The sequence below is a fragment of the Cricetulus griseus genome, chromosome 4 (genome assembly GCF_003668045.3).
Source record: "Cricetulus griseus strain 17A/GY chromosome 4, alternate assembly CriGri-PICRH-1.0, whole genome shotgun sequence".
NCBI classification, from domain to species: domain Eukaryota; kingdom Metazoa; phylum Chordata; class Mammalia; order Rodentia; family Cricetidae; genus Cricetulus; species Cricetulus griseus.
In genome coordinates this window covers 113,582,168-113,722,727 of record NC_048597.1, presented here as the reverse complement: position 1 = coordinate 113,722,727, position 140,560 = coordinate 113,582,168, and the positions used below count along the sequence as shown (strand labels likewise).

At 49.0% G+C, this 140,560-nt stretch overlaps 5 protein-coding genes and 2 long non-coding RNA genes across 21 annotated transcripts in view; 4 read left to right on the top strand and 3 right to left on the bottom strand.

The window, feature by feature from the left end:
* Window positions 1–14,230, top strand: part of Eif4h (eukaryotic translation initiation factor 4H) — a 19,895-nt gene extending 5,665 nt beyond the window's left edge. Inside the window, exons 2-7 of one of the 2 annotated variants that reach the window (XM_027416149.2) lie at window positions 5,966–6,153; window positions 8,266–8,330; window positions 8,435–8,531; window positions 9,651–9,710; window positions 11,956–12,093; window positions 12,465–14,230. In XM_027416149.2, coding sequence (XP_027271950.1) covers window positions 5,966–6,153; window positions 8,266–8,330; window positions 8,435–8,531; window positions 9,651–9,710; window positions 11,956–12,093; window positions 12,465–12,604 — 688 coding nt within the window. In that variant the 3' untranslated portion in view covers window positions 12,605–14,230. The remainder of the gene's footprint in view (window positions 1–5,965; window positions 6,154–8,265; window positions 8,331–8,434; window positions 8,532–9,650; window positions 9,711–11,955; window positions 12,094–12,464) is intronic. The other variant, XM_027416150.2, reaches the window with a different exon arrangement.
* A 5,327-nt stretch (window positions 14,231–19,557) lies between these two features.
* Window positions 19,558–34,517, top strand: Lat2 (linker for activation of T cells family member 2). 10 transcript variants are annotated; one of them, XM_027416145.2, is made up of 13 exons: window positions 19,558–19,715; window positions 25,664–25,785; window positions 26,448–26,487; window positions 28,052–28,095; window positions 28,252–28,312; window positions 28,453–28,484; window positions 28,732–28,767; window positions 28,852–28,876; window positions 30,171–30,226; window positions 31,237–31,296; window positions 31,523–31,594; window positions 31,933–32,037; window positions 33,812–34,517. In XM_027416145.2, exons 2-12 carry the CDS (start codon window positions 25,689–25,691, stop codon window positions 32,013–32,015), a joined length of 606 nt encoding a protein of 201 aa, XP_027271946.1. In that variant the 5' UTR covers window positions 19,558–19,715; window positions 25,664–25,688; the 3' UTR covers window positions 32,016–32,037; window positions 33,812–34,517. The 10 variants fall into 10 exon arrangements, with proteins under 10 accessions (XP_027271946.1, XP_027271945.1, XP_027271948.1 ...); XM_027416143.2 differs by lacking the exon at window positions 26,448–26,487 and adding an exon at window positions 20,027–20,132 and having other exon boundaries at window positions 19,595–19,715; XM_027416142.2 differs by lacking the exon at window positions 26,448–26,487 and adding an exon at window positions 20,004–20,132 and having other exon boundaries at window positions 19,599–19,715.
* A 1,447-nt stretch (window positions 34,518–35,964) lies between these two features.
* Rfc2 (replication factor C subunit 2) lies at window positions 35,965–51,609 on the bottom strand. 5 transcript variants are annotated; one of them, XM_027416135.2, is made up of 12 exons: window positions 51,452–51,609; window positions 47,283–47,352; window positions 46,481–46,522; window positions 45,975–46,081; window positions 44,258–44,359; window positions 44,015–44,115; window positions 41,569–41,768; window positions 40,725–40,790; window positions 39,554–39,634; window positions 38,973–39,204; window positions 38,115–38,228; window positions 35,965–36,929 (listed from the first exon to the last, which is right to left on the bottom strand). In XM_027416135.2, exons 1-11 carry the CDS (start codon window positions 51,556–51,558, stop codon window positions 38,158–38,160), a joined length of 1,179 nt encoding a protein of 392 aa, XP_027271936.1. In that variant the 5' UTR covers window positions 51,559–51,609; the 3' UTR covers window positions 35,965–36,929; window positions 38,115–38,157. The 5 variants fall into 5 exon arrangements, with proteins under 5 accessions (XP_027271936.1, XP_027271937.1, XP_027271938.1 ...); XM_027416136.2 differs by having other exon boundaries at window positions 41,569–41,726; window positions 51,452–51,608; XM_027416137.2 differs by lacking the exon at window positions 38,973–39,204 and having other exon boundaries at window positions 51,452–51,608.
* Window positions 51,610–60,909: 9,300 nt separating this feature from the next.
* LOC118238765 lies at window positions 60,910–62,748 on the bottom strand. The gene is made up of 2 exons (XR_004769836.1): window positions 62,466–62,748; window positions 60,910–61,871 (listed from the first exon to the last, which is right to left on the bottom strand). It is a non-coding gene; the product is annotated as an uncharacterized LOC118238765 (long non-coding RNA).
* An 11,211-nt stretch (window positions 62,749–73,959) lies between these two features.
* LOC113835694 (syncytin-A-like) lies at window positions 73,960–75,813 on the top strand. The gene has a single exon (XM_027416267.1). It carries the CDS (start codon window positions 73,960–73,962, stop codon window positions 75,811–75,813), a length of 1,854 nt encoding a protein of 617 aa, XP_027272068.1.
* Window positions 75,814–78,575: 2,762 nt separating this feature from the next.
* Window positions 78,576–81,457, bottom strand: LOC113835684. Its single transcript, XR_003485368.2, has 2 exons — window positions 81,097–81,457; window positions 78,576–79,060 (listed from the first exon to the last, which is right to left on the bottom strand). It is a non-coding gene; the product is annotated as an uncharacterized LOC113835684 (long non-coding RNA).
* Window positions 81,458–81,532: 75 nt separating this feature from the next.
* Window positions 81,533–139,393, top strand: Clip2 (CAP-Gly domain containing linker protein 2). The gene is made up of 16 exons (XM_027416132.2): window positions 81,533–81,958; window positions 94,334–94,524; window positions 106,150–106,706; window positions 111,623–111,747; window positions 112,610–112,823; window positions 113,372–113,569; window positions 115,519–115,622; window positions 119,057–119,117; window positions 125,316–126,251; window positions 128,698–128,755; window positions 130,377–130,460; window positions 132,471–132,627; window positions 134,628–134,787; window positions 136,330–136,515; window positions 136,863–136,925; window positions 137,995–139,393. Exons 2-16 carry the CDS (start codon window positions 94,401–94,403, stop codon window positions 138,004–138,006), a joined length of 3,039 nt encoding a protein of 1,012 aa, XP_027271933.1. The 5' UTR covers window positions 81,533–81,958; window positions 94,334–94,400; the 3' UTR covers window positions 138,007–139,393.
* Window positions 139,394–140,560: the final 1,167 nt, after the last annotated feature.

Genomic DNA, 140,560 nt, shown 5'->3' with positions numbered 1-140,560 from the left:
ACTGTTTACCAGGCTGACCTCAAACTCACAGAGATCTATCTGCCTCTGCCTCCCCAGTACTGGGATTGAAAGCACAAGCAACCAGTGCCCAGCCTCTGATACATTTTTGAAACAAGGTCACACACTGTAACCCTATTCTGACCTATTGTATAGTCCAAGCTGGCCTCAAACTCAAGACAGTCCACCTGCCTTAGCCCCAAGTGCTGGGATTACAGGCATAAACCCTTGTTTTTTAAATGTCTTACTGGTCTTGGCTGGGCATGGTGGTATATGTTTGTCTGCGTGTACTTGTATGTGCCTGTTGCCAGAGGTCAGAAGATGTTCACTTCCCTGGAACTGGAGTTGGGATAGATGTAGGTGCTGGAAATAGAACCTGGGTTCTCTGCAAGAGCAACAAATGCTCTTAACTATCCACTCCATTTCCGGCTTTGATTTTTCTTTATAATTAGTGTAATTGTTAGTAACATAATTGAGTACTTAGAAATAACTGATAAGGGGGCTGGAGAGATGGTTCAGCGGTTAAGAGCACTGACTATTATTCTAGAGGTCCTGAGTTCAATTCCCAGCAACCACATGGTGGCTAACAACCACCTTGAATGAGAACTGGGGCCTCCTGCTGGCATGCAGGTAGAAGACTATACATAATAAATAAAATCTTTTTTTTAAAGATCTATTTATTCATGTATTTTATGTATATGGTCGCTCTGTCTTCATGCACACCAGAAGATGGAATCTGATCCCGTAGCAGATGGTTGTGAGCCACCATGTGGTTGCTGGGAATTGAACTCAAAACCTTTGGAAGAGCAGTCAAGTGCTCCTAACCCCTGAACCATCTCTCCAACCCCAAATAAAATCTTTTTTATAAAAGAAATAACTGATAAGGAATTTGTGTGTGGGAGCTGGGGATATAGCTCATTTAGGAGTGCACATAGCATTCATGAAGCTCTAGGTTCCATCCCCAGCGCCAGATAAATCACTGGGTGGGGGTAGGGGTGGGGTGTCTATAATCCCAGTACTTAGAGGCAGAAGTATCAGAAGTTCAAGATCATCTACTGTATAAGTAGTAACTTGAAGCCAGCCTAGGATACATGAAACTATCTCAGACAGCAAACAAACAAGAGAGAACCCACAAGCCCCAATGCTTTCATCTCTGCTGTCTTTACTTAAGGAATTGCTGCTTTGGTCGACACATTGGAAGGACATCCAGGAAGGGTTGTTCCCTGGGCCTTACAGGAAGCTGTGCAGTACTATTTGATACTACACCAAAACCTAACAGTGCTAACTTTTATCTGTAGCACTCAGAGCTCTCCTCTCCTGTGGATTGAATGCATTCTTCTTAGGGAGTGATTGTGGGGTATGTATTTAGCCGTTGTGTTTTTGCTCTTTCAGGCAGGATCTGTGTAGCCCAGGCTGGCCTCAAACTCACAGAGATCCTGCCTCTGCCTCCCGAATGCTGGGATTAAAGGCTTGGGCCACCATGCCAGGTGCATTTGGGGCTTGGAAACTCAGCAACACTCTGTAGTTGGAGATGATGGCACATTTCCTTATAAGTATCCCAAAATGAATATAGTATCAGAATTTACAGTCAATAGTAGTAGGGTTTCCAACCCTTCAAATAGAGGTAGGTGATTAAGCTTGTTGACACAGGTCTTTGTCTTCCCCACCCCATCTTAAAATGATTTGTCTCAGACTGGTATGTAGCTAGGCATGAGCCTGACCTTGAACTCTGATGAGCCTGACCTTTTTGTTGTTGTTGCATGGTGAAGTTGGCCTTATGTGGTCTGGGCACTGTCTAGGTTTTAATCTAGAATGTATGGATCATCAGAGCCTATACGGTAAAAGCAATGGAAGGCTTGTCTTTGAGGAGGGGCAGAGCATCTGTGAGTTGTGTGCTTGTTCTTTTGTGGCAGGGTCTTCCCCATGTAGTCTTTGATGGCCTTAAACTCGCCCAGTCTTTTTTTTTTTTTTTTTTTTTTTTTTCCCTTATCCAAATGTTTCTGCCTCCCAAGTGCAACGATTAAAGGCATGTGCTAGACTTAAAACATCTGGGGGGAGGGGAGTGTATATGAAGCTCCAAGACAAAAGATTTGGACAAAGACTGTTGAGATAGACCAGTGTGGAACAGTCTGTTCTGAACTATTAAAGATCCTGAATTCATACATGCCTGCCTCTGTCTGCCTCCTGAGTGCTGGGGTTAAGTGGGTGTTTGCTACTGTACCTCGCATATTTATTTTACTTCTGAGACTGGGTCTACATTTTTACACAGCCTGGCGTAGGATTTGGTACATAACCAAGAATGTCCTTGAACTCCCGATGCTCTGGTCTACCTACTGTAAACTTTTAACACTAGATTACAGCCATGCACCACCATGCTGGGCGTATGCACCGGTGTTGATAGAGCCTTGGGATTTGTCCATACTAGACACTCTACTGTTGAAGTATACTCTTAGCCTACCCCTACCCCATCCCCATTTTTTAAACTTTAAAGTTTTTTGTTTGTTGAGATAGTCTTGTTAAGTTGCCATGCTGGCCTCAGATTTGAAACTCACACCTCTTGTGTGTAGCTGGGATATGTGCCACCAGGCCAGTTGGACTGATTTGGTTTTCTGCTTCATTTACTTAACTGGATCCAGCCTTCAATAATCTCTGCTCCTTTTATTGGTTTCTCTGGATTGATTTGTGCTCAGGGCAGCACCAATGGCCTCAGGCTTGCCAGGTAGGCCCTTTGCTGACTGTAGTCACTTCCATGTCTTTGCCAACCATCTTAGTTTGCTTCCCCGATCTGCTAAGTGAACTCAAGTTCTTAGTGCTGTGGAGGATTTCTGACTACCTCAGGAGTCATCACCCAGTACACTGGTGTCCTTTTCCGGAGTCCTGCCTGCAGGGCAGGGCAGGGCAGGGTTAGGCCTTGACCTTCTGTGCTCCTTGCTCTGACCTTCAGACATTCCACTGTTTGACTGAAGTGGAGAAAAATGGTAGCCTAAAGGATTTGGGTTCAGCTGAAAGATTTCCTGAATTGTTACTACTGCCTTGAAACATACCCATTGGGTCATCACTAGTCTGTTCCTAGTCATTCAATGGTCATTGAACAGCTGTGGCTTGTTGGTGGCATATGATAGAGCCTGGGAGCTTATGGGTATCAGAGACGTGGCTGGAATTTCAGAGTGTAGGGCTAGGATCTGCGCTTTGGCTACCTGATTCCTAGTTTCCATTCCTCTCTATCATCCCCAAGTGCCAGGCTCGGATTATAACCTCAGGTGTGGCAGTCTAACCTTGAGTGCTTGCTCTATGGTTGTTAAATTTTATATGATGCTTGGTATTTATGAAGTGGTTTATTGTCAATTAAATTAATTTATGAAACTAAGCAACAAGCAAAACGGAAGCATGCTTCATCCCAGCACTGGGAAGGTTTGCCAGCCTGGACTTCATAGGGGAGAAATACAAAACAACTAAGGTACAGAGAAGTGATTGGTAGAGGTCCTTTTCTAAGCTACCGACATCAAAAATAAATCTGGCTTCCTAAACAGGCTCTGAACATGTTCAGTACTAAGGAAGTACTCTTTCATGTTGTGGTTTATACATGTTACCGCCTGAGCAAAGTGCCGGCTTCCTTTTGTCTGGACTTCTGAATCCTGTCTCTAGCCAGTTGTTTGCTTGCCTGATGTTTTGGAAACAAGATTTTCACTCTTCCTAGTGCTACTTGCTTGAAAGCTAAGCTTTCTGCCTTCCCCAATGTGAGAGTTGCCCCTTAACTATGGCTTTGAAGAGAATCCCACTGTCTTTTTGCTTTTTCGAGACAGGGTTTCTCTGTGTAGCCCTGGCTGTCCTTAAACTCAGATCACTTGGGATTAAAGGTGCAGGCTGCCATGCCCAGCAGAGATCACAATCCTGGCCATCTTACTCCTGGGCTTGGTCTTGCTCCCACACAGGTATTCACTATTACTAAACCCTTATTTGTAATACCTGTGCACTGATGAGCTAACTGCCAGAAATAAACAGTGCTTAAAGTAGTGTGCTTGGGAGTAGTGTGATGAGAGCGTGCACTGTCCTGCCCTGGTGGAGGTGAATCATATCCCTGTGTCTAGCATATCCTTGCTGTGTGTGCCACCCACACAGCATCACAGCTAGGTAAACCTCCTGACAGATCGTTAGAAGGTCAGTCAGACTACCAAGGGTGGGTAGAGTGCAGTGTGTGTCCTGACATTGGTGCCGCAGTGCCCCGAGTGCTCCACTCTACTTTGTTACTGCTGCTCCTTCCTGGGCCTTGCTTAAAGGGCTAGAAAATGAATGGTATCTTAGTGTCCTCTGTCCAGTCCTAAAGTACCTTACTGAAAATATTCGGAAAGTTCTTTGGGAGGTAAGAACCTGAGAGTAGTGACAAAGGGTTAATGGGACTATCACACACTACATAAGCTTTGGAGAGTGGGAAGGTATGGGGGCAAATGGCTGTAGCCCTCATGAACCTGTTCTGCTGTTAGGTCAGACTGCAGGATTTCCTTTGGGGAGTGACAGTTGGGCATGTGTTGTGTTTTTTGATATGGGATATTCAGATAGACCACACTGGCTATGAATGTGACATGGTCCTCCTTTATGTCTGAAGGACAAGGACAAGGACTGGGTTACAAACATGCACTCACAACTTTGTCAAGACATATTCTCTCTCTTTCTCAGCTTTTGGTCTTTCAAGGTGTAGCTCTGGCTGGCCTGGAACTCGGAGATCCTCTCAGTCTCCTGGAATTAAAGGCTTGGACCACTATGCCTGTTATTTGTTAGGGCATTCTGTGGCCACTAGTCAGCAGTAGAGAGAGATGATTGTAGCACCCATGTGTTAACCTCAGCATCTGGAAGAGAAGCTTTAGAATACTTGCAGAGAGAGGATCTAAGTTTGATTCCCAGCACCCACCTGATCGCTCACAGCCCTCTGTAACTCCAGGGAATCCAATCAATACCTTCCTGACTTGTGTGGGCACCATACATGTAGTATCTATACATACATCAAGCAAAACATTCCTACACATAAATGATGGCACTTGTCTTTAATCCCAGCACTTGGGAGGCAGGAGGATCTCTGAGTTTGAGGACAGCCAGGGCTACACAGAGAAGCCCCATCAAAAAGCCAAAATTTTAAAATAAAATAAAATAAAAACAAAAACCAGGTGGGTGTGGTGGCATACGGCTCTAGTCTCACCTTGGAGAGGTAGAGGGAACTTGAGGCCATCCTAGTCTACATAGAGAGTTCCAGGACAGCCAGGGTTACGTAGAGAGACCCTGTCTCAAAATAAATAACCCCCCCCCCAAAAAAAAAAAAAAAAAAAAAAACTTCAGTAGTCCCTCCTAGAAAAAGATTTCCCACATCTCTCTGGCCAGTCTGTTCTGGTTTTGTTTTGTGGCTGGCCTGCTGACCTCAACCTCCTGGTCACTGGCATGTACCACCGTGCCCTGCTCTTTGGTTTGTCTGCATATTTAGTCCTGGGGTCGATGTCAAGTGTCTTCCTTAGTTACTTTCCAGCTTAGTTTTGAGACTGGTTCTTCCTGCTCACCTATTCAGCTAGACTAGACAGCCAGTAAACCACAAAGATTAGACTGAGTCATTCAGTTCATCTCCCAACCCCAAAAGGCAGGGTCTTAACATAGCTCAAGCTAGTCTTGAACTCATGATCCTCTTGCCTTCATGCTCTTGAGTTTTCCACATTTCTTGTGTGATTAAGTTCAGGGGGTGTTGACTTAAGTTTTACCACGTAAACATTACAGATAGAGATTCCAGCACAGCAAGAGAGCCACTTGTCATAGATGTGTGGTGCATTTGGGGTGTCGTGTACAGAATTGCTTAGGTTCTGTTTCAATGACTATTTCTGTCACCAAAATCAGGCACTTTTTTGATAAGTGAGGAGGATGCAGTGGAAACAGATTGGATTATTCTTGTGGGTCAGGAGCCTTAAACTCTTGTGCATCTCTCTCCTCTTAGGTCCCGAGGCAGTGCTGGTGGCCATGGGTCCCGAAGCCAGAAGGAGCTGCCCACAGAGCCCCCCTACACAGCTTACGTAGGAAATCTTCCTTTTAACACAGTTCAGGGTGACATAGATGCTATCTTTAAGGATCTCAGCATACGGAGTGTGCGGCTAGTCAGAGACAAAGACACAGACAAATTTAAAGGTAAGTTTGAGGTATTGTGGGTGGGTATTAAAGGTGGGATATGTGAATAAAAACGAGTTAAGTGAGCCAGAAGGCTCTGTTCATGTGTGTCTTTCCGTCTGTTCTATGTTAGCTTGGTCCACAGCAGAAACCAACATAACCCTCCCTTTAACCAGTTCTCAGTCCCCTTGGGAAACAGTGTTTTATAATTGTAGTTTGTAATGGGATGTGGTATATGCTCAGGTTTGTCTGCCCAACTTTCATATAGTTCTGTCTCTGTGGGCACAGGAGCTATCTTGGAGGAAAAGGAGGTGATAAAACTCAAGACTTTAAAACAAAACTATTTACTTGTGTGTTTGTACATCCCTGAAAACAATTTATTTTAATTAGATTTATTTTTATGTTCCATATAAATGTTTTGCATACATGCATGTATGTATATGCACCATGTGTGAGCCTATTAGATTGCCTGGGTCTGGAGTTTATAGTTGTGAGCTGCCATGTGGGTGCTGATGAATTGATTGAACCCTGGCTCTCTGCAAGAACCAACCCTGATCTTACCCAGTGAGCCATCTCTCCAGCCTTGAAAATAACTTTTCGTTTTTCTCTTATTGTCTTGCTCTTGGTGGCTTCCAGATAATTGTTATAAAATCTGAAAGTAATCTCAGTGGTGCCAGACTCCCTTGGAAAACTTAGAGCCTATTTAGGAGGGCTAGTTCATTTCACATATAGCTAATGTTTGCACAGTGGTGTCTGAATGGACCCAGGATGGAAAAGATGGGTAAGCATGTCCTGCCTCCCAGGCCTAAGTACATGGTCCTCGGTTCATTCAGCTTACTCTGTGCATCCAAGAGAACTACAGGGTGGAAGCCCAGCGGGTGCAAAAAGCAGGTGAGTGTGGTTTTACATAGGCTTTGCTTCATACCCAGTAGCTGGGCATGGTGTATAACATGTAGTAAACACAGGTGTTAGGGAATCTCTGGCTGCATGCTAACAAGCACTAGCAAACCAAGTTTGCATAAGGGTTATAGGTCAGTGTAGCTTCAAGCTGTATCAGTATTGGGGCCTGTCTTTTGGAACATTGTGTTGAGTTAGAGCTCTAGAGGTTGAGGTGTGTGACTGCTGTCATTGCTTCCTTGAACTTGGAAATCCCTCTTCCAGTTGCCTTCCATGAATCCATTTAGGGAAGAAAACTCTCCTTAGCTTTCTGCAGGTTTGTGTTCTCTAACAAATAGTGAACAGCAGCAGCTAGAGCAAATCTTCCCAGCACCGTTTAGTGCTTCCAAGTGGGGTCTGGTTTTTACAGAGTGACCTATGAGAAGGGATGTGGGGACATGGGTGTGAGCAGTACTTAATCCAGATTTAGACATCACTGGAGAGTCATCTGGGACATCAGAAAGTTTGATCTGTTGCTAAGGATATTTTTTTTAGCTTTGAAGCAAAGGGTAGGAATTTAGTAGGCACTGTGAACTCCTTCCTTCAAAACATTTAGGTATTAATTTGAATCTGAAGTCTGCCTCCAAATTAGATTACATTACCCAGAAGCCAGACAGCTCTGCAGTGGTTTTAGCGATTGTAGTTAAAGCACATAAGCAGAGGGCTGAGGACATGCATCTATGGCAGAACACTCCCCTAACATACATGAGACTCTGCATTCCACCCCAACACTGCAAAAAGAAAAGTAAATGTAAGAAGGGGAAGCATTGTAAAAATAACACCATGGCTGTTTCACTGCCTGTTAGGTTAGCATTTTCTACTGATGGACTATAATTAAGGGCCTGGAATGAGGCCTAGCTAGTAGATAGAGTGCTTGCCTAGTGTGTGCCTAGCCGTGGGTTCTATGTCTAACATGACATGAACCAGGCATGGTGGTATATGCCTATAATCCCAGCACTTGAGATGTGGAGGCAGGAGGGAGTTCGTTTTCTGTAGTTACTTATGTAGCAAGTTTGAGGCCATTCTGGGCTACATGAAACCTTATCTTGGAGGGAAGTATACTAGCATATTCTGGGATCAACTGTCACCCAGATGGCACAACGCTACAGGCTATGGTGTCTAGTGATGCTAATGGGACTCCAGCGGGCCTGGCTGGAGTCCAGGATGTGTGTACAAGGTGATTCTCTTCTCTTGTAGGGTTCTGCTATGTCGAATTTGATGAGGTAGACTCCCTGAAGGAGGCTCTGACGTACGACGGTGCAGTAAGTACTCTCAACTTCCCTTGCCCAAGCAGCAGCCTGAGGTGTGTGTTCCTGTTGATATATATATATATATATATATCTCAAGTGTTTTCCCCTGTCCTTAGCTCTTGGGTGACCGGTCACTTCGTGTGGACATTGCAGAAGGCAGAAAACAAGATAAAGGTGGCTTTGGATTCAGGAAAGGCGGACCCGATGACAGAGGTGATTAGCTGTTTTAAAAGTAGGCGCAATTTGCTGTATGTACATACTGCTTGCCGCTGCTGTGCATCATTTACTGAGCAGTGACTCAGGCGTGATGAGTCCCTGAGAGCTTAGGTGTTGTAACAGTTTGGCAGTGGCTTAGGGTTTCTCTTGCTGAGATGAAACACCATGATCGAAAGCAACTTGGGAAAGGGTTTATTTCCTTAAACTTCCACATCACAGCCGGGTGTTGGTGGCCTTTAATCCCAGTAAAGGCAGGTGGATCTCTGTTTGAAGCTGGCCTGGTCTACAGAGCGAGTTCCAGGACAGGCTCCAAAGCTACAGAGAAATCCTGTCTCGAAAAAACATAAAAAGAAAAAACTTCCACATCATTGTTTCATTGAAGGAAGTCAGGCCAGGAACCTGGAGGCAGGAGCTGTTGCAGAAGCCATGGAGGGGTGCTGCTTACTGTATTGCTTGCTCAGCCTGCTTTTTCTTCTAACCCGGGGTGGCACCACCCACATTAATCACTAATTATGAATACTCTACAGGCTTGTGTATAGCCTTTTTGTTTGTTTGTTTTTGTTTTTCGACATAGGGTTTCTCTATGGCTTTGGAGGCTGCTCTGGCACTTGCTCTTGTAGACCAGACTGGCCTCGAACTCACAGAGATCCGCCTGCCTCTACCTCCCGAGTGCTGTGATTAAAGGCATGCGCCACCAACGCCCGCCTATAGCCCAATTTTACAGAGGCATTTTCCTTTTTATATATATAATTTTTTTCTTTAAAGATTTTATTTATTATGTACATAACATTCTGTTTCCATGTATATCTGCACACCAGAAGAGGGCACCAGATCTCAGGAATTGCTGGGAATTGAACTCAGGACCTCTGGAAGAATAGTCAGTGCTCTTAACCTCTGAGCCATCTTTCCAGCCCCCAGAATTTTCATTTTTTTTTTAAAGCCCATGTCAATCATTAATCAAGAAAATGTCTTCTCAGACATTCTCACATGTCAATCTAATGGAGACAGTTTCTCAATTGAGGTTCCCTCTTTTTAAATGATTGTGTCATGGTAACCAAAAAAAAAAAAAAAAAACCAGCAAGACCTCAACTTTATCTTTTTTGTGTGTGTCCTTAGGAATGGGTGGCTCTCGAGAATCTAGAGGTGGATGGGATTCCCGAGATGACTTCAACTCTGGTATCAGTATTTTTTGTTTGTATCTTTGCTTCTCGGGAGTGTCCAGCCTAGACAGACTTAACTCCTTCTCCAGTGAGACTACAAAAGGTGGAGAGACTCCCCTGAGCCTGTTACTGGGGCTATAGCTAGGGCAGCTCCTGTGGTTTCACGGGTGGCACAAAAAGAACTAGCAGTGTTTCTAGAAATAGCATAACATAAAATTCCAAAGGTGTCCAGGAAACCTCAGTGCTGAGAATCCTGATGGCCAGACCCTTCATGGTAAATAGGTTCTGTTTTTTCATCCCCTCCTCAGCCAACCCAGGTTGATGAGGGGATGTTTGAGTAGGTGTGGGAGGCACAGGCAGGCATTTACAGTCCTGTAGACAGTCAGAAATGAGCTTATTCATAAAACTGCAGTAGCCTGCAGTAAGTCTGTAATTTTGTGTATAAGCTGGTCTCTGACTGAGACCAGCATGTGTCTCAGCCAGCCCGAGTCAGAAAGGCAGGTGCTGGGGTGGTGGCCCCTGGCCTACAATGTTAGAGCTTTAGGTTCTGGAGATAGCAGGGTGACTCAGCAATAAAATGAGCAACTTACCAATGACCAGAGCCTTCCTGCTTCTCTGACTCAGCCATGAATGCACCAGGAAAGTAGATGAAAATATCCCACTAGAGCTGGGAATGGTAGCTCAGTAGCTAAACATATGGGGCCAGGTCCTGAGTTTAAGCCCTACATCATGTGTGCACATGTGCCTCCCCCACCAGAAATAAGAGTCAATGTGCTGGCCTTGACTTAAAGAGGACAAAGGATTTTCATGGTGTGCTTCCTTAGAAGTCCATGGTGGGCTGTCACCTCCTGCATAACCTTCCTGTTGTCCTTGGGGCTTTAAGATTTCTACTTTGCAAAGGGAATTCAAATAAAGGAAGCAGACGAGGTTGTGTGAATACACTATTGTGCTCTGAATGTGCTGTTGTGGAATTTTTGTTAAGACAAGAGCCCACCATATAGCCTTCGCTTGACTGGAACACTGTAGCTGAGGCTGGCCTATAATTCAGATCCATCTTCCTCCCATGCTCTAGAATTAAAGGCATGTGCCACCTCCTCTGGTTTTAAAAAAGGTATTTTTAATTTTGTTTTTCTGTGTGCACAAGCTCTCTCTCTCTCTCTCTCTCTCTCTCTCTCTCTCTCTCTCTCTCTCTGTGTGTGTGTGTGTGTGTGTGTGTGTGTGTGTGTGTGTGTGTGTGTGTGTGTCAAAAGGTAGTTTTCAGATCTACCACATGGTCTCCTTCCACCATGTGGGGAGATCAGGCACTGAAGTTAGGTCAACAGGCTTGGTAGCAAGCACCTTTACTTGCTGAGTCCTATCTTGGTTTATTTTTGAGACAGGGTGTCATTGGCCAGAGCTTACCTATTTAGCTAGGCTGGCTGGCCAGCAAACCCTAGGGATCCACTGTTCTGTCTCCTCAGGGCTGGGATTACAAGTCCATGATACCACATGAGAACCAATGGAGACCAGTTTTTAGCTCCAGGCAGTTATGAGCCACCTGATGTGGGTGCTAAGAACTGAACTCAAGTCCTGAGAACAGCAAGCTCTTTGAATGAATGGGTGGATGGATAGATGGCTGAGTCATCTCTCTAGAGAGTCTGCCCACCGCCACCGTTTTTTCCCCTGATGTGGAGCTTTCTATGTGATCTTGCCTGGCCTCAAACCTGGCAATATTCCTGTCTCCAAGGAATTCCTTCTGTTGCTAAGAATCGAACACCTCTAAAGTGACCTGCAGTTTATGGAGTCTCAGCACATGTAGAGCACCTCAACTCTGGTCCACACTGCAGCAGAAACTAGAGGAATAGAGCAGTTGCCTAGAGCTCCCAGTGAGGGGCGGGTAATTCAGCAGTAGAGCAGTAACTTAGAGTCTGCAGTGAGGGGAGAGGTGTGGCTTGGAAGTAGAGTGCTGTCTACTTCACGTGGTGCTTGCCTTTAATCTCAGCATTAGGGAAGCCAGGGGCAAAACAATCTGAATTGGAAACCAGCCTGAATTGGAAACCAGCCAGGACTACTTAGCATCAATGAGAACTGGGGGTGTGGCTCAACAGCAGAATGCTCCCCTAACAGACACAAGGTGTAATTACCCAGCAAATGTACTTTTTTTAATTTTGGGGAGATCTCAGATACTATACAAACTAAATTGAGAATAAGTTCCCAGAGCATTGTTTATTCTCTTTGATATAAGAGTTAAACAATTGTTAACTTACTGTCTTCTTCCTTAGGCTACAGGGATGACTTCTTAGGGGGTAGGGGGGGCAGTCGCCCTGGGGACCGGCGAGCAGGACCTCCAATGGGGAGTCGCTTTCGAGATGGCCCTCCCCTACGCGGCTCCAACATGGACTTCAGAGAACCCACAGAAGGTATGGTAGACATCCTTGGGATTTACTCTCCATCCCCGTAACCTTCTGTCTTCCCTTGCATTGATGTTAGTCTGAATGGTAGGCTGGCCTTGAATGTCAGCCGTCAACCTTGTGGGAGGCCATTTTGAAAATTGGATGGGTCTGTCATAATGGCCCATACTCCCAGCACTTGGGGAGGTGGGGTAGAGGAGGGAGGATCCCAATTTCAGTGTCCTCCTCAGCTGCATTACAGGTTTGAGGCCAACCTCGGCTACATGATGAGGCCCTGTCACAAAGGGCTGGGCCATTGAGGTCCCTGCAGTTTAGTAATCAGTGTGAGTGTATGGCATAGCACCCATTCTATATAACCTGCCCTGTTTTCTGTCCTCCAGAGGAACGAGCACAGAGACCACGGCTGCAGCTTAAACCTCGGACAGTGGCAACGCCCCTCAACCAAGTAGCCAACCCCAACTCAGCCATCTTCGGGGGAGCCAGGCCCAGAGAGGAAGTGGTTCAGAAGGAGCAAGAATGAGCTTAGGTTGGGAGGGAATGGGGCATGGGGGAGCTGGAGCAAGACCACAGCCCAGCCTAGTGGCAGCCAGTCGCCCTGCAGGCCCCATTCCCGCCTGGCACTGTCCTCCTTACAGCGGAAACACAGAGCTTGTGAGTGCATGTCAGCTGTTAACAAGTGGTTTCTAGTACATTCTTGGCTTTGCTATATCTATCTAGTGCCTGTTTTGTGCTTTCTTTCTGTTTTCTTTCTCTTCCCTTTCACTTCTGCCCTCTCCCTGCTCCTTCCCACATAGTGTGGCCAGGCGTGGAAGGTGGGCTGAGGTGCTGCTCCATCTTTCTTTGCTTTCTCTCTTTACATGCCCTGGCCATGCCCCAGGCGTGCTGTCCTCTGCTTATTCTCGGAGCTTCTCTCCAACCTGCATGTCGAGTTCTGTGTTGCTGTGGCTTCTGGGAAAGAGCTGGAGCCACTGCTATGTGGCTGGTGGTGACTTGGTATCCAGCTGAGATGGGCATGCAGAATTGGAGGCACCTTGCTTTCAAAACAAGGAAACCTGGCTGCTGGTCCTGACAGGTGCTGTGTTTGGGGACCTATCACCTGCCCAGCAGCCTGTTCAGGCACAGTAGGCTCCTGTCAAACAGTGAGGCCAGAAGGGTGCAGGGGAATCTGGACATTCTGCACTGGTGGTGACCTGCGTGCCAGTGGCCATGTGGCTTTGCTCCTGCTCGCTCTTAAGACCAAGTGCAAGCTCATTCCCTGCTCTTCCTGGGCCGTGGAGCCCCTTGGGGGTGCAGCCCACTGCAGCTCAATCCGCTTCCTACAGCTGAGGCCTGTGGGAAGCAGGGGTGGTGCTGGAGCTGCACTGGGCAGCTGTGCTTGCACTGCGTCTGTGCGCTCTTTCCCTTGTGTCTGTCTGCTCCGGGGTGCTTAGCACAGGCTGCTCCCCACCGCAGCTCAAGGCCTAGGGTCTGGCACTTTATCTGATCAGATGCACAGCTGTTGAGACCCTCAGTACCTGGGTGTCTGGAAACCTCTAGACTTGCTGCCTCCTGTGGGGCAGACCCCTGCTCCCACAGACAGTGTTGAGCACTCACTTGGGAGCAAGGGGATCAGGCTTTGCTTTTAGCTTGAACAGCTGTGAGTGAACAAGTGGAAAATGATTTGGCACCAAGTCCCCATCTGTTCCAGTTGGAGCGGTTAGGGGGTCAGCCAGCCACTAGAGCCTTAGGAAAAAGGGGCTGAGAGGTGTGCAGCTTGCTTATTAGCTAGCAGCTTCCTGCCAGCCTACCCCTTGGCTTGTGATTGTCTTTGTTGCAAGGTCTCGGCAATTTACAGAACTCTCACTCCTTCCCTCGCCTGCCATCTTCTCTGCTTCTGAGATAAGAACCATTTGTGTAACACCAATACCTAACTTAAGACAGACATGCATTGCGTGGTTGTAATCAAAGCTGATGCTTTCAGATGATCTAATCCATCTCCAATGCGGAAAAGACAGAACAGGCACGTCCATCACACTGCTGGGCGCCCAGCTGACTGTAAGAATGGAATTCCAAACACTTAACACATTCAGTTCTATGACAGAAAGTGAGTCTATGGATATGGTATTTTGTGAATGATCTTTTAAATAAAAGAGAACCTTACGTAACATCTACTGTGTCTTTCTGGCCACTCGTGAAGTTGGATTTTGAAAAGTGCTGTTTAGTATTAGTAATTTAGGTGGCAGGTTCAATGCTCTTTCTTCCCATTCAAAGGGTCATAGCATAGTTGGATGGCCTTCCTGGAGCAGCCTGATCCTTGGAACCTCAAAAGAAGAGAGTAGAGCTTTGCCGGGTAGCACAGACCAGTCATCAGTGCTTAAAAGGATGGGTGTTTGTTGTATAAGCATCTCCAGCATCCATGTAAAACAGTGTGCCCGTGATCCTAGTGCTGGGGAGGCAGGAAGAAGATACCTGGCACTTGTTGGCCAGCCAATCTAGCTAAGTACCTAAGTGACCCAGGGGTCTCCAACAGACCCTGTACTTATGTCTATAAGTAAGGCCTTTGAGGGCTAGAGATGGCTCAATAGTTAAGGGGACTGGCTGTTCTTCAGAGAACCCAGATTCAGTTCCACATGGCAGCTCACAACCATCTATAATTTCAGTCCCAGGAAGTCTGGTGTCTTCTACCATCATCAGGCATGAATACATGTGCAGGTAAACACCCTTACACATAAAATGTGTATGTGTTAGGCATAGTGTCACTCCATTAATCTCAGCACTCAGGAGGCAGAGGCAGGCAGATCTTTGGAATTCCAGACTAGCTTGGACTACATAGTGAGATCATGTCTCAAGAATGGGCAATTTTAAGTCTTACTAGCTTACTTCCTGTGTGTCCCCACTTTGCAGGAGTGATGGCAAAGTAGGTGTGACCCCAGCCAAAAAAAAAAAAAAAGCCCAAGTGAAAAGCAACTTTTTCATAGTGTTTAAACCATCTATATTGATGTTCCTGAGGTGGGTTCACGCAATGGGTTTACTGGTTTCTCTGCTTTTGCGGGGTTGGTGTTTTGTAGACCAGGCTGTCCTCGAACTCAGAATCCACCTGCCTCTGCTTCCTGAGTGGTAGAATTAAAGGCCTACATCACCACTGCCCAGTTTTTTTTTTGTTTGTTTGTTTTTTTGTGGGTTTGTTTTGTTTTGTTTTTCAGTTTTTGTTGTTTGGTCCTGGGAACTGAACAAAAGGCCTGTGTGCTACATGAAAACAGTACAACTGAGCCATGCTCCAGCCTGTGGGGTGTTCGTAGACTAGCTTCACAGAACAATAGCGTGCTGAAATGCTCTTCCTTGGATTCATTCTGTTAAACCGGATTGTCTCTCCAGAGCCTGAGTCTTGGCTTTGAGGACAGGATTTTGTAGGGTGGACTCCTGTGGTGATTTAAAATACCTGTGGTGATTTAAAATACCTGTCTTTTACCCACTTGTTTAACTTTGTATTGGTATAGGCAGGTGTGTGTTCCTGCAGTGTCTGGAAGAGGTGTTGGGTCTACTGGAGCTGTTATTTTTGTTGTTGTTGTTGTTGTTGTTCTATGTGTACTGCAGTTTTTCCTGTATGTTTGTATCACGTGCACTCCAGGCTGGCAAAGGCCAAAGGAAGGAGCCAACATATGAGAGCTCAGGGTCAGACCACCCTCCGGAAGAGCAGCCAATGCTCTTATGAACACAAGCTACCTCTCTGGCCCTCAGACTTAATTTAAGCATGCTCATTTTGCCTAAATATGCATCGAGTACCCATAGAAGAGTTGAATCTCTTGGAGATTACAGCTTGTTGTGAGCTCTTATATGGGTACTGGGGTTTAAGTCCAAGAACCTCTTCAAGGTCAGCAGTTGTTTTTTTTTTTCATAAAGGTGACCCACAGTATTGAAGACACAATGTAACAGCTCAGCAGGTAAGGACATTTGGCTGCCTGCCTGACATCCTGAGTTCAATCCCTGGAACCCACATGGTTGAAAGAAACTGACTCTCACCAGTGTCTTCTGACCGCCCCATGTGTCTACTCACACAAATATAAACTTAATTTGGGAAACAAGAAATTTGACTATAGCCAACTCAGTCCCTGCCATATATAAATTGACTGCATCCAAAGCACTCTCTGTAAAATGTCAGATACCCAAAAGCCAACAGCTCTGTGATAGATAGCTTTGTGATGTTGTATCCGAGTCTGGATTCCTTGGAGAGATACAATAAGTGATTAGCAGAACAGTTGCTGTCCCAGCTTGTCTCTGAAAGGAAGAAGAGACGCCCAGAATACCAAGAGCCCTTGCGGTTGGTAGAAGTCTCATATGTTGTACTATTGAAATAAAGAATAGGCTCACTACTAAAGCACATGCCTTTAGTGCTAGCACTCAGAAAGCAGAGACAGGTGGATCTTTGAATTTGAGGCCATCCTGGTCAACAGAGCTGAGTTTAAAAGGAGAGAGAATGATCACGCCCCACATGGAGGGGCAGAATTCTAGTCTACAGGACTGAGTTAGAGATAATGGTCACTGTGGCATGTGGTGGGGCACAGTTCTAGTCTTAACCTGGGGATGCTGAGGAGAGAATCACAAGTTCCAGGCCAGCCAGGACTACGTAGCAGGAGTCTATTTAAAAAAAAAAAAAATCAAATTTACTTCATGAGCTAGGGGTGTGATTCAGCATTAGAGTGCCTGCCAAGCATGCCCAAGGTCCTAGCTTAGTCACCAGTACAGTGAAATGTCACAGCCCAAGCTATCCTTGATACACAGTGTACTGAGGATGATGGCAATTCCTGATCTGCCTCCACCTTCCAAGTATTGGGATTAAGTCTTTAAAACCAAGGCTGCACAGAGAAAAACCCTGTCTTGGTAAAAACAAAGCATGGTTCAGGGATAAGCTGTGCCTCATCAGTTAAAGGCATTGGCTGTTATTCCAGCATGATGGCTCACAGCAGTCTAACTGCCATTGTGGCCTCCAGGAACCAGGCACATGAGTGTTGGCAGAACACATTACACATAAGTGCTTCAATAATTCTACCTATTCCAGAGACTGAAGCAGAAGGGTTGCAAGTTCAAGGCCCATCCTATGTATAGCCAAGAAGCAGTTTGGTTTTGTTTTTTTTTTAATACTTTATATAACTTTATGTGCATTGTGTAAGGATACCAGATCCCCCTGGAACTGGAGTTTAGACCGGTGTGAGCTTCCATGTGGGTGCTGAGAACAGAACCCGGGTCCTCTTGAAGAGTAGCCACTGCTCTTAAACACTGAGCCATCTCTCCAGGCCCCCAAGAGGCATTCTTAAAATGAAAAATTAGAAAGGGCTTGGGCACCTATGTGTGGGTGCCCTAGGAGGCAAGAAGAGGGCATAGAGCAGGGTGGTGATTGGTGCACGCCTTTAATCCCAGCACTTGGGAGGCAGAGGCAGGGGGATGTCTGAGCCTGGTCTACACAGTGAGTTCCAAAGGCTACACAGAGACGCTGTCACAGAAAAGGGGGGTGTCCAAAGGACGAGGGTTACAAGTAAATATGCCAGGGACTTGAGGTAGATGCTGAATTGTTAGCAAGGTGTGGGGAGGAGCCCAGCCATGAACACTAGCTCTGCCTTGGGGGGTCTCTTCCTCCCCATCTGACCCCATGGAAATGTCTTGGAAACTGAGTATGCCAGGCACTTTGTGGCTGGCATAGATTTCCAATGGCACTATCTTCAATGGTCCCAGGGTGGAGGAGTGGAACAATGTCCTGAGCTTCCTGTGGGTCTCTTGTTAATGGCTCTCATTGCCTGTGCTACTTTGGTTCACCACTTGGTGGCAGCAGAAGGCCCAGAGTGGGAAGAAACAGACCTCGACCACTAGGGCAAGTTCCCAGGTACTAAAATATTAAACTCACCAAGCAGACGGTAGGGTGGGACCATTCCTGCTTTGAGCCTTAATGTAACCAGCAGGTGAACATTGTGTTAACATTTTCCAAGTTCCAGGGTGCACTGAGCTAGGTAGGTTGTTGATCCTTGTCCCTTGGGGCAATGGTGCCTGCTGGCCTCCTTTCTACCCAACACCTGGAGCAGCCTCCCTAAGCGGCAGGTGATGACTGAGAAACAGCTCTGGGGGAGAGGGGAGTACATGGCACAGTCCATAAAGCTCTCCAAAGCCAGAGGATCTGGGCTTGGATCCCCAGCACTCAGTGACACTGGGAACAAACACTAATGTCAGCACTGAGGACAGGGAAACATGGCTATCTGGAGTTTGCAGGGCCAGCCAGCCTGGACTGCTTGGTGAACCCCAGGTCAGTGAGAGGAAAGTCCAGGTGGAAGCTGGTAAAGTCCCAGCACATGGCAAGAAGCAGGTGGGTCTCAGTTCCTAGGCCAGCCAGGACTACATAGTGAGACATAAAGACAAAAAAATAAAAGCACTAGGTGGTCTAGCAAGGTGGCTCAGTAGGCAAAGGTGCTTCCCACTAAGGCAGATCATGAGTTCTATCCCCTGGGAAGGCACTCAGAAGGCTGACTTCCGGTCTCTACTCACATACCCTCTCCCCCTACACACAAAGAGGCAGGTGGGGGCCCTATCCAGCTGTTTCTAACACACTGATCCTTTGTTCCATCTGCTGTCTTTGTGCCATCCACCACATGTCTCTTCCTTGTCCCCCATGTCCCTTATCTTTTTCTGTCTGCCCTTTTGGTGTTTGTTCTATGGGATTCTGCTGCTCTAATCTTGTCTTCCTGATTCCCACTCTGAGATCTCTGTGGGTTCTGGCAGGACACTGGCTTCGCTTCCTCCAGCCTCTGGTTGTCTGTCTGCATAGCTGTCTTTCTCTTTCTGGTCCTCTCCTGAACTGAGCATCTGTATCTCCCACCTCTGGTGTCTGTGGCTCTCTCTCTCTCTCTCTCTCTCTCTCTCTCTCTCTCGTGTGTGTGTGTGTGTGTGTGTGTGTGTGTGTGTGTGTGTGTGTGTGTGTGTGTGAACTCTTGGGTTGACACTGCCTCTCTTCTCTGTGCCCCCTGGGGCCTGTGTCTGTGCTTTCGTTTTGGTGTGTGCTGTGTGAGTCCTGGGCTTTCTGTCCTCTTTCCGTGCCTATCTCTCACTTCCCATTTCTCCTGAGTCTTTCTTTTTTTTACCCCACCCCAAGTGAGTGTGTGTGTGTGTGTGTACATGTATATCAGGACAACTAGCAGATATCAGTCAGTTCTCTCCCACCATGTGATTCCTGGTGATAGAAAGCAAATTGTAAGGCTTGGTGGCAAGTGCGATTACCCAGCGAGCCATCTTGCTGGCCTACCTTCCTTGTTTTTGATTTTTGTTTGTTTTGAGACAAGGTCTCACTATGTAGTAACCCTGGCTGGAACTCACTATATAGACCAGGCCTCAAACTCAAAAGAGATCTGCTTGCTTCTGCCAAGTACAGGCATTTAAAGGCATACACCACTATGGCCCGCTCTTCTCTATCTCTATCTTTTTCTGTCTGCCCCACCCCTTTTGTCACTAGCCAGCCGAGCAGTCCGGCCAAGGCGGATGTGCGAGGATGATTCAGTAGTGACAGGAAGCCAACCGCCTTGCCTGCTGCCCGCCAGAGTCTGGTGTTGGCATTGGCTTGGGCAGGTGTGCCGGCACAGGATGGGGTGGCCATGGTGAGGAACCCCCACTCTCAGGTAAGCATTTCCCAGGGGTGCCCAGCTGAGCAGGTGTCCCCTGCACTATCCCCCACAAGACCCTTAGTAGCTATGGACTAAGCGGTGGCTGGGACACCTGATTCCTCCTGCCCTGGCCGGGCACTTTGGCCCGTTGGGGGCAGCCTGTTTTAGGGGCTCCAGGCACCTACCTACTGATCATTGTCTTCCCAAACCCCCAGCCTGTGAGACCCTAGGGGGGTTCTGTCACTACCAGTGACTGGGGAGGGCCAGCCAAAAGCCAGAAATGAACTCAGTTTCTCCCATCAGTGAAGAGTTATCTAATGCCACAGGCCTGTGGGTGAATCTGGGATGCCCTGGGGAATTGCCCAGGCAGGCCCTGTCCCAGCCAGGAGGAGGAAGTTGCTGTCCCCAAAAGTCCACCCAAGCCTGACCCAGGTTCGTACCTTCTGATGGATAACCCCTGTAGAGCTGGTGGGTTCTTTGGTTCTGGTAGCCCAGGTTGGCCAGGTTCCTTCCACCCAGCCTCCACCACCACCACCATTGGCCTGGAAAAGGGCCTGCCAGACCTCTACACATGACCATACACACACACACACACACACACACACACACACACACACACACACACACACACACAACTCACCTGGCCCTCTGGCCTCCAATAGGTTTTTCAGAGTCCTCTCTCCACTCTCATTTGAAGCCCCAAATCCTTGGTCCATGCAGGTAGAGATTGTGGTGCACTCCTGTAATCACAGCACTAGGAATGCTAAGGTGGGGGTACAGGAGTTCAAAGCCAGCCTGTACTCCATAATGAGACCCTGTCTCGAACAAACCACAGAAATATTCAGCTAAAACCACAGGCCCCAGAGTAGCATGAATACAGCCATCCAGGATTGTGTGATTGGTCGTACTCATCTGAGCAGACCCTGGTGGCCTCTGTTCCCTGAAGGGTGAGTAGTTGCAGAGTAATCACTAAGGGCCGTTGAGGCTAGTGGTTCAGAGGCTACAGTCAAGAGACTGGCCCTGTGCAAACCTTGTTCATATGAAAACTGCCCACTTCCCTTTGAGCTATTTTGGCCTACACGGAGCCACAGAGCTGTGGCAGTCCCCCATACACCCACAGCCAGCCCTGCCTGGCCCCTTGGGGCCTTGTGTGACTCGTGGGTTGCCCCTCCTGCAGACCCAGCCTCAGTTCCCTCAGCCCACCTGCTGTCTGTAGAGAGCATGAGCACACAGAGTGGAGGGATTCATTGGGCCTACTCTGGATTTCCATCACTGTTACTCTTACTGTGGTTCTCTCTGGCACAGTATGCACCTCTTTGAACCCTGTATGCACCTTTGAGCTCCCTGGGAAGAAGACAATTGGGATCAGAGGAATCCCCAACTGAGAAGCAAGGCCCAGACCCATACACTCACACTGGCTCTTTTTGCTTTGTTTTCCAATATTTTAATCCATTTTTAATTATTGGATGGATGGGTGTGTGCTACAGTGTAGGTCAGAGAATAACTTGTAGGAGTGAGTTCTCACCATGTGGATCCTGTGGATCGAACTCAGATCCTCAGACTTGGAGGCAAACTCCTTTCTTTCTTTCTTTCTTTCTTTCTTTCTTTCTTTCTTTCTTTCTTTCTTTCTTTATTAGTTCAAGTTAGGGAACAAGCTTGTTTCACATATAAGTCCCTTCTCCCTCCCCTCACCCCCATCCCTCCTCCCCCCCCCCAACCTACCCCCACCCCATCCACCCACCACTCCCCAGGCAGGGTAGGGCCCTCAACGGGGGCTCTGCAAAGTCCACCAAATCTTCCTGTGCTGGTTCTGGGCCCTTCCCCATGTGTCCAGGGCCATCCCTTCATGTGGGATGGGCTCTCTTAAAGTCCCTTCTTGGCACCAGGGAAATATACTAATCCACCACCAGAGGCTCCCTGGAGTGCAGAGGCCTCCTTATTGACATCCATGCTCAGGGGTCTGGATCAGTCTTGTACTGGCCTCCCCGACAGCATCTGGGGTCGATGTGCTCTCCCTTGTTCAGGCCAAGTGTTCCTGTGGGTTTCTCCAGCCTGGTATAGACCCCTTCGCTCTTCATTCCTCCCTCTCTTCAACTAAATTCCAGATTTCAGCTCAGTGTATATCTGTGGATGTCTGTCTCTGCTTCCATCAGCCACTGGATGAGGGCTCCCGTTCGTGGGTCGGTCGGCGGAAAGGGATGGAAGAGTGGGCAGCAAGCTCCTTTTTACTAAAGCTGTCTCACCACCCCCCATCCATTCAATCATATTTTAATAATTTAAACTTTATCTTATGCACATTGGTGTTTTGCCTGCAGGTATGCCTGCATGAGGGTTCTAAATCCCCTGGAACCAGAGCTATAGACAGTTGTGAGCTGCCATGTAGGTGCTGGGAGTTGAACCCAGGTCCTCTGGGTCAGTGCTCCTAACCTGAGCCATCTCTCCAGCCCCCACCCCATTCAGTCTTTTTATTATCATGGATTAATTATGCATAGTATTAGGCTTAGGACATTTCCATACATGGAAAGAATGCATCTTGACCACATTAACCAATTCCTTCTCATGTCCACTGCCATTCTCAGATCCTTGCCCTCTTCTTAACTAATTCCTTTCTGATTCATGTTCTTTTTCCAGTTGGGTGTGGCCTGGTGGTGACCGATGAGTTTCATTAGGTTTGCTTTCAGGGTGTGAGGGTTATCTACAGGAGCATGAGCACCTTACCACTGAGGAAGGTCTCTCCTCGAGCAAGCTTTTTTGTTAGATTTAAAACATTTATGTAAGTTGGCACTGATGGTGCACCCTTTAAATCCCAGCACTCTGGAGGCAGAGGCAAGCCAGTCTCTGTGAGTTCCAGGCCAGCTGGTCTACACAGTGACTTTCAGACCAGCCAGGGCTACACAGTGACCCTCTGTCTCAAAAACAAAATGTACTCATGTGAGTTTTTTGCTTGCAAGAACATGTGTACACCACATTCATGCCTAGTGCCCACAAAGATGGAGAGGGTTGGATCCCCTGGAACTGGAGTTATAGATGGCTGCAAGCTGCCATGTGGATGCTGAGAATCAAACCCAGGAGAGCAATCTATGCTCTTGACCTCTGAGCCGTCTCTTCAACGCCCCCCACCCCCACCCCCCACCCCACCCCACCCCACCCCCACCAAGGGTTTTTTTTTTCCCTCATTGCTGGAAATAGAACCCAAAGTCTTGCCAGTGCTAGTTAAACATTGGCATATCCCTAACTGGATGGTTCTAGGCAGGTACTCTACTGTTGGGCCACGTCCCCAACCTCAAACTGGTAGATTCTAGGTAGTTGATATACCACTAAGCTGTGTCCTTAGGCCATCACTGGGACATTCTAAGCAAATGTCCCACCATGCCCCCAGCCCTTTTTATGTTTTGAGGCAGTCTCACTGGAGTTGAACTTGCAGTACAGCCCAAGTTGACCTTGGAATGTGCAGAGCTCTTGCCTCAGCCTCCTGAGCTGCTAGGATTGCTAGCTAGCCTATTCCACTAGGCCTGGCATACCTACTTCATTAGGCCCTCACAGCTCTTCAGAATGTTTAGCCCCTCAGATGCTGCTAGGGTCAGTGGAGGGAGTTCAGGCCTGTGCCTCTAGATAACACCAGGCAAGATAATACATCGCCTCAATTTTTGCTGCAGGCCACTGACAGTCCCTTTCCATGTCATATGGCTAAGAACTGTGACTATAACAAGAGTCATTGGGGGGGGGGGAAGAGTCATGGTGCAAACAACCCACATGGCTGACCCTACTCTACAGTCATCATCTCCATGACAGGCCTCATGTGACACACTCAGAAAACACCTGTTATTTACTGTGTGGCTGGGTAGAGTAGCTAGATGACCTGACTAACACTATCCCTGGACAACAGGTCCTGCTCATCCCTGAACAACAGGTCCAGAAGCCTGTGGGCTCTCTGCTAGCCAAGGCCTCTTGGATGGAGGATGGTCCTCCTTCCCTTGAAAAGGAAACAGAAGTCAGCAGGCCAGATCCTGGGACCTTGAATGCCAAGCCAAAAATGTGGGCTTGCTCTTGGGGTAATAAGTGGACTGAGGTAGGCAAGTGCTGAGTTATATGTAGCCTGCTTGTGTGCTACTTCCAAGTCTCCTCTTTTCTATGTAGCCAAGGATGACCTCAAACTGATCTGCCTGTACCTCCCAAGTGCTGCGTTACAGGCATATAGGAGTAAGGCACCATGCCCCAAGTCTCTCTTCTCCCTACCCTCCCTCCATTATTCTCTCATACCTCCTCTCTGTCTACCCTGCCTGTGTGTGTGTGTGTGTGTGTGTGTGTGTGTGTGTGTGTATCTATACATACCACTCTCCTTTTAAAAAACATAGCTAGAGTTGTGCTTTGTGCTTTGTACCCAGAAGTAGCCTTGATCTCCCCAGTCCTTCTGGCTCTTTTTTTTTTTTTTTTTTTTTCAAGATTTACTGGGGCTGGAGAGACAGCTCAGCAATTAAGAACACCGATTGCTCTTTCAGAGGACCCGGGTTCAATTCCTAGCATGAACTTGACACCCATGGCAAAACACCAATGCACATAAAACAAAGAAATAAATTTTAAGGATTTATTTATTCTTATTTATTTATTTGGTTGGTTGCTTGGTTTGGTTTTTTGAGACAGGATTTCTCTGTGTAGCCTTGGCTATCCTGGAACTCACTCTGTAGACCAGGCTGGCCTCGAACTCATAGAGATCTGCCTGACTTTGCCTCCTGAGTGCTGGGATTAAAGGTGTGCACCACCACAGCCTGAGCCACCACGTGGTTGCTAGGAATTGAACTCAGGACCACTGGAAGAGGAGCCAGTGCTCTTAACCTCTGAGCCATTTCTCTAGCTCACTCCCCCTCCCACCCCTGCCAGCTTTATTTTTGAAGTGCTAGAGTTACAGGTATGTACCATATGCTCAGTTTGTGAGTCTCTTTGATAGACAAAGTCAATATTCTAACCAAAGGCCACACTCCCAGTTCCTTACTGGGGAATTCTAGGCAGGGGCTCTACAGGTGAGCCACACCTTCTCTAGTTGGAGGTGGAACCAAACATAGACAGTGACCACTTAGTCACTATCACTCTACATGCATCTTACAGAAGACTGGCTCCCTCAACTGTGTTCCTTGCCCATGCCAAGGAGCTGAGTCTCCCTGGAGTTGTGATGGTTTTATAAGCCTGTTAGAACGGGTTATACACCACTCATTACCAGACTATGTGGGCTTTCTCCAAGGCTGGAACGACCACTGTCTTCACATGGCCCTGGGCTAACTGAGGGTTTGAAGTCTCTTCACCACAGACATCTCTCCACAGCTCCACCTCCTCCTTTGTCTCCCAAAGGAACAGCCTCACTCTGCAGGTCCTCAAGCCCTGTCCCTCAGTTGGTGACCCATCCCTGAATTATACTGACTGGCCTGACTTTTGTCTCTGAGTGCTGAGATTAAAGGCACGCAAGCACTCTTAACTACTGAGCCGTCTCCAGCTCCCCCACCACCACCTTATTTTAGTCTTAGCCCAGGACTCACTCTTGTCTCAGCTTGACCTGAAACTGGTGGCAGCTCTCCTGCTTCCACCTCCAGAGTTGCTAGGATTGCAGGTGTGAGCCCCTATGAGCGGGGTGTGTGAACCCTCCCTTTGCACATAGCAGCTGTGGGGCGGGGAGTGCTTCCCAGTCTTAGCTTCTCCACCTGGGAATTAAGGAGCCTGACTCTCAGGGCCAGGTGGATTGGGAATGTGTGCGTAGGGTTGTCCAATTTATTAGTATTGCCTAGTGGTCTCAGAACCTTCTAGCACACATGATCTGGTGGTCAATAAGCTAGTTAGGATCACATGGGAGACATGGTTGGTTCAATCCAGGAGTAGGGAAGGCCATTCCACGGTCATTGGAGCTAAAGTCACAGAGATCAGAAATGGTGTGGGGCAGCAGCTGGGAGCCCCTGGCTCACAGATCTTCAATGCAGCTTGCAGCTCCCTCCCCAAGCCAACATGAATGCCGAGTTGGAGCTACTGTGGCCATTGTCAGTCCCACTGCTGCTGCTGTTGGGGGCCACAGCCTGGCTGTGTGTCCACTGCTCCCGCCCAGGTAAGTGTCACATGGGCAGGGAGTGATGGGAGTACCATGGAGAGTGTGTCCTAGAGGCCTCTGGGGCTGGACCTGGCTGTAATGGGAGGGGCAGGAGGATGAGCACCCAGGAACCAGCAGGTGGCCGCTATCCAGCCCCTGAAGACACTGGGTGTGGGTGAAGGTTGGTTCTGCTGGACCATGGGGGTGATCCAGGCCAGGAAACCACTCTGGAGAAGAAAAGGGAGGCTGGCTACCTGTGGCACCCTCTATGCTATCCTCACTCCACAAAAAGGGATCAAGTACCTTTCATTCCTTCCGTCCCTCTTTCCTTCCTACTTTCCACCCCAGCTCCAGCTCTCTTCCTTCCTCTCCCTCCTTTTTTCTCTTCTCCCCTCCCCTCTTCATTTCTTCCTTTCATTTCCTTCCTCTTAATTCTTTGTTTCACTTAGCTCAGGCTAGCCTCAAATGTTCCTACCCTCTTGCCTCTGCTTCCTGAGTGTTGGGATCACAGGCATCTGTCACTACACCCAGCTGATAAGAACCATGTCAATGACAGGCAGCCATGAGGAACCTACCAAGGGCCTGGTGGAGTTTCAAAGAGGGGAGTCCCAGACCTTAGCTTTCCCCGGCCACGCACTTGGGGTTCAGGGACTCTTGCTATGCCATTTCTGTTCCTGCAGGGGTGAAGAGAAATGAGAAAATCTACGAGCAGAGGAACCAGTGAGTTGCCCCAGCTTGGTGTTTTTTGGGGATCCCTTTGTGAACACAGTCCTTGCCCTCACTCATGCCTGCTCTAATGGGTGCCTAGCACTCAGTGGAGGGAACGAGAGTCCAGGGGCTGTCTGAATGAATGTGCCGTCATGGTGGCAGCAGGGGAAGAACCTGAGCACTGGGTACTTGAGAGTCTGGGCACCTCCTGTCACCCCAGATATTCCAGAGCCTGCCTTGGCCACAGAGGGAGTTCAAGTTCAACCTGACAATTCAGTGAGACCTTGTCTTAAAATGTATAAGTAGGGGGCTGCAAGATAAGTAAAAGTGACTGACACAAAAGCCTGGTGACCTGAGTTCAGTCCCTGGAACCCACTGTGAAAAGACATTAAGGTCTCCCAAAAATTGTCCTCTGGCCTCCATCTGCTTACTGTACCATAACACACACACAGACACACACACACACACACACTAATAACAACAACAACAATAATAATAAATACAAATAAACTTTTTAATTTAAAAGCAGGCCTGGAGAGATGGCTCAGTGGTTAATAGCACTGGCTGTTCTTCCAGAGGACCTGGATTTGATCCGCAACACCCACATGGCTCAAAATCTTAGGTTCCAGGAGAACCATTGCCCTCTTCTGACTTCCTCAGGCACCAGGCATGCATGTGGTGAACAGACATACACATTTAACAAAAAAATAATTTTAAAGTGAGAGGAGCATGTGCCTAGACTCTCCAGTGAATGAACTGGGAACATGGCTCAGTGGTGTGTGTGTGTGTAGTGCTTGCTGAGTATGCTCAGAGTCCTGAGTTCATGCCCAACATAAACAGAAAGGCCAGGGGCAGGCATGGTGGTACACTCCTTTAATCTCAGAACTCTGGAGGCAGAGGCAGGTGGATCTCTGTGTTCTAAGCTAGCCTGGTCCACAGAGTAAGTTCCAGGCCAGTCAGGCCTACAGTGAGACCATATCGCAAAAAAGGAAAAGAAAGAAAGGAGATGGGGAGGGAACCAGTTGATCACACTCTACTCCTATCTGCTGCGTGTACATACACCCCCTACACTCACAGTACAGTCTTCACGTGCACACCCCATAGGCGCTCTCCCTCTCTCTGTCTCTCCCTCTCTGTCTCTGTCTGTCTCTCTCTCTCTCTCTCTCTCTCTCTCTCTCTCTCTCTCACACACACACACACACACACACGCACACGCACACACACACACACACACACACTTCCTCATTTCCTTTTGCAACTGAAAAACCACAGAGATTTGAAAACAAAGTCTTCCATCTCTGACCATGCTGGGCCGTGGTAAAGCTTGCATGTTTTGCTTTTTTATTTTTTCGTTTCTGAGACAGGGTCTTACTCTGTGGCACTATACCAGGCTGGCCTCAAACTCATATTGGTCCTCCTACCGTGAGTGCTGGGAATCCAGGCAGGTGCAGTCACATTCCCAGGCCCAGCTCCTCCCTCTTCTGTGTTCCTTGTCCCTGTCTGTCCCTCTGTCCTCTCTATGTTCCTTGCCTGAGAATGTCAAGGCCCCGCTCAGCACACCCTTGTATATTCACAGGCAAGAAAATGAAGAGAGCTTTACTGTGGCTCAGACCTACTCCCGTGAGTCCCTGATGCTTCCTGGGTTTGGTTCAGGGCTGGGACTTCCCATATCAGGATCCTTTCTGTGTCCCTTGCCCTGAGGCCAGCCTGGTATAGTGGGCAAAGGCTTAGCTGGGTGAGTGCCTAACAACACCCTGTCCTGCTTCCCTCCGAAAGTGGCCAGGCCAGTATGGCCAGGATCCCTGATGGACACAGCCTCAGACAAGTCATCGGAAAGGTAGGAAGAACCTGGAGAACCCCACCTGGCACAGCTAAGCCCAGACCTCACTTTGTCCCCAAGTTGCAGAGTCTCAGAGCTGCCCAGGGACTGTCCCCTCCCAGGGCACCACCTCAGCCCCCCTTGCCTCATCCTTGCAGGAAGAACAAGCTGCTGTTCTCTCATCTCGAAGGTGAGTGACACCAGGCAGGGATAAGCCTGAGTGGGGATGGGACAGTGGGACAAGTACTAGCTTGGGAGGCCTTTTAGGGAGGGTTGAGCTTGGGGTTGATGAAATTGGCGTGGAAAAGGCACATGCTTGTAGCAGACTGTGTATAAAGGCATGACTGTCCAAAGCCCCTAGTCCCTTGCTTGGGCTACAGAGCCTGGGTTAGGTTGGGGCAGGACCTAGAGGGCAGACAGCTTAGCCTTTCTTCCAGATCCTGAGTCCCTTAGGTACCAGAACTTCTACAAAGGTGGGTAGCTGGGGCGGGGGAGAGGGAATGGGCCACAGCCTGGGAGCTTAGTTTGTCTTAACTCTCCTATGTGGCCTCTTCCAGGAAGCAGACATGATGCTGCCTATGTGTAAGTGGCCGTCATCCCACCCCCGTGCCCTCTGCCCACCCCCGTGTTTCTGTGTCTCTCATCCCAAGCTTTATATAGTCATTCAGTAAAGACACATCTCTGGGTAGCCTTTTCAATTTGGTGACCATGGCCTTGTGGGGCCTGGCATGCAGCTCTGCTGGAAGGAGGAGTATCTGGTAGGGGGTAGGCACTCATCCTGCCATTTGGTGAAAGGCGAGTTACAAAGTAGATATGGTGGCCCAGCTCTGTCATTTCAGCACTCAAGAGGGAGGTGATCGGGGGATCAAAGCCAGTGTGGGCTACAGTATTGAGATGCTCTCTCATGCCCGAAAAAGGGCTGGGGTGCAGTTATTGGAGTGCCTGCCTGACACACATGGAGCCCTGGGTCCCATCGCCAGCACTGTATAAACTCGCTGTGTTGGCACATGCCTGTAATGCCAGTCCTGGGGAAGGAGGATCATTCAAGGTCATTCTGGTCTAAATAGTGAGTTTGAGATCAGCCTGAGACACAGAGACATTGTTTCAACAGGGTGGGGGGTGGCAGCCAGCTACCTCAGTCAGTGAGGGCGTTTAGACAACCCCAGTTCCACCCATCTCTCCTATCCCCACCCCCACCCCCACCCCAGGAACCCACATGGTGAAAGGAGAGAGCTGACTCTAAATAAGTAAATGTAAACTTAAAAAGAGAGAAGGGCCAGGTGGTGGTGGCGCATACCTTTAAAACCAGCACTCGGGAGGCAAAGGCAGGTGGATCTTGTGAGTTCGAGACCAGCCTGGTCTACAAGAGCTAGTCCAAAGCCACAGAGAAACCCTGTCTCAAAAAGCTGAGAGAGAGAGAGAGAGAGAGAGAGAGAGAGAGAGAGAGAGAGAGGGAGGGAGGGAGGAGAGTGATAGATGATAGATAGATAGATAGATAGATAGATAGATAGATAGATAGATAGAGACAGACAGACAGACAGACAGACAGACAGACAGACAGACACCAAGGGGCAAGGGCCATGGTGGTACAAGTCTGTCCTCCCAGCCATTCCAGTAGTTGGGCGTCAGGCAGAAGGATCTGACTCAAACCACCCCCCAAAAGATGACCCCTAGCAGGGTCTCCTTATGTCACAAATGGGGAGAATTGGGGCCAAGGTGTCGACTTGTTGAAGGTGTCCTCTCCAGGCTGACAACCCTCTAGCCCCAGGGTAGTCAGGGGCTCTGGGAAGCATCCAGAATGGATGGGAGAGGAGACCCCCCCATGGCTTCTCCTGACAGGCCTGTTCAGCAACCTGCTCTCTGCTTTCTTGTCCAGAGATCCCATCCCCACAGACTACTACAACTGGGGATGTTCCCAGAAGCCCCCAGAAGGTAGGTGGGGGCTGGGGTGGGGAGGATGTAGAAGAGGAGGTAGCCCTTAGGTCAGGATGGGTCTGCAGAGATGGTGAGCGGTGGAGGGAGGGAGGGAGGAGGACGAGCTACAGGCCGGGGCGGAAGGAAGCTGGTCAGCATGCAGGCAGAGGATGGGGACAGAGCAAGCAGAGAGCAAGGGACAGGACAGGAAGCAGAGGTGGAGCTGTGGGTGGGAACATCTGAGGAGAACAGCTCACTGTCATCTGGGGCTGGGCAGACACAGATGGGCACTGGTGACAGATAACCCGTGCGAGCTTGGAGGATGCTGGAGCCTTTGGTCATGACCACTTCTGCTTTACAGAGGAGAGCAGGGCGGGGAGCAGAGCCTATGGGGAGGAGCAGGGCCTTTAGCTGGGGTCCTCACCTGGTCATAGTAGTCTATCAAGGGTTCTTCTTCCTCCTTCCTTCCAATTTCTTCTCCTCCTCCTTTATTGTTTTAATACATTTTTAAAAAAATGTCCATTGTTAGGATGTGGTTGCACACTTGTGGAGTCAGTGCTCTTCCTTAACTATGTGGGTCCGAAGGACGGGACAGGACTCAGCAAGTGCCTTTACTTGACCTTTATTCTAATTTTGTAATAAAGGTCTCTTGCCAGGCATGATAGCACATGCCTTTAATCCTAGCACTCAGATTTTTGTGATTTTGAGGCCAGCATGGTCTTCATAGCAAGTTCTAGGACAAACAGGGCTACACAGGGAGACATTGTCTCAAAACAAAACAAAGCAAGACCACCAGGAGCAACAACAACAAACAAACATGACAGTTCCAGGCATGCACCGGCACCGGCACCAGCATACACACAAAACAAAAAACAGCCACAGATAAACTGGTCTAAGCTAATGAAGAAACCCCTGAAGCCCAGGGGAGAGCTTGGTGGGCCTGCAGAGGTAGCAGAAGCAGGAAGGGACATGGGGCTTGCAGACGGGGTCCACCAGCAGGTCTCCTGCCAGCTCCCTTCTGTTGACAGATGATGACTCCAACTCCTACGAGAATGTGCTCATCTGCAAGCCCACTGCCCCTGACTCAGGTAAGGCCGTCTCCCCCAAGAGAGGCAGAGCAGGGGCCAGCACCCTCATGAGTAAGACTTGAGTTCGAAAGACTCAGCCCTTGCCTGCATTCTCCATGTCTCTGGTGTCTCTGAGTCAAGTTTACCCATCCAGGGGATTGTCTTCCTCCCTGGGGTCATCCTCAGTGGAAGCAGGCTGCCCCTGGCTCCCTGGACCTACTCAGTGTGTCCCTGTACCCTCCCTTAGGTGGCGAGGAATCTGAGGATTACCAGAACTCAGTATGCATCCGAGAGTGGCGAGAATCCAGGAGGACTGTGGGTATGTCCCCCATGGGCAGAGGCCGCCAGGAAGGGGTGTGGGGGGTGGGGGATGGTATCAACTCAAGCAGGCAGCTGGCTGACCCAGGAGGGTCGGCCTGGGCAGGTTCCCCTCCAGCCAATCTGGCTGGCTTCACAGAACCCGAGGCTGTAGAAGCCTTGTGCTCTACCAGAATTTCCCTTGGCAGCAGCTTGACCTCCAGAGCTGATCACCCAGTCTTGAAACAGGAGGACACCTCCCCTGTGCCATTTGTGGGGTCTTGAGCACCCTGGCTGGGGAACTACCGGTATAATGTATGCCTGTGAACTGTCCCAGCAACCACCTGTCCTGATCCATAGGTGCACAAGTGTCACCATCGGGAAGCCCAGATGAGGAGCCAGATTATGTGAATGGGGATGTGGCTGCGGCTGAGAAAGTCTAGGAGAGAATCAAACGGAAGGATGGTACGGCACCCTCTCACTGCTCAGAGTTAGCAGCCCAAGTCAAGCAAGAGCCTGTGCAGGGGAGGAGCTTCATATAGTGATGCATAGCCCCATGGGTGCTCATCAGCTATTAGGACCAGCAGGGAGATGCTTACTGAAGGCCACCGGTTTCTTCCTGTGGGACTAGGGCATCCAGAAGAATTAGGTTCACCCAGGTGACAGATGGATGCATACCTGGTCAGAGGCACTGGAGGTGTCTAGCAGAGATGTCTCAGAAGTGGAGCACTTACCCTACAGTACACCAGTGGGGGATGGAGGCATGGCTTGGCCATAGAGTGATTGTCTGGTATACCTGAAGTCCTGGGTTTCATCTTCAGCACTGAAAAGCAAAACAAAAAACTAAAAAATTAAAAATGTAAAATGAAGAAGCCAGGAGGCACAGTGACCCATGACTCCACCTCCTAAGTGCCTGGGATCTCAGCACTTAGGAGGTGGAGGCAAGAAGATCAGGAGTTCAAAAGCAGCCTGGGCTCCATAATGACTTTGGAGCCAGAGATGTGGTCTTAAACAGTAGAACTTGAGAGATGCCTCCGTGTAAGCACAGGACATGAGTTGAGATCCCCAGCACACACCTGTCATCTGGTGCTGGGGAGGCCGATCTCAGGGCTCATTGACCAGCCACCCTAGCAGAAACAATGAGCTCTAGGGGGACAATGAACAGGAAGATATTCAAAGTTGATTTCTGGCTTCCATGTGACACACACAAACACACACACACACACACACACACACACACACACACACACACACACACACGGGTGGGAATGGAAAGAAGGAAGGAAAGAAAAATGGAAAATCAGCTAAACAATAAAATAGATAAGATGCTGGGCGTTGGTGGCGCTCGCCTTTAATCCCAGCACTTGGGAAGCAAAGGCAGGCGGATCTCTCTGAATTCGATTGAGACTAGCCTGGTGGTCCACACTTTTTTTTTTTTTTTTTTTTTTTTGGTTTTTAAGACAGGGTTTCTCTGTGTAGCCCTGGCTGTCCTGGAACTCACTCTGTAGACCAGGCTGGCCTCGAACTCACAGAGATCTGCAACCTCTACCTTCCAAGTGCTGGGATTAAAGGTGTGCGCCACCACTGCCTAGCTGGTGCAGATCTCTGAGTTCCAGGCCATCCTGGTCTACAGAGTGAGACCCTGTCTCAAAAAGTCCCCAGGCCAAAAATGTAGGTAGTATGTTCCCTGGTGGTAAGTTTTGGTGATGCACAGACAGGGGAAGGGGGTTGTAATTTGGGTTGAGGTGAGGGGACTGGGGTGGTCTGCCTCCTCACTGGGAAGAGCACTCCAGAATAGGTGGGAGAAGTAAGATAACCACCTCCAGCAGACAGCGTGGGAAAGGTTGGCGGTCAGCCAGCTAGAGCCAGCACTAGAGTTCTGACGTAGGAGAGACAGTGAATCTGGGTCTTGTTCCCTTCTTCCTCCTGCCTTCCCCTGTAGAATGCTGGGATTGCAGGTACATGGCTAGTTTTCCTTTGTTTTGTTGAGACAGGTTCTCACTATGTAGCCTTGACTAGCCTGAGACTTGATACGTAGATCAGGCTTGCCCTGAACTCACACAGATCCTCCTGCCTCTACCTCCCGAGTGCTGGGAGGTACTACCACTGTACCTGTCTGTTGTTTTATGTTGGTTCTGAAAGTTGAATTCAGGTCCTCACACTTGTATAACAATTACTTTACTGAGACATCTCTCCAGCCCCCAAGCTTTGCCTCATAGCTAACTCTTCTCTGTTGAAGGGCCTGAGGGGGACCATGAAGTTCACTGCCTGCTGAAGACTATTTTCCAGGGATGCTTGAGCTTTAGACCTGGCTGTGGCTGCTCCTGGGAGGGGTTCCAGAATGCCTTGAGACAGCCTGGGAGACAATGAAACTTGCCAGGGCTGCAACCTTCAAACGATGCCCTGGATTTCTTGGGAGCAAAGCAGGTGCCTGGGGACGTTGGCTGTGGTGATGAGAAGCCCAAAGACAGGCAAGCCGTGTCCTGGTACCACATCTAAAATATCGCCTAACACTGGAATTTGTCTTTTTTCTTAAATTTAGAAACAGGGTCTTATTAAATTGCTCAGTCTGGTCTCACTCCAGCTTCGGCCACAGTACTGGTATCACTATGCCTGACCTTGTATCTTTCTTTCCTTGTTTGGACCTCAAATTGCTTATGAATGTTGATTTCTGGGAATGTTACATGACTGTTTTTGTAGTTGACTTCAACTGCTGGAACCATATTTAATATTGTCAATGTCAGGGGGACTTTCTGTCTCTGAGAGCATTACACATACTAACTTTAACAAATGAGCGGGGTGTAGGGTAACCTGGGGTCTCCTTGTTCTCTAAGTGGGCTCCAGTTTGCTCAGATCTTCCATTCCTGAAGGGACCTTGTGGGTCGGTGATAGGGAGACAAAAGTGACCCCAGCAACCGTCAATAAACCCTGTGAGTTTCAGAGCAGGCACCGCCACATCTGTCTTTGTTTAACCTTTGTGTCTGCAGGGCTGAGCATCTCCCTGTTGGCTCTCCATTCTTTTTCCTTTTCTTAAAAAAAAAAAAAAAAAAAAGCATACTGTGTAGTCCTGGCTGGGCAGGAACTTGCCATATAAATCAGGCTGGCCTTAACGAGATCTGTTGGATTCTGCTTCCTGGGTACTGGAAGTAAATGCATCACCCCACCGGGCCTCAGTTTAAAAAGTGTGTTTGAGTATATTCCACGTGTGTGGGTGCCTGCAGAGTGCTGAAGGCATCAGAACATTTGAAACTCCAATTACAGACCTTTGTCAGCTGCCCCAAGGGAGTGCTGGGAACCAACTAGGGTCCTCTGAAGACTAGTGCACGCTCAACTGCTGAGCTACATCTCTCCTTTGTTTCTGAACAAGTGTCACTGGTTTGGCTTCCAGCACTACAGGTGGCTTTTATGTGAGTTCTCTGGATTCAGACTCAGATTGGTCCTCATGCTGGCGTAACAAGTACTCTACTCACCAAGCCACCTCCCTTTAGTGCCTAGGCATGGTCAGAGGCCAGCTCTGTGAAGCGGGGTCTTTCACCTTCAGGACTCCGGGGACAACACTCTGACTGACAGGCTTGTGTGACAAGAGCCTTTACCAGCTGAGTCACCTTGCCAAGACTCTTTTGTCATTTGAGTCTCACTTTGTAACCCAGGCTGGTTGGCACTGAACTCATGGCAATTCTTTGCCCCAGCATTCTGGGTGCTGAGATTATAGATAGGCCTGTGCCACCATGCCAGGCTCTGGTAAAGACCATTGCCAGAAATGAAGATCAAGGTTCTTTGTGTAGCCCTGGCTATCCTGAAACTCCCTCTGTAGGCCAGGCTGGCCTCAAGACTCAAAGAGATCTGTCTACCTCCGCCTCCTAAATGCTGGGATTAAAGGTGTGCACCACCACTGCCTGGCTTAAGACCAAGGTTCTTACTCAGTAGAAAGGGCCCCGAGGTCCAGAGAGGTATAGGCTGTGCACTTCATGTCCAGCCCCTTTCTCCAGGCCATCACAAATGTATTCTGAGAGGAGATAAATGCCGTAAGTTAGTATATTAGAAGAAACACCTAGAACCCAACTGTTAGGCAGTGACACAGAGGGTCTTATGTTTTCCAGGTTGGCCTGGACTCACTATAACAGGGCTAATTTGAACTTAGCCTAAGTGCTTGGCATTATAGGTTTGTGGGACTGGGGAGATAGCTAGGCAGTTCTGGCTGTTCTTGCAGAGGCCCTAGGTTCAATTCCCAGCACCCACATGGACAGTCACAACTATATGCAACTCCAGTTCCAAGGGGTCCAATGCCCTCTTCTGGTCTTCTCAGGGACTGCATGCACAGGTAAAACACCCACACATGTAAAAGAAAGACAAAACAACTTTTAAAATAAATCATTCATACACATTAAATAATTTAAAACAATTATGGTGTGTGCTACTGTACCTGGCTTCATTTCTTTAATTTTACTTATTGTGTGTGCATGTATGCAGGGCCCAGGACACTTTTCTTTTTTTTTGAGACAAGACTATGTAGTTTCTATGTAGTCCTCAACTATGTAGAACAAGCTAGCCTTGAACTTTAGAGATCCGCCTGCCTCTGCCTCCCAAGTGCTGGGATTAAAGGCGTGCACCACCACACCTGGCTGCCCAGAGAACATCTTTGTGGAGTCAGTTCTCTTCTTCCACCTTCTCGTGGGTTCTGGAGATGGAACTCAAGTGGACAAGGGCTTCGCCAGCACCTTCATCGGCTGCACTCTCACTGGTCACAGGGCACTGTCTCTACTAGCAGGATAAAACAGGCAGAACAAGATACTGGTTTTCCTCAAGGCCTCAAGAAATTAAGCACTGCAAGACAAACATCTTAAGGCTTTATCAGCTACAACCCCAAGACTTGAGAAGACTGGGGTCCTTCCCACCACGCCCCATATCCAGGGCCTGAAGCTGAATTCAGATATGAAGAGCTGAAGTGCACTGGCAGCAACGTGGCAACCCTCTGGGGCTCAACCACACAGCTGGCAGAGGGCTTGTCTGACGTGCACAAGCCCTGGATCCCATCCCCAGCACCGAATAACCAGGCGTGGTGGTACACTGTAACCCCAGCACTCAGGAGGCAGAAGCAAGAGGATCAGTTCAAGGTCAGGCACAGTTGCAGAGCAGTTCAAAGTCAGCTGGGGCTATAAGAGACCCCGTTCTCCCAAAACAGAAGTAATGTAGTCTTGGGCACATCTTGCCACGACTGGAAAGTTGGATCATCAGTGGAGAACATCTCAACTGGCCACTGGAGCCATGGTCTTCTGACACAGCCTGGCCAGGAGCCCAGCCATCTGCAGCAAGGAGTTCACACCTTCTGCCACTTTCATGTGAGTGTATCCAATCTCCTGAAACACAAGCAGAAAGGAAAGGGTGGGGAAGCTGGGATTGTTGGCTCCTTTTCATGTAAACTAGGGGTTGGTTTAAAATAGATAGAATGACTTCAAAATGTAGCATACTAAGAGGCTGGACCTGGCTTCACTCAAGTTCAGCTCATGCAGTAAAAAAGGGTGTTTCAGGGTTAGGGAGTAAACCCAGAGCTTCCAGCACTGAGCTACAGCCACAGTCTCTAGGATCTCACATAGCTCAAGCTGGTTTCAAATTCCCTATGGAGCTGAGGATAGCCCTGAGCTTCTTAGTGTCCTGCCTCTACCTCCAGGGTGTGGAACTACAGGCAGGCAAGAGGCACCCAGTTACTTTTGCTGCTGTTGTTTTAAAACAAAGTCTCACTGTAGCACTGAAGATGTACACCACATACCTAGCAGCACCCCATCTTACACAGTGCTAAGGGTCAACCCAGGGCTTTGCACACTTGAGGCATGATTCCAAATGAGTCAACCCTGTTTTTTTCAAGACAGGGTTTCTCCATGTAACAGCCCTGGCTGTCCTGGAACTCACCTTGTAAGACCAGGCTGGCCTTGAACTTACAGATCCGTCTGCCTCTACCTCCCCAGTGCTGGGATTAAAGGCGTGTACCATCACTATCCAGCCACAGTCAAATTCTTTTCTGAGACAGGGTTTCTCTATGGCTTTGGAGGTTGTCCTGGAACTAGCTCTTGTAGACCAGGCTGGCCTCAAACTCACAGAGTCTGTATACTGGGATCAAAGGCGTGCACCACCACCACCTGGCCTCAAATTCTTATACAGTTAAACATACACTTGTCTGAGTCGGTGGTCTCATACCTGGGAACCCACCCATGTAGAACAAGAACTTGGTTAGCAGCCATGCTGTTTCATGTGTGCTAGTGTGCAGTGACTTTTTAGCCACAGAAACCCAAATGCCCTTCCTAGAGAACAAGTGACCATGACACAGCCACACAGCAGAATACTGCTCAGTGATAAGGGCCAGGCCACAGACACATGTCACAACAGATCTGGAAGGTACTATGCATAGTGAAGAAGCCAATGCAAAGCAGTGTGGTGGCACAAGCCTGTAATCCCAGCTTGTGCTACACTATAAGGCCCTGTCTAAAAACAAAGCAAGAAGCCACCAGACTCAAAAGTGCACAAGGTAATCCTGAGCTCTGACTAACCTTGATGAACTCCAGTTTCAAGTATTCGGCCATAGGGAAGGTTTTACACACTCGGAAAATGTTGCTGATGATATCTTCTGGTGAGTAGCCCAGGTGCCATAGGTGAGCAAGAATCTAGACGAGAAGACCCAACATACTCTCAACAGCATGGACAGGAAAGGGAGATGAAGCTGGATCCATAGTGGCCCTAGCCTGTCACACCAGGGTACAGCTTGGTCAGGTGATCCACGAGGCTTTGAGATGGATCACCTGGACCTTACGGAGGTGCTGGTGGGCCCCACGGATGTCAACCAGCCCTCCGTCATGGCAGGTAATTCAGCTCATTTTCCCAGCAGACACCATATGTTCTCAAGTACAGGCAAGTGGTCTACTATCTTTGTCTACATCAGGTTTTTATCTAGAACCAGTAAGAAAGGCCCCTGCATGATGGGACCAGACAACCTAAGCAGAGCACAATGTCCTTAGTCTCTGTCCACTTTCCCCAGTCCAGGCCTGTGTCTAGAGACAGTCCATTGAGCCTTGGCACCTGGGGGTGGACTCTGGGTAGTGTTGGGGTTTAGAGTAAGGGGTTCAGATTAGTTTTCTTCTTCTTTCAGGAAACAGCCTCTAGCTGTACCTGTTTCCCTGCTTGGCACTCCAGTTTCTTGTTGAGCCCAACCCTGCCCTGCCCCTAGTCAGCTTCCAGCTGCAGACGAGAAACGGATTAAAGAGTCTGCAATCACACCTCTGAATCTACATATTTGAAGTCATCATACACACTGGCATCTGCTCAGGGAACCATGCCCTACGGCCATACTAGACACATGAAGCTGGCTCCCAGGTCTACCACTTGTAGTATGTCTTAGGACAAGGCTTCACCTCTGTGGATCAGTTTCATGGCTGGTGGGGCTGTTCTCGGAGGTTGTGGATTTAGAAGGTGGAGTCTTGATAGCTTGGCAGTAGGTCTGAATGTGAGGCAGCTCATGGGGGCTGGAGAGATGGCAGTGGTTAAGAGCACTGGCTGCTCTTCAAGGGGATGTGGGTTCCATTCCCAGAAACCACATAGCAGCTCACAATTGTAACTCCAATCTTGGGGACCTGATGCCATCTTCTGGACTCCAAGGGGAACCAGACACACATTCAGGCAAAACATCAGTGCATATTAAAAAAAAAAAAGATGTAAAGCATCTCAGCCACGTGCTCCCACCACCACAGGCTGTCATGCCTTCCCGCCACGAGGGCTGTACCCACTCCAACTGAGTCTGAATAAAGCCTGCCTCTGCTGAGTGCTTTTGTCAGGTTCTGAGTGATGAGCAAAGTAAGAAAAGCACACCCGAAGCTGAGAGTGACTTTAAGGGCCAAGGGAAGTGATGCAGTCCTGGTGCCACCTTGGGCTCCTGCTACTTGAGTCAAAAGTGGCAATGCACCATGGAAATCAGGAGAGGGAACAAGAGGCCCACCTTATAGGCCTCATCGATGTTGGCATCCACACAGTGCTGGATCATCTCCTTCACAAGCAGTGGGTGGGGCTCATCACAGACCTGAGCAAACAATCAGGAGACACACCATGAGGCCCACACACTAATTTCCACTGTCTCCAACAACTGGAATGAGATTAGGGAACACCCTTCTCACTTCCAAAGACATCCCCAAATATGACAGCTCCTGATGCCCTGGTTAATTTCTTATATCCAAAATGAATGAACCACAAAGCAGCCAAAGGTCCAAAAAAACTCTTTGTGGGTGGCATTAAAGGCATGATGATGGCATAGTGGCACATGCCTGTGTCCTCAAACTCAGGAAGAGCCCAACAGTGGTGGCACAAACTCAAAAAAAAAACCAAAAAACAAAAACAAAAAGCAAAACCCCAAGTAACTCCGGAGAATCTCAAATTCAAGGCCAGTCTGGGCTACAGATTAAGACCTGTCGCTAAAATAAAGTCAGGGAGTGTGGAACAAGCTTGTGTTTCCATCCTCACTGTTCTGTCTACAGACAAGCTGCACTCTTTTTGTTTCTTGCTCCCTCTCTCTCTCTCTCTCTCTCTCTCTCTCTCTCTCTCTCTCTCTCCTCTCTCTCTCTCTCTCTCTCGGTGGTGGAGGTAAGGTTCAATGCCAGCCTGGGTACATATTCTTGACTCAGTCAAGAAGAGGGGAGGGAGGCGGGCATTGGTGGCGCATGCCTTTAATCCCAGCACTCAGGAGGAAGAGGCAGGTGGATCTCTGTGAGTTCAAGGCCAGCCTGGTCTCCAGAGCAAGTGTCAGGATAGCCTCCAAAGCTACACAGAGAAACCCTGTCTCTGAAAAACGGAAAAAAAAAAAAAAGAAAAAAAGAAAAAAAAGGGAGGGAAGAGTAGAGGAAGAAGGAAAAAGACAGGAGGGGAGGGGTGGGAAGAGTTGGAGTGATGGCTAAGGGAGCCTGACCCACAGCACAGGTGGGGATAAGAACAGCTCTGCAAGGAGGCGATGAGGAATGAAGTAGATAGCTGCAGGCTAGCCCAAATCTGCCTCTCACACTACTCGCATGTGGAACCCCCACAAGACCCTCTCGCTTGGATATGAGACAAAGCTGTGGTAGGAACAATGGCTGTGTAGGTCACTCTGTTGCAGACCAGCCCTCTCCCGGCCCCAGTACCTTGAACACATTCTCACTGTTGATATAGCCAAATCCTGAGAAGGTAGACTGCAAGTTGTTCAGTGCCTGGAGGGAGGCAAGAGATATATCAAGGGTGACTATGGTGTCTTTCCCTTCATGCCTCTCAGAGACCCAAAGCCCACCATCCAGCAGCGCACATCCCTGCAGAGTGCTAGGGCCTCAGTCTTTATTTTAGCCAGACAAGGTACAACATTCATTCCCCAACCTCAACTTGTAGGGGCAGTGTGCTGGCTAGTCTTAATGTCAACTTGACAAACTCGACTTATCTGAAGGAGGGAGCTTCAAATGAGGTCCTCCATAAGATCCTGCTGTACGGCAGTTTCTTTCTTTTTTGGGGGGGAGAGGGGTTCGAGACAGGGTTTCTATGTGACTTTGGAGGCTGTCCTGGAACTAGCTTTTTTAGACCAGGCTGGTCTCCAGCTCACAGAGATCTGCCTGCCTCTGCCTCCCAAGTGCTGGTTTTAAAGGCATGTGCCACCACTGCCTGGCTGTATAGCATTTTCTTAATTAGTGATTGATGGAGGAGGCCCAGCCCACTGTGAGTGGGCCCAGCCCTGGGCTAGTGGTCCTGGGTGTTATAAGAAAGCAGGTTGAGCTTGGGGAACAAGCCAGTAAGCAGCATTCCTCCATGGCCTCTACATAAGCTCCTGCCTCCAGGTCCCTGCCCTGTTTGAGTTCTGTCCTGCCTTCTTTAGTGATAAACAGCAATATGGAAGTATAAGTCAAATAAACTCTTTCCTCCCAAGCTTGTTTTTTAGTCACGGTGTTTCATCACAACAATAGAAACCCTAACTAAGACAGGCAGTGACAGTCACCCACTAACCTGGCGCATGTCCCCTTGGGCTGTGAAGATAATGGCTTCCAGGCCATCATCTGTGTATGGTACTTTTTCCTTCTCGATGACATTCATGAGCCTGGTGAGGACTTGAGCATCGGTGAGCTTGGTGTAGCGGAGCACTGCACAGCGTGACTGGATGGGCTCTGGACAGAGACAGCAGAGTGAGGGCTCCCTGGCAAGGCTGACTGCTGACCAGAACACAGCTGATTAGAGCCAAGTGTCAAACCACCAGATGAGACATAAAGAGGCTGGATTTTCTGCTTTCCCAGTCCCGCCCCATGCTCTGCAGAGGGTCTTTTTCACACCCATGAAAAAGACGCATGTCTGTGTTTCCTTACACCCATGAGTGCCTGCCTTTAACTGCAAACAAACAAACAAATAAAAAAGCAAAGAGGCCTGAGTTAGCAACATCCAGAACACGTAGGTCAGGTCCAGCTTCTGGAGGGAAAAGGAGCCTCAGGACAGACACTGCCACACATAAAAGTCCCATGCACCCAGCCGGAAGAGGAGTTAGGGCCTCTGGAGTCTGCAATGGGTGGGCCCTTCGGGGAAGTTCAGTTCAGTCAGGCTGGGAGGGAATGGAACCTCAACAAGCTCTCTGATGCTCCACAGGGGAACAAGGCAAGGAGGTGCCTGCCTGAAACCCCAACACTTGGGATTACATAGCTCCTGTAGGGACAGGAAGATCATGAGTTAAGGTCAACCTCAGCTACAAGGTCAGTTCAAGGCTAGCCTGCGCTACCTACCTGAGACTCTGGCTCAAAAACACAGCAAACACTACCAACACCAAGAATAAAAAGGACAGGGGGCTAGCAAGATGGCTCAGTGGATGAAGAGGATTGCCACCAAGACTAACAACATGAGTTCAAATCTGGGACCCACATATATAATAACTGACTTCTACAAATCATTCTCTGACATCTACATGCAGACACATGGCCCCCAACATGCACACGTGTGCATGCACACACAAAATGTAATTTTAAAATAAATGGGGGGGGGGTATCCCTGTCAACATTAAGTAATTTGCCCGTCTAGGGAGTCATGAGCTGGTAGAGAAAAGGCATGTGTAACAAACCTATGTATGATTTTACACACGCACGCACGCACGCACGCACGCACGCACGCACGCACGCGGTACAGAGGCGGGGAAGCGGGACAGAAGTGAAACAGAGACAGGGTGGCACAGGGTGACTCACGCGGTAGGTGAGTAGGCAAGAGGGAGGTGTGACACCAGCCTGACAGGGTGGACCAGTGCTGTGGGCAGCAGCTGGCTGAAGGCCAAAGGGCCCCATAAGGAGACATTGTGGTGAGGCGGAGACCTGGCCATACCGGGCAGCAGCACACAAAACAACTAGAGTATGTTCAAGACACGCTGGGTGGCTCAGGCCTGTCATTCCAACAACTCAGGATGCTGAAGCAGGAAGAACTTAGGACCCTGTAGGTTCAAGGCATCCCTGGGCTATAAAGTGAGGTCAAGGTCAGCCTGGGAGTGCACAGACACAGACACAGACACAGACACAGACACAGACACAGACACACACACAGACACACAGACACAGACACAGACACAGACACAGACACAGACACACACACAGACACAGACACACACACACAGACACACACACACAGACACACACACACACACAGACAGACACAGACACAGACACACACACAGACACAGACACAGACACACACAGACACAGACACACACACACAGACACACACACAGACACACACACACACAGACACAGACACAGACACACACACACACACACAGACACACACACACACAGACACAGACACAGACACACACACACACAGACACAGACACAGACACACACACACACAGACACAGACACACACACAGACACAGACACACACAGACAGACACAGACACACACACACACACACACACACACACAGACACAGACACACACACACACACACACACACAGACACAGACACAGACACAGACACACACACACACACACAGACACAGACACAGACACACACACAGACACACACACACACACACACACACACACTGGAGAAATGACTCCGATTAAAAGTACTTGCTACTCTTCTAGAGAACCCAAGTTTGGTTCCTAGCACCCATATCAGGTTGCTCACAACTGCCTGTAACCCCAACTCCAGGGCACATATACTCAGACAGACAGACAAACATAATCAAAAACAAAAACAAATGAAAAAAGTAAATAAATAACACGGAAGCCTCGGGCTGGAGAGATGGCTCAGAGGTTAAGAGGACTGGCTGCTCTTCCAGAGGTCCTGAGTTCAATTCCCAGCACCCACATTGTAAGATCCAATGCCCTCTTCTGGCCTATACTCATACATGCAGATAGAGCACTCATATACATAAAATAAACGGAAGCCTCATTGGATACAGCTGCCCAGGTTGCATGCTCACCTATGATTTTGTCTGAAGCATTACAAGCCAGAGCAAAGCGGGTCGTCTTGGAGTAGATTTCCATGGTTCTCCTGAGGGCCTGCTGAGCACCATCTGTCATGCTGAGGCAAGCATAAGAGGGTGGTTGGTACTGGGTCTTGGGGCATGGCCCCACCATCCCTTCTGTTCTGGAGGCAGAAGCAGAAGGGCTGGAAGTCTGAAGCCAACCTGGGCTACTTGGGGACACCCATCTCCAGTCCCCACCTGTCTGCTTCATCCAGAATGATGATCTTATGTCGGCCCTTGGGAAGGGTGACTTTCTGCTGAGCAAACATTTTGATTTTATTCCTCACCACATCGATCCCCCTGAAACAGGAAGGCAGGAAATTTTTATTATCATGGGAGAGGTGCGCTCTCTCTCTCTCTCTCTCTCTCTCTCTCTCTCTCTCCTCTCTCTCCCCGTGGGTGTGTATGTGTGTGTATGTGTGTGTGTGTGTGTGTGTGTGCGCGCGCGCGCGCGCGCGCACACACACACACACACACACACACACACACACACATACACACACACACACACACACCAGAAGACAACTTTAAAGACCCAGTTTTTGCTTTCACTTTGAGTTATATGAGCAGAACCAGGGCTCTCAGGCTGGCACAGCAGGGGTGGTCCTATTTTACTTTTTTAATATGCTTGCGTGAATGCATGGAGCTAGAGGTCTGAGCAGCTGTGAGCTGCCTGATGAAGGGGTAAGGAAAGGATTTCTGGGCCTCTGCAAGAGCAGCATGTTCTTTTTCTGTTTTTCAAGACAGGATCTCTCTGTGTAGCCCTGACTGTCCTGGAACTTGCTCTGTAGACCAGGCTGGCCTCAAACTCAGAGATTCGCCTGCCTTTGCCTCCCAAGTACTAGGATTAAAGGCACACATCACATGTTCTTTTTGTTTTTCTTCTGGTGACTGGAAAGACAGCTGTGGTTGGTGGGAACCAACTCTAACATGTTTGATTGTGAGCCTAGCCTTTAACGGCTGAGCCATCTCTCCAGCACACACCACACGTTCTTAACTGATGAGCAATCTCTCCAGCCCCATATTTTATTTTTTGAGAGAGGGTCTTTATATGGCACCTGGGCAGACTTGGAACTCAACCTTAGACTTCCTAGTGCTGGCATTTCCTACACACCATTCCTAGCTCACAAGGGGCTCCTAAGTCATCCCTATAGCCTGGAGGGTTGCAGGACTGTGGTTTAACCTGAGAACATTAGCTGACAGTCAAATACACAGACCAGAAGGTGGGCTGTGGCTGCTGGGCTGCAGAGGGGAAATGGGGAGGTGCTTGAGGGCAGTTTCAGTTTTGCAAGGTCAGAAAGTTGTTGCACAATAATAGGAATATGACTGAAGTGGACACTTAAAAAGTTTTTTCAGGGATGGTGAGATGGCACAGTGGGGTAAAGGTACCTGCTGGCAGACCATGCAAGACTGACAACCTGAGTTCAATCCCCAGAACCCACATAAAGGTAGAAGAAAACAAACAACAAACAATGAATTCCACACGATTATATTCTGATCTTCACACATGCACCATGATGTGAGCACACGCGCACACACACATACAGAGACAACAGGGTTGGGGTGGGGGGGTGGCTCTTACTGCCAACTCTCAAAACCTGAGTTTGATCCTTAGGACCCACTTGGTAGGAGAGAACAACTCCCAAGAAGCTGTCCTCTGACCTCCATGTGTACATCATGGCATATGCCCCTCCCCACAATAACTAAGCAGCAATAAAAACAAATTTTAACAAGAGTAAAACACATTTTCATCAAAATAAGGAACCCTGAAGATGCTCCTCTGACACTCCGACAAGGCAGTGACTCCCCCGTTAAATGTGGAGCCAGTGAACAAGCACCAGGTACACACTGGAACCAAGTAGAGCTTCTACACTCAAGCACAGCAGGAGGCCTCTGCCTTCCCTCCCCACTGTACCTGTCATTTGATGCATTGAGCTCCAGAACTGCATCCTTCAGGGCCGGGCCCAGCAGCGCTCTTGCTAAGCAGAGGATGCTGGTAGTCTTGCCAGTTCCTGGGGGACCCTGTGGGTAAGAGCTCTCCTAACTGTTTCATACAGGAAGGACCCAGGGTCTGGGGAGATGATGGCTCAGCACTGGCTTCACATCCAGAGGACCTGAGTTCCATTCCCAATGCCCCAAACTGTAACTCCAGTTCCAAGGGGTGCATCACCACTACCCCCCACTCCCAGGGCAACAGACATGCACGTAGTATACAAGCACAGATGCAGGCAAAACACCCATACACATAATTAATTAGCTAATTATAAAGGATTCCCAAGTAGATCTTGATGCTCCCACAACTCCCCACTGTTGGCACTTGTTCCTGATTCCCCAACAACCCAGGAGGGACCTGTGGGCCTCCCCGGGAAAGGAGTGGACATGGGATGCAAGACACCCAGAGGATCAGACCCAAGTACTCACAGCGATGATGATATTAGGCACATTGCCTTCTTTTGCAAAGACCTGCGTACAAGAAATTCATTAAGTATAGTACATGCCTTTAATCTCAGCAACAGGGAGGTCAAGGGAGGAGGATCAGGAACTCAAGGCCAGCCCAGGCTATAGATCAAAACCCTGTCTGGAAGACAAATAAATAGCCTAGGTGTGGTGGCACACTTGTTGAATCCCAGCACTTAAGATACAGAGGCAGGCAGATCTCTGTGAATTAGAAGCCATCCTGGTCTGCATAGAAAGTTTCAGGACAACCAGTGAAACATAGTGAGTAATATGTTCAAACAAACAAACAAACAAACAAACAAAACCCCAAAATCAACAACAAAAAAGGGGGCTGGCAAGCTGGCTCAGCAGATAAAGGCACTTGCAAAGGCTAACAAGCTGAGTTTGTCATCCATTACCAGGCCCCACAGGGTGGTGGGAGGGAACCAACTCTGCCCTCCACTGAGGTAGGAAGACCCACCCTAAACGTGGGTGGCATTCTCCCATGGCTGGGGTCCTAGACTCAGTGAAAAGGAGAAAGCGGGCTAAGTGACCAGCTGTCTCAGATTCCTGCAGCCACGCCTTCCCCGCCAGGATGAACTGTGACCTCAGACTATGAGCTAACGCCAAATTACCTCTTGGTTTAAGTTGAGATCATCAGGTACTTTGTGATACCCATGAGGAACAGTCAAGTCACCCCCCTTCCACATCTCTGCATCTTTCTCCCATTACCACTGGCTTGGCAGACCCACAGCATGATGTCAGCGGGGTTTCCAGAACCCCTTACCTCTAGCCTGCTCACTGTGTCTTCATTGCCGACTATTTCATCCAGCTTTATTGGTCTGTATTTTTCAACCCTGTTTTAGGAAAAGGCAAATATTGATATGGTTGTCCTCACATTACCCAAAGGAAAGGGCAACCCTGCAAATTCTGGCAGGGTGAGGCCATGTTACCTGTAATGCCAACTCAGGGAGGCCATGCCAGGAGGATCACACACACACCCCCACACCCCCACCCCCGGTCCAGGCCAGCCTCTACCACATACACACACTGCCTCAAAAACAAAGAAATAAGAAGCCAGCAAGATGGCGCAGCATGTAAAGGCACTCACAGCAAAGCTAGTGAGCCTTAGTTTAATCCCTAGAACCAGGATGGTGGAGGAAGAGAAGTGATGCCCATATGCACTGTGGGACTTGTATGCATGGCACACACACCGACAAAATAAATAATCACAGGCTGGAGAGACGGCTCAGTGGTTGAGAGCACTGAGTGTTCTTCCAGAAGACCCAGGTTCAATTCCCAACACTTACATGGCAGCTCACAACTGTCTGTAACTCCAGTTCCAGACATTTGACACCCTCACACAGACATACAGGCAGGGAAAACACCAACACACATTAAAAATTAAAAAAAAAAAAAAAACCATCCAGGTATGGTAGCAGAAATCTGCATCCCAGGTATGTTGGGGGTAGAAGCAGGAGGTTCAAAAGTTCACCACCGCCGGGCGTTGGTGGCGCACACCTTTAATCCCAGCACTCGGGAGGCAGAGGCAGGTGGATCTCTGTTAGTTCAAGACCAGCCTGGTCTACAACAGCTAGTGCCAGGACAGCCTCCAAAGCCACAGAGAAACCCTGTCTCAAAAAACCAAAAAAAAAAAAAAAAGTTCACCACCAACACCCTGTTCAAAAGTTCAAAGCTATCCTCAACTGCATAACAAGTTCCATGCTAGCCTGGGCTAAATGAGACACTTCTAATAAGTTAAAAAAGAATGTGCTAGAGAAATGACTCAGTGGTTAAGAGCACTTGCTGTTGCAGAAGATGTGAGTTTGACTTCTAGTATTCACACAGTGGCTTACAACCTCCTGGAACTGTAATTCCAAGGGACACAATGCCCTCTCCTAGCTTCTTCATGTACTGCACGCACACAGTACCCAGGAATACACACAGACAACACACACAGAAAATAAAATAAATCTCAAAAAAAAAAAAGAAGAAGAAGAAGAAAGAAAGAAAGAAAGAAAAAAGAAAAAGCTGGTCGGTGTTGGCGCACGCCTTTAATACCAGCCTTGGGAGGCAGAGGTAGGCAGATCTCTGTGAGTTCCAGGCCAGCCTGGTCTACAAAGCAAGCACAGAGAAACCCTGTCTCGAAAACAAAATAAAACAAACACCCCAAAAACAGAAACAAAAAAGGAGCCAGCAAGATGGCTCAGTGGGTAAAGGTGCTTGCTGATGGGACTGACCACCTGAGTTCAATCCCTGGGACCCACGTGGTAGAAGAGACTCCTAGAAGTTGGTCCCTGACCCCCACAAAGGTGGTATGGCAGATGCAAGACCCCCCCCATAAAGAAATGTAAAAAGCTTTAAACTAAAAAGCTAACAGAACAGCTCCTCCACTGTCCACTCCACACAGCAGAGGGAACCACAGCGTGAGCTGTGGCTTCTGTCTAGCCAGCTCTGACGCACAGCATTTGCAGAGGCTGGCAAGTGCGCAGTGATCAACCCAGGTACACTCATTTCTGTCACACCAAATGAGGTCGGTGCTGCGGTCTTAAGGGTCTCTGTTGTGCGGGGCAGACTGGCTGGCCCACAGTGTGCTACTGTTCCAGATGGCCTACTTTGTGCTGCTGTCCCAGATGGCCTACTCTGTGCTGCTGTCCCAGATGGCCTACTCTGTGCTGCTGTCCCAGATGGCCTACTCTGTGCTACTGTCCCAGATGGCCTACTCTGTGCTGCTGTTCCAGATGGCCTACTCTGTGCTGCTGTCCCAGATGGCCTACTCTTGCCCCCATCAAGCAGCAACTGGTGGTCTGGGGCGATGACTGGGAAGCTTGTGTGGGCAGTTCTTAAGCAATTTTGAAAAGGCCCTTGGACACTTCATTAAAACATCATTCCCTTGTGGCTAGAGAGATGGCTCAGTGGTTTGGAGTGCCAGCTGCTCTTCCAGAGGACCCAGATTCAATTCCCAGCACCCATCTGGCAGCTCACAATCATCTATCACCTCCAGTTTCAGGGATTCTAATTGCCTTTCCTCACCTCTGAGGGCACTGCATACATCCATAGATGTAAATTAAAAAACAAAAACCACTGTGCCTATTTGGAATCTACTTATTTACAGACAGGGTCTCATGAAGCCCAGGCTAGCTCGGAACTCCTGAACCTTCAGCCTCTGCCTCCCTAGCTCCAGAATCACAGGTATCACCACGTCCAGTTAATGAGGTGCTGGGAGGGACACGTGGGTTTTCCAAATGGCAGGCAAGCGTCCTATCAACTGGGCCACATCTCCAGATAGCCCAGAACTCATGACCCTTCTATCTCAGCCTTCTGATCACTAAGTTCTGCCTTTTAAATAAACAAGCAACGTTAAGAGAGAAAACGACCTTTTCCAGCTCTGGGTACAAATATGGTAGATTTACAATGGTTTGACCATCAAAGCTTTATTATATTCTGTTGCTCTCTTTTCTTTCTCTGTTTTCAGAGACAAGGTTTCACCATGTAGTCCCTATGTAGACCAGGATAGCCTTGAATTCAGGTCCACCAACTTCAGCCTTCTGAATGCGCTATATATATATATATATATATATGTAATTTGTGTGAGCCAGAAAACAACCTTTAGGAGTCAGTTCTCTCCTTCCCACATGTAGAATCCAGGGATTACATTCAAGTTGTCGGGCTTGGCTACAAGCACTGACATTGAGCCATTTCACTGGGACTGTTTTTTGGAGACAAGGACACATATAGCCCAGGCTGGCCTCAAGCTCATTATGTAGCTGATAATGACCTAACAGGTGTAACATGGTGAGCTTCCCTCCTCCCACCCCCAGCGTGCTGAGGATGGAACCCTAGGCCCTGAGCATGTCAGGCAAGAATTCTGCCACTGAGCCACATTCCCAGCTTTCATAATATTTTCCTAGTATTATTCTAGATCAATGGTTTTTCAACCTATGGGTCACGACCCCTCCGGAGTGTCAAACGACCCTTTTCACAGGGCTCACCTAAGACCATTGGAAAACACAGATATTTACATTATGATTCATAACAGTAGCAAAAGTAGTTATGAAGTAGCAATGAAAATAACTTTATGGTTGGGGTCACCACAACATGAGGTACTGTATTAAAGGGTTGCAGCGTTAGAAAGGTGGAGAACCACTGCTTGAGATAGTCCAGATTACTTCATTGAGCTAAGGGATCTCTCCGCTGTCTGGTGCAACACACCTCACATTTGATAAAGAAAAAAGTGCCAGGGGTAGGTCCATGATAGCATGTGCTTTTGTACAAATGTCTGCAATCAATTTCCATCCAATAAACCAGGAGTGGTGGTCCACACCTGAGCCATAGGCGGAAGAGACGGTAGGATCAGAATTTCAGATCATTCTTGGCTATGTATAAAGTTCAAAGCCAGCTTAGGGTAGTGAGACCGGTCTTAAGGAAAAGAAAAATGGGTGCCCTTATTAATCAGGTCCAAGCCCCACTTAGACAGCTGAACTCTGAGACACATCCCTCGATTTCCGTAAGGAAAAATCTCTACCTTTGCCTGGTAGCTCACACCTGTCATTCCAGCACTAGGGAAGCTGAGGCAGGAGGACTGCTGAAAGTAGAAGAGAAGCCCAGGGCTGAGAACGGCACTGAGTACTTGCTTAGCATGCACGAGGGGCGGTGTTCCAGCCCCAGCATTGCTTTAAGGGAGGAAGCATTCCTGTCATCCCACGGAGGCAGAAGGAGCAGCAGTTCAAAGTCATCCTCTGCTTCACAGGGGGTTCGAGACCAGCCTGGGTTACCCTGGCTCAAGAAAAACAAACCCAGTCTCAAGAGAAAAAGAAAAAGGAAATCTGGACTACCGGGGTCGACCGGACCTTAGGTGTCCCCCAGACCCAGCCGGAAGCCGGGTGGGTCCCTGCAGCTCGGCCCGCCCTCACTCGCACCACCCTCACGGGGGCGTTAGTAGGGCCGCGCGCTCACCACGGCAGCTCGTAGTGGCCGGCGCCGCCCGCGGTCTTGCTGGGGACAGGCGAGGGCTCCTGCGCCCGAGTCTCCGCCGCGTCACAGCCGCTCTCCTGCACCTCCATTCCGGCGCCCGCGGTTCCCGCCAGCCGAGGCTCCGCCCCGTGACGTTTTCACGGACGTCTCGACCCTGGTTTCCGGGCAACGCAGGGAGGGGAGCGGAAGTGGGAGTGAGAGAGGCTGTTTCTTCCTGCGCCTGCGCAGAGAGTGTAGCGTCGCTACGCACCGGCCGCTAGAGGCCGCTGTGGCTGCAGGAGGCCGCGTTTGAGGATGTGCGATCCAGGAGACTGTCTCTAGGAAAGGGCATTTGTGTCATCTTACTTAACTAATTGTATTCTATTTCATTTCGTTTCGTTCTGTTTTCACTTTTTTTGGTTTCTTGAAACTGTGTGTTATTGCTCTGTAACCCAGCCTGACCTCAAACTAGCGGCCATCCTCCTGCCTCAGCTTCTCAGGCAGTATGATTACTTACTTATTTTTGTAGTATTTCATACACGCGAGTGTTTTGCTTGCATACATGTATGTAAGCCACATGCATGCACAGAGGAGAGTGTTGGATCCCCTGGAGCTGGGGTCAGACTCTTGTGATCAGTCATGTAGGTGCTGAGAATCAAATCCAGGTCCTCTGCAAGTCTCTAGTATCCTTTTATTTTGTTTTTTTTTTTTTTTTGTTTTTTGATACTGGGTTTCATTGTGTAGCCCTGGCTGTTCTGGAACTCCGGAGGCAGAGGCAGGTGGATCTCTTGTGAGTTCAAGGCCCTCCTGGTCTACAGAAAGAGTTCCAGTACAAGCAGGGCTACACAGAGAATCGTGTCTCAAAAAACAAAACAAAAAACAGAAACAACTGACTATAACTAGTTCCTCTGGTCTCTATGGGTAACTAGACTCTTGTAAACACAAACTTATACACATATTAAAAAAAAAAAAAAACACTTTCACTTGTGTGTATGTGTCTGTGTGAGTTCCCATAGAGGCAAGAAGAGAGCATCAGATACCTTGCAACTAGAGTCAGAGGCAATTGCTTGTGAGCTCCCCAATGTGGGCTCTGGGGCCGGACCTCAGGTCCTCTGGAAGGAAACAGCTGTTCTTACCACTAAGCCATCTCTTTAGCCCAATATTAATACAATTTTCATTTTGGGGACAGTGGCTCACTGTGTAGCTCTGGCTGGCCTGGAACTCACTCTGAGACCAAAATGGTCTTGAGCTCACATTGGTCCAATTGTCATGCCTCCTGATGCTGGCATAAAAGGTCACCACACACACCCCCTCATAATTTTTTTCTTTTTTTGAGACTGAGTCTTGTTAACCCTGGCTGTCCTGGAATTCGCTCTGTAGACCAGGCTGGCCTCAAAGTCACTAAGATCTGCCTGCCTCTGCCTCCTGGGTGCTGGGATTAAAGAAGTGTGTTACCAACACCCAGCTCCACATTTCTGTTTCAAATTAAAAAAAAAAAATGAACCAGGCGGTATTGGCATACGCCTTTAGACCCAGCACTTGAGAGGCAGATGCAGGCAGATCTCAGTGAGTTTGAGGAGTGCCTGGTCTACAAAGTGAGTTCCAGAACAAAAATGTTACACAGAGAAACCCTGTATCAAAATAAGTAAATAAATAAATAGACCAACAACAGCAAAAAGGAAGTAGAGAGAAACTGAGGATATATCTTAACATTAGCCTCTGACTTCTGCAATAGCCTGCATAGATGAATGGACTTATGCACACACATGTATATAATACACAAATAAAATTTTAAGTAAATAAATAAAAATTGAAGAACTAGATATTTCCCAGGCCTGGAGAGAGGCTCAGTGATTGAGAGCACCTGCTGCTCTTGCAGAGGACCTGAGTTTAGTTTATAGTACCCACATCAGGCTGTTCACAACCATTTGTAACTCCAGCTTCAGAGGATCCAACACCCTCTTCTGGACTCTGAGGGTACTGCACTAACATGTACATCCCAACACATAGACACACACAAATACACATAATGAAAAATAATAATTAGATACTTTCTAGGCCTAGGCTTGGTGGCACAGGCCTTTAATTCTGGCACTCAGGAGAAGAAGTACCTGGATCTTTGTGAGTTCAAGGCCAGCCAGAGCTATACATAGCGAGACCCCCCAGCACAAAAATTCAAAAAAATAAGGTAAAAACTAAAGATACTTCCTGGCCAGGCATGGTGGTACACACCTGTCATTCTAACACGAAGGAGACAATGGCAGGAGGATAATGAGTTCTAGACCAGCCTGGGACTACACAGAGGGAGACACTTCACTTCAACAAAACAACAAAAAAGCTGACAGCAGACCACACACCTCAGCACTTGGGAGATGGAGGCCAGCCTGAGATGCACAAGATTTCATCTCAGAGAAATAACAGGGCTTGTGTCAGAAGCCCTGGGTTCAACCACCAGTACCACCGTGAAGGGGAGTGGGAGGGAGGTCCCCCAAGGTGGCATTTTTCAAGCGTTGAAGCTGGTGATTTCCAAGTGGGCTTGCACTATGGTTAGCAAACTCAGCAGAGTTTTTGTTTACATATGAACTTTTCTGCCTGTCTAGACATATTCCACCAAGCGCCCCTGGTAAGCACAAAGGCTTTCATTTGAACCCTTTAGTCGAACATTAGCAGTTTTTAATTGCTTGCCTTGCTTTTTGTTATTGTTGTTGAGACAGAGTCTCTCTATATAGCCCTGGCTGACCTGGACTCTCTAATGTAGCCTAGACTGACCTGAACTCATTCTGTAGACCAGGCTTGACTTTAACTCACAGAGCTTCCCCCCCGCCCCTGCCTCTGAAGTGCTGAGATTAAAGGCTGCACCCCTACTCCTGGCCATGCTTTGCCTTCTTGCTTCCTCTTTAATAATAAGAAAGAGAACTTTTCCAGATGGGCACAGAGGACAGATGTCATGTCCCAAGATGTGGGGTGCCCTTTTAAGACCTCAGCTTTGGGAGGTCTGTTGGCCTCTGTACTGCTCAGGCTCATCATTGAGTTCTTGATGTCTTTACTTTTGTTTTGGGTATGTGGACTTTCCTCTTGTCCTCAGTGAGCATGTCTCCACTGTCCCTGCTGTGACCACGTCATCTGCTGAGCAACAAGGGACCAGTGCACCCAGCTCGGACAGATAAGGTGTGTCTAATGAATCCCTCTACAAATGATTGATGAGAGACAGGAATGTTCGCTCTCTGTCTGTCTCTGTCTCTTTCTGTCTCTCTGTCTCTGTCTCTGTCTCTGTCTCTGTCTCTCTCTGAGACAGGGTCTTATGTAGCCCAAGCTGGCCTCAAACTTCTTTTCTTTTCTTTTTTCCAGCCTTGAACTTCTGGTCCCCCTGCCTCTACCTCTGGAATTCTGGGATTACAGACATGGGATTACAGCACCCAGTTGCTGCACCCATCTCTCCAGCCCTCACCTTGTTAGTTTGTAAGTTTGTACTTCCTTTTTTTTTTAAAGATTTTATTTATTTATTTATTATGTATACAACGTTCTGCTTCCATGTATATCTGCACACCAGAAGAGGGCACCAGATCTCATAACAGATGGTTGTGAGCCACCATGTGGTTGCTGGGAATTGAACTCAGGACCTCTGGAAGAGCAGTCGGTGCTCTTAACCTCTGAGCCATCTCTCCAGACCCAAGTTTGTACTTCTTCAGTCAGAATTTTGCTTCTAGGGACTCCTTTCACAGAAATGTTTGCATGAGGGTTGGTAGGGTGGCTCAGCCGGTAAAGGTGCTTGCCCACAAGCCCGAGGGACCCAAGTTTAATCCTCAGGATTCTCATGGCTGGAAGGAGAGAACTGACTCCTGCAAGCTGTCCTCTGACCCACAGTGTGCTGTGGTACATGCATAAATGGGGATACACACACTAAAATGAAAATAAGTGCTTGCATACATGCGCACCAGTATATGTATTAAAATGTTCACTAAAATGGCTCAGGGAGGAAGAGAAAACACAATAAGAATCCATCAGTAGTAAAATAGGTGGAGAAATGATGATATTCATAATATATAGTCACTAAAAACCTAAAAGCATCTGTCTACCTGCACTGACAGGGAAAGGTCTCCATCACTCCTGAAAAACAAAGTCACAGAGGGACTAGGAGAGTGACTCTGAGGTACTGCACCTGCCTAAAATCCCTCAGTGAGGGGCTGGGGTGTGGCTCAGTGGTAGAGCCCCTGCCTAGAATCCCCCAGTGATGGGCTGGGGTGTGGCTCAGTGGTAGAGCCCCTGCCTAGAATCCCCCAGTGAGGGGCTGGGGTGTGGCTCAGTGGTAGAGCCCCTGCCTAGAATCCCCCAGTGAGGGGCTGGGGTGTGGCTCAATGGTAGAACCTCCCTGCCTAGAATCCCCCAGTGAGGGGCTGGGGTGTGGCTCAGAAGACCATTTGACTAGAATCCCAGACTGACCTCAAAGTATCTATGTAATTTAGGATGGCCTCGAACTTTTGATCTTCTTGCTTCTTGCTCACATGTGCCAGGATTGCAAGTGTGTAGCACTACTGTAAGGAGCCTGTAACCAGGCAGGCAAAGGCCTGCCTGAAGGGAGATTAAGACAAGCTTAAAACCAGGCAGGCGAAGGCCTGGCTGGAGAAGGATTAAAGGAAGTATAGGCCCACTACCCGACTATTGGAGATAAGAGTGAGAAAGTGTGGCAAGGTGTGATTAGCAAGATTTAGAAAGCTATTTAAGGAACCAGCTCAGAACTGGGAACTTTAGAGTGTACCATGACTCTATGTCCTGGAGCTCTCCACTGCTAACCTGAAACAACCAGTCCATCAAGCTAAGAGCTACCCCGTCTAAAACCCGGATACCACGACTTTGGGGCCCTCAGAATGACTGGACCACCTGAATTCAGAGGAACACAAGTCCGGAGCCCAAACCGGCTGCCACTGCAGAATACTTCCTGCTTAGTGTCTATGGTTCTTAAGATTGTTTTCTTATGTTCGTTGTGTTACTTTGACATAAGTGTGAAGTAAAACTTATATACTCAAAACCAACTCCCTGAGTTTGTCATTCCTCCAGGGTTAAAACCTGGTAAGGGCTCCAGACAACTACACACACATACCCTTTTAAGATTTAGTTTTATTTTTGTGTCTGTCTGCATTTGGTCTGATTGGAGCTGTGCACCTGTGGGGTGGGCGTGTGACCCCAGATGCCAGAAGAGGAAATCTATCCTCTGGAGCTGGAGTTTCAGACAGTTAGCTAAACTTCGGTCCTCTACAAAAACTGCAAGTATCCTTAACCCTGAGCCAGCTCTCCCGCCCTCTCTCTCTCTTTCTCTTTTCTTCTTCATATTTTATTTATTTATTTATTGAGACAGGGTTTCTCTTTGGCTTTGGGCTGTCCTAGAACTAGCTCTTGTAGACCAGGCTGGTCTCAAACTCACAGAGATCCACCTGCCTCTGCCTCCCGGGTGCTGGGACTAAAGGTGTGTACCACCACTGCCTGGCTCTCTCTCTCTTTTTCTTAAGATTTATTTTATTATTATTTTTAAGCGTGTGTGTGGGGGGGGTGCATGTGAGTGCAGTTGCCAATGGAGGCCAAAGGCATTGGATCCGTGGAGCTGGAATTACATACAGTTCTGAGTTGACGTATGTGTTGGCAATAGAACTCAAGAGTTTTGCAAGAGCAGGACATGCTCTTATCGCTGGGCCATCTCTCCAGCCTCCCAGCCCTTTTTAAAGTCCTGCTGGGCACCAAATCCAGGGCTTCATGTTAATCCAGGAGCCTCACCCCCATCACCTAGGCCAATATTTCTTGTGTATATTCTTTCTAATCCCAGGAATCTCTGTGTGTGGGCTTCATTATCTGAAGAATTCACAATGAGCCCTTTGGCAGAGGAGTCCTGGCCTGCCGAGGCATGTGCTCACACAGGGACGCATAGACTCACCACCTTCTGTGCTGCCCTGAGGGCGTGCATTCCAAGAAGGCACACAGCCTGACAGGAAGCAAGGTTTTCCTCATACTTAGCTTCTTAGGTGCAGGGTATAAGCTGTAAACCTTAGCTGCTCTTCCAGATCCCAAACAGACTTCAATTTCGGTGCCTTTTTCTTTTTCCTTTTTGCAAGTAGGTCTTACTATGTAGTCCAAGTTGCCTCCATCTCCTGGGTGGCAGTATGACAGAAAGACAGACTACAGCAGATTATGTTTCAGGCAACCTTCTTGGGTGAATGATGGAGCAAACAGGCTGAGGGCTGACCTCAAAGGGAAGAATACATTAATACAAATGACTTAGAGCCCACACCGAAGTACCAGCTCCTCAAGGGGCTAAGACAGGAGGATGGCAAGTTCAAAGCCAGCCTGGTCACCTTAGCCAGGTCCAGCTCAAAACTCAAAGGTGAGAGCTGGTGGGATGGATCAGTGGATGGCACTTGCCACCAAGCCTAAAGACTGGAGTTTGATCCGATGGACCCACATGGTGGAAGGGGAGGAGTGACCCCACTACCATGCTTTGGTGTGTGCACTCATACATATGGAAATAAGCAAATGGTGAAAAGGTGTGAGGATTTAGTTCTGGGGTAGAGCTCTTCTTGCCTGTCATCCCCCAGAGAGGGTCTAGGGCATGGCTCAGCAGTCCAGTGTTTGCCTAAATGAAGCCCCAAGCTTGATCCTCAAACAACAAAACACAAACATACTCACTCATGGCTGGGCTTATAGCTAAATAAGTCTGACCGTTAACCAAGATTTGTTGCCTGTCCCTTTTCAAAGATTATTGGAAACTTGAAGAGTTGTGTTCAGGAATTGGTTTTCAATTCTCCCTTTCCCCAGTGTATGATTCCAGAGATCGGGCCCAGACCTTGTGCTGGGCCAGTGCGCTAGCACTAACTATATCCCAACTACCTTTTCTCTTCTATTATTTTCCATTTTATGCCTGAATTTTGTCCACATGTATGTGTGCACACATGCATGCAGTGCTCTGGGAAACCAGAAGAGGGCGTCGAGTCCCCGGAACTGAAATTACAGCTGGCTGTGAGCCGTCATGTGGGTGCTGGGATTTGAACCTGGGTCCTCTGAAATAGCAGCTAATGCTCTTAACTGCTGAGCCATCTCTCCAGTCAGCCCCTTGCCTTTATTTTTATTTCATGACAGGGTCTCACTAAGTTGCCTAGGTTGTTTTTTACCTTTTAAATCTATTATTAGTATTGTTATTATTAGTTTCAAGACAGGGTTTCTCTGTGTAACTGTCCTGGAACTTGCTAGACAAGGCTGGCTTCAAATTCAGAACTCACAGAGATCCGTCTGCCCCTGCCTCCCAAGTGCTGGGATTAAAAGTGTGTGCCACCACCACCTGGCTGCTATCATCATCATCATCATCATCATCATCATCATCATCATCATCATTTTTTGTCTATGTAGCCCTGGCTAGTCTGGAACTCATTATGCAGATCAGGCTGGCCTCTCACTCACAGAGATCCTCCTGCATGTGCCTGCTAGGTGGTAAAGTTAAATGGCACCATACCCCACTAAATATTACTTTTTGTTTTATGTAGTTAAGTGTCTGCCTCCATATACATACATACATACATACATACATACATACATACATACATAGTGTGTGTGTGTGTGTGTGTGTGGTGCCCAGGGGAGGCCAGAAGAGGACAGCGAATTTCCTGGCACAAGAGTTAAAGACAGATGTGAGCCTCCATGCAGGCTGGGAATGAACCCAGGTCCTCTGGAAGAGCAGCAAGCACTCTTAACCCCTGAGCCATCTCTCCAGCCGAGAGTCAGTTTTCTTCTGAGTGTCACCCCTGACAGGATGACTCTGCCTGCACCCAGGCTCAGTGGGCAGAACCAACTGGACTCGGAGAGTTAGAACTGATGAAGAGAATATGATGGGGGGAGTGGGGCAGGTGGGGACACAGGGAAACATGGTGAGTAGGGGCTGGCACGATCAAGGTACATTGTATACACTAGGAGATTGACAAAGGGTAAATAAAGATCGTCTAAGCCAATGGCGCTCAACCTTCCTAATGCTGCAACCCTTTAATACAGTTCCTCATGCTGTGGTGACCCCCCCAACCACAAAATTGTTTTGTTGCTACTTCATAGCTGTAATTCTGCTACTGTTATAAATCTTATATATCTGATATGTGGAATATCTGATATGAAGGATATCTGATATTTGACCCCCAAAGCAACCCACAGGTTGAGAACTGCTGGAATTTAAAAAATAAAAGAGCACTGGCTGTTCTTTCAGAGGTCCTGAGTTCAATTCCTAGCAACCACATGGTGGCTCACAACCATCCGTAATGAGATATGATGCCCTCTTCTGGCCTGCAGGCATATATGGAGGCATAATGTTGTATATAATAAATAAATAAATCTTTTAAAAATAGATAAATAAAAGTTGGGTGTATCAGCACGTTTTTAACTTCAGTTCTGAAGTGAAGAGGCAGACATATCCCCCAGGACTTGATACCAGGCAGCCAGGCTGGTGAGACTGAAAAAGGAAAAAGAAAAGTCAGGGCCTGGAGAGAAGGTGAAGCAGATGCTGCTCTTGTAGAGGACCCAGATTCCATCAGCACCCACATGGTGGCTCACAGCCATCTTTAACTCTAGTTCCAGGGATCTGGCTATCACTTCCGGCTCCCACAGGTACCAGACATGCATGTGGTGCACACAGAGACATGCAGGCAAACGATTTGTACCAATAAAATAAAAACAAGTAAATCTTAAAACAAACTAAGAAACAATGACAGGGACAGAGAAGTGGCTCAGCAGGGAAAGGCACTTGCCACCAAGAATAATGTGAATTCAGTTCCCAGAACTCACACAATGGAAAGAGAGAACCAACTCCTGCAAATTGTACTTTGACGTTCACGCTCTTGTTGCAGTTCTTGTGTAACACACACACACACACACACACACACACACACACACACACACACATATTTTGAAAGTTTTTAAAAAGATGCATTGGTGGGAGGAGTGCTGAGGATGTAGCTCAGTGGGGAGAGTGTTTGCCTAACACACCTGGAGCACTGGTTTTCATGCCCACCGGTGCATAAAGACTACCCATAGTGATACGTGCCTGTAATCTCAATATTAGGGGCCATGGGGACAGAAGGATCAGGAGTTTACGGTCACCCTCAGCTACACAGTAATTTCAAAGCCATCCAGGATGACATGAGACCCTGTGTCTTTTTTCTCTGTGTAGCTTTGGAGCTGAGACCCTTCTCAAAAACTAAAATTAGATCCTTCTTCAAAAGGAGATGTCCCAAGGCAGAAATGATGGAAGCATGGCAGATGCTGAGGCCGAAGGATCGCCTGTGGCCAGGGCTGCAAAATAAGACTATCTCAGGACTACGGCAAAGCCAAACAACAAAACTAAGGCACAGGGGTGTGGGGTTAAATCATACAACAGATAGAGATGGGGCTGTAGCTCAGTTGGCAGAGTGCATGCTTAGCATGCACAAATCCAGAGTGAGTTCAAGCCTTATAAACTTTATAAACAGGGCATGGAGTTCACTGCAATCCAGGACTCAGGAGGCGGGGGGGAGCAGGGGCATCAGAAGTTCAAAGCCATCCTAAGCTTATCAGGACTTGGGGTCCAGCCTGGGTTACATGAGACCCTGTCTAAAAATAGGGTCAATTTCCCGTGAAACCTGGGCCATGGGTGGCTGTGGGTGACCGTCCTGGCGTACTGTGGTGGGGTAGATGGTATATCAGGACCTGTATACCCGGATGCTCAGACCGTGAACTTGCCCTCTTTGATCATTTCCCACTTCTTTTCAAAGTGACATCTGGGATGATGTCCCTGTTGAGTCCTTTTTAGATGCTGATACATAAAACCCAAAGCCACCTTGTGTCCTACTTAACAGTTGTGACTAGGAATGTCTCTGAAGGAGACTGAGGGAAAGGTGACTCAAATATGGTGCAGAGTAAAAGTCTTTTTCTTTCTTTTTTTTCCAAGATGGGGTTTCTCTGTGTAAGAGCTCTTCGATGTCCTGTAACTTGTTTTGTAGACCAGACTGACCTGGCACTCACAGAGATCCACCTGCCTCTGCCTCTGAGTGTTGGGATTAAGAGCGTGGGAGAGCCTCTTCTGCATGTCCCAGACCACTGGTGTTCCCCAGGAAGCTCCCAGCCAGGCCAAGTTAACCTCAGAAAGGCAAACTGAGTGAAGCTAGCCGCAGAACATAGATGTGGACATGATGATCCTGTAGGCGTTACTGCCTGTTCAGGGAGAGACCTTGGGGACTTTGTGCAAGAGTTCCCACAGCTGACACTGGGAACAGCCAGGATTCAGAATCAAAGCCATTCTACCTGGCCAGGCTGTTAGGTGGCAATCAGCTGAGGCGTGGTGGCCAATACTGTAATTCCAGCACTTGGGATGTGGAGGTAGAAGGACTATATTGTGAGTTCCAGAACAGCGTGGACTACTTTAGACCTAGGAAAAAAGAAAGAAAAAAGTTAAAAAAAAAAAAGGGGGGGGTGTTGGAACCCAGCCCCATGAGGTCTCTAAGAGTTGTTTTCCAGCATAACCACAGGTTTTCATGACCTCACCCCACTGGGATCAATATCCTGTTGTGAACCCTTTGACCTGGGGTTTTTGTGAGTTTGTATATAAGGCTGCTCCACAATAAAGGTGAGAGACATTCTCTCAGAAAAGGATCAGGAGTCTTGTGGTTCATCCAAATCTCTAGGCTTTCGCCCAATACTCGGACTTAGTGGCCAAGAGCAGCCACGGGGGGGGGGGGGGGGTGTCACGGTTCCATGGTAGAGCTCTCTTGCCTAGAATACCCGGCACACACACACACACACACACACACACACCACACTCACACACACATCCCACACTCTATACCGGCTTAGGTACACCAAAGGGAGACACTGAGGGGTGGGAACAAGACTGCTGAGACAGTTGAGACTCTGAGTCAGCTGGGGAAAGGGAACCCCCCGGGGGCGGGGGTGTTAGGACAGAATGCAAGAGAAGGTTCAACAGTATCCTGGAGTTCACTTCAAGGACACTGGAATCACAAACCTGAGCTCCAGCTCCGAGCACCCCAACAATGAAAGCAGTAGGCCAGTCCCTCCGGCTCAGTCCTCCACCCTCAACCTTAACAGAGGTGGAGGTGGGCGGGTCCCCAAGTAAGCATTGTCTCAGTGCCCTAGCTTTGGACAGCCCCTGCTCAGATATCACTGCTCCTTCAACTGCCCGCAAATATTTACATCCTGTTTATGCCAAGGCCTCCCAGGGCCTCAATTTTCATGAATAAAATATGAGTTTCTAGGCCAAGCTTAGAAGGGAAGAAACCCACGCCAGCCAGCTGGTAGGGACCAGAGGTGGTTTAATCTTTTGGTTGCTGTCGCCTCCCGTATGGGATTTCCAGGGACTTTTCTTCTGCGGTCAAGGAGACCAGAGGCAGGAGATTTTTGTGGCATATTCTGTATTTCTTGGCCATTTCCTGGAATTAGACCACCAAGCTTTGTTCACAGGTCTGTTTCCAGAGAAACCCAAAAGTCTCTTGTTTTCTTTCTCTTTAGTTAGTTTTCCTATTTATTTATGTACTTACTTATGTTTTTCGAGACAAGATTTCTCTGTGTGTTTCTTTGGCTGTCCTGGAACTCACTCTGTAGACCAGGCTGGCCTCAAACTCACAGAGATCCGCCAACCTCTGCCTCCCCAGTGCTGGGATCAAATGTGTGCACCACCACCGACAGGCCCAATTTTTTGTTTTTATGTGCGTTGGTGTTTTGCCATGGGCGTCAGCTCCCCTGGAACTGGAATTACAGACAGTTGTGAACTGAAATGTGGGCGCTGGAAATTGAACCCAGGTCCTCGTGAGGAGCAATCAGTGCCCTTAACCACTGAGCCATCTCTCCAATTCTTTTTTTTTTTTTTGACTGTCATGTAGTCCAAGCTGACCTGGAACTCAGATCTGAAAATGACCTTGAACTTCAGATTCTCCTGCCTCCATCTCTGTTGAGTGTGGGATTACAGACATGCACCCTTGTTCCTAGTTCTGGGGTACTGGTGTGGAACCCAGAGTTTCCTGCCTCATAGACAAGCACACGACCCACTGAGCTCCAATCACAGCCCTTGTTAATTTTGTTTTGTTTTTTTAAATATTTAATGTGTATAAGTGTTTTGCTCTCATGTCTATGTGCCACTTGTGCACAGTGCCCTTGAAGGCCAGAAGAGGGTGTGGAATCCCCTGGAATTGGAGTTACAGGTGGTTGTGAGCAGCCATGTGTGTGCTGGGAACCATACACTGGTCATCTGGAGGTGTAACCAGTGCTCTTAATGCTGGCCCAGCTCTCTAACCTTTGCTTTTGTTTTTATTGAGATGGTTTCACTGTGCAGCCTCCCACTCACAGACCCTTCTACCTCTGCCTCCCAAGTCCTGGGACTAAACATGCCAACCACTGTCCCTGACAGTCTTGGTTTATCTTAGAGATAGGGTCTCAGCATAGCCCAGGCTTTCCTCTAACTTGAGGCAGTCCTCCTGCCTCAGCTTCCCAAGTGCTGAGATTACAAATTGGACACACACACACACACAAACACACACATACACACACACACTTTTATTATTATTATTATTTGGAGACAGGCTGGCTTTGAACTCATGATCTTTCAGTTTCTATCTGCTGAGTAATTGGATTATATGTATGCTGGCTACCATGCCCTACTTTTTAAAAAAGATTTATTTTATTTTTATGTGTGTGAGTGTATGTGTCTGTGTATGCCAAGTGAGTGCAGATACCCATAGAGGACGTTGTATGCCCTTGAGCTGGAATTACAGGCAGTTGTGAGCCACCAGACCTAGGTGCTGGGAACTCAATTCAGGTCCTCTGCAAGAGCAACAAATGCTCTGCTGAGCCATCGATCCATCCCTGATTTTAATTTTAATTTTGGTTCAAATAAAAGTATTCCAGACTTCCCTCATTTTCAAAGTGGCTTCACAGAGTTGGTATCAGGAAACATTTTGTTTTTGTTGTTGTTTTATGGAAGGGGAAATTATGATTTAGAAACATTATTGGAATTGGTAGATGTGGTTGCTAATGCCTGTAATCCCAGCACTGGAGAGTTTGAGGTTTCCAGTTCCAAGCTTAATCTGGGTTACAGAGAAAATTCCAGGCCAGCCTTGGCTACAAATTGTGATTCTAACTCAAATTTTTGTTTTGTTTTGTTTTGTTTTGTTTGAGACAAGGTTTCTCTGTGTAACAGTCTTGGCTGTCCTGGAGCTCACTTTGTAGACCAGGCCTGACTCAAATTTAAAAAAAAAACAAATGTGTATGGGAAACAAAACAGGAAGTTCCCAGCTTTAAAAGGACCATCTGGGAATGTGCTAGAATGTGGATGTGGCCTGCTGTGGCCCAGGCTTCGGGTTCCCTTGCCCCACCCCCTTGGGAGAGAGAGAGAGAGAGAGAGAGAGAGAGAGAGAGAGAGAGAGAGAGAGAGAGAGAGAGAGAGAGAGAGAGAGATTTCTGGGTTTAGGGGAGGAGAGGGCCACTAGGGAGTGTTGGAAGCCCTGCGCTTGACCTGACCTCCCTTCGGTGTCCTGGGGGCTGTGGGCTACAAGGAAAGGAGGCAAAAGTGGTGTACAAGGGGTGGGGAGGGGAGAGGTGGGGGAGGATGGTCAGCTTGGAACCTGCCTGGACACACTAAGAGGATGTAGCTGTCAGGGCTGGGGGTGATGAATCAGTTGTGTGGGTGTTGCTACATAGAGGGCCTGGGCCTGCCTGGTTCCAGCTGTGTGGGCTCCTGGAATTTGTAGACACTCTCCCAGCAAGCCCTGCCTGGCTGGAGCCTTGCTTCCGCTCTCTGATACTAATTTGTCCCTGGCAGTCCTGGCTCTGGGAGAGCAATGGTCACTGCAACCCTGAGACCTCCTGCCATAATCTCCTACACACAGACACCATCCTGACTGCCAGCTTGACAAATCTAGAATCACCCAGAGAGAACTCTGGGCTTGCTGTGAGGGAGTTTCTAGACTGAATTAATGGGGCAAGAAGGCTCACACTGAGTGTGAGCAGCATCATGGAACGGGGTCCTAGATTGAAATGAAAAGGAGAAACTGAGTCACACACTTGCTTTCTGACTGCATGGGTATTGGGACCAGGCCTCGTGTTCCTGCAGCTGTGATTTTTGTACCATGCTGGCCTATATGCCCTCAAACTGAAGCAAGATAAACCCTTCCCCACTTAAGTTGTTTGGTATTTTAACTAACACATCCTCTTTTGTCCTTTGTTACTTTCTAAGAGTCACAACAAACCCCATGTGGTGGTTTGAAAGAAAATAGCCCCAGAGGGAGTGGCACTATTAGGAGGTATGGCTTTGTTGGAGGAAGTGTGGAACTGCAGAGGCGGGCTTGAGGTCTCATATATGCTCAAGCCATGCCCAGTGAGGCAGGCTACTTCCTTGTTGCCTTCTCCAGCACCAGATCTGCCTGCACACCACCACGCTGCACCATGGTGATAATGAACTAAACCTCTGAAATTGTAAGCCGCCACCCCAATTAAATGTTTTCCTTTATAAGAGTTGTCATGGTCAGAGTGTCTCTTAACAGCAATAGAAGCCCTAACTAAGACACCCCATATATCCTTTTTTTTTCTTAAAAAAAAATACATACCTAGGGATAGTTTATAAATTAAGCACTGTAGAGATGAACGATAAAATAGAAACACTATGGTACCATGGCAGTAGGTCTGATAATAGACACCCACAGAATGACTAACAGGAGGGTAGTACATACTGTGTGGATAAGTTACAGTTCAAGGCTCAAGTTTTTCTTCTCCATAGATTAAAGAAGTAAAAGACAGAGAAAAAGTTCAAGGCAAGTGAAAGTAAATATCATTGGCAAGTGATACACACTTTGAGTGAGGAGGGGCTCCTGAGCTTGTAGTCCACTGACTTTAGAGACTTGGATTTTCCCAGAGTCTAAGTAACCCCCTCACTGGCTACTCCAGTCTTTCCTCTGTTGGTCTCAAGCTGTCTATGCACTCTCCCTGGAACAGATCCCCACTTCAAGGGCATCCATTTGTGTACTGACAGTGTTATCCCCTCCCACCCTACCTCAGTACACAGTGCTACAGTATGGTCCCTGACTCACAGCAAGGCTATGCAAATAATTGGTGGGTAGTTGGGATCTGTCACCAATCTGGATGGACCCCTGGCTTTTTTTCTTTCCTGGGGACAAGGTTTCAGAGACATTAGCTAGCAATCCACTTGATAACTGAGATACCTAATAGGCTTGTGTATACAGTGTAGATGTCCTGCACATCAGTCAATTTGCTACAAAGGCTATTAGTTAGACTCAACAGGAGGGTAGGTTATACACCATGGAAACACTCAACAAAGAGATAATTCACAACCCAGGTAAGATGGATGTGTCGATAGGGACTATGAAAGATTCCATCATGCTACTTAAAATGACACAGAAATTTATATTTATGAATTACTGTGTGTGTGTGTGTGTGTGTGTGTGTGACGAGAGAGAGAGAGAGAGAGAGAGAGAGAGAGGAGAGAGAGAGAGAGAGAGAGAGAGAGAGAGAGTGAGAATCTCACTATATGGCTCAAGTTGGCCTCAAGCTTTCACTTTTCCTATCTCTGCCTACTAAATTCTGAGATTACATGTCTGTAATTTCTGGGAGTTTCTATTTCAATTCTTTGGGACTATGGTGGTTGGTTGTAGGTAACTGAAACTTCGGCAGGTGGAACTCAGGTTGTGGGGTGTGGAAGGGGAAGAGGTGTGGGGAGCAATGAGGACAGGGTGTGGGGGTGTGATGCTACTTACAGCTTACCAGGGGAAAGGCTGTGGCTTAAGACACACAGAGAATGGGGGAAGGGGGCACGGCTCTAAAGAGTTAGTCTATTTCTTACATAAGGCTAGGAAGGCAGAGGTAAGGATGGGGAGGCCCCAGTGCTCACAGCCTGAGGCTGGTTGGAGGGCAGAAGAGAGAAGGCAGAAGTTTTGGGAGAGTCACCTCGGGATTTTTTTTTTCTTTCAGTCCTGGAGGTCTCCTGCTGAGACCTCAAGGCCAGCACAGCAACAGTGCTCTCTGTACCCTGCACCACCCTCAGCCACACCAGCCTGTCCACTCTACAGTGTGGCTGGAAGGCAAATCTAAATTTGAACAACCCTCTGCGGTGTGTTTTGGAGGGGAAGAAGCCTGGCTTTGCTGGCAGTAAAGCATACATTTTTGTTTTCTTTCAGGACAGGGTTTCTCTGGGTTGCCCTGGCTGTCTTAGAACTCACTCTTTAGACCAGGCTGGCCTTGAACTCACAGAGATCTGGCTGCCTCTGCCTCCTAAATGCTTGGATTAAAGGCATGTGCCACTCTCCTCCCCCGACCTTTTCCTTAATTATTATGTATATAGTGTTCTGTCTGCATGTATCCCCAAAGGATAGAAGAGGGCACCAGATCTCATTACAGATGGTTGTGAGCTGCTATGTGGTTGCTGGGAATTGAACTCAGGACCTCTGGAAAAGAGCAGACAGTGCTCTTAGCATCAGAGCCATCTCTCCAGCCCTAATATATACATTTTCTAGGAGGCATTGCTACTGCTGGTGCTGCTGGCTACCAGGCCATTGGCAGGGTCCAGAGTTGGCTCAGCTTAGGAGGACTGGTCCCTGTAGGGCCCTGTCCGCCATCATCATATTGCACTTGAGCTGTTGTAGCCTAGAAAGCTGAGCTGAGTGGGGCGTCCCTATCTCTGTTTTTGTTGTTGTTGTTTTGCTTTGGTTTGAGATAGGGTTTCTCTGTGTAGGCAGGGCTAGCTTTCCTGGAACTAGCTCTGTAGACCAGGCTGGCCTTGAACTCACAGAGATCTGACTGCCTCTGTCTCCTGGGTACTGGGACTAAAGGAATATGCCACCACACCCAGCCTCCTGCTTGTTTTCAAACAGCACCCTGCCTTAGTTAAGGTTTCTTTTTTTTCTTTTTGGTTATTATTTTTTTTTTCTGAGACAGGGTTTCTCTGTGTAGCTTTGGAGGTTGTCCTGGAACTTGATCTGTAGACCAGGCTGGCCTCCAACTCACAGAGATCCACCTGCCTCTGCCTCCCGAGTACTGGGACTAAAGGCATGGGCCACTAACATCCAGCTGGCTAGATCTCTCTTAATTATTAACCCATTTCTATTAATTTGTGTATCTCCACGTGGTCTTGGCTTACCTGTGATGCTCAGGTCTCTTGCTTCCTTGGCAGTTACATGGTATCTCATTGACTCTGCCTACTGCCTTTCTCTATCCATGTTTGGATTATCTGCCTGGCTAAATCCTGTCTGTCCATTGGCCAAAATGGCTTTATTCATCAACCAATAAGAGAAACATACATTCACAGAATACAGAAGGACATCTCCCATCACCTCACTTTCATTAAGTTTTTATAGGAATAAAGCAAAGACAGTCATAAACTAAAACACTTCTTTTATCATTAAGGACTTATTTATTTTATGTATTTGAGTGTTTGCCTGCCTATATGTATGTGCACCAAGTGCCTGGCTGGTGTCCACAGACACCAGAAGAGGACATCAGATTCCTCTAGGACTGGAGTTACAAGCAGCTGTGACCCACCATACAGCTGCTGGGAACTGAACCTGGATCCTCTGCAAGAACAGCAAGGGCTCTTGTTTTTGAGACAGGGTTTCTCCGTGCAGCCCTGGCTGTCCTGGAACTCGCTCTGTAGACCATGCTGGCCTTGAGATCCACATGCCTCTACCTCCAACATTAAGTGTTCTTAACTACATAGCAATCTCTCTAGCTCCAATACATTTTTGCTTCAATTACGTCGATGGAAACATTAGAGTGACAGAATACAGCAAAGCTGGGAATCTCTCCTAATGGCTTCAAATGCTATCTGAAGTCACCTTGTGCTTTGGGTTGAGCAAGTCAGTTGCCTGCTAAGCTAATACATTTTAAAGCCACCTCACCTGATAGTCACAAGAATGTTAGATCAGGTATACAGCAAGGAAAGGAATGGCTAAAAAAGGAGGGCTAAAGATAGTCCAAGGTAATTTTAATTAAGCTCTGGCCTGCAACATTCTCACCTCACCACAAACCTAGAAGGTTCTAAAAGTTGATCAGCCTAGCAGAAGGTTCAGAGTGAGATGCAGTTTCTTTTGGAAACTCCTGTTCACTTCTGGTCCTGTTGACTCTTGAAATTGCCTTTTAGAAGGAGGAGGTGGGGGGGGAGGGCCTAGGCCCCACTCTGTATGATATGACAGACTTTGGGGATCCCCTATAGAGGGCCTCACCCTCCCTGGGGATCGGAGGGGGTAGGAGTGGGAAGTTGGTAGGGGGCAGGGGAGTAGGGGAGGGAGAGGGAGCTGGGATTGACATATGAAGCAGGCTTGTTTCTAATTTAAATTTAAAAAATGGTTAAAAAAAAAAAGGAGGAGGAGGAGGGGGTGGGGAAGGCCATTGGACCCTTACCTGAGATTCCAGCCATTCCTTCCACAGAACTATGCTCTAATTATATACAGCCTGGAGGTGTTGTCTCAGGACATGTTAGAGTATATAAACTGGGGAGAATTAACTGAAGAAGCTCAGTCCATGTGGCCATGTGGAAGCCATCATCCATGCTGGACCAAGCCTTTCCAGGGCAGCTGCTTTGGGGTCACCCATGCTCTGTAGGTAAGCCCCAAAACACTTACTGGTTCCCCCAGTGACACCTTTGGTAGAATCATTCTTTGGTTGGTCATTGGGATATCTTTTTGGATTTGTTTTGTGTGTATGAAGGTTTTGTGTGCATGTATGTCTATGTGTGGAGGTTGTGAGCCCCCATGTGGGTGCTGGGAATTGAACCTGGGTCCTTTGCAAGAACAAGAAGTTCTTGCTCTTAGTCACTGAGCCAATTTTCCAGCCTTGCCATTGGGATCTTATGAAGAGCGAGGAGATGTTATTTATGTCTCCCTAGGGAAATAATTCTTTTTGTTTTGCTTTGTTTGAGACAAGGTCTCACTATGTAGTCCAGCAGGCTTGGAGCTCGCTATGTAGACCAGGCTATCCTGGAACTCATAGAGCTCTGCCTGCTTCTACCTCCTAAGTGCTGGGATTTAAACACATGAGCCACTATGCCTGGCAAGAATTCTTGCAATGAAGAGGGACCAGGGTCACTGCTGTCTTGAAATTTTTCTCCATTTTGGTGAATTAATGATAGTATCCCAAAACTGTACTAATCAGCATTAATCTAGGCTTGTTCTCCTAGATTCTTCCCAGTACCCCTGCAACCAACTGAGAATAACTGGTCATAAGGGATGCTTATGCCCACATGACATGCTGTTTTTTTGTTTGTTTGTTTTTTAAAACAGGGTCTCACTGTGAATTCTGGAATCTGGAGCTCACTAGATAGACCCAGCTGGCCTAGAACTCACAGAGAGCTACCGTATGCTTCTGTCTCCCAAGTGTAGGGGTTAAAGGTGTGTGCCACCATGCCCACCCTGACACACATTCTCTTTCTTTTACTACTCAACACTCCGCTCCTGGCATTGGAAGCTTTTGGTTCTCCATCATTTTCTCCCACCCTCACGCCCCCCCCCCAACTACCCCTACTCTGTAGCAGCAGGCACTCTGGTTTTCCCACCTAGAGACCTCGGCTGTAGAAGTTGCTCATTTCCTCTGACCTCAGGTGGCTCCTACAGGAGGTTGGAGTTAGGGTGTCTGATATTAGAACCTTCAAAGATTGAAGACTGACTCTCATACCTCTGAGAGCCTGCCCCATTCTGTGCCAGCCACTTTGCCCCTGTGCCCCACGTTGGGAGAAAAGATATCCCAAACAAGATTCTCTTCTTTGTATATCAGGTCCCAATAATTGATGTGAGCCTGGACTCCGGCTTGGCAAGCTCTCCGGGATTGCTTACTACTGACTGGGGTCAGGGGTCATTGCCCCCATCTATCACCCTCAGTGGATCCTAGGTAACCTGTGATTACATCATGTTTATTGGACTTGGGGGGGTGCTTATTCAGTTTCACCAGAACCGGCTGGACCCCAACATGAGTTCCCTCCCCCTCCTAAGGGAGAGGAGGACATGCCTATGAAATCTAAGCAGCCCAGACCAGTACGCAGACTATTTGGGTATTCCTTTCCCCATTCCTTCCTGGTCACTACTGGTTGCCCAATTCCTCCCTTGGGAGGCGGCATTCTAGATGAGTTCTGCCTCACCATTGTCATTCTTTTACAAAGCCTCCGCAGGGCAGCCTCCTGTTACTTTGTCACCCAGACCCAGCCTTTCCTGAGGACTCTCTTAGTATTGTCCTACTCTTACTTACCCTGTCATCCATTCACTCTCAGATCAGAGCTGCCTCCCCCACAACTGCTACCCGACATGCTCCTAATTTAAGAAGGACCTTTCTACTGGGCTGTGGTGGCGCACACCTTTAATCCCAGCTCTTGGGAGGCAAAGCAGTCAGATCTCTGTGAGTTTTAGGCCAGCCTGGTCTACAGAGCAAGTTTCAAGTCAGCCAAGGATACACAGAGAAACCCTGTCTCAAGAAACAAAAAACAAAAACAACAACAACAAAAAAGACCTTTCTGCCTCTATTTGCTGGGCTCAGTATCCACTCACTTCAAAGGAACTCAGGGATGTAACTTGTGATTATCAGCCTCTGGAAACACTCCATTTTACACTCCACCAACTCCCCATAACATACCATCCTGGCAGTCCAGATGCCAGATGTCTCCTACTGCCCAGTCCAAGACTTATGCCTAATCAGTCCTAATTAGTAACTCCTGTCCACCCAGTGTCCTGACCTTCAAAGCCTCAGCCTCACTCTGGGCATCTTCAAATGACTCATCTGAACAACACTCTATCCTCTCCACTCTTACGGCTGACCAGGCATGCTGATTGTCCCCCTCCAAGGCTTAGGCAGCCTCTTTCCAAGTCACATATCCAGGCTTCCTTGTAACCTCTTCTTCCCATGGAGTACCCCAAAGCTGCAAAGCTCTAAACAAGGGCACCCTTCCCCCTACTCCCCAAGCTAAATGAAACCTTGTCTCCTTTCTGGGCCTAGCGGGTTACTTTTGTATCTAGAGCTCCAACTTCCAGGTCTCAGTAAGCCAGGCTGCTGGTGGCCCTCTTACAGAGACTCTGGACCCCCACAGCCTCCTCTCACAGAGCCTCTGGACCCCTACAACCTACTCAAGCTCATTCTCTATTCTCAGAGACCTGCACCACTGCTCCTGCCTCAGGACATCCAGACCCCTCCAAACCTCTTTTTGCACCTTCATCCTTAACTCAGCCAGTGTCATGAAGACTGTGTATCTTTAGAAGCAGTTCGACTTGGTGGTCCAGGGCTGGCCATCTTCCTTGAAAACCCTTGGGGTGCCCTCCCCTTTAACAACAGAAGTCTTCAAGTTAACATTCTGCTAATCTATTGGTGTCCACCTACCACAATCTCCTTGAGCTCCCCACCTCCCCACCTAACAGATAGATACACTGTTGTTTGTTTTTATTTATTTTTGGTTTAGAGACAGGGTTTCTCTGTGTAGCCCTGGTTGTCCTATAGACCAGGCTGGCCTCCAACTCAGAGATCCACCTGCCTCTGTCTCCAGAGTGCCTGGAATAAAGGCAGGCACCCCCTCTTACATACACCATTTATACAAAACCCTTTAATTACCTTTCAATGCTATAAAACTCTTAATCTTCCCATTTTCCTCCCTGTAGACTTTAGTCCTACAGGGGACCCCCATCCTTTCATTGATCCCCTGACTCCTTGCTACTTTTTGTTGTTGTTGTTTTTGTTTTTCAAGACAGGGTTTTTCTGTGTAGCTTTGGAGCCTATTCTAGCACTCGCTCTGGAGACCAGGCTGGCCTCGAACTAACAGAGCTCCGCCTGCCTCTGCTTCTCAAGTGCTGGGATTAAAGTTGTGCACCACCAACGCCCGGCTCTTTGCTACTTTCTAACCCTAACCCCAACCCTAATATCCTATTGCTGAGCCCCCCTAACTGGCACTCTTTAAGGCTTTACCATTGATCACCTTAGAGCCCCTGTCCCTAACATCACTTCAAAGCAGGCAGACGCCATCACCCTTACCAAGGCTCGGCACCCTTACCTGACACCGGCACAAAATCAAAAGGTTGGTGTCTACACTGACTCCAAATACACACATCATGCACTCCATTCTCATACGTTCATTTCTTACACCACAAGAGATACCTATAATTAATTGCAAATTAATCTACAAACTCAACCAGGCCACCATCAGTGGTAGCTATCCACAGTAGCCACAAGGTAGCCCAAGGCTACACTCAGAGGTTGCCACAGAAGCCGAGGTGAAGGGAATCTGTCACTGGCTACATCTAAGCTCAAAACTGGGTCCAGGCCCTGATTCTAAGGCTTCTCTCCCTCCTCAGGACCCTCCCCTCTTTGTGTTTCTGCTCACACAGGTCTGACCTCTATAAGTAAAAACGGCACAACCTGGAGATTCCCTGACTTCAGTAACTCCTGCACTAAGTGACAGACAGACTGGACTTAAGAATTCTCAGGACCACGTCTCTGTGCCCTCCATCACTGCCAGCCACCCCTCAAGAGCCATGATTTGCCTTTGGGTTCTCTGTCTCCTTCTCTTATCTTTCTCCTCTGCCTATTCTGAGAGCTGGATGCCCCTCATAAACCTCACTCACCACTTACTCAAGAACACTAACTCCTCCTTCTCTTCCGACTGCTGGGTCTGTTTGTCCATCCAAACCCAGCGCTCCCTAGCCGTCCCAGCCCCACTAACGACTTGGACAGACTCTCCCATGAAACTTCACATGACATACTCATCCCGGACCCTGTCCGGCCCTTATCCTATTTCTGACCTCGAGAGACGCCTCCAGAATTTCCAACCATTGACTGCCCATTACTCTTTTGTTAACCCTGACCGACGGGCCATTGCTCTTCTTCAGCTTACCAGCTTAACAGGCATACTCCCGCTACTTTCCCGAATCACCTCTGTGAGATACACTGATGATCACATCTATGAATCCGCCCAGCGCCCCATATGGGGGCCACTTTCTTCCCAGACCCTCCTCTCCTCCCAGGCTCCTCTCTGTATAGCCCGTTTCTTCAAGAATTCAAAATATGCCACCTTCGTGGGCAACCTCTCTGCTTCTCTTTGTAACTACACCTTTCATCTTTCCCCCTCTGCTGATCACCAATCCATAGATCTGTCCACCAGCTACGCATTTGCCCAACTAATGACCATGCCAGGCTCTAAGTGGAAAAATCCCTTACGCTTTTCAGGACCCCCTTCCCTAACCTCAGGGCAGTCTTACTACCCTTGCCTGGTAGACGACATCCATTGCCACACCTACCCAACCACGCCCTGGAGGCAGTGCCCTTCCTTCCCGTCTAGCACTTGCTATAATCTTACGCTATTTGAACCAGACAACATAACTCACCCCATCACCCTGTCTGTGGACACCACATACTTCAAGATTAAACTCCAGGGACATAAAGATCCCTATCCACTCTTTCAGTACCAGCCCCTCATGGGGGCAGCCCTCTCTGGACAATATTCAATCTGGGAATATGAACCCACTGTTCAGGAAAACAGGGCTATCACTCCAAACATCTTCTCACATCTTCTCTCCTTAACGTATTCCTTTTGTCTCAACTCCTCAGGAGTCTTCTTCCTCTGTGGAAGCTCAACTTACGTCTGTCTCCCGGCCAATTGGTCGGGTGTCTGTACCCTTGTCTTCCAATACCCAGACATTGAACTCCTTCCCAGTAACCAAACCGTAACTGTCCCCCTTTTCGCTACAATTCCCTCCTCGTTCTCCACTTCTCGTCGGAAGAGAGCCCTTCACCTCCTCCCTCTTCTTGTGGGCCTGGGCATTACTTCCGCTCTCGGGTTAAGCATCGCTAGCATCACCACCTCGACCATCTATTTCCAACAGCTTTCAAAGGCACTCTCAGACAGCCTAGATGAAATAGCCACCTCCGTTATCACCCTCCAAGACCAAATAGATTCGCTGGTGGGTGTTGTTCTCCAAAACCGTAGAGCTCTGGACCTCATCACCGCCGAGAAAGGGGGCACCTGCCTCTTCCTCCAGGAAGAGTGCTGCTTCTATGTAAACCAGTCCGGAGTAGTCAGAGATGCAGCAAGGAAACTTCGAGAAAGAGCATCCGAACTCCGCCCAAGCTCCAGCTTTTGGATCCAGGGGCTGGGGCTGGGATACTGGCTGCCCTCCTGGTTGACTTCCTTCATAGGACCCATTCTCTTTATCCTCTTTCTGCTCATTTTCGGACCTTGTCTTCTTAACTGCTTGACTCATTTTGTATCCCAGCGAATGAGCTCTTTCATTCAGAACACTACCAAAGGGCACGTGGACAAGATCCTTCTGCTTCGAGATTCCCAATACAAGAGACTTCCCCAGCAGCCCCCTGAGGAGGATGCAGTTTAGTAGCAAGAAACTACCTGAACCAGAGCCCCCGCCCTCCCTCTATCTACGGATCTGTAGAAATAAAGATCAATGTTGGCCCCACCCACGTCATTTTGAAAATCTTCTCCCTTTTGTTTAAATGGTTGCAGTTTTCCCCAAACCATAGCACTCAGCATTCTAGGCTTATTTTTCTAGACGCCCGACATCCCGGGCAGCCCTTGGAGATGTTTGCGATCACCTGGCAATCTTCAGTCACTGCTCACTACTCTTCCTCTTCTACTCGGATTTTTCTAGTCTTCAATCACTCCTGGCAACAGAAGCGTTTGATTCCCACCTCCACCCCCACCACAACTCTGTATCTACCCCTGGTCTGTAATCCGAAACCTCCTTTCCCAAGCTTTTTCTCAGATTAAACCCATTCTGTTGCAGAAGTTGCTCATTTCCTTGTTTGTCTTCCCTTCCTTGGACCTTTCAGTCACCATCCTGGGGGCTTCTGAACCAGGGTAACTTGTTTGGATGCTGGCTTCCCAGTTCTGGGGACAAGGATCAGTCTTGAATATAATTCCCCTCTTGCTGCTGCCAAATGAACAAAACTGAGAATTTTCTAGAGAGCTAAGTTCACTTGATTTACAAGGAACTCTACTTCCAAAAGTAGGCTGTGGTCCTACCTCATGCCACATCCTTTCTGTTAGTGGGACTGTTAGTTCCCACTGTAGCTGGGCAGCCTGCAGCAGGCCTCAGCGGCTGCTGTGGCCTTTACTCATCACCTGCTACCTGGTGCCTTTCCATCATCAGCTATGCAACAACTTAAAAGTGCCTGTCTGTCACAGTCCCCTCGTTTCTCTTGCCTCTTGTTCCTCTCTCTACCTGTCCTGTCTGTCTGCTCCTCTCATATCCTTGCTCCAAGACAACCTTTTGTTCTTCCACTTCCTCCTCACCCCCCCCACCCAGTAACCCTCTTGTGCTAACTGCTGTGTGTGGGTGTTCTCTTAGGGCCATACCTTGGCAGGACCCTCTGTGAATACCTTTTGCTGTGTGTTTTTTTTTTTTCTTTTGGTTTTTTGAGACAGGCTTTCTCTGTGGCTTTGAAGGCTGTCCTGGAACTAGCTCTTGTAGACCAGGCTGGTCTCGAACTCACAGAGATCCGCCTGCCTCTGCCTCCCAAGTGCTGGGATTAAAGGCATGTGCCACCATTGCCCGGCCCCTTTTTGCTGTGTTTTTAATCCTTTCAGCAGAATCTCCACAGGCTCAGATGTTTGAATACAGAGTCCCCAGTTGGCAGTGCTGTTGGGAGATTTAGGTGGTGTAGCCTTGTTGGAAGAGGTGTGCTTCTTGAGGTGAGCTTTGAAATTTAAAGAGACAGGCCACTTTGAGTTTACTATCTTTGCCTTGAGTTTGTGGGCTATATAAATGAGACCTTATCTCAAAAACTCAATCAATGCAGTTTTATTTATAGAGGGCGGTCTCTTCAGTTTCTGCTATGTCTTCCATTTGCTGCATACCCCCCCCATCCCAAGACAGACCACTCCAGAATAGTTAGACAAATAATCCCTCCCTTCTACCAATTGCCTTGGTCATGAAGTTTTATCCCAGCAATAGAAGGGGGTACCAATAAAGGGGGTACCAGCATGGGTATTTTATACAACATGTATGAAATGTAGCCCAGGCGTGGCTTGTACTCACAAGTGATGCTCCTGCCTCAGCTTCCTAAGTACTGGGACCACAGACAGGAATACATCAGTCACCACGCTCAGCTCTAACATTGTTTTTTAGGCAAAGTCACAAACTGGTAACATTTCATCCTGCTGTGTTTGGGGAGGAAACAAATGGATCTTAATGGTGTGAATTCCCAGAAGGGCTCAAACTTCTCAAAAGAGAAATCCCCTTACAGGGCTGGAGAAATTAGGTCTGTGGTTAAGAGTGCTTGCTTTCCTAAGTTCGGTTCCCAGCAACTGAAACTAGGTAGGTACAGCTGCCTGCAACCTGTGCTCCAGGGGATCTTGTTCCCTTTTCTGACTCAAGGGAAACTGCACCCAGGTGCATACACATACACATAATTAAAAAAAAAATCTTTAGACACTTGACCCCTTAGGCTTGGTACTGTTGCTAGGACAGGGCTGGAGGAAGACCACAGCATCGAGACCTCTGTCCCCAGGCAAAGAGCTCAGGGGACGCTGGGTCTGACAGCATGTCAGTCATTCCAGCACTGGGGAGGCTCAGGCTGCAGGCTGCAGAGTTTGAGGTCAGCCTGGGCTATATAAATGAGACCTTATCTCAAAAAGCACAATTAATCCAGTTTTATTTATAGAGGGAGGTCTCTCAGGAAATCCCGAAGGCTGAAAGGAAAAGCTCCTAGGAGCCCAGCTCCCGTCAGCGGATAGCAGGGCCCTGCGTCCTTCTCACGATGTGAACTTCCAACTTTCTCGGGCAGTTGTACCAACCGTAGGCATAGATGTTTGGCTTCCTCCATGGCAGGAAGAATCCGGAACCAGCCAAGTCTGGAAGCAGCCAGGTGTTGGCCAGCTCCGCAGAAGTCTCCATGACGACGCCACGCCCACCCGATGCTGAGGGCTCAGCTGTGAGGCCAGGCTACCTCAGACCCAATGGGCAGAGGCTACCTACCATCCTCATTCAAGCCAGAGTCTCCACACATTGGTGTTTGGACTTTTAAGTTTCTTTAACACCTATTGCGAGGAGGAGCCGGAAGGGGGGGTGGTGTAGTAGTAACAGAAAACTCCCACACCTCCCTCCCCCAGAGCCCAGTATAGCTGGAACACACAGGGTTAATGATACGCTGCATCCAAAATGTTTTATTCAGGGTTTTAAGTGGGGTTCAAGGACATGAGTGTTTCTCAAGTTAATCCAAATACCTGGAATACAGCTTCTAATTCATGTTGAGACAGGTTTTACTATGAGGTCCTTACTGTCCTGAAACTCACCATGTAGACCAGGCTGGCCTTGAACTCACAGAGATCCTCCTGCCTCTGCCTCTGGAGTTCTGGGATAAAAGAGCTGTACCACTATGCTTAGCCTTAATTAAATGGCAATTCAGAGACTGGAAAATATTCCATTAAAGAACTGGAGGTGGGCTATAAGGATGGCTCAGTGGTTAACAGTACTTGCTGCTCTTGCAGAATACCTGAGCTCTCTTCCCAGCGCCCGAATCAGGAGGATGGGTCCCTACAATCAAGCACCTGCAACTCCAGGTCCACAGCAATTCCAAATCTTCCTTTGGCCTTGGCAGGTGCCCCCACTCAAGTGCACACACCTGCACAAAAGCACATGCATAGGCAGAATTAAAATAGTATCGGCCAGACTTGGTAGTGCATGCCTTTAATTTGAGCATTTGGGAGACAGTCTGATGTTGTGAGTTCAAGGCCAGACTGGTCCACATACTGGGTTCCAGAACAACCAGGGCTACATAGACTATTACAAAATAAATAAATAAATAAAATAAACCTTCAAAAATAAAGTGGGGGTGGGGGAGAGGGGAGAACCCAGTGCCAAAGCACTTGCTTAGTTAGCATGCCAGCAGTCCTGGATTCCATCCCCATCTTCACATACAGGCAAAATATTAAAATTATGGGCTGGAACCAGACATGATAGTGAATGACTGGAATCCCAGCATGGGAGAGTTAGAGGCAATTGGATATGGATATTGGATATCAGTGTGGGCTACAGAGGGAATTTAAAGTCAGCCTGGGTAACTTAGTGAGACTCTGTTTCAAAAATAAATAAAAGGAGGGGCTAGGCTGTAGATTACCGACAGAGCACTGGCGTAGAACCCCCGCCCCCATTGAAACCAGGGGTCCTGCTAAGATAAAGAGTACCTGCCAAAAATCCTCCAGTAATGTAAGGATTTGTCTTTTTCTCACCTAAAACCAGCTTGCCAATAGCCAGGGCCAAAGGTGCACCTCTGAAGTCAGTCACCTTTTGAGGCACTGTCCATGAGATGCCAGGTGGGACTTTGGAGATGACATCCATACCCTGAGGCAGGTGTTCAGCCAGCAGGTTCTCGATGTGGGTCCACTTGGGGGCATAACAGTTGGGGGTTCCTTCTATCTACCTTCTGAGGGCATGAACAGGGTGCTCAGGTGCCTCACATGGGGACTTGTGACCTGAACAAATCCCTGTCCCTTTCCCTCTTGAGAAGGGTCTCGTGTAGTTTGGGCTGTCCTCCAACTTGTTATGTAGCCAAAGCTGGCCTTGAACTCATGACCTTTCTTCCTCCACCCCTACTGGGATTACAGGCATTATGTCACTACACAGTTTTATGCTGTGTTGGGGATTAAATTTAGGGCTCTGTGTGTAAAGTGAACATTCTGTGATCTGAGCTACATCCCCAGCTCCTGTTTCTTTTTCTTTTTTATTATATGTTTAATTGTGTGTATATGTACAGATATGTGCATGCACATGTGAGTTACAGGCATTTGTGAGCTACCTAATGTGAGTGCTGGAAACTGAACTCAAGTCCTCTGCAAGAGCAGTATGTGTTCTTTAACCATGTTACCTGAGAGGTGGTATTAATTTTCTTTGAGACAGCCCTGACTGTCCTGGAACTCTCTATGTAGACCAGGCTGTCCTTGAACTAACACAGATCTGTCTTATTGTTTCAAGTTTGAGATTAAAGACAGGTGTTACCATGTCCAGCAAATTGGGTTTTTGGTTTTTTTTGTTTGTTTGTTTCTGTTGGTAGAGATGGAACCAAGAGCCTCATTAATACTAAGCAAATGCTCTACCAGAGTCACACCCCAGCCCCTCACTGGGGGATTCTAGGCAGGGGCTCTACCACTGAGCCACACCCCAGCCCCTCACTGGGGAATTCTAGGCAGGTGCTCACCACTGAGCCAGGATCCAACTCAGGAGGTAGATTCTTTCCACTCTACCATGATTTGGGTCCTATTTCAACATTGAAGTTGTTCACCTAGCTACATAGAACTTGCTTGTTCTTAAACACCCACCTCTCTACCTTGTATCCCCTAAAGTCATGAGGGGTTAGTCCCTTCTTTCCCCCTGAGTTCTCTCTTGGCTGCCTCAGGGCTGGCCCAGTGCTGGCATCATTACACTACCACTCTTGTTCTGTTGAATTGAAGCACCCTGCCTCCTTTAAAGATGGGGAAACTGAGGTCAAGAGGTTTAAGTACCACCACACCAAGCTGAGTGAGATCTTACAGTTTTTTGTTGTGAGACAGGGTCTCTCATTCAGTAGTTCAGCTAGTAAGCCCCCTGCCGCCCCCGCCCGCACGCCCACCCAATCAGCCTGCTGAGTGCCAGGTAGTACTGGAGTGCCTTCAGGAGACACACCTGAAGTCTTACTTCAGTTGGGTTATCCCCCTCTCCTGGCTTCTTTCAACACAGTCCCAAAGTCAACTCTTCCGTGAAGCCTTCCAGATCCCAGCCCCGCCCTCTTGCAGTCTCAAGCTTGTCTGTCTCCTAATATGGAACATTCACCTAAGCCATGCATGGCTGAAACAGAAAATGGAACACACACATGTGCCTAGAGCTGAAGCGTTGGTGGATGAACTCTATTTCCAAGGTCCAAGTCAGCTAGCCGTAGTGGTCAAGACGGGGAAGACGAGGTGCCAAAGACTTCTCCGCCCGCCCGCTCCCCAGTTTCTGAGAGTCACTACTGCCAGAGAACCGGGAGACCACGACTGCTGGGACCGCCCCCAACGCCACTACCACCCACCCACCCACCCCCCCCTGTCGCTCGAGGCCCCACCTTCCTGCGCCTGCCGCTACGCCGGCCCCTTTTGTTCGCTCTCCAGCCGCTGAGCTCTCCTGGCGCTCGGCTTCTCTCGGCTGGGCTCGGCTCGCCTTGGCAGGGCTCCACCGGGCTCGGCTCCGCTTTGCTCCGCTCCTCTCGCCTCCGCCCCGTTCGACTCGGCTCTTGTCGACTCGGCTCCTCCTGGCTCGGCTCGGCTCCGCTCGGCTCGACTCGGCTCGGCTCCGCCTCGGGGCGCGCAGACAGAAGCCCGGCTTACTGGATCGGCCCCTCCCTCATCCCCTTCTGGCCGTAGATCGTGTGCGAGGCCCGGACTCGGAGCGCGGAGACCGGGTTTGGGTAGCGGCGTGCGGGGAAGGGCGCAGCATCCTCGTTTCCGGGACGCGCGGACCCAGAGGAGGCGAAGGAGTGTCGGGTTCTGGTCGCTGCTGGAGCTCCAAGGTAGGCGCAGCTCTGGGGACGCGCGCGATGGGGGCGCGCGGGCAACAAAGGACGCAGAGTCGCGGGGGGCGGCGGCACCCTAGCCTGGGAAGAAAAAGGGGCTACTATCACCGAGGCATTGCCGCTGCGTGGGCAGGGACAGCGGGCAGGGGCCGCCGTTGGTGGGCGTGGGCCGGATGAACCCCAACTTCCTCAACCCCGAGGGCGCGCTGCTGGGGTTGGGGGCGCCCGTGGATTGCACGCCCGGATGGTGCGCACTTCCACAGACTGGGGTTCGGGTGTACTTGCTGGGGTCCTCTTTCCAAGAGCAGGTTCAGACAGCTGGTCGATCTGCCGAGAGCTCTTGGGGGAGGCTCTCAGGCTCTGGGGGGCACAGCCTGGTGGGCGCGGCCATCAGTCCTCATCTCCAGACCTGGCATCTGGGATGAGACACCGAGGCCCCAGCCCCGCCACCTGGGGTCGCCTGATTCGTGCCCTTAGCAAAACTTGATTGGAGAGTCTGGCTTGAAATAAGAGGGTAGGGTAAGGGGGAGGCCCAGGCAGGGTGGCTTTCCGCAGGGGTGCCTCCCCCCCTCCAAGCTGGCGATGCTGGCTGGTGAGGCAGCAGATTTTTTTCCCTCCCCCCAGGGAGGGGCAGTGGCGACGCAGGATGCAGGGCTGAGCTTCCAGGGCCAGCCCGCGTGGACTCTTCAGGCGGAGCCTGAGTGTTTGTCCCGGGCACACAGGGCTTTGCCACGCGTGCCTCCTCTACAGCCTGGCCCATGCCTGGAAAGGTCGTTGCAAAGGGATACCTTAGGGGTAGAGAAGTCACAACACAGAAATGCACGCAGTCTCTGAGATCCCACTCCTGTCTTCTGGGCTACAAATGGCGGGCGGGGTCGGGGGTTGGTAGAACTAGGGAAGGAATTGTCCTTAATCTTGAAAGGTGCCCAGACAGAGGATGGTGGGGGTGGGGCTGGCCTAGGGCTGTGCACTGAGAAGAGCACCACGTGGGGCTACTTTACCTCTGCTGCAAGCCAGAGGTCTCCTCCCCATCAGTTGTAAAGTAAACAATGAGCCCTTCATTCATAAGGGCTGTCACCTGGATTGGCACCACCAGGGGCTGGCAGGTATGCGGAACCGGAACCGCTCTGCACAGCCCAGCTCAGCCTGATACCCCGAATGTGGAGAAGCTGGGGGCACAGATGTGGCATAGCTGGCGGGTGGGACAGACCCCGAAGGGTGGTTGAGCCCAGTGCCTTACCCAAGGGTGCTTTTAAGATGGCTCCCACAAAAGCTTCCAGACAGAAGACATTCCGGCTTAGATGGGCAGAGAAAGATTTAGGTTACTGGGGCGTGAAGTTCAAAGCAGAGTCTGTTTGCCATTTGTCTTCCTGCATACAGTAGGTGCCCACTTAGTACAGGACACATGGGTCTCAACAGTGCCCAAATTCCCAGCCAGAGACACATCTTGAGGAGCAGGGTGACTGTGCACTTGGGTGACTGAGAGTTCAGATGCTGGAGTTGGACATCATGGTTTCAAATCCTTGCTCTGCTACTTGCATAGCTATATGGCTCTAGACTAGGTCATATACCTCTCTGTCTCCATTCCCCCATCAGTAAAACGGCAGCACTTGGGGCATTTGCCTCTTAGGGCTTCTGAGACAGAGTTGTTTTTTTTGTGTGTGTGATTTTACTTATTTGTATATTTGGCCTGAGGAATTGAACCTAGGATCTCATGCATTCTCTGGCTGAGCCATGCCCCTAACCTCTTACTGGGGGGAAGTCTAGGCAAATGCTTCAAATACCAAGCCCCGCCCTTAGCCCCTCACTGGGGGATCCTAGGCAGGTGCTCTACCACTGAGCCACACCCCCAGCCCCTCACTGGGGGATTCTAGGCAGGTGCTGTACCACTGAGCCACACCCCAGCCCCTCATTGGGGGATTCTAGATAAGAGCTCTACCACTGAGCTGCATTCCCAGTTGAAGAGTTTTTTGCTACAGGAAGTGACCCTCAGCCTGGGGCAGAAGGAGACTTCTCTCCTGCTCTAGCTGCCCTCTGCCTTCATACAGCTTAGCCTTTTAGACCCGCCCCAAGGCCTGCTCTTTTCTACCTCCCTTCATCCAGTTTCCTGCTTTCCTTCATTGATGGCAAAGCATTATAAAATCCTCTGATCCCTAAGTCTTCCTTGTTCTCACCTGGAAGACAGACTGTGATTTCCAGTCCCTCTCTGGTCCTGCAACTACACAACTTTGCACAGAGAGGGGACTCTGCTCTTGGAAGGATTTAGGCCTTCATACAGGTTTTTTTAAGAACACATATTAAGTGCTTACTCTGAGCCAGAAATATTTGGTTCTGCACCCCCACCCCCTTTTGAGTCCGGTTTTCAACTGTGCAGTCCAGGCTGGCTTTGAACTCAGAGATGTCTGCCTGCCTCTGCTTGCTGAATGCTCAGACTAAAAGTGTGCACCATCATGCCCAGTGGTTCTGCCCTTTCTGTGTACATACATTCACTTGTTGGTTCTTATATTGTTTTTAAGATTTATTTTTATCTGTATTTATGGGACTATATGACATGGTGTGCAGGTACAGCATGGAGATCAGGATAGGGTTTGGGATACCCTGGAGCTAGAGTTACAGACCGTTGTAAGCTGCCCGATGTGGGTGCTGACAATGAACCTGGGTCCTCTGAAACAGCAGTAAAAGCTCCCAACCCTTGAGCCATCTCTTCAGCCCCTGCTTTGTTTATTGGAGACAAAGTCTCCCAGGCTTGCCTTAGTTAGATTTATAGAGCCCCAGCCTTGAACTTTTGCTCCTCTGGCCTACATTTCCCAGCAGCTGGAATGACAGGTGTAGCACCCCTCCTGGTTTAAATGGTGTTGGGGATAGACTTATGGTTCATACATGTTAGGCTGGCCACAGCACCAGCTCTGCTTTTGTGTTTTAGATTTTGTTATTCTTTTTTTTTTTTTAAGACTAGGTCTCATGTAGTTCAGGCTGGCCTCTAAGTCACTATGTAGCCCAGGCTGGTCTTCCTGCCTCCATTTCTAGAGTTCTGGATGACAGGTATGCACCACTGTGTGCTTTGTCCATGCACTGATTAAGCACTTACTGTGTGTCTGAGGGGCACACCATCTTCTGCAAAGTCATTTTACCCTGCTCCCAAGTCTATTTCTCTAAAGCATAATTACAATTGTGCTGACACCTCCACTCCTTTTGCTTAGTACAAAGTCTAAATACTATCTGGCTTTAGAGCCCATACAATTGTCTGGGCCTTGCCTTCCATGGAACTGGCTCTCTCTGTATTTCTCAGTGTCTCTGTCTGTCTGTCTGTCTGTCTCTCTCTCTGTCTCTCTGTCTCTCTCATCAGCTGGCCAGACTTTATATACCTCCACTAAGGTCAACTCAATTCTCTTTATAAGCTGAAGTAGTAGGCATGGTTTTTGAACCCAGCTGTCATGGAAGGGACACAGAATTGAAAGAGGGCCCCCTTGGATGTCCATTGTTGGGAGTTTTTGTTGTTGTGAGACAGGATCTCATGTAGCACAGGCTAGTCTCAAACTTGCTGCATACTGGAGGCTAGCCTGATTGTGTTTTCCAAGTCCTGGGGTTACAGGTGTGTAACACCATGGTTGGCATTTGTGTGTGCATGCGTGTGTGTGTGTGTGTGTGTGTGTGTGTGTGTGTGTGTGTATGTGTGTGTACTTGTACGTGTGAGGCAAGAGGTTAAAACTCAGTCTTCCTCGATCACTGACCCTTTTATGTTTTATTTATTTTGTGTTCATGTGGCTGTGGGTGTGTATATGGATGGCTACATATGGAGGTCAGAGGACAACTTGCCCAGATCGGTTCTCTCATTCTGCCAGGGATTAGAGTCAGGTCGTCGGTCGTGGTAACAAACCCTTTACCCACTGAGGCATCTTACTGGCCCTTCACCTTATTTTTTGAAACAGGGAATCTCATTTAACCTGGACCTCACTGACTCAGTGAGGCTGGCTAACTATCTAGTCCCATGATCCTCCTGTCCACCTCCTGATGGCTGCAATCACAGGCAGGAGGTGCTTTTTGACATGGGTACTGGTGATAGGAACTCAGGTTTTCATGTTTGTGTGGCAAGCAATTTCCTGAGGGAACCAGCTCCATAGCCCCACTGTATCTGGCTTCTCTGAGAAAGTTTTATTCCAGGGATCACAGCCTCATTCAGTTAAGTAAAGGGAGACTTCAGTTACATTTATTTATCTTGTATTTATTTGCATGTGCGTGTTTGCTTGTTCGCACTCCCACATACTATGGTGTGCCTGTGGAGGTCACGGAACAACTTTGGAGAGTTGTTTCTCTTTCTACTATGTGGGTGCTGGGGATTGAACTGAGTTCATTAGGCCTGGCAGCCAATACTTTCCCCTCTGAGCATCTCACAGTCCTGCCGGCCACAAAGGACATTTCAGAGTCGGAGAAATGAGACTTACTCAGAAGAATTGCAGGGGGCCTGGGCCACTTAGCCCAGGAGGCTGGCCAGCAGCCCCACTCCTCCTGTTTCTCTCTGGATGTTGGTTTCATTTTCTCTACCTTTAATCTTGCCTCTGCCTCATCTTTTCCTTGACTCATGCCCAGTGTGACCCTTCCAAATGCTGGTTTCAGCTCCTGTTCATAGGCCTCTCCTGGTGGTATCCCCCTTAGTCCTGAGTTGCCAGAGAGACTAAATGAGGGGGCTACCCCCATCTGCTCAGCTGGTGGTAAACTGGGGCTGGGAACAGCTGGTGTAGTCTGTCAGTCAAGTTTTTTGGTGCATGAAGGTGTGTGGTGTGTGTGTGCGCGTGTGCACGCATGCATGAGTATTCGTGTGTCTGTGTCTGTAGAACTGGGGTGGGGCATGGCTGTGCATAGGAGCTGGTGGCAATGATGGGGGAGGCAGAGTGGTGGACAGTTCACCGTTGTGTTACCAGATACTGTGTGGCACTCCAGTCCTCAGCACTGCGACTTAGGAGAAACTGAAAAGCGTGACCTTCTAGGTAAACCTTCTCAGTCTTGGCCCAGGAGGAGGTGAGGATCTCCTCCCAAGATCTGGATACTGGAGGTGGGTCCAGCTGCAGCACCCTGTGTTTTCTGAGGCCCCAGAGCCTCTGTGGATCCCTTCTGCCTGATCTTCACAATGAAACATGAACTGTAAGTGATGCCTTTGGGAGTGCGGAGAAAGGTTAATGAACTGTTGTCTTTCAGAGCAGGAGGCAGAAGAAGCCATAAGTACAGGGCTTGCCCTTGTCTAGAGGCCCTAGAGCCCTGCAAGTTAGGCGTGTGCCTGGCTACACTTCTTGCACCCCACTAGAGGATTCTAGGTAGGCACCCACCACTGTTCCATGCCCCCAGCCTCTCTTGGGGGGATAATAGATGGGTGCTATGCCACTGAAACATACCTCCAGCCCAGATGAGGATCATTTAATTTTTTTTCTTTTATGTGCATGGATGTTTTGCCTGCATGGGTGTCTGTGCACCAGGTTCATGAAGTACCTATGGAGGCCAGAAGAGGGCGTCAGATTCCCTGAAACTGGAGTTAACAGTTGTGAAGCTCCATGTGGGTGCTGAGAATTGAACCCAGGTCTTCTGGAAGAGCAGCTGGTGCTCTTAACCACTGACCAACCTCTCCGGTCCAACATCCTTAAGAAAACAAACAAACAAAACAAAAACCAAACAAGCAAGCAAACAAACAAAAACAAGGTCCCACTTTACCCAGGTTGGTCTCAACCTCTATGTAGTGGAGGATGACCTCGAACTCCTGATCCCCCTACCAATTGCAGGCATTTACCTATGTGCAAGGCCAAGCCTATGTGGTCCTGAGGATGGAACCTAGGACTTTGTGTGCATTAAGCCAGGTCTCTACCAACTGAGCCACACCCCCACCTCTCAGGACTCTTTAATAGAGCCTGTAAACTTGGCAGTTATGAGCTGCATGCCTGGCGCTGTCCTAGGTCCTGAGATATACATAGGGAAATCAGATTTGCAAACCCTATCCCCACCCCTCTGCTCTCCATGAGAAGTGGGAGAGGGCATTTCGGGCACTGTGTACCACTTTGCAGAAAACCTGGGCATGAATAAGATGGTACATGTGTGTGGTGGGTGCTTGGCATGCAGCCTCTGTTGGTGGCTAGGGTGAGGCTGCCTTTTTGAAAGCAACAGTAGATAATACTGGTTTGGTGTCTTGCTGGTGGCAACTAAGCTTATCCTGGGAGTCACTGTATTCTGTTCTGTCTCTCTTCCCTTCTTTTCTCCTTAGTACCACTGGACTTTAGTATCAGATGTGTGGGTAGTACTTTTGACTGCTTTGCTGGCAAGTTTCTCATTCTCCTGGCTGTCCAGTCTTAGTCCTTCCTGCGTGGCCTCCCCTTGTCTGGCTGAACTCTTTCATGCTGTTCCAGGGCCAGACCCCATCATCAGTTGTCTCTTCTTCCTTCCTTTCCTTTGCCTGCTCAGGATGTTGCCAGAATGGGAGAGGATGCTGGGGTGTTGGCAGAAAGGCCTGCTGCCAGGAAGCGGGTTACAGTAGAAGGTATTCATTCCATACAGTACCACCTTAGGCCAGACTCTGATCCTGACGGCCTCATCCTACCCTCAGGAAGTCAGAGCCCTGGGAGAGACACACATTACATAGATGCATAGGATAGGGTTGTTCGTTTGGTACTGTCTGATGGTACCAAAGTACCCTAGCCTAGAACCCAAGGAATTACCTAGGATTTAATCATCCAGTTCTTACCTGTAATCCGAGTTAGACAGATATACAGAGAGTATTTAGGACGAGTAGGGTGTGTGTGTGTGTGTGTGTTGTGTACATGTTTGTGCACATGTGTGAATATGTGTGGAGACCAGAGTAGAGCCATAGTTATCGCTCTCCACCTTTAAAAAATTTTTAAATTTATTTATATTTTATGTATGAGTGCTCTGCATGTATACCTGCAGGCCAGAAGAGTACATAGGATTCTATTATAGATGGTTGTGAGCAACCATGTGATTGCTAGGAATTGAACTCTGGACCTCAGGAAGAGAAGCCATGACTCTTAACCATGGAGCCATCTCTCCTTTGTGTAACAGCCCTAGTTGTCCTGAAACTCACTCTGTAGACCAGGCTGGCCTAGAATTCACAGAGATCTGCCTGTCTCTGCCTCCCAAGTGCTGGGATTAAAGGATTGTGCCACCATGCCTGGATCTCTGCCTATTTTAAAAAATACATTATTATATTTAGGGTCTAAAGAGTTTGGATCATTGGTTAGAGCACTGGCTGTGCTTGCTGGGGACCCAAGATGGTGGTTCATAACCATCCATTATTCCATGATCTAACACCCTCTTCTGACCTTTGTGGGTACCAGACACACATGTGGTGCACATACATACGTACTGGTAAGACTGATGTGAAGTAAAATGAAAAAATCTAACACAGTTTTTAAAAGTTGCTTGTTGTTATTTTATTTCTTTGCTCTTTCTTTCTTTTCTTTTTTTTTTTTTTTTGAGAGTCTATATAGCCTTAGTTGGCCTCTCTCTCATGTGCTCACATGCGGGTGTGTGTGTGTGGTGTGTGTGTGTGTGTGTGTGTGTGTGTGTGTGTGTGTTGGTGCTCTTGGAGGACAAAAGAGACCAACCATCAGATCCCTTAGAGCTGGAGTTACAGGTAGTTGTGAGGTGCCAAGTGTGGGTTCTGGGAGCTGAACTCAAGTCCTCAGGAAGAACAGCAAGTGCTCTTAACTGCTGAGGCATCTCTCCAGCTTAGTTTTAATGACTAAAAAAATAAACCCAAATTATTAATACTATGTATGTGTGATCATGCATGGTGTGTGTGTGTGTGAGCGCACACATGCACAAACATGTGCACACACAGGTATCATGAGGCATCTTTGGAGGTCAGAGAACAGCTCTTTGGAGTTGGTTTTCTTCTTCACCTTTGCATGGGTTCTGGGAATTGAACTCAGGTCACCAGGTTTGCATAGCAAGTGCCTTTATCCTCTCAGTCTCTGCACTGGCCTGCCAGGTGGTTTAAAAAAAGAACTGTTTAGTTGTGTGTTTTATGTTTTAGTATATCCCTGTCACTCCAGCTGGTGAGAAGTCTGAGACAGAAGAACCCAGTTCTAAGCTAACAGGATCCTTTTACATACACAAGTCCACATGGTGCCTCAAGCCTGTAATCCCATCACTCAGGAAGTGGAGACAGGAGGATCAGAAGTTCAAACCATGAGTTTGAAGCCTAATCTGGCTACAAAAGACACTGTCTCAAAAAAACAAAAACAAAAACAAAGTTGGGCCAGGTGTGGTGGTCCATGCCTTTTATCCCAGCACTGGGGAGGTAGAAACAGGCAGACTTTTGTGAGTTTGAAGCCAGCCTGATCTACTTGAGTTCCAAGACAAGCCAGGGATAAAGAGACCCTGTCTCAAAAAAACAAAAACAAACAAACAAACAAAAAACCCAGCATCGGTGGTTGACTCTGGGGGCTGGTTGCTGGTTGCTGTTGGTCGGTCTTCCCTGTTCGGCTTTTCCAGCTTTATCCACTCCCCTCCCTGAAGTCAATTCTCTGTTGTGTCTGGTTGCTTCCCCACTCTGCTTTTAGGTTCTCTCCCAGAACCTCACTCTGGTCTCTGCTGCCATCATCGCTCTTCACATGGTGGTCTGCCTTCTTGGCACTCTTAAGGGGGCCCAAGACCCCAGGCAGGGTCCTCACCCCCATTCTTTGCATACGTCTGCCATGGGCTTGCCAGTATTAACACAGCCGTGCAAGTATTGGGCCTGGCTATTCCTCTCACCCTTCTGCCTGATGGCCCTGGGGACCAGGGGAGAGAGGAGGGAGGAGGGTGGTGACTGGGGCCCAGGCAGATGGACACCATCTCTCTGGTTCTCCTAGGCCTGAGGCCCAGCTGGTTTGAAGCCAGAAAGTTGGCAAGACTCACAGGGAGGGACCATCCCAGCCTTGCCCTTGGTTTGTCTGTATCTGGGAGGTCATGGACTCTGATGACCTCTTGGTGACCACAGCAAGCTGCCATGTTCCCTGACTCTCAGCCAGATGCAATCAGAATGATGTCTTGGGCCCGTAGTCTTAACACTGGGGGAAAAGAGGCAGGAAGATGGAGAGTTTGGGACCAGCGTGGGCTATATATCAAATACCAAAAAGAAGGGGCTTCAAGCTGGTTCCACAGGTAAAAGGAGGCTTGCTGCTAAGCTCAGTAACCTGGGTTTAATTCCCAGAGCTTTCTTGTGGAAGGAGAGAAATGAAACTCCCCCCATTTGTCACCCTTCACACATGGAACATGCATGAATACCCCTCCCCCATAAATATTTAAAAACTGAAAGAGAGGAGGGTGAGCATGGCTAGCCTGGGTAGTAGTGCCCTTATCGAGGAACCAGAGTGAGCCAGGGCCAGGGGCTTGGCTGCAGTTCTGGGCCAGGGTGCCCTCCTCCTTGCCCCCAGGCCACATTTTTTTGCAGAGAAGTTGGGCTTTCCATTGTTCCACTTGGCACTGTTCCCTCTCTAGGGCACCACCAATTCACTGGGTCAGCACCCTGGGCCTCGTTTCCCCTGCTGAAGCTGTGGCCGGTCACCCCCAGGCAGCTGAAATGGAAACCCTGAAACAGAGCTCCGGTTTCTTGCCAGGAAATGGCAGTTGAGGGCAGCACAGAGGGGCCTGTTGCTCCCAGACAGTGCTTCTCTACACAGAGCCATGGGACAGTTGTGACTGGGACTTCGTAGCTGTGTCAAGTATCTGGGATACTCCTGGGTTACATCTTCCTAACGCAGGCATCTGCCAAACTTAGACCCCAGTTTGTTGTTGTTGTTTTTTCTTTTCTTTTTTGGAGACAAGGTTTTTCTGTGTAGCCCTGACTGCCCTGGAACTCACTCTATAGACCAGGCTGGCCTCAAACTCATAAAGATCTGCCTGCCCCTGCCTTCCGAATGTTGGGATTAAAAGTGTATACTACCAAACTGGTTTATAATTTTAAAATTGTTTTTGTAGCTCAGTCTGGCCTCAAACTCACTATGTGGCTGAGATTAACCCTGAACTTCTGATCCTTCTGCTCAGAATCCCAGTATTTGGGATTACAGGTGTGCATAACTGCCTAGTTTATGCAGTGCAGGGGATCAAACTCAGGGCTTCATGCGTGCTAGGGCAAGCACTTTACCAATCCAGCTTTATTTTATTTTATTTTAATGTTAGTACATTTTAGTGTATGTGTTTGCCAGTTCTGCCCTTCTGTCGTGTGGGCTCTGGGATCCAATTCAGGTCATCAGGTTTGGTGGCAATTGTCTATACCTGCTAGGCCATTTTGGCTACCTGGAACTCCAAATCTTCCTTCCTCCTCCGCCTCTTTTGTGCTGGACTCACTGTGTGCTGACCATGCCTGCTACCTATATCCCATTGTACAGGTGATAACCCTGGGACTGTCACCTGGCTTCATGTCCCAAGGCCTTTGGAGTGAGACTGGGTTTAGACCTCAGGCTGCACAAGATCTTTCTTCATGGCCTCCACCACTGGCTGTACTGTGGCCAGAGGCCAGTGTATCACCATGTCACAGCTTTCCCAAGTTCCCCTCCACCCCCAACCCCACAACCAGTTTTCTGTCCCAGAGCAGGGCTGAGTCACAGAGGGCCAGCTCAGCCCTTTGCCTCCTCCCCTCTTCCTGCTACCATTCTCCCCTCCCCCTTCCGGTCCCCTCCAGTCCCCTGGCTGGGATAGCTGGAACTGGCTGAATGCCGGCTTGGTTCCTTTCTGCTAGCTCCCTGCTCTCCTTTGTTAGTTGAAGCAAGCAGGCGCTGTCCCTTGAGGTCAGGGTCTTGGAAATATTGTTTTAGGGCAGGGCCACCGGGCCGGGAGGTAGGGAAGGGCTAGCCCTGGGGCCACTTCAGCATCGCCACTCCACTGTAACTTTGATGGAAACCATGAAATTGAGTTTATCTTTCTAGGTCCTGCCTCTATAAATGTATTCTTTCTTTAAAAAAAAAAATATGGAGCACTTTATTTGTGTGTGTGGCCACATGTATGTTGCATGTACTTGTGGAGGACAGTTTGCAAGAGTTGGTCTCTCTTACAATGTGGGGCCTGGGGATTGAACTCGGGATCTCAGGCTTGGCAGGAGGCACCCTTACCTTCTGAACCCTCTCACTGATCTATTCTTTCCTTTTCTTCTCTTTTTTTCCCTTCTTCCTTTTTCCTCTTTACTAATCCCCTCCGTTTCTCCCTCCCTCTTCCCTCCCTCTCTTCCATTCCGTGTGTGTGTGTGTGTGTGTGTGTGTGTGTGTGTGTGTGTTTCCAGTGCATATATAAGCACCTGTGTGTAGAGGTCAGGGGTCAACTCTGGGTGTTGTTTCTCTGATACTACCTTCTTTGTTTCTTGAGACAGGCCTGGGGTCACCAAGAAGGCTAAGTTGGCTGACCAGGGAATCTGCCATCTCCGCCTTCCCAGCACCGGGGTTAAATGCATGTATCACTGTCTTAGTCACTGTCATATTGCTGTGAAGAGACCAGACCTGGATGCCTCCTATAAAAGAAAACATTTAACTGGGGGCTTGCTTGCAGTTTCAGAGGTTTGATCCATTATCATCATGGCAGGAAGCATGGCGGTGTGCAGGCCTGATACTGGAGAAGTAGCTGAGAGCAACACCCTGATCCACAGAGACAGACAGACAGACAGGGCTTGGTATGGGCTTTTGAAACCTCAGAGCCCACCCCACAGTGACACACTTCCTTTACCAAGGCCACACCTCCTAATCCTTCTCAAATAGTGCCACTCCCTGGTGACTAAGCATTTAAATACATGAGCCTATGGGGGCCACTCTTATTCAAACCACCACAGTCATCATGCCTGACTCTTTACCATGATTTCTGGGGATTGAACTCAGGTCCTCATGCTTCTATAGCAAGCACTGTAACAACTGAGCCATTTCTCCAGCCCCCTTTTCTTTTGTTAAGATAGGCTCTCACTGCATAACCTAGGCTGGCCTAAAGCTCCATCTTTCTGCCTCCACCTCTAAGTGCTGTGATAATGGGTTTTTCCAAGCTTTTCTTGGCTGTGAGTATTCTACTTGTAAGATACCTGCTACTTACTCAGCAACTTGGGAATAGCCAGCCATATCTGTGCAAGGTGTGGTGTACAGTAGATTCTGCACTACACATAGTAGGTGCTTCATGGCACACGGGTTCCTCACAGCGCACAGTAGGCTTGTTGGGATCATCAAGAATGGTAGGGAAACTAAGGGAGTCTCTTTTGAGAAGATGGTTGCAGGGACCTGGGGCCTAGAAGGCCTTCATTCTTGCTGCATGGCTGTTGGGGTGCCCTCATGTGGGGGTCTCAGGACCACTGGGACCAGCCAAGGCCCCATGTCCTAGTGAGGACATTATGCTTCCATCCCTCTTGTGTTCTCTCCACAGGTGACCAAGGATGGCAGAGAGGATGTGACCATCATCTGCCTTTATCTGCCCTCCTGGTGGCACCACCATGCAGAAGCCCAGTGGCTTGAAGCCCCCTGGCCGAGGGGGAAAGCACACCAATCCCGTGGGCAGGCCATCCATTGGGTCAACTTCATCTTCTGTGGTGGCATCAGCCAGTGGCTCCAAGGAAGGTATGTGGGGTCAAGGGTGAGAAGGGGCTGCAGCATGGGGACTTTTCCTGGGGAGACAAGAGCCAATGTGTATCCCACTCAGTTAGGACACCAGCAACAGGCCAAAATAAGAATTCCACCAAAGTCCATCATGATGAACCAGTGAATTTATTAGGGGTTCCTTAAAGCAGTGTGGGTAACTCAGAGGTAGCAGTGCCGTTTACAGGGCTCAGAAACTCATTGCATAGCCTAGGCTGGCCTCAGACATTCAGTGATTCTCTTGCCTCTGCCTCTTAGGTGCTAAGAGTACCAATTTGCACCACCATGCCCAGGTTATGTGGTGCTGGGGGTGGAACCCAGGGCTTTGTGCATGACGGGCATGCACTCTTCCAATTGAACAACAGCCACAACTCCAACAGCAAAATTTTAAACCACAAGGGATCTCTGGTTTCTTTTGCTGTTGCTGTGATAAAATACCCTGACAGTACTCAAGGGAGAGGGTTGGGTTTTGGTTCACAGTTCAAGGAGTCCATCATTGTGGGGAAATCTAGGTGACAGGAGTTTGAAACCGTTGGTCACATCTCACCTATAATCAAGAAACAGAGGTGCAGGCGTGTTGCTGGATCCCCTCAGTGTTCAGTCCCACCTTCTATTAAAATGAGTCTTCCTATAGCAGTTAGCAGAATTGAGGTCATCCCAAAGGTATGCCCAGAGGTCTGTCTCCCAGAGATTCTAGATTCTGTCAAATTGACAGTTAACACTCACTATCTTAGAGAGTATACTAGAATTAGGAATAGTTTGGTTGGTTTTTGAGACAAGGTCTCAGTCTTACAGCTTAAGTTGTCTTCAGACTCATGTTCTTCTTGCCTCACCCTCCAGTGCTGAGATTATGGGTGAGAGCCACCACACCCAGCTGGAGATTTGTCTTTCTGTATCTTTGCAGTGGAAATAGTGATTGTTTCTTCCTTTTCTCTTTGATAAGTGAGTACCCAGTGAGAAACATCTCCACACAGTCCCTACTTACTGTATCTTCCACCCACCACTACAGGACTCTGCCCATGTCATTGGCTTGTCCCAGAGGTGTATGATTAAGGTCTCTTTATTCCAGAAGACACCAAGGTAAAACACAGGCCAGAGCTAGGTTATAGAACCCAGCCAGCGCGGCCAGAACAAAAGGGGCCAGGGTCCCCACGTGCAGCCCCTTAAGAAGCTCCCTTATGTCACCCCGGCTTTCCTTCACCACGCCCTTATGGGCGAGTCCCGGGTCCACCTGGTACCTGTCCCAGGACTATTGGGCGGGGCTAGGGTGTCTCCCTACACAGAGGTTTGGGGACAACCAACTAGAAGTGCAGTGCAGCCCAGTTCCCCCTCTAAGATGGAAGAAGCTTGGAGGTTGCACACCTCTAATCCCAGTACTCAGGAGGCAGAGGCAACTAGACCTCTGTGAATTCAAGGCCAGCCTGGTCTACAAAATGAGTTCCAGGACAGTCAAGGCTACACGGAGAAACCCTGTCTAGAAAAACATAAACAAACAAAAAGTTAAGAAGCAAGGAGAGAGAGAGAGAGAGAGAGAGAGAGAGAGAGAGAGAGAGAGAGAGAGAGAGAGAGAGAGAGAGAGAGAGCACGGGCGCACGCAGTGGCAGAGGGCAGAGATGATGATACAAAAACCCTGGAGGCCAAAATTAATTTGGCTTGTGTAGAAACAAGACCCATCTCAGGGCTGGGGAGATTGGTTGGTAAAGTGTTTACTACACAAGCATGAGGGCCCAAGTTTGGATCCCCAGCACCTATGAAAAACCAGTGCATGGCAGTTCAACCAGAGGGTCCCTGGAGCTTGCCGGCCAGCCAGCCTAGCTGAATTGGCCAGTTCTGGGTTCAGACAGACAGACAGACAGAGAGATCCTGTCCCAAAGAATAAGATAGAAAGTAATAAAGGAAGACACTCAATGTAGTAGGTGGTTTTTTGTTTTGTTTTGTTTTGTTTTGTTTTGTTTGAGGGGAAGGGCAGTTCCGAGACAAGATTTCTCTATGTTACAGTCCTGGCTGCACTGGAACTCACTCTGTAGACCAGTCTTCAAACTCAAAGAGATCCACCTGCCTCTGCCTCCCAAGTGCTGGAATTAAAGGTGTGCGCCACCACCACCCAGTGTAGTGGTCAGTTTTATTTATTTATTTATTTATTTATTTTATTTTGGTGGTCAGTTTTAATTGTCAACTTGACACAACCTAGAATTACATGACAGGAGAGTCTTATGGGGGATTGTCTACTGTGAATTTAATCTATCTGCTTGGGTTGTTTTGATTGTTATTTGACCTGGGAAGACCCAGCCTGAAAGTGGGCAGCTCTGGTCTCTGGTTTGGGACACTGGACTATATGAGACTAGAGAAAACCATCTGGGCATTAAGCAAGCAGGCTTTCGTCTGTCTCAGCTCTTGACTGTGGATGTGATGTGACTAGCTATTTAGGTTCCTACCTTGACGTCACTGCTCTGACAGACCATGACCTGGAACTGTGGAGCTAAAACTTCCCCCCTAAGTTGCTTTTTGTCAGGGTATTGTATCACAGAAATAGGCATGTCACTACGACACTCGATACTCACCTCCAGCTCCCTCTGCATGCATGCACACCATGTCCGTGCACATACAACATGAATATGTACACACACAGACACATCTGTGGAAAGGAGTGGAAGTTGAGGTTAGGGAGGTATCAGAGATGAAGGGCAAGGATTCAGCTGTCTTTGTAACATGGGAAGAGCTGTACAGGATGTGGCCTAGGTTACCACCAAGTATATTAGCTCCACCATGAGCGCAGACTGTGGAGGTGGATGGGAGGACCAGGCCAGAGAGGCAAAGGATGCATGCTCAGTGCCTGTCATGGAGAGGCTACAGGGCCTCTGTCAGTACTCAAGAGTCATTCCTTGGGAGGAGAGTGAGGGTGCTGAGTAATGGTAGGGTTGAAAAACTGCTTTGTTGGGCTGGTGAGCACAGTTCCTGGACCCATATGGTATAAAGAGAGAAATGACCCTACCAGACATCTTCCACCCTGGTGTGCGAACACAGCCAGCATCATACATACACACATGTAGCAACAAAGACAGAATTCTGGGAGCTGGACAGATGCCTCAATGGTTAAGAGCCCTTGTTCTTGCTGCTTTTGCAGAGGACCCAGGCTCAGCTCCTAGCATTTACTTGGTGGCTCACAACCATCTGTAACTCCAGTTCCAGAGGATCTGACGCCTTCTTCTGGTCCTGCACTTGGATATATATACATGGTGCACATACTTCATGCAATAAAACACTTGCTCACATCAGATAAAGAGAAATATATATTTAGAAAATTAAATACAAAGAGACAAGATTAGGCACAGGCTCCCACTGTCCAGCAGTGGTGGCTCTATGGAAGCCAGTGGCTGGGGAAGTGTACCCGCCAGCCTGGCCCTAGGCCAGGACATGACCTTCAGGGAGAAAGGCCCATTGTCTCTTCTGGGTTCTTTCTTCATTGGCTCTCCTCATCAAGTGAGGTCCCAATTTCTTTTTTTCCAAGTGTCTGGGATTTAATCCACAGCTTCACACATGCCAAGCCAGTGTTCCATCACTGAGCCACGCCCCCAGCCTCTGGAAGGGGTGGGGGGACTTGTAGACAGGTGCTCTACCACTGAGCCACACCTTAGCCTCTCACTGGGGAATTCTAGGCAGGTGCTCTACCACTGAGCCACACCCCAGCCCCTCACTGGGGGATTCTAGGCAGGAGCTCTACCACCGAGTCATGCCCCAAGTCTCTCACTGAGGTATTTTAGGCAAAGGCTCTACCATGCTATGGGATGTCAGTGCCAAGTGCTAGGGAATAAGGTTAGGAGTGCTAGGGAAAACAGTCCTCATTGCTGCTGGCCCTTTAGGTTCCCAGCTACCCATGGGACTGGCCATCTTTGGTCTAAAGTGATGGAGGCACCAGGCGTGGGGTACATATCTGTAATCCCAGCACTCAGGCTGAAGTGGGAGGATTGTGAGATGAGGACTAGCCTAACTCAAAAATAAACAGCCATTGTCTGGAAATGGAGCTTAGTTGGTAGGGTATTTACCCAGCATGCACAAGTTTCTGGGTTCCGTTCCCAGCACTACATAAACCAGATGTGATACTCATCTGTCATTCCCAGCCTGTGGGAAGTAGGGGAAGGATTAATAGTTAAAGGTTGTTTGAGGCTAGCTGAGGACATATGAGACCCTGTCTCAAAACAGACATATCAGTCAATAACACAAAGCGTTGAGGAGACTGGAACTCTGTGGGGGACACCCAGGATGACTTGAGAGAGCCATGTGTGAATTGGCGCCTGCCTTGGGAAGCAAGACTGTGGCTCCCTCCCAAGGCATGATGTCAGCTTTGGGCAGAGAGGGTCTGGCACGGGAAACAGCCTGGATGAATGCCATGTGTAGCAGTGGAGATCTGTATTGGTACCCAGAAGCATGACACACAGGATGCAGTAGGGTCCCAGGGGGGTGACTTCAAGGACAGATATGGCCCTGGAATGCAAGTAGAGGTGGTTCGAAAGGTGGGCAGGTGTGGAGCTAGGTGGAGGGGCGTGGGTAGGATGGAGCACCTTGGAGGATGTGCTGGGAGGATTTGTCAGTGGGACCCAGGATGATGTTAGCATCTGTCCTGGATTGTGAATAGGAGAAAGGGGTTCAAGACTCCAGGCACCTGTTGGGTGTGGCCTCCACTGTATTCTACACCGGGAAGGAAGGCTCTGTTGGGTTGTATATTGTAGCTGTTCTCTGGAGTCTCCTTTTAGTCGTGTGTGTGTGTGTGTGTGTGTGTGTGTGTGTGTGTGTGTGTGTGTGTGTGTGTGTGTGTACATGGGAATCCAGGTGTGCACAGCACAATGCAGAGCTCAGAGGACTGCTCAGGTGTTCATGTAGCTTCCGTATTGAGGGTCTCTCTTTTGGAGATAGGTGCTTACTGTGTAGGCATAGCTGGCCTAGAATTCACAGGAGATGGGGGTCTCTTATCTACCTGTTGACACTAGGTTAGCCCATGAGCTTCCAGGGATTTTCATGTCTCCATCACTCATGGTGATGTCCAGGCTCTGAGAGTACAGAGGTGCATGACCATGCCCAGCTTTACATGGGTCCTGAGGATTTGAACTTGGGTTCTCATGCATGTGTAGAGGATTCTGTACCACTGAACCTTATCTCCCCAGCCTCTGGAGTCTCCTAAGAAGTCCCTTCTGGCCCTTGGAAGCTGCACTGGGAATCTGGGACCTGGGATTGCCAGAAAAAGAATATGGGTCACAGACAGCCATTGTGCTTCTGTCATTTGGGCAGGTCTTAAAGGACTTTCCTGGTTGTGTTTGTCACTCACCTTGTCATGGCATTTATCTTGTTACGTTTGAATAACCAAGTGAGATAGTTCATCCTACCACTGAGCCACACTCCCACCTCCCCACTGGGGGATTCTAGGCAAGTGCTCTACCAGTGAGGTACATCTGAGCCCCACAGATACGTTTGCTTATTTTAGGTATATTTTTCTAGTGTTTATTTTATATGTGTATAATGTGTGATATGTATGTAGGCACACATGCCACAGCAGGTGTGTGGAAGTCAGATGACAACTTGTGAGAATTGGTCCTCTCCTTCCACCATGTGGGTCCTGGGAATTGACCTTAGGTTGTCAAACTTGGCAGCAAGTGCCTCCAACTAAGCACTGAACCATCTCAATGACCCTCCTCTTGTTTTTTCGGTAGTTTCCTGTGTAATCCAGGCTGGCCCAGATCTGTGGCAGCCCTTCTGCTTCAGCATCCTGGGGACTGAGGTATAGGTTTGCTTCTCCACTCCCAGCCCATCACTTGAGTGCCTAGTCTGAGATGTTTGAATTACTTGAGGACCAGGCCTCCCTGTTTCCCTTAACCACTTTCAATCAGCCAAGGTCAAGAGCGTTCTTCAAGGCTGGCTCCTCCACTCCCTCCCCTGACCACATCCTAAACTTTTTAATGGTGTCAGGATGGGGAAGCCAAGATGAGCTTTTCCGGGGCTGTGTGGCAGGGGGGCAGGGCTGCCTCCTAACACTCCTGACGTTCTGTCCACTATCGATCTGGGAGGCGGGGACCAAGGCCAGCGCCTGCCTGCCTGCCAGACCCTATGGCCAGTGCCTGAAGCTTCTCCATGGGGAGCTGGCTCTGCTCATTTCAGGGTAAGAAGCCTGTCATATCTCCTCCCCACTCCCACCCAGGTTCCCCAGCTGTGTGAGTGGGAGGGACAGAGGGGGGCTCATGAGTGGCATTTGACTCTGGATGGATGCTGAGCAGTCTTGGACCTGGAGGATGCCTTCAGGGAAGCAGGGTACAGAGGCAGCTTTGCTGGCTAGGTGCCACAGGGTGGGGGTGTTCAATCTGCAGAGGGCTCTTCAGATATAGGAGACAGACTCAGCCCTCCTTGAGTGCCATATGGGTGGGAACTGTCCGAAGGCTGGTGGAAGGGGGATGACATTCTGTAGAAGCTCATCACTCTTTCCGTCATGGCCTGTGCCTTTGAGAGCCCCTGGTGAGAGGGAGGAGCTTGGAACAGAAAACCCCTAGAGGCTTCAAGCCGTGTATTATTTTTCTTTGTGGGGGGAGAGGGAACCCCCTTAAAATGGATGGTCTGTCTAGAGTGGGGGTTGGTGTATATCCAGCTCCCTGAGCTGAAGCCCAGTAGCCCAGCAGGTAGACTGTGCAAACTAAGAAAACACAGCACCATGGAGTTGGAGGAGGGGAGAGATGTTAAGTGAGGGGCTTCGGTGGCTGCTGTGTGGGGGTTGTTGGGAGTTGGCACAGGCAGGCCTCCTTAGGTGGCACCAAGAAGAAACTACTGTATCCGTGGCAGGGTGACACACCCCACCTGCTTTAGTATTTCCCACTGCAGAGATTGCAGATTCAGCAAGGCATCGTAGACACACCTTATTCATAACCCCTCTCGTGTGGTAATGGTGGTGCTTGCTCGTTAACATATTAAGGGCTCTGAGAAGTCCCGCAGGGAAAGCACTCTTACCATTGTCTAAGGTGTTTCTTATTTCTTATTTCAGAAGTTAATTTTATTATCCCACTTTGTAGCATCCTGTTACTAGAACTGTGTCCCATGGGACATTTAGAGAGGTAGCTGCCTCCTAGAAGGCCCACAGCCTAGCATAGGATACTTTTCTTCCATCCAAGGCCATCAGGGCAAAAGCTGAGTTCATCCCAGAGCTTATAGGTCCTGGTAAGGCCTGTGTGCACACATGTTGGGGTGCCTGTGTAGGGCTGGGGCTACTGTGGGGTTCTTCTTCATCTTGCCTTCACCTTATTCTCTGAGGTAGGGTCTCTCAGTCAAACTCCAAGCTCATTGATACAGCTGTTCTCACACCCATCCTCCACCAGGTTGCTCTGTCTCCACCTTCCAGGCTGGAATGACATGGGGCCACTCAGTATTTATGGTGGTTCTGGGATCCAGACTCAGTTCTGTGGACTTGTAGAGCAAGCCAGCTCCCAGTTTTTTTGTTTTTTGTTTTTTGTTTTTATCTTTGTGTATATGTGTGTTTTTTGTTTTTGTTTTCAGTTTTTTTTTTTTTTTTTTTTTTTTTTTTTTTTAAGACAGGGTCTCTTGTAGCCCAGGCTGGCCTTGAACTCAATATATATAATCAGAGATGACCCTGAACTCCTGACCCTGCTGCTTTTACTTTCAAAGTGCTGTGATAACAGGCATGGGCCATCACACCAGGTCCCTGTGGTGCTGGAAGTGGGCTTCATGTATGCACTGTACCCATGGAGCCATGGGCCGAGCCCAGTAAAGCCACTTTCAGAAGAGAGAGTTTGCTCCATGAACAAAGCAGAGTTAGGATGGAGATGAGGGCTATGCTGGCTTTTTAAAAACTTCATACTACATGTTTTAAAATATTTTTATTCAATTGTGTGTCTGTTCTGTATATATTGTGTGTGGGTATGTGCACATGACTGCAGGTGTCCACGGATTCTAGCAGAGGGCATCGGATCCTCTGGAGCTGGAGTTACGGGCAGTTGTGAGCCACACAGTGTGGGGGCTGGGAACCCAACTTGGCTCCTCTGCAAGAGCAGTAGGTGCTCTTAACCACTGAGCCATCTCTCCAGCACGTTAAGTGAAATGTGCGTGCGTGCGTGCGTGCGTGTGTGTAAGGACAACTTGGATGGGTCAGTTCTTCACCTCCACCATTTTGGTCCTGAGATCAAATTTCAGTTAGTCTGGCATTGAGCACTTTTACCCAGTGAGCCAACTCAGTAGCCCTGTGCTGGCCTTTTGACAAAGCAGACAGGGAAGGTTTCTTCTCCAAGGCTCTCAGGAGCCCAGTAACTTCCCGAGGCAAGAGATTATGGGAGCCTCATTCAGGTTGAGCGCCCCTTGCCTCCAGTACCCCCAGAACTCTTGCTTCCTCCTTCATTATGCTCATCTGGCTGAATTATAATGTCTCTTCTTGTGTGTTCCACCCCTCCCTCATCCCATGCTAGCCCTCATTTATCCTCCCCTGTGGCTTCCTTGTGACCACAGGGTTGGCTGATAGTAGTTGCTCACTGAGCTGGAGTTCCTCCTGGCTGAGTCTTGGCAGGTAAGGAAAAGCCCTATCGGGGTTAGACAAATAGTTCAGACCATAAAGGGCTTGCCTTGCAAGAATAAGGGCCTGAGTTCAAGCCCCAAAACCTATGTTAAAAAAAAACAAAAAAAAACAAAAAACAGATTGGGGGTGGGTCTGGGCAGGGTCTGTTGATCAAGCATGTAGGAAGCTGTGGATTTCATACCTCACATCACATAAGCAAGGTACATGTCTATAATCACAGCACTTCAGAGATAGAGACAGAAGTTCAAGGTCATCCTTCCCTCCATAGCAAATTCCAGGCTAGCTTAGGTTAGGAGACACTTAAAAAAAAAAAAAAAGAATCAGGCAAGGAGGGAGGTGCACATGAGCTTCCAGCACTGGGGAGTGAGCAATACGTGGAAGCCCAGTGAGAGATCTGTCTCAGGAAACACGGTAAGGGGCTGGAGATGGCTCCGTGTGTCAGCACTCACTGCTTTTCCAGAGCACAGGTCCCAGCACCTATAACATTTAGCTCCACACCCTCTTCTGGCCTCTGCTGGCTCCTGCACACACATGGTATATGCATATGTGGAGTTCGTGTGCATGCACACGCGAACACACATTCTCTCTCTCTCTCTCTCTCTCTCTCTCTCTCTCTCTCTCTCACACACACACACACACACACACACACACACACACACACACACAGGCGCGCTCGTGCAGGGTGGGGGGGGTAAGAAGAAGCTTGTCCTCTGTCCAAGACAAGGCAAGTGTCGAATCCTCTTTATGTAGGGGACAGTGCCATCTGGGTCCCCACACTGAGCCCTACACCTGCTGTTGAACCAGTCTTGCGGCTGTTACCCTCCTCACTTTAGCCTTAATCCTTTGCCTCGAAGCTCTACTTGGAACTTTTTTGAGACAGGGTCTCACTATGTAGTTCTGATTATCCTGAAACACAGTGTGTAAACTCGGCTGGCCTTAAATTGTTAGAAATACACCTGCCTCCTGTGTTCTGGGATTAAAGATTATTAAACCACACTGGGTTTAGTTTGAACTTGAAACCTGCAGTAACAACAACAACAAAATTTGAGACAGGTTCTCATGTAGCCCAGGCAGCCTGGCTTCAAACTCTGTGTACAGCTGGAGATGACCCTTAGCTTTTGATCCTTCATCCTGCCCCTCTAAATTGCTGGGCCACCACACCCAGCCACTCAAAATAAATTCTGTTGTGCCTTTCTCATGAAGGGAGTCCCTGTCCACTGGTGCCTGCCTGAGGATCTCACTAAATTGCCTGGTCTAACCTTGAACTCTGTCAGTAGCTCAGGCTAGCTTCAGAAATTCTCCTGCTTCAGCCTCCCCGTTCTCACTACCAAATGTGACTGGCCTTCAGCCTTCATGGGGTTACTGGGCAACGGTGGGGACCTTGGAGGCAACATTAGACCTAGGCTCCACCCTCAGGTGACTCTGTGAGGGTATGGGCCAAGAGAACCACCCATGTGCCAAATGTATTGTTTTTGGTTTATGGTTTTGTGGGGTATTTTTCCTCTTGAAAATTCCCCTTTTCTCTGTATAGCCCTGGCTGTCCTGGAACTCACTCTGAGATCAGGCTGGCCTTGAACTCAGAGATCCTCCTGCGTGCTGGGATCAGATGCATACACCACCACCACCTGGCCTATGTGACAGATCATAAGAGTTCTCACTACACACACCACCTGCCCTGGCATAGATTGTCAGTACCAATAGACTTGGTGACTTCATGCTTAAAATCTTGGGGGAAGATAAGGCAGTAGATTGCTGTAAATTGAAGACTAGATTTCCCTGCATGGTGAACTCAAGGCCAGCCAAGGCTATGAAGTTTGACTCTAAAAACAAAACAACAGAAAGGCCCTGGGATTGTGGTCCAGTTGTTGAAAGCCGTGGGCTCCATCCTCAGCATCCCATAAATCAGGCATGGTGCTGTACAGGAAGATCAAGGCTATCGTGTGCTGTATAGGGAATTTGAGGCCAGTGTGGGTTACATGAGAGCATTTCAAAAAATTAAAATAAAAATTGGCCCCAGCACTCTGGCGCTATATATATCTTACCTAGCTGTCTCTTTTGGGGAACTGAGACACCAATTCAGGCAGGGTTAGGGTTAGCCAAGCCTGGCCAGTGTGTTCCAAATCTGAGGATAGGGTGCGGTGTTGGGCATCCTATGTTTTCTCATCCTCAGAAATCTCCCTGCTTGTCTTTGTGGGGAATTTGAAAAGGGTTTGGTCCCTGTGAGGCAGGGGCAGCTGGGAGGACCAAGCAGGGGATGGGTAAAAGAGGAAAAATAAATCAAAGAAACCCGAGGCTGATGTCACAGACTTGTGACCTGAATTGTAGCAGCTGTTGAAGCAATTGGTTGGAGGACCGGTGACCCTTGGGAGAGGCAGGGGTCAGAAGAGATTATCCGAGGGTCCTGTGGGCTGAGACAGCTGAGGGTAGGGACAGCTGAGCTGGTGGCTTTTTTTCTAAGAATAGCCACACTGGGTCCCCAAGACCCCGGAACCCCTTCTTGTGTTTTAAGCATAGAGGACAGGTAAGGTGGGGTCCTCCATGGGGCTAAGGTGGGATGGTCACCACTAAGGGCCTCACAGAGTTATGCCCATAGCTGCTTAGGCCTGCCAAGCATTTTACAGAATTGTTTTGCATTCATTTATTATGGAAGGGAGGTAGTATTCATTCTACGGCACACATCTGGAGATCAAAGGACAACTTGTAGAAGTTCTTTCCAACATGTGGGTCCCGGAGATTGAATTCAAGTCATCAGGCTCAGTGGCAAGCTCTTACCCACTGAGCCATCTCACCAGTCCAACTTTTGTTTTGTTTTGTTTCCTTTTCTGAGGTCCTGAGGATGGAACCCAGGCCTCGTGCAAGTGCTCTGCTCTGTCAGCCACACTCCCAACTTTTCCAGTGTGGACCTTGTAGATGGCAGTGGGTCCCTGAGAAAGTCAAATATTGGACACCCCTGGGTGGAAGCCATCAGATAACTGACACCCTCCAGCTCTGGCTGGCTATCCCCCAGTGCCCAGGCTAGCCCTAACTACTGCCTCTTAACTCATCCACAGGGTCTCCCCTGCACAAGCAGGCATCGGGCCCCTCCTCGGCTGGAGCCACCACCGCTGTCTCTGAGAAGCCAGGTCCAAAGGCAGCTGAAGTGGGTGATGACTTCCTGGGGGATTTTGTGGTGGGCGAGAGGGTGTGGGTGAATGGTGTGAAGCCCGGTGTGGTACAGTACCTGGGTGAGACACAGTTTGCACCAGGCCAGTGGGCCGGCGTGGTCTTGGATGACCCAGTAGGCAAGAATGACGGAGCTGTGGGTGGTGTGCGCTACTTTGAGTGCCCAGCTCTACAGGGCATCTTCACACGGCCCTCCAAGCTGACCCGCCAGCCCACAGCTGAGGGCTCAGGCAGTGATGCCCACTCGGTGGAATCTCTGACTGCCCAGAACCTATCCTTGCATTCTGGTACCTCCATGCCCCCACTCACCAGCCGAGTCATCCCCCTGCGGGAGAGTGTTCTTAACAGCTCCGTGAAGACGGGCAATGAGTCTGGTTCCAACCTCTCCGACAGCGGCTCTGTGAAGCGTGGTGATAAGGACCTCCACCTCGGAGACCGTGTGCTGGTAAGTGTGGGCAGCTCCCGTCTGGACAAACCGCCTCTTTGTCTTCTACCCATCACCCTCTCACGGATAAGCTGGACCCCAGGGGCTGAGCAGAGAAGGTACTGAAAGGGAACTTGAAGAAGGTCCAGACTGAGTCCACATTCCGCATTGGTACCACATAGAATAGCAGTGGAGAAGTCATAGACTCTGAAGCCTGTTGCTGTGTGACCCTGGGCATATGTATTAACCTTTCTGGGTCTCACTTCCCATCCGTGTTTGTCAGCTTTTTGTAGCTGTAATGAAATACCTGAGATGAAAACATGAGAGGAAATACATGAGAGGAAAGATGGGTTTAAGCATGTGACTTAGGAGGGTTCAGCTCAAAGTTAGCCAGCTCCATTGCTTTGGGTCAGGAAGGAAACAACATGGCTGAAGGGCATGGTGGGAAAAAGCTGGTAAATTCGTGGTAGCTAGAAAGAAGGAGGGGGAGATGGGGGAGTGCCAGCAGAGTGAGCAGCTTAGGGACAAGATATCAGAACACCCACAGTGACTACTTCCTGTGAGCAGGCCCCACCTCCTCACAACCCATCCAGCTGTGAACTCATCATGGGTTAACATGGATCATGGACCAATCAGTGCCCTCATGAACAGTCACTTCTAGTAGTGCCCCAGCTGAGCCTTCAACACTTGAGCTTTTCGCATGCATGCGTGCATGTCTGTGTGTGTATGTGTGTGTGTGTGTGTGGCGGAAGAGGTGGGGCATTTAAATCTAGTCCAGTTCTTACCTGTTCTTGTTTTTCATTTTGTTCTTTTGAGACAGGGTTTCTCTGGCTTTGGAGGCTGTCCTGGAACTCACTCTGTAGACCAGGTTGGCCTTGAACTCACAGAGATTCAACCGCCTCTGCCTCCCGAGTGCTGGGATTAAAGGCGTGCGCCACCACTGCCCTGCTCTTTTTTTCTTTTTAGACAGGGTCCTACCTTGTAACCCCGTCTGACCTGGAACTTTCTGTGCAGACCAGGCTGGTCTTGCTCAGACACCCTGCCCAACCATAATACTTTTTACAAAATAAGAATCTCTGACTTGGGCAGTAGCTCAGTTGGTCCAGTGCTCGTCTGGGTTTGATCCCCAGCACCCCATGAAACAACATGCTGGCACACACCTGTCATCTCAGCACTTAGGAGGTGGAGGCAGGAAGATCAGAGTTTTAGGAGAACTTTGGGCTGAGACTGGAGGACAAGATGAGCACTTCTGCCCTGCAGACCGAGGCCACCGATTTTCTCAGCCTCCTTCTACTTCATCCTAAGGCTGGCAACTGATATGGCAGTCTCCAGGGTAGAGGCTTCCAGAACTTTCTGTGGAGAAGATGGTCAGTCATCTGAGAAATTGGACAAGGCACTTCAGACTATCACCAAATATAGGGTCATGAATATTCATATCACTACAGATATTCATGTGAAGACAAATATGTGCACATGAATATTCATTGGGGGGAAAAAAAAGGCTGGTGTCAGGGAGTGAAAAATATGCTTACTGAAATAAGAAAATGCCCAGACATGTTAGAAGATTAAGAGAAGTTAGGAGTGGTGAGGCATGTGTGTAATCCCAGCATTCTAGGGAGAGAGGCAGGAGGATGGATGGATGGCCAACCTAGGCTACAAAGTGAGTATCAGTCCAACCTAGGCCACAGAACAAGGCCCTGTCTAAACAACAAAAGGCTGGGGCCATAACTCAGTTAGTAAGCACTGTACAAGTACAAGGACCTAATTTAACCCCCAGAACCAAGGTGAAAAACTCGGACTGTGGGGGTGCCTGCTTGTACCCCACATCTGGGCAGGTGAGACAGGAGGCTCCCTGGGGCTTGCTGACCGGCAGCCAAGCAAAATCTGTCAGCTCCAGGTTCCGTGGGAGACCCTGTCTCACAAACTAAGGTGGAGAGCACCTAATGTTGACCTCTGGCCTGGATGCACATGTACATATTCACATGAACACATACATACAAAGAGAAGACTTAACATACACACACATACACACACACGGTGGGACCCTGCCATTTCCAGCAAAATAAATGGAACTGGAGGTCATGTGAAATAATATATAAATAATAAAATGGAACTAAGGTCCAGTGAAAGTAACACAAATACGAGGAAAAGTTCTTGTTTCCCAAGCAGGGTAGATGACAGTCGCTCATGATAGGATATATTCACTCTCTCACACACATATGCTCACACACACACACACACACATTTGGAATAATACCATTAGCCTGTTGTGTATCTAAGGCTGGCCTTGAACTCCTGATCCTCCTGCCTCCATCTCCTGAGTGCTGGGGTTGGATTCCAAGGCCTCCTGCGTGCTGGCTGAGCAGTCTACCAGCCGAGAGCTGCAGCCCCAGCACCCTCTAATGTATTTATCACGAACACTGGAGGGGTCTTCAAAGACTCCCTATTAAAAAAAAAAAGATGAAAATGTCAGGGAATAGAAACAATAGTTTGAACAGTGCACATTGTAGACATATGGACACTGTACACACAATCATATTGTACCCATTTCTAAGTACAGCTATTGTCAGTTTAAAAAAAAATGAGGATCGCTGAAGTGTGAACTATTCTTATGTGTCAGTTAAAAATACATTAAAAGTTTAAAAGAGAAGTTGCAGCAGAAGCCTGCTGTTTAGAGAGATGGGCATGATTACGGAATCCTTCCACTGAAAGCGGAAATGGTGTTTATTTTGGGGGAAGGAGAGAAGCTTCTGGACTTTGAAAGGTGCACTGCTACAGTTTTGATGGTCATGTAAGACCATCAGAAAACCCAGATATTTACATTATAATTCATAACAGTAACAAAATTACAGTTATGAAGTAGGAGTGAAAATGATTTATGGTTGGGGAGTCATCACAGTATGAGGGACTGTGTTAAAGAGTTGCAGCATTAGGAAGGTTGAGAACCCCTGGTGTACTGGTTAATTGGTTTGGTTTGGTTTTGTACTGGTTAGTTTTTTTTTTTTTTAAAGATTTTATTTATTTATTATGTATACAACATTCTGCTTCCATGTGTATCTGCACACCAGAAGAGGGCACCAGATCTTATAATGTATGGTTTTGAGTCACCATGTGGTTGCTGGGAATTGAATGCAGGACCTCTGGAAGAGCAGTCGGAGCTCTTAACCTCTGAGCCATCTCTCCAGCCCCTGTACTGGTTAGTTTTAACTGTCACAATCTAGAATCAACTGAGTTGGGAGTCTCCAATGAGGGATTGTCCAGGTCACACTGGAATGTGAACATGTCTGGAAAGTGGGTGGTCTTGATTGTTAATTGACGTAGGAAGACCCAGCTCACAGTGGGTGGCACCATTCCCTAGGCAACAGATCCTGAACAGTATAAGAACAGAGAAAGCTGGGATAGAGAGATGGCTCAGCAGTTAAGAGCACTGACTGCTCTTCCAGAGGTCCTGAGTTCAATTCCCAGCAACCACATGGTGCTCACAACCACCTTGAATGAGATCTGGTGCCCTCTGCTGGCATGCAGGCAGAAGACTGTATACATAATAAATAAAATCTTAAAAAAAAAAATGCTAACAACAGAGAAAGCTAGCTGAGTGTAAGAAGCAAGAAAAGGATGCATTTGCTCTTGTGGATATGATGTTTTAATTTCCTGCCTTGACTTCCCCACGGTGTTACGTTATAACCTGGAAGTGTGAGCTGAATAAATCCTCTTCTCCCCTCAGTTAATCAGAGCAACAGAAGGGAAATTGGAAGCTGGTGGTGGCCCACGCCTTTAATCCCAGCACTTGGGAGGCAGAGACAGGGGGCCAGCCTGGTCTACAGACTGAATTCCAGGACAGGCTCCAAAGCTACAGAGAAACCTTATCTTGAAAAAACCAAAAACCAAAAACAAAAACAAGGAAATTAGATCAGATCTGATTTTGCAAGTACTTAGATCTCTAATTTATGGGTCTGTATATTAACTTTTTTTTTAGTAGTCTTATATACTTTTTCTGTTTTGTTTTGATTTTTTTAGTTTTATTTAAAGTGTGTATGTTGCCAGGCGTTGGTGGCACATGCCTTTAATCCCAGCACTGGGATACAGAGGCAGGTGGATCTCTGTGAGTTCCAGGCCAGCCTGGTCTCCAGAGTGAGTGCCAGGATAGGCTCCAAAGCTACACAGAGAAACCCTGTCTCGAAAAACAAAACAACAATAACAAAAAAAGTTGTATGTGTATGTGTGTTCATATATGAGTGCACTAGTGTGTCACAGCATGGGTCTGGAAGTCAGAGCACTAGAGCACTGCTTTGGAAATCAATTTTCTCTGTCTACTGAGGGTTCCAGAGATTGAACTCAGGTTATGAGTCTTGCACAGCTTTTACCTGCTGAGCCATCTTACCAGCCCTACTTTTAATTTTCCTGTGGTGTTGGAATAAAACCTAGGGCCTCATGCATGTTAGACAAGTTCTTTACCACTGAGCCACACCCCAGCTCCTCCCTGGGGAGTTCTAGTCAGGTGCTCTACTATTGATCCATACCCCCAACCCCTTACTGGGGAATTCTAGGCAGGGACTTTACTGCTGGGCCACCAGCCCATCCCTGAAAACTGCTTTTGTGTTTTTACTGAGAGCATTTACTAAGGCTCTAGCAGCATCAAGTGGTTGCTTCATACATACAGTATTTAATTATCACAAAAGTTCTTTTGGTAGATGAAGACACTGAGGTTCGCAGAGGATCTGTAACTTGCCCATGCTCATGCAGCTTGCAGGGGAATTTGAGTTCAGATCTATGTGTCTCTCCAAGCCTATGCCCTTCCACGTAGCAGTCATGTGACTGCTGGAACCTGTGTCCCTCCCAGCTGTCTGTGGGTATCTCCTCTTTCTCATCTGCCCTTTGCCAGGCTCAACCTGTGTCCCGTGCACCCTCTGGACCTGCCTCTCTCCATGTGCCAACAGGTTGGTGGGACGAAGACCGGTGTGGTACGATATGTTGGGGAGACGGACTTTGCCAAAGGCGAGTGGTGTGGTGTGGAGCTGGATGAGCCCCTTGGGAAGAACGATGGGGCTGTGGCAGGCACCAGGTACGACGGGCTCTCCTGAGGATTGTCAGAGGGCTGAGGATAAGGTGGCAGTAGAATCATGGCCATGGTGTACCAGACACTGTGATGTATGTGTCAGGCTAGATAGGAGAAATGATCATCCCATTTGATTGATGAGAGACTTAAGGCCAGAGGTCATTGTCACAGACAAACACTAAGAGTCCCTCTGTTCTGTGTTCCCTTGGCCACAACACTGGGCTGAGTTAGGTGGAATACTAGGAAGGCAGAAATGTGAGAATTTGCTTACCTCTGCATTTCCTGAGTGTTGCAAAAGAGCTGCAGGGGTCCTGCACTCTTATACCTCCCCCCCTCCTTTTTTGAAACAATCCTGTATATCACAGGCTGGCTTCTGACTCGCTATATAGCAGAGGCTGGCCTTGAACTCTATCCTCTTGCCACCTCTCCTCCAGGGTTTTTCTTCTCTATGCAAGGGACCCCCAGGGATAGAGAGCTGGTTTAGGAGGTAGACCGGCTGTAGTTGCAGCTGGGATTTCCTAGACAGTTTGTAGGGTCTTGGAGTAGTACAGTCCCAGAGGTCCCATCTTAATGTTGCTGCTTCTTCTGTGTGATGGACAGCAGGTTTCTTAATATTATTTCCAGAGCTGCTCAGAGCTGTAAATTTTTGGCAGTCCCATTCTCCTAATTCCCTGCCTCCACCTCTCAAGTGCTGGCATTACAGATGTGTACCACCATGTCTGACTCCTCCATCTGGAGGACTCTCACCGTGGGATGTGGCTGACAGGTCCTGAGGACACACCTGTATCTTTGGGCTCTGATATGGAGTGGAAAGCTGGAGAGACCCCTAGTAATGATGGTATCACCATTGCTCTGTCATGCTCCCCAGATACTTCCAGTGCCCACCCAAGTTCGGACTCTTTGCACCCATCCACAAGGTCATTCGAATTGGCTTCCCATCTACCAGTCCAGCCAAGGCCAAGAAGACCAAACGTATGGCCATGGGTGTCTCAGCCTTGACCCACAGCCCAAGCAGTTCCTCTATCAGCTCTGTCAGCTCTGTGGCCTCCTCTGTTGGCGGCCGGCCCAGTCGTAGTGGCCTGGTAAGTGTAGAATTGGGGAGTTGGAGAACTCAGATGTTAAGGATAGAGGTAGGATCAAGTGTCCTATTCTGTCCCCAGCTTGCTCTGATCCCAGGCATCTCTTGGTTGGGTTTAGGGTGGGGGAGTATGATCTCTTCATAGGAAATATTGATCCATTTATATGTTTTATTATTGTTATGGCTGGTCTCTTGGTCACATTCCCTGGGTAAACAGTGTGGGGTAGATACAGGCTGGGAATTCCAAAAGACTGTCTCAGGGACTCTAGGTGAGGAGAGAAGAGAAGGCCACTCGGGTTTGGGTGGAAGGACTTCAATACAGCTTGGTCTAGAGTGGAGCTGGCCAAGGTGATGCAGCCCTGTTGAAATCTGGATCTCAGCCATCATGCTGCCTTTGAGGGTGAATCAGCCAATGAGTTGAGGGTATACTAGGGCACCAACAAAGAAGCAGGAGGCCTCCCATTCTGTGTTAGTTTACATGAGGTCAATGAGAGCAAGCTGGGCTATACCATCACCAGTATCTAGAGTCCCACCCATGCTTACTCTCTCCAGCTCACAGAGACCTCTTCACGATATGCCCGGAAGATCTCAGGCACAACAGCTCTGCAGGAAGCACTGAAGGAGAAACAGCAGCACATTGAGCAGCTGCTAGCTGAGCGTGACTTGGAGAGGGCTGAAGTAGCTAAGGCCACCAGCCACATCTGTGAGGTGGAGAAGGAGATCGCCCTGCTGAAGGCACAGCATGAGCAGGTGGGTGGCTGGAAGGCTCCAGGATGCATGGAACACCTCTTCCCAAAGGGCTGGAGAAGCTATAGGTGGTCACTCAAGCTGGAAACCTAGAGCACACTGCACAACCTATAGCCAGATCAACTGTGTGGAAAGTGTCTCTATTAGGGAGCTCATAGTTTGGGCCTCTTAACAGGCAGCTTGTCTTGTTTGAGAGATTTCTCTGCTTATATAAGCTTAAGGGGGGGGGGCATGGTGAGTTTTGTCTATTTCCTGAGGTTTCACAAGCTTTTCTACAATATGGACCTGTTTACTTCCCTTTAGTACATCCTCGTTTTAATAGGCTTCCCTCTAAGAGGATTCCTTTGAGGGACCCATCTTGGAGGGAGGCCCATAACTGCTTCTCATCCTTTGGACCATAATCGGGTACAGAACCAGCCTTTAAACCTGTGCTTGCTGCTTTTAGTTCTCCAGCACCAGCGTTCTCTAGGTCAGAGGAGACTTACTTTTCTGGTTTTGTTGTTGTTTTAGACAGAGTCTCCCTTTGTAGCCCAGGCTGGCCTGGAGCTCACTCAGGCTAGCCTCAAACTCTTTGCATTCCTGCCTCCTTCTCCCAAGCACTGGGATTACAGGTGTGAACCACCATACCTGACTGAGTTTCTCTCTGTCTTGTTTTTGTTTTTCAAGACAGAGTTTCTCTGTATATCCTGAACTGTACTGGAACTCAAACTCAGAGATCCACCTGCCTTTACCTCCTGATTGGTGGGATTAAAGGTGTGGGCCGCCACTGGCTGACCAATTTTTCTCTTTTTCTAAAACTTTTTGGTACATTTTGTTTATTTTGTGAAAGAGGATTATGTGTGCCATGGTGTGCATGTGGAGATCAGAGGACAACTTGGGGCATCTGTTCTCTCACCCATCATGTGGACACCCTGCATTGAACTCTGGTCATCAGGCTTGGCGCCTGCACCCACTAAACCATTTTTCTCTCTCACCCTTCAGTGATAGTTGAGGTAGTGGGGTTGAAGCATATGTAGCTCAGTGGTAGATCACTTGTCTCGTGTGTGTAAGCCTTAGGTTCAATCCCCATTATCACACACACACACACACACACACTGCAGTTTGTTGAAATTTACCATGCTGTGTCCAGATTCTAACTGAAATGCCCATCTCTGGGTAGGACTGCTCATGTTTCAGATGCTTGTGGGGCATACACATCCGTGTGCCTAGGGTTTATTGTTTATTGTTATTGTTACCTATCCTGTCCTTTTTCTGATATTTGTATGAATATATTTTTGCAATAATAGAGATCCAGCCTTAGGGTTTATATATGCTAGGCTATGTTCCACCATGGAACCAAATTTTCTAGCTCCCTGCTTACTGTGTAGCTAACACAGGCTAGCTGAACTCAAGCTCCTCCCCTCCCCAAGTGCCATGATTACAGGACTGGCCACCACACCTGACTTGACACTTGTCTGTCGTATGAGGTCCTGTTCTGGGCCCCTGTGCCCATTTGTGAGCCACTCTGCCCTTCCCCAGGTGCTTAGGGGCTTGGATTAATGTGGTCACATCAGGGTTGAGATAGAGTTTAGTGGTAGAGTACCTGCCTAGAGTCCCCAGTGAGGAGGCATGGCTTAGCACTAGAGCACTTGCCTAACATGTGCAAGGTTTGATCCCCAGTATTAAAACAAAACAAAACAAACAGACAAACAAAAAACTATCATAAAGCCAGCCTCATATATATGCTCAGAGGAGCCTAGTGTTTGAGCGTGCACACACACACATACACATATCTTGGGGCCTCTGCTTCTTTCCCTGCTGTGTCTCCTCTCTTCATGTCTGGTTCACTATCCCTGCCTGGCTAGGGCCAGCAGGGAACAAGGGCCTCCTCTCCTACACCTCCCCTGCATCTGTCCTGTCCCCACTGGAAGGCTGGAATTTACTTGACCCTGTCTTGGCCTTGCTCTGGCCAGTATGTTGCAGAAGCTGAGGAGAAGCTGCAGCGGGCACGGTTGCTGGTAGAGAACGTGAGGAAAGAGAAGGTAGACCTGTCCAATCAGCTGGAGGAGGAGAGGAGGTATGTGCCGGGCACCTGCTGGGCCAGAGCCCAGTGAAGGAGTCAGGGAGAAGAGGGGGGAGCCGGGTGTGGCAGCATAGACCTGTCTGTCTGTAATTCTGGTACTTGGAAGCTGAAGTAGGTGGATCAATAGTTTCAGCGTAGCCTGGGTTACCTGGACAACCTACCACAACAGCCTTCAAATAAAAAACAAACAAAAAATGTGCTTGGGCATTTATATCAGTTGGTTTTATATATCAGAGTGTTTGTCTAGCATGCATAAAGCCCTAAGTTTGAGTTCCATAAACTGGGAGTGGTGTCATATGCCTGTAACCCTAACATGCAGAAGGTAGAAGAAGGAACAGCGGGAGTTCAGGCTCCTGATAGCTGCATAGTGAATTTGGGACTAGCCTGGGCTACATAAGACCCTTTCTCAGAAAGAGAGGGGAGAGAGAGAGAGAAGGAGAGAGAGAGAGAAAGAGAGAGAAGGAGAGAGAGAGAGAGAGAGAGAGAGAGAGAGAGAGAATGTTTTTCCACAGCAAGGGCTTGAACCAGGTACAATGGCTCATATTTATAAGCCCAGCAATAAAGAGACTGAGGCAGGATGATTGTTGACAGGTTGAGGATAGCCTGGGCTATACATAGCACGTTTTATCTAAGATGTTATCTAAGCCCCTCTGAAGAAGGAGCTGGAACTGTAACTTATTGGGAGGGTGCCTGTTGAGCCTGCATAGGACTCAATTTAATCCCTAGGCATTAATTGTGGCCTTGGGTTCTTTTTAAAAAATTCTTAAAGCCAGGTGGTGGTGGTGCCTGCCTTTAAACCCAGCACTAGGGAGGCAGAGGCAGGCAGATCTCTTGAGAGTTCAAGGCCAGCCTGGTCTACAGAATGAGTTCCAGGACAGCCAGGGCTACACAAAGAAATCCTGTCTCGGAAAAAAAAAAATTGTGCGTGTGTATGTATGTGTGTGGACATCAGAAAACAACCTGTGGGCATCAGTTCCTTTCGTTGTGTGATTCCTGGGGAATCAAACTCAGGTTGTCAGGCTTTACAGCAAGAGCCTTTACTGACTGAGCCATCTTGCTGGTCCTTATAGCAATTTTTGAGACTGCAGAAGTCTTTTTCCCTAGAAAAAGCCCTTAACCAAGGTCAGGGACAGTAGCACACTGATGGAGACCCACATAAAGATGCAGGCATTTGTCCATCAGCCCCAGCCAGAGACACAGGACCCGTCTTATTCTTGGGTCTCCTGCTGGGATACAGGGCTGGTTCTGTCACCTCCTTCCCAAAAGATGACAATTTTTGTATGGCCCTTCCTTCCCCCATGCTGGCAGCAGCCCCCCAGTCTTGACACCCCCATTTGCATCTGTTTTGGGCATTCAGCCGAGTCTTGCAGTTACTGTCTCACTAGGGGGAAATGAGGGTTTATTTATATCTGCGTGAGATGGTAGGCTGGCCCCACACATCTGGTTCCCATGGTGATGCATCTCATGCCAGAAAACAACAAAAAAAAAAAAAAAAAAAAAAGAAAAGAAAAGAAAAAATGGTCTTTTAAGGCACCATGAGGTGGGGGCTGGCAGATGGCTCAGTTGGTAAAAGTGCCTGCTGCAAAAGAGCCTGAATTCAGATCCCAAGCTGTAAGACTGGCGTGGTCACACACCAGGGTTTTCAACCCTGCATTGGCTGCACAAAGACCTGAAGATCCCCAGAGCTCCCTGGCCAGGATCAGAGAGAGACCCTGCTTCAAAATGTGAGCCAGGTACCTTGGGGAGGCAGAGGCAGGTAGATCTCTGTGAGTTCAAGGGCAGCCTAGTCTACAGAGTGAGTTTCAGGCTGTGCAGGGCTATATAGTGAGGCCTTGTCTCAGAAAAACCAAAAACGACAGTAATGACAATGATAAGAGCCCATGATAACAACAAGAAGGTGGACAGTGGCAGAGGACATCACCCTGACGGAGTTCTGGGGGTGGCTCAGTGGGTAAAAGTGATTTCATTACTAACACGAGGACCAGAGTTCAAATCCCCAGCACCCATGTAAAGCTGGGTATGCCCACATATGCCTGTAACCCCGGGACAGATGGGGCAGAGCCACGAGGGTCATTGGGGCTTTCTGGCTGCCAGTCTAGCTTCAGGTTCAATGAGAGACCCTGTATCAAGGGAATAAGGCAGAGTGACATCAGGACACCCTGTGTCCTCTTCTGGCCTCTGGGCTTATGTGCACGCACGCGCACACACACACACACACACACACACACACACACACACACACACACACACACACACACACACACACACCAAACAAACCATGGCCTCTTACCCTCACATACATAAACCATATACAAGCTCAAATATTTTTTTTAATTCAAAGTAAGGCATCATGGGAGCTGTGTTCACCAAGGGCCTGGGTACAGGTCCCAGCATTGTGTAGCATTACTTTGTGGCCTCAGTTGCCTTATAGGTGTACTGTCAGCTGTCAGCAAGCCCCATTTATAACAGCAGTATGAGATAGTGCTGTGTCGCTGTCCTGTGTGTGGGTGACCAGGTGTTCTGAAGGGAGCCCCAGACTCCTGCAGTGGGGTCCTGGGGATACTCAGGTCCTGGTGTTTGTGATGAAAGCACTTTTACCCACTGAGCCACCCCCAGAACTCCGTCAGGGTGATGTCCTCTGTCACTCTCCACCTTCTTGTTGTTATCATGGGCTCTTAATCATTGTCATTACTGTCGTTTTGGTTTTTCTGAGACAAAGTTTCACTATATAGCCCTGCATTAGTGATCAGCCCAGGAAATGCATGCTGGGACCTCAGCTCTCAACTTGAAGGATGAGAGTGGAGTTAGCAAACAGGAAGCCCTGGCCTCCCTCATCCTGTTTGCAGAGATAGGGCCACGTGGCATAGTATGTGAAGAGCCACTGTCCTGATGTGTGTTTGAGACAATGTCTCACTATGTAGCTCAGGTTGGCCTCCCAACTCCCAGCTCTCCTGCCTTGACTCAGGGCTGTTCATCACCACACTTGGCTCAGACTATTGTCCTCTATTTCCCATGGACTCCCAGAGAGGAAGGAGGCTTGTATTCAGTACAGTAGGCTTCCAGAAGGTTATACCTGTCCTCAACGAGAGGATTCCAGGTAGTTTTTGGCTAGAGAACAGACCCTTTTGAAGTTTAAGCTTGGTCCCTGAAATCTTCTGATGCCTCCGTCTTCATAGCTGACCTATGAAGGCATATCCTCTTGCCTTTGTGCGTTCACATGTGTGTGTGTGTGTGTGTGTGTGTGTGTGTGTAAGATAGAGACAAAGGGGTGGAGCTATGGATGCAACCAGGGACCTCCCATGTGTTAAGCAGGAGCTCTACTACTGAGCCACACCTCAGCCCCTCACTGGGGGATTCTAGGCAGGTGCTCTACCACTGACCACATCTTGACTGCCAAAGCCCACCTCCGCCTCTTTTCCTGCCTACAGGAAGGTGGAGGACCTGCAGTTCCGAGTGGAAGAAGAATCCATCACCAAAGGAGACTTGGAGGTAAAGGGTGCTGTCCTCCCCTACTCACTTAGCACTGTGGGCGCAGTCCTTGTCATGGGAAATGGCCTTGGCATTCAGGCAGCAAGCCTAGACCTCTTTGGGGAGGCCTGGGTGACGAAACAGAAAAATGGGGAAGAGTCAAAGGCCCCCTTCCTTGGAGGAGGGGCAGGCCTTAGGACATCTGGTATTAGAAATGGGCATGGTTGTGTTCCAGGAATCCAGGGGACACTGTGTGTTGGTTGAAAGTAGGGTTGGGACAGACTGAGGTCACTGACATTTTAGGTCTTTATCTAACAACATAGGCACCAGTCTCCTGGGATCACAGACACAGGCCTGGCTAGAAGGAGCAGTTGGGATCACAGACTTTACAGATGGCAAAACTAGGGCTCACTGGCTAAAACTAGGGCTCACTGGCTGTGGCTATATCTCATTTGGCAGAGTGCTTGCCTAGCCTTCGTGAGCTCTGGCTTCCATTTCCAGAACCACATAAACCAGGTATAGTGGCACAAGCCTGTTACCACAGCACTGGGAGGTGGGAGGAGGAGGACTGAGTCCAAGGTCATCCTCAGCTATCTAGTATGAGTTTAAGGGTAGCCTGGGCTACATGAAACAAACAAACAAACAAAGGACCAGAGCTCAAGAAGGTAGAGACTATCCCAATGCTGTAACCAACTAGCAAGTGTGGGCACCAGAGACGGTGACTGTTGGACCCTGGTCCAGCCTGTACCATCTCCATTTTGCCTTCTGTATACATGGTATGGGCACAGCCAGGATTATCCCTAGATAGTAAACACACTATGCTGAGTTAGGGGTCTTCTAGCCTAGCCCCTAAGCCTGTAGAGACCTCTGGGATCGAGACCACCCTTAAACACCTTTTTTGTTGTGTCTCTTGAAGTTCCCTTGGAAAGAGAGAGAGCTCCTGGAGTGCCCAAGTGGGACAGCAAGCTAAATGCTTCCTGCCATGTTTCTGGCCTGTCTGGCCTCTGGAAGACACTTCCCTTTGGCAGCCCTCACTGTAAAATGAAACAGTCGAAATCCATTACAGGTTGTCAGGCTGGAGCGTCCATCCCTGCAGGGCTTGTTTAAGTACAGCTGAGACCCAGTGGTCTGCATTTGTGACTAATTCCCAAGTTCCTGAAGGACCTTAGAAGTCCCAGCCATAGGACATTTCTCAGTTCAACTCAAGATTGGTCTGGGCTTGGTGGTACCCTAGCTTTCTAGGGTGGCTGAAGGAAGATGATTGCAAATTCAGGACTAGCCTGTGCTACATACCAAGTCCAAATCAACCTGCACTTCTTAGCAAGACCCTGTTAAGAGAAAAGTCAAAAGGGAGCTGGAGATGTAGCTCAGTCGGCAGACTGCTTGCTTAACTTGTGTGATGTCAGGGGTTCAAATCTCAGCATGGTAGCACATGCCAGCAATCCTAGTTTAGGGAGGTAGAGCCGGAGAACAGACATTTACATCATCCTTGGCTACATGGCAAATGCAAGACTAGTCTGGTCTATATATGCAGTTCTAAGCCAGGCAGAACTATATATCAAGACACCGTCTTTTAAAAACAACAAAAACTGGTGGCACACAACTGTAATTCCAGACCTCAGGAAGTAGAAGCAGGAAGATCAAGAGTTCAGGGCCAGCCTCAGTTATTCTGTGGGTTTGAGGGCAGGCTGGAATAAGTGGATAAATGATACCCCGAATGAAAGGATGGGGCGGGTGGGGATGAGAAGGGAAGGGAAGGAAGAGAAAAAAAGACAGCCTGAAGCCATTGTGATTTGTGTTTTTGTTACAACCAAAGGGACAGGACAGGTGGTTGTGGCTGGCTTATCTGATGGGCAGTAGCCCCCCTGCAGAGGACAGATGGGTGGGCTTGTGGGGAGATGAGGGCTGCCAGAACAGAGTCCTCTCCACCTGCTTCCATCAACAGAGGCTTAGGCAATGAGTGATTACAGGAAAATGCACACGTGCACACCACCCAGGGCCGGCAGTTCAAGGATCTGGAGCCTGGGTGGTGCCAGGTGTTCACAGACCCTTAGTGACTCCCGGTCAGCCTGTCTGTCTGCCGCCTGTCTGTCTGTGTCTCTTACTACATCTGTTCCCTGCTCCAGCCTGTCAGACATTACCACCCAGTTACCCCCTGGAAAGAATCTGGTTGGTTCCAGGCTTGCCAATTGGCTGGTGCAAGCATTCAGGAAGGGGGACAGGGCAAACAGCAACACAGCCAGTGTAGCCAGAAGGGCTGTCACGTCCAGTTTCAATTTTTTTATTCTAAAGACTAAATTGCGACCATATTTGAAGCAACCAGAATGTGAACCGTACTGAAAGTCCAATTTATCCCTACTGACTCTCAGCTTGGTTTAGGTTTTTTTGAGACTGCCCAAGCTGGCCTGGAACTCAGAGTTGTCCTGCCTCAGCCTGCAAGCATCAGGGTTGCAGGCTTGTAGCCATGCTGTTTTCCCCACCCATCTTAAAAGACAAACCAAGAGGCTTATAGAGATGACCCAGTGGTTAAGAGCACTTGCTATACTTCAGAGAACCTAGGGTTCAGTTCCCAGATGACTCACAGCCTTCTGTATCTCCAGCTCCAAGGGCTGTAGCGCCCTCTTCTGACCTCCATGGGGACCTGCACATGCACTCAAGGACACACACAAACACACTCACACACACACACACACACAGAGTCAAAATTGAAAGCCTGAACCCTGTCCTAAACAGAACCCTCCATGGGCCGGGTCACCCCATGCTCTACTGTCTTTGTGGCTAAACTCATAATTGCTTGTTAGGTCTCCCTCTCCCTCCTCCTCTGCTGAGCGACTGGTATTAGATTCCAGTCTTTTGGTCTCCATGGCTGGCCACTTCTTCCTGGCATCCGAATATTATCCTCAATGTCTAAGCCCTGCCCACCCCTTCAGACTTTCTGTAGGGTTGTTGTGTGTGGTGAGGGAGATGTTGCTTTAACTTATGTTTCCTTCTCTGAGGGTGAGTTGCACCCTCCCTACTCTCCTGAGACAAACCTGGTTTCCAGTGTGGTCTCCTAGGAGCACCCCAGGGTGTGTGTCCTCCCCACCTCCCTGCTGTCTCGAAAGTATCCATCATGGGCCATCCAAATGCCAACTCTGTGCCACCCAGAGAATGTCTTGCTTTGTTCTCAAATGAAATGGGTGTTGTAAAGAGGGGACAAAAGTGCCCTTGTGCTTAACAGAGGCAGGCGTCCTCTGCAGAGTCTGGGGAAGGGGGGGAGGGGCAGGGATGCCGACTAGGCCAGGTTCCAGGAAGGGCAGAGGTGTCAGCCCAGTCCCCACCCAGGAGGTCTGACCAGGAGAATCATGATGGCAAGAGTTGCATTAGGCAGGGGTGGTGACACGTACCTGCCATCCCAGCGCTAGAGAGGCTGAGGCAGAAGGATTGCAGGTTCAAGGGCATCCTGGATTACATACTGAGTTCCAGACCAAGCTGGGCATGGTACAATCTTCATGCTTGGGCAAGTGGGGGGTCAGCCTTGGTAACATAGTGGACGCTGTCTCAAAAAAAAAAAAAAAAGAAAGAAAGAAAGAAAAGAAACCTAAACCAAACAAAATCAAGATGACTTGGAAAACCTTGTCGTGTTGGACTTTTCCCCTTTAATTCAGGCCTGGGTGTCCTGAAGTCCCAGGATCATCCATTCATTCATCCTGTGTACAGAGTACATTGGCTAAAAGTTAAAACTGGAAATGAAGGCGCGTATGCCCACATGTAAACCCAGCACTTGGTAGGCTATATAGCAAAACCTTGTTTCAAAGACCAAAAAGGAAAATAGGAGCGGTGGTACACACCTTTAGTCCCAGCACTCAGGAGGCAGAGGTGTGTGGATAATTTGTGAGCTCAAGGCCTATGTAGGGCATTCAGGGCCAGCCAGAACTATATAGTGACAGTAAATAAATAAATAAATAAATAAATAAGGGCTGGCAGGATGCCTCAGCAGGTAAAGGTGCTTGCTGCCAAACCTGACAGCCTGAGTTTGATCCTTGGGACCCACATGGTGGAAGAAGAGAACCGGCTCCTGCAGGTTGTCCTGTGACTGCCCTCGTGCACAGTGGCGTGTGTGCATGCATACACACGCACGTGCGCGCAAGCGCACACACACACACACACACACACACACACACACACACACACACACACGCATACACGCAGGATGAATAAATTAAATGTAATTAGCAAAAAAGAAAGAAAAAGCTGGGCATGGTGGCATACTCCTTTGATCCCAGCACTCAGGAGGCAGAGGCAAGTGAATCTGAGTCTGTGGCCAGCCTGATTTACAGAGTGAGTTCCACGACAGCCGGGAATGTTACACAGAGAAGCCCTGCCTCAAAAAAACAAAACAAAGCAAAAACCCTTAAAGAAGTCCACAGACTCCCAGAGTGGTAGCAGAAAAGGGCTGGACTTGAGAGCTTTGGGAGGAAACTGGGGTAGCCATTGCCACCTCATTGCCAGAGGCTGGCAAGAGCTGGTTCCCACAGCCTCCTCTGCCTTGAATATACTCACACCTAGGCCACAATGAGGGGAGGGCATCCAGCCCCTCCATGCACCCTACTTCTGAGATCCTCTCTCTCTTCCCCAAGTGACTCCAGCTCATTGATCTGTTTTCACAGTCTTGTTCACTAAAGATGACGCCTCCTCTCTCTCTCTCTCTCTCTCTCTCTCTCTCTCTCTCTCTCTCTCTCTCTCTCTTTCTTTCTATCCCTTTCTTTCTTTTTCCGGCTTCCTGTTCCCCATGCCCTCTTCCCCACACCCCTGCCTTCCTTATCCACCCTGCCATCCCTCTCCCCCCTGGGTGGAGCAGACCCAGACCCAGCTGGAGCACGCGCGCATTGGGGAGTTGGAGCAGAGCCTGCTATTGGAGAAGGCGCAGGCCGAGCGGCTGCTTAGAGAATTAGCGGATAACAGGGTAAACCGCGCCCGCCACTGCCACCCACTGCGCCTGCCACTGCCACCCACCTGGCCAGCACCGTGGCCCCTCAAGACCCACTTTGCCTTTTCTCATTTCCTCAGCCAACGTGATGGCTGTTCTCCCTTTTTAGAATTTCCTTCCATGCTCCCCTCTGGGAGGGAAGTTGAGATTTCGAGTCAGGCTCACTGTGGCCAAGTGGTACTCTTTGGGAAGGGGCTGTCCGTCCTCTGGGATTACTGCCAAGTTCATGGCTCCTTGAGCGGAGGCGTCTCTTTGAGACCATCTCCCGTGCCTCCTTCCGGTCCATTGTCACAAAGAAGCCTCCTGGGAGTGGTCTTGGTGGTCTTGGGTGGACACAGGCTTCCTTGTCCATGCTGCTGAGGAGGTCAGAGAATGGGAATACAGATCCAGGGTGCTCTAGCCTAGAGGATCTTAGGGTGACAGAGGACCACCCTGGAAGACCTGGGGCTCAGGAAGTGGGGCTTTTTATATGTTGGGATAGCCCCAAAGGATGAGACTACGCCAGTCTCCAAGTCTGAACATAGTCATGTGTGTCAGGGAGGCCTGAGAAGCTGCATTTGGGAGAATGGTCCAGTCAGTGCTGGGGTGTGGTTCTGTGCCCCACACTCCAGGCCCAGCTGGCCCCTCCACACCTGTTGTACAGTACATATGTCCAGATGGCTGGGCCAGCCCAGCTGTAGCTCTGCTGGGAAGAGTTTAACCAAGCAGCAAACATTGCTCAGGAAAACCACCCTGCAGACAGATGGGAGGCTTGAGACGAGGGCTCGGTTTCTGCACAGTGGCCATAGCACTGTGCGGGGCATGTGAGACACATGGAGTTCGTGTACACACTGGCCATCACCTGGTGATAATATGCACTGTGTGTCAGAATGGTGTGTGCAGGAAACTCGCTAGATGGGTTAGCACCCTCTAGACAGGCTCAGCCAGAGTGCAAGCCAGAAGAGTTTATCCATCTGGGCATGGTGGTGCATACCTGCAATCCCAGCACTTGGGAAGCTGAGGCAGGAGGATTGCTGATACAGCATTAGCTTCTTGAAAATTCTAAACTTAAACTTCGCATGCACCAAAGGGTTCTAAGTCACCTGAGCATCAAGGACATTGTGGTTCACCCCATCATTTGGGGTACAGTAGGATCCCAGAGAAAAGCCAGTACCTAGCAAGGGATAGGCACCTTCCTGTCGTCTGACAGGCTGGCGCATCCCCTGCACTCAGCCTCAGCCACTGACCTGTCTCCCTCTCTTTCACTATAGCTAACCACAGTGGCTGAGAAGTCTCGAGTGCTGCAGCTAGAGGAGGAGTTGAGCCTGCGGCGTGGTGAGATCGAAGAGCTGCAGCAGTGTCTCCTCCAGTCAGGCCCACCACCCCAGGACCACCCCGAGGCTGCTGAGACCCTGCGGCTTCGAGAGCGACTGCTGTCGGCTAGCAAGGAGCATCAGCGAGACAGCACCCTGCTCCAGGACAAGTATGAGAAGATGCTAAAGACCTACCAGGCAGAGGTGGAAAAGCTCCGGGCGGCCAACGAGAAGTACGCACAGGAAGTGGCAGACCTCAAAGCCAAGGTTCAGCAGGCCACTAGCGAGAACATGGGACTTATGGACAACTGGAAATCCAAGCTGGACTCACTGGCCTCTGACCACCAGAAGTCCCTGGAAGACCTGAAAGCCACACTGAACTCTGGCCCAGGCGCTCAACAGAAGGAGATTGGAGAGCTGAAGGCGCTGGTAGAGGGTATCAAGATGGAGCACCAGCTGGAGTTAGGCAACCTGCAGGCCAAGCACGACTTGGAGACAGCCATGCACGGGAAGGAGAAGGAGGGCCTTCGGCAGAAGCTGCAAGAGGCCCAGGAGGAGTTGGCAGGACTGCAACAGCAATGGAGGGCGCAACTGGAGGAGCAGGCCAGCCAGCATCGGCTGGAGCTCCAAGAAGCACAGGACCAATGTCGTGACGCCCAGCTTCGTGTGCAGGAGCTGGAGGGACTCGACGTGGAGTACCGTGGCCAGGCTCAGGCCATAGAGTTTCTCAAAGAGCAGATCTCACTGGCCGAAAAGAAGATGTTAGATTATGAGATGCTGCAGAGGGCGGAAGCCCAGAGCAGGCAGGAGGCAGAGCGACTGCGGGAACAGCTTCTGGTGGCTGAGAATAGACTCCAGGCCGTCGAGTCCCTGTGCTCAGCCCAGCACACCCACGTAGGCTGCACTCTGCTCCTGTGGGACTCAGCTGGGGAGGGGCTGGGAGGGTGTGGCCTCTGTGTGCCAGGTGGGGAGAAGAGAATCTCAGAAGGGCCCTTCCATCTTCCTCACAGCCATGGTCATCATTGGGTGGTCTCAGCTGACCCTGCTTCTCCTTCATAGACAGGCTTTGAGAGCCATTGAAGCATCATTTTGCCAGCCCCTGAACCCTGATTGGCTTAGACACTTAAAGATTGCAAGTTCAAGGCCAGGCTTAGCAACTTAGTGAGATTCGGTGTCAAAGTTTAATTTTTTTAAAATGGACCAGGGGTGTGGCTCAGTAGCAGAGCACTTTCCTAGCATAAGTCCTCACTTACGTCCTGGGTCCCATCCCCAGTATGACAAAACAAACACTCATGATCTATTGAATGGGCTGTCCAGTGTCTCCTGTTGCTCTTCTGGTACCTAGTACTCAAGTGTTACTCCTTAAGTGGGCATACACGCAGAAGGAAGCTCTGTCCCTCCCAGGTCCTTGTCTCATCAAACACCTACCCAGTGACCCAAAGATGACTCTTTTGCTAGAAAGGCTTCAGCCACCATGACCCATTTTGTTCTAAATCCAGAAATACCCAGCTATCTCATCCTTGCTCCAGCTAAGCATGCCTTATTTGGTCCTTGAGGGAGGTCAAGGAGTATGGAGGCCCAGGAGAAGGGTGTTTGAACTGGCTCTGAGCTTTACATCTACTGAGCCCTGCGTTGGTCCATTTCAGGATCGATTGTGTTAAATTATGTGTGTCTGTGTGTGCATGTTGAGTAGCAAGGCCCACAGAGGCACAGAGGCTTCAGATCCCTGCAGCTGGAGCTCACTTGGCTGTGAGCCACCTGATTTGAGTGCTGGGAACTGCACTCAGGTCCTCTGCAAGTGTAGAACACACTCTTAGCTGCTGTTCCGTGTCTCCAGCCCTAGTAACTCCTTAAAATAGCCTTACAAGGGGCCAGCTAGCGACTTAGCTTTATAATCCATGCACAGTCTCTGCAGTGTGCCGTTTAGGGCATCAGTTGTCTGTAGCCTTTCTCTCAGGAAGAGACATTTCTTATTTGTTTGTCTGAGATGGGGTCTCAGGCTGGCCTCAGACTCACTCTGTAGCTGAGGGTAACCCTAAATTCCTGATCCTCTTGCCTTTACCTCTCAAGTGCTAAGGTGCTAAGATTACAGATGTGAGCCACCATATTCCACTTTGCTGATGTGTGTGTGTGTGTGTGTGTGCACACACGTACTTGGGATGCATATGTGTGGAGGCCAGAGGTTAACCTTCAGTAACATCTGCTTTTTTTTTTTTTTTTTTTTTTTTTTTGACATGTTTAACTGGCCCAGAGCACCTGAGGTGGGCTAAGCTGACTGTCATCCCACCCAGCATTGTCTGGTCTCCGCTTCCCAGTGATGGGATTGAAGGTGTATACCACCACACCCAGCTGTGCCCAGCTTTTTTATGTGGATTCTGGGACTCTAATTCAAACCCTATTGTTTTTAAGGCAAGGAAGGACTTTACCAACTGAGTTATCTACACAGATCCTAAATTTTTATTTTTCAGTCAACTTTTTCTTCCTTGGCTTCTGGGTTTGCTAGTAAATAAGTATTGGGAAGAACACAGTTTAGACAGGAATGCAGTTTAGGGACATCCCTGGAGGAGCTGGCCCTAGGCTCTGGCTGTATATATTCAGTGCTTGTTTTATGATTGGGGCATCAAGACTGGTGTCCTGGAAATGACTGGAGAAATTCTCAAGGCAGATCTCAAGAAAAGAGACACCGATTTAATATAATAAACATTTTTAACCAAGGAAATAGCCATACCATAGTTCTAGCCACTGGGGAGGCTGAGGTAGTAGGATATCAAGCTTGAGGCTACAGAGTGAGTTGAAAGCTGGTTTATGCAACCTAATGAGTCAATGGTGAAAATGAAAAATTAAAGAGTTGGAGCCATGACTCATCTGTAAAGAACCTGCCTAGAATTCCCCAGTGGGGGGCTGGGGTGTGGCTCAGTGGTAGAGCACCTGCCTAGAATCCCCCAGTGAGGGGCTGGGGTGTGGCTCAGTGGTAGAGACCCTGCCTAGAATCCCCCAGTGAGGGGCTGGAGTGTGGCTCAGTGGTAGAGCACCTGCCTAGAATCCCCCAGTGAGGGGCTGGGGTGTGACTCAGTGGTAGAGCACCTGCCTAATATGGAAAAGGTCCAGAGGTCCATCCTCTGTCCCTTACTCCCCAAAATAGTGGTTTATGGGGAATCCTTTGAGGGAGGTGAAAGCCAACCTGGGATTCTCTTTTTCTCAGGAAGAGTCCAAGTGTATCTGCGCCACCTGCTGGCATATTGGGTCCCTGCATCCCCAAGGTCCCTTCTCACAAGTTGAGGTGTAAGAGCTGGCCTGGGTAGGGTGGCAGGTGTGTCCCCTTACAGGACTGTCCTTTCAGGTGATCGAGCCCAGTGACCTTTCTGAGGAGAAGATCCGGATGAAGGAGACTGTAGAGGGTGAGTAGCCTCGGGTAGGAATCCAGGCTTTGTGGATGCTGCCTTGGAGCCAAGTCACGAGGTCTGTCATCAGCTCCTCGTTGAGTCACATGCTGTGTGCAGTCACCCCTCCAGGAGAGGGTGTTACAGAACCAGGGAGGAGCAGAGAATCAACTTTTGCAAGTTGCCCTCTGACCTATAAGCTGTGGCGCATACGCCCACACATATCTACACAATAAGATAACCTAATAGGTGGAATTTGTAAACAATTACAAGCTGAAGGATCTCTGTCTGGGATAGTTAAAGAAATGGGGAACTAGAGGACATTGCTAAAATTGAGAGTCGAAAGAGCTTTGGTCTCCAAGTGGTGAACAGGTTTTTTGTTCTTTTTCTTTTTTTTAAGTGTATCTATTTATTATGTATATTCTGTCTGCACTCCAGAAGAGGGCACCAGATCTCATTACAGATGGTTGTGAGCCACCGTGTGGTTGCTGGGAATTGAACTTAGATCCTCTGGAAGAGCAGCCAGTGCTCTTAACCTCTGAGCCGTCTCTCCAGCCCCTGGTGAACAGTTCTTACCTTTATGGCAGTTTGCCCCAGAAAACCTAGAAAACGGGATGTGAAGTAAGATAGGACTGTAAATGACAGAAGCTTTTCTGCCTACTGCTGGCTCTTGTAACTTGTTTTTTTTGTTTGTTTGTTTTTGTTTTTACCTTATTTTTTAAAATTAGATATAAACTAGCCAGGCATGGTGGCAGGAGCTTATAATCCCAGCACTAGGGAGGCTGAGGCAAGATTGCCATGTGTTCAAGGCTAGCCTGGGCTACATATGGAGACCCTGTCTCAAAAAATAATTATGTGATAGGGCTGGAGTGATGGCTCCGTGGCTAGGAGCACTGGCTGCTCTTCCAGAGGTCCTGAGTTCAATTGCCAGCAACCACATGACAGCTCACAACCATCTGTATGAGACCTGGCACCATGCATGCAGGCAGAATGCTCTATGCTTAATAAATAAATCTTTAAAAAATAATAATTACGTGAGATAGGCTTCCCATGATATCAAGTCTAGCCTGGGCTACATATCAAGATGCTGTTTCAAGAGAAGTCGGTATACGTTGGGGCTGAGGGTATGGCTTGGTGGAGTGCTTGTTTGGGATTTGAGAAGCCCTAGTTCCGCCCCCACCACCACATAAAACTGGGCATGGTGATGCATGTCTGTGATTCTTTGGAAGTGGAAGCAGGAGGAACAGAAGTTCAAGGTTAACCTCAGCTCTACAATATGCTTGAGGCCAGCCTGGGCTGTGTGAAAGAGATAGGTGATTATAACTTGGGCACCATCCATGTGCTTCAACACGTCTTCCTGGTGGGTTTGGGCAGCAGTCCAATCCAGGGTGGTCTTGATGGTTCTGCAGCCGCCATCTTTATTTCTTTTGACTTCTTTTGCTTGAGGAAACCATGGAGATGGAGATCCATGTTCCCTAAACCACACACTATTTGGTCATCTTCCTCTGAGTGGGTGACTCAGAAAGTACACTAGAGGCTGAGTGTAACCCCTTTTAGGACTCCCCTGGGAGGGTCACCCGTTGCTCACACTGTTGACCCTCGGGTGTTCATGTATCCCTGTCTTCTCTTTCTCTCCTAGGTCTGCAGGACAAACTGAACAAGAGGGACAAAGAGGTGGCTGTCTTGACATCCCAGATGGACATGCTCAGGGCCCAAGTAAGTGGTAAGTCTCTCTCCCTGGGGGCAGATGGTGGGGGTTGGTGCAGACCTGCAGCTCTGCAGGTCCAGCTGGGCTGGTTGGTCTGTTTGAAAGCCATCCCTGGGCTCTGCTGAGTGATCAGATGGTGGATTCAACTCCTTCTCCCCAGAGCCACCTGAGTTCATGCCCTTAGATCCCACCAAGTTTTCTCCATGGCTGTCTTGAAGACTTGAGTTTCTCACAGGCCTCTTCCATGCAGCCCCTAGTCCCTGGGAGAGATAGGATGTATTGTAAGAAGCCTCGTATGGTGGTGCACACCTTTAATCCCAGCACTCAGGAGGTAGAGGCAGGAGGATCAGGAAGTTCAAATCTGCATTGAAATTTGGAGACCAGCCTGGGCTACATAAGACAGTCTTAAAAGAAATAGAATATTGAATCTGGGCCACAGCTGAAAGCAAAGTACACAGAGAGGGCCTGGGACAGGTGGAGGGTATGGAGTTGGTGACTGGGACTCATTGTTCAAAGTGCTCTTTGCTTTGCTCCAGGACCTCCCTCTCCCCCACTTCACTCCTGGGGGATGATCCCCACCCCCCTTTCTTCTAGCCCTGGCTACATTTACCTGGCCTCACAGGTCTTGAGAAAGGTGAATGGGCTATAGACTCTCCAAGCCCAAAGTGAAGACTTAGCCTCAGCTTTTTCCTTATCTGGATAACAATGTAAAAGACTGGCCACGGTGACCTGCCTTGCATCCCCACCCCTCAGAGCCAGGTATGCTGGCTTGATAGAGCTGGCCTTAAGCTTCCAGGTCACAATCCATCACTGAAGGAAGTCAGGGCAGAAACTCAAGCAGTAACTTGAAGTAGAAATCACAGGAAAGGGGGCGCTGGAGAGATGGCTCAGAGGTTAAGAGCACTGACTGCTCTTCCAGGGATGCTGAGTTCAATTCCCAGCAACCACATGGTGGCTCACAACCATCCGTTATGAGATCTGGTGCCCTCTTCTGGTGGGCAGATATACACGGAAGCAGAATGTTGTATACATAATAAAGTCTTTAAAAAAAAAATGTAAAGTTGCTCTCTGGCTTGATAGATGTCTTGTGTGTTGTTAACTTTGTGATATAGTCCTGTACCACCTGTCTAGGGAATGGTGCTGCCCACAGTGGACTAGGCCACCTGCCTAAGGAATGGTGCTGCCCACAGTGGGCAGTGATTGTTATATCAATTAACAATCAGAACAATACACATCCACAGACCCACAAGACCAACCTAATAAAGACAGTTACTCAATTGCAATTCTCTTTTCAGTCGACTCTAAGCTGTGTTCAATTGACAGTCAATACTAACTTGGATGCTACCTTTTTCTTTTACTTTTTTTTTCTTTTTTTCTCTTTTGAGGCAGGGTCTTATGTAGCCATGGCAGGTCCTGAATTTCCCATCATAGCTGAGGATGGCCTTGAACTTCTAATCTTCCTTCTGCCTCCCAAGTGCTGGAATGACAAGTGTACATTTCCATGCCTGGTTTAAATGGTGCTAGGGATGGAACCCAGGCATTGACTCTTCTTATTGTTGTCGTGTGGGATAGGGTCTCTCTAGCGTAGGCTGGCCTGAAACTCACTATGTAACCACTATGGCTTGGAATTCACAGTCATTTTCCTGCCTGAGCCTCCCCAGTGTTGGAATTATAAACCGGTGCACAACCCTTGACACTGCCTGCCTCTTAGGGGTGACATTACTATCATCTCCCCAGCCTGGCTAGACCATCCTCCCATTGGCGTTTGAGATGGCGGGGGGGTGGGGGTAGGGTGGGGGTCTCCTGAAACCCAGGTTGTCCAGAACTGGCCTTGAATTTCTAATCCTCCTGCTTCCACCTCTGAAGTGCTTGCTCACAGGCCTGTTTGGTATCATTCCAGTTTAGGCAGTGCTGGGAATCAAGCCCAGAGCCTCTGATATGCTGGGGCCAGCACTGTACCCACTGAGCCACACCCCCAGTTCCCATTTGTGTTTGAACATTCTCCTTCTTTGTGGCTTCCCCCAGCCCTGGAGAACAAGTGCAAATCAGGAGAAAAGAAGATGGACTCAATCCTGAAGGAAAAGAGGCGTCTAGAGGCGGAGCTAGAGGCTGTGTCTCGGAAGACCTATGATGCCTCAGGCCAGCTAGTCCACATTAGCCAAGAGTTGCTACAGAAAGAACGGTGAGTGGTTCAGTGCTCAGCTCCAATGAGGCTGCAGAGGCCTTCCTTCCTCCTTCCTTCCTTCCTTCCTTCCTCCCTCCCTCCCTCCCTCCCTCCCTTTTTGTTGGTTTGTTTGTTTGTTTTGGTTTTTTGAGACAGGGTTTCTCTGTGTAGCCCTGGCTGTCTTGGCACTCACTCTGTGGACGAGGCCGGCCTCTAACTCACAGAGATCCACTTGCCTCTGCCTCCTGAGTGTTGGGATTAAAGGTGTGCACCACCACCACCTGACATCTTTTTAGTCTTTTTAGATGTATTTACTTTATGTATATGAGTGTTTTGCCTGCATATACATCTGTGTACTCTGTGTATGCCTGGTGCTAGCAGAGGTCAGAAGAAGACATCAGATCCCTGGGAAATGGAGATACAGATGGTTTTGAGTTGACACATTGGTGCTGGGAATGGAACTCAGCTCTAACCACTGGTCCATCTCTTCAGCTCCCTCAGAGTCCCTTACTCAGCTCTACAAGCAGCGCATATGATAAAGATGAGTGCCACCCCCATCGTGGTCTTAGGGATGTCTTTCTACTTGTAAAAACAATTAAGTTTACTCGGGGAACTTTTGTAGGTTTTTTTCTTTTCTTTTTTTTTTTTAAAGATTTTATTTATTTATTTATTATGTGCACAACATTCTGCTTCCATGTATATCTGCATACCAGAAGAGGGCACCAGATCTCATAACAGATGGTTGTGAGCCACCATGTGGTTGCTGGGAATTGAACTCAGGACCTCTGGAAGAACAGTCAGTGCTCTTAACCTCTGAGGCGTCTCTCCAGCCCAGGTTTTTTTCTCTTTAAGGATTTACTTATCCATGATTTCAGGCATACGTGCCTGAATGTATACCATGTATATACAGTGCCTATGGAAGCTGGAAGGGAGCGTCAGAGCCCCTGCATCTGGGGTTAGAGATGGGACTGAGACTCAAACTGGGCTTCTCTGGAAGAGCAGCCAGTGCTCTTAACCATGGAGCCATCTCTCCAGCCCAGCATTTAATATATTTGTTCATTTATTTTATTTGCCTATGGGAGGTTTGTGTGCCACACAATGTGTGGAAAGGCCAGAAGACAACTTGGTAGGAGTCAGTTCTCTCCTTCTACTATATGGGCCCCAGGAATTGAACTCAGGTCCTCAAACTTGGTGGCAAGTGCCTTCCCCGCCGAGCCATCTCACCAGCCCTCCTCTGACTTTGAAATACTTTTCTCGTTTTTATTTCTAACCCCAGACTGGTAGCCCAGTATTCAAGAGATTACCATTCGGCTGAGGCTGAGGGAATGTGGCCCCATTGGTAGAGAGCCTGACTGGCATGCACAGCACCCCGAAAACCATGGGCAGGACCACATACACCAGACATAATCATCAAACTTGGGAGGGGAAGGCAGGAGGGTCAGGAATTCAAGGTGTTACATAGAGAGTTGGAGGCCAGCCCAGGCTACATGAAACCCTGTTTCAAGACAAGACAAAAAAAAGCAAAAAAATCTTTAAAAAAAAAAAAATCTGAGACTAGGGAAATGGCTGCTCTTTTAAATGATCCCAGTTCCCAGCACCTACATGGTGGCTCACAAACATCTATACCTCCAGTTCCACGGGGATCCAACACAATCTTGATCCTCCTGCCTCTGCCTTCTTCAGCAAATCCTACCGGCCCAACACAATCTTCTGGCCCCTAGGAACACCAAGTACATGGTCCACAGACATACATGAAGACCAAACACCCTTACACACACACACACACGTACAACAAAATAAGTAAGTCTTTAAAAACTAAAAAATATGAAACTCTTAAGAACAGCTAAGTCCTTGGGTGTGGCTGACTCAGGCCACATCCTTCGTTCTTGTATCTAGTGCACCATTGCCTTGTGGCTGGCGTCCCCTGGTGGTAATGGGGCTCCAGGCACATGGCTCATACTACATTGTGGGGGTGAGGTGCAAGTTTATGCGTTTCTATGACTGTCCCCCCACGCCAGGAGTCTGAATGAGCTGAGGGTATTGCTGTTAGAAGCCAATCGCCACTCTCCAGGGCCTGAGAGAGACCTGAGCCGTGAGGTGCACAAGGCAGAATGGCGGATAAAGGAACAAAAACTGAAGGATGACATCCGGGGCCTTCGAGAAAAGCTGACGGGGCTGGTACGTGGAAGCAAAGGGTGGGGCTCAGGGTAAGGGGTTCTGTGTCTATCCTGATGCCAGGCCAAGGAGACCAGTCACAGAGGAGGCTGAAAATCCAGTCCTCCAGGGTCTCACACATGTAGCAGTTGGGGGATGGGCAGTAGCCCCTTTTAGACACCATAACTAGAGATGCCCCTACACGGACACACACAGCCTGGTCTGTTCAGAGCCAAAAGTGCAAAAATCAGTCATGCATGGTGGGGAAAAAAAATCCATGTAGGGAGGTAACCACCTAGAAACCAGGAGCTGGGCTCCTTGTTCAGTGTGGGGAGTTGTATGCCCATCTCAGCAAAGAGATTAGAGGCTCAAAGTCAGAGGATGCTGAAGTTCCTTCCTCAGTGGCAGCTACTTGACTTCGAGCTCAGTTGCCGTGGGTAGAGATGGAGGCAGCTGGTGATATTGGCAGCACAGGACAGAACTGGTCCCAACTTTTCCCTATTTAATTGGCATTTCCAGCAAACCTGATGCCCCGCCCATCTCTGGCCTTTTTGGCATATGGATTGGGTGGATCAAGGCAATGGGCCTTTTACCCCTGCACTTTGGATCACAGGGGTTAGATAGGCTGCTTCTGGCCCTGGAGGAATCCACAGGGTTCTTCTTCCACAGGAGAGGAAGGTGGAGCAATAAAGGGCATTTGGGGAACTGGGGATGTGGTTCAGTTGGTAGCGTACTTGAGTGAAGGCCTGTCACCAGCACCATAAAACCAAATGTAGTGGCTGGACCTGAAATCTCAGCACTGGGGAGGAAGTGTCCAAGGCTATCCTCAGCTACATAGCAAGTTCTGTGCCAGCCTGGACTACATGAGACCTTGTTCCAGAAAACAAAGAGGCCTTTAAGCATGTGGGCTCCATCTAGCTTCATAGGTCCTAGGTATGGCAGTTCTCGGGCCCAGCTGCCCTGCCAGCACTCTAGTCCAGTGTCTGGCCTGGCTAGATGCAAGCAAACACATGCACCCCAGGGTACTTGTGGCCTGTGTGACTCTGTGACACAGGAGGGAACAAGGGCCTGTGCTGGTGGGCTTTCCAAAGCTCTGGGGCTCCAGGCTGGTGGACCAGCCCTGTGCTGGGAAGAACATAGTGAAAAGCTGGAAGCCATTTGAAAAGCATAGTGAGGTTTGCATAGATGTTCAGAGTTTGGCCTGAAGTCCTAGGTTAGAGCCAGAGGAGGCTGGGCAGGCCAGAGTGCAGAGTGTGGACACTGACCATCATAGATCATGGTGGGGAGAGAGGAGACACTTGTAAGGGGCCTAGGACAGATGGAAAGAGTGTCATATGGACTTGGGAGTGAGAGAGGAATACTGGGTGTCAGTTGACTCTGTGGCTTAGGTAGGACTGGGTGTTGGGAGGTTTTCCAAGTCTAGGGCTTGGGGAAGTTGTAAGGGAAAGTCTGGGGGAATGGAGGTCCATGTAAAGCCAGGCTGGACTCAGAGGGAGGTGGGACTTGAGGAGTTTCCAGCTAGCACCCACACAGGCAGGTCACATGCTCACACCTCCACCCTTCCAGGACAAGGAGAAGTCCCTGTCAGAGCAGAGACGCTACTCCCTCATTGACCCAGCTTCAGCACCCGAGCTGCTGCGACTGCAGCACCAGTTGGTGAGCACGGAGGATGCCCTGCGGGACGCACTGGACCAAGCCCAGCAGGTGGAGAGGCTGGTGGAGGCTCTAAGGGGCTGCTCAGACAGGACTCCGGTGAGCACACGGGCTGCAGTCTCAGGAACCCCCCCTCCAGAGAAGGGTGGCTAAGTCCAGGAACCTCAGTCCCAAACGGGAGGCAGCTCCATCCTGGGGACCCATGTCTGACAGAGGAGAGTGGCCCAAAACTGGACACCGCCCGTCCCCTCCCGCCCCCGCCCCCAAGTCTGAAGGACAGTGGCCCCATCCTAAGAAATCAAATCTGATAAAAGAAGCAAGCCAGCGCTTGCTTCTGAGCCTCGCTGATCCCGTTGGGAAATCCGCCCCTTGCGGTTATATGTGGAACTGCATCCTGGCCTACTGCTCAGCGGCTCCTCCCCTTTCCATCCCTTACTCCCTCACAGACCATCAGCAATTCCGGTTCTGCCAATGGTATCCACCAGCCAGACAAGGCCCACAAACAGGAGGTAAGCGCACCAGCAGTCAATCTAGGCCACCCAAGCCAGCGGGCCTCTGAGAAAACCCTCGGAAGTCACTCAGTACACAAAGGAACAAGAATGTTCTGTGTGTGTGTGTGTGTGTGTGTGTGTGTGTGTGTGTCCTGTAACAGCGGGGTTGCTTGCCTAGGAGGATTCTAGTACTAGTCTATCCTATCCAGAAATGCTCCTGCTTTTCTTTGGTTCTGGGAATGGAACCCAGGGCCTTAGCATTGACCACGCCCCCAGACTCTCACTTGAGGGATTCTAGGCAAGCACTGTACTGCTGAGCCACACTCCAGCCCTTGGTTTTGGGAGACAGTGCCCCAGTTTCCCATCTTTCCCCAAGCATCCACCCAGATTATTGAGAGCACCCATGATGGACTTAGCACCTGGTCTAGGAGTATCCGTGTCCCCAAGTAGCTCTGTGACCCAGGCAGGTGAGGCTGGAGTGGAGACAAATTCAGCTTGTTTCTTGACTTTCCAGCTGTTCTGTATTTAACAAGGGTCGGGCTTGGGAATAAGGACCTTGAATGCCGTCCCTAGCCAGGTAGCTAAGGGCAGGACAGCGGGCAGAGTTGGGGTGGCAGAATAGGGAACTGTGGTGTAGACCATGTGAGGGTTTGTTTTTCTAGCAACCTTGTAAGAAATACAGTCATCATAACTTCCAGATGGAAACTTTTTCTTTCTTTCTTTTTCTTTTTCTTTTTTCTTTTTGTTTGTTTGTTTCGAGACAGGATTTTTCTGTGTAGCTTTGGAGCCTGTCCTGGAACTCACTCTGTAGACCAGGCTGCCTTCGAAATCACAGATCCACCTGCCTCTGCCTCCTGAGTGGTGGGATTGAAGGTGTGCGCTGCCACCGCCCCGCTTACTTCTTTTTTCTTCAGATCCATCCGCCACAAAGATTCTTGGGTCTCCTTACAGAATCCAGGCTTTTCCCACCACAGGGCCTTGGCATATGCTGTTTTCTCTGCCCAGCATGCTGTCTTCCCTCTGTCCCTCCCTCATCTGCCCATTCATCCTTCAAGACTGTTAATGAGCAAACCCCTTTTCTCTCTAGGACAAACACTGACCCCAAGGAATACCATGGACCGGCCCCATTCACACCAGAGCCCTGCCAGGCTTCCTAGCAGCTCCACCTCCAGGCAGGAGCCAGAACTGTCTCTTTGGAGATGAGACTGTGTTTGCATTGTCTGCACAACTGTGGACAATTCCCATCTGAACCCCCTGCTGGACCAGGAGGCTCCCACAGGGCTTGGTACAGCTGGGACTGGCCCCGGAGAAACTCTTGTCCCAAGGCGCTTCTGGGATCTGCAGAGGCTGAAGTGACCGAGTTAGGCCTCGCTTGGCTATAGCAGGCTGTTCTGAGGCTTGTCTGAGCACCTGGGTACTTGCCTGCCTCCCTTTCCTTCTGGTATCCCCAGGTCCCCTGAAGGCCTCTGAGGGGTGGAGCAGGGCCCCTGCTTGCACGCACACTCACACACATGCACACACACACACACACACACACACACACACACACACTGAGAAGGGCTTCAGTCTTCAGAAACTAGGGAGGGCATTCTTGACTCCACACACGAGCCTCTTACACATTGGTACAAGGTCTCTTGGGCCTCTTTAGCTGGGGAAGGTTTGGGGGTGACAGACTCCTTCCTCAATAAGCTAGTATGCATACTCACCCCCGCCTGCTGCCCGGAAAGAATCGTGCAGACAGCTACAGTATTGGTTGAGCACACAAACCCATTCTTCCTCCCCATCTTGACCTTGAGCCAGGCATGACTTGGGATGTGGAGCCAGGCAAGAACAGGTACAAAACTCTTTAAAAGCGTTCATATGGTGTTTTGCTGGGGGTGGGGAGGAAATTAAACTTGTTCCCTTTATTTCTGGGAACCCCCTGCTATGTTACTCCAAAGACCCCAGCAGCCCACGGAGGTTCGTGTCTTCCCAGGGCGGAACTACAGTGGGTAACAGGTATGGTAAGTCATAAGGATGGCCCAGGAGGCCTCTGTGAGCACCACCAGGCACCAGTAGGTGGCGCTCACACTCTCGCCCTTAGGAGTTGTATTAGCCTCTCCACCTTCCTTTCTGCTTCCTGTTGGCTTTTGGGTAGCGCTCGCCTTTAACAACAGCAGCCTAGAGCCTAGAATTGATGTTGTAGTGGCCTAAATGCAGAGCCAAACATTGCTCTTTCCAGCACAATCGGCAGCTCACGGATTAGGAACTAACAGCCAAAGGCTCCCATAGTAGGGACCAAAAGGGGCTGAGCCCCACCCTGGAGTGGGCTTGCACCTGGTAGGTGTGCAAGAAGCCATTTCCCCACAAGCACTGGCCTTTGAAGGCCCCCTCAGCCTACCTGGTGTGGCCACCCAGCTGTGGCTCAGCCATCCCCCCCCCCATGGAATTGTGGAAGTGTGGCAAGTCCATGTTCGGACAATAAAGCTTGTGACTGAGGTACAGGACTCCTGCTGTCGCCTGCTTCTGTATTGGAAACCCTGGGGAGACAAGTGGGTCCTAACTTTGCTCTCAACTGCCAGCTAATTTCTATTGAAATGTGAGGGGTCAATGGAGGTGGGGGGGGGTGCTTTAGAGGGACTGGATTTGAAGGAGATGGACCATGTTCCTAAGGAACAACACTCAAGTCTGTCTTCTGACCTCCACATGTGTGCTCATGCGCACACGTTCATACACAGGCGTGTGTGTGTGTGTGTGTGTGTGTGTGTGTGTGTGTGTGTGTGTGTGTGTGTGTGTGTGTGCGCGTGCGCACATACACAAGTGGTTTTGGTTTGGTTTTTAGTTTTTTTCGAGACAGGGTTTCTCTGTGGCTTTGGAGGCTGTCCTGGAACTAGCTCTTGTAGACCAGGCTGGTCTCGAACTCACAGAGATCAGCCTGCCTCTGCCACCTCCGGAGTGCTGGGATTAAAGGTGTGTGCTATCAACAACCGGCACAAGCATATTTGTTAAAGATTGCAGGTGTCATAGGTTTCTACTGCTGTAATAAAAAATAAATAAATAAATAAATAACTGTGAGCAACTTGGGGAGGAAAGGGCCTATTTCAGCCTACAGTTCCATGGTGAGGAACGTGGTGGAAGGCAGGCAGGCAGGCATGGTGTTGGAGCAGCAGCTGAGAGCTCACATCTGATCCAAAGCACAAGGCAGAGAGAAAAGAACTGAGAATGGCGTGGGCTTTGGAAACCTCAAAGCCCACCCCCGGGGACACCACTTCCAACAAGGCCACACCTCCTAATGCTTCCAGAACAGTTCCACCAACTGGGGACCAAGTATTCAAACATGAGCCTATGGGGACCATTTATATCCAAAGCACCACATTCCTCTCCCTGGTCCCTATAGGCTCGTAGCCATATCATAATGCAAAATGCATTAGTCCAACTTCAAAAGTCCCCATAATTCTTCTGTCTCAACACAGTTCCAAAGGCTTTTCTGAGACTTGAAGGCAACTTCTTAATTGTAAGATCCTGTAAACCCAAATTACATAATTGCCGTAAGTGATGGGGCAGAGAAACTGCCAAGCTAGATCTCTCCGTGTGTGGAAAGAAAGATTTCTGGGCTGAGAGATGACTCAGTGGGTAAGTGCTCTTCCAGAGGACCAGGTTCCACTCCCAGCACC

Coding starts and splice junctions, on each gene's coding strand:
- Lat2 (XM_027416143.2), top strand. CDS start 20,046: ATGCCCTGGGGAATTGCCCAGGCAGGCCCTGTCCCAGCCAGGAGGAGG. Junction 28,877..30,170: donor AGACATGATGCTGCCTATGT/GTAAGTGGCCGT, acceptor TTTCTTGTCCAG/AGATCCCATCCCCACAGACT. Junction 31,595..31,932: donor AGAATCCAGGAGGACTGTGG/GTATGTCCCCCA, acceptor CCTGATCCATAG/GTGCACAAGTGTCACCATCG.
- Rfc2 (XM_027416135.2), bottom strand. CDS start 51,558: ATGGAGGTGCAGGAGAGCGGCTGTGACGCGGCGGAGACTCGGGCGCAG. Junction 39,635..40,724: donor ACAGTGAGAATGTGTTCAAG/GTACTGGGGCCG, acceptor TTGTTTGCTCAG/GTCTGTGATGAGCCCCACCC. Junction 38,229..38,972: donor CATGAAACTGATCCACAGAG/GTGAAGCCTTGT, acceptor CTTCTCGTCTAG/ATTCTTGCTCACCTATGGCA.
- LOC113835694 (XM_027416267.1), top strand. CDS start 73,960: ATGATTTGCCTTTGGGTTCTCTGTCTCCTTCTCTTATCTTTCTCCTCT.
- Clip2 (XM_027416132.2), top strand. CDS start 94,401: ATGCAGAAGCCCAGTGGCTTGAAGCCCCCTGGCCGAGGGGGAAAGCAC. Junction 94,525..106,149: donor AGCCAGTGGCTCCAAGGAAG/GTATGTGGGGTC, acceptor ACTCATCCACAG/GGTCTCCCCTGCACAAGCAG. Junction 119,118..125,315: donor TCACCAAAGGAGACTTGGAG/GTAAAGGGTGCT, acceptor CTTTCACTATAG/CTAACCACAGTGGCTGAGAA.